The 124,236-nt window shown below is 36.7% G+C and overlaps 11 protein-coding genes, 1 long non-coding RNA gene, 1 other non-coding gene and 1 pseudogene across 27 annotated transcripts; 5 read left to right on the forward strand and 9 right to left on the reverse strand.

Moving 5' to 3' along the window:
• Window positions 1-1,033: 1,033 nt before the first annotated feature.
• On the reverse strand, window positions 1,034-2,014 carry LOC139194849 (uncharacterized). The gene has a single exon (XM_070819774.1). It carries the CDS (start codon window positions 2,012-2,014, stop codon window positions 1,034-1,036), a length of 981 nt encoding a protein of 326 aa, XP_070675875.1.
• Window positions 2,015-6,737: 4,723 nt separating this feature from the next.
• LOC103432248 (guanine nucleotide-binding protein subunit gamma 1-like) lies at window positions 6,738-8,997 on the reverse strand. The gene is made up of 4 exons (XM_008370432.4): window positions 8,654-8,997; window positions 7,324-7,376; window positions 7,083-7,127; window positions 6,738-6,983 (listed from the first exon to the last, which is right to left on the reverse strand). The coding sequence occupies exons 1-4, from the start codon at window positions 8,807-8,809 to the stop codon at window positions 6,899-6,901; spliced, it is 339 nt and encodes a 112-aa protein (XP_008368654.3). The 5' UTR covers window positions 8,810-8,997; the 3' UTR covers window positions 6,738-6,898.
• Window positions 8,998-16,464: 7,467 nt separating this feature from the next.
• LOC114824237 (ammonium transporter 2 member 4-like) lies at window positions 16,465-16,983 on the reverse strand. Its single transcript, XM_029100680.2, has one exon. The coding sequence runs from the start codon at window positions 16,981-16,983 to the stop codon at window positions 16,465-16,467; it is 519 nt and encodes a 172-aa protein (XP_028956513.2).
• Window positions 16,984-21,352: 4,369 nt separating this feature from the next.
• On the forward strand, window positions 21,353-23,342 carry LOC103419087 (2-methyl-6-phytyl-1,4-hydroquinone methyltransferase, chloroplastic-like; annotated as a pseudogene). Its single transcript, XR_011579520.1, has 3 exons — window positions 21,353-21,915; window positions 22,347-22,653; window positions 23,042-23,342. The product of XR_011579520.1 is annotated as a 2-methyl-6-phytyl-1,4-hydroquinone methyltransferase, chloroplastic-like (transcript).
• Window positions 23,287-29,045, reverse strand: LOC103419071 (peptidyl-prolyl cis-trans isomerase CYP63-like). Of its 6 annotated transcripts, none has more exons than XR_011579517.1 (14): window positions 28,716-28,960; window positions 28,009-28,092; window positions 27,823-27,877; window positions 27,369-27,457; window positions 26,973-26,997; window positions 26,823-26,861; window positions 26,621-26,738; window positions 26,282-26,453; window positions 25,862-26,195; window positions 25,620-25,762; window positions 25,276-25,477; window positions 24,802-25,152; window positions 24,643-24,723; window positions 23,287-23,905 (listed from the first exon to the last, which is right to left on the reverse strand). XR_011579517.1 is itself a non-coding variant. In XM_070819373.1 (14 exons), the coding sequence occupies exons 2-14, from the start codon at window positions 28,084-28,086 to the stop codon at window positions 23,563-23,565; spliced, it is 2,025 nt and encodes a 674-aa protein (XP_070675474.1). In that variant the 5' UTR covers window positions 28,087-28,092; window positions 28,716-29,045; the 3' UTR covers window positions 23,287-23,562. The 6 variants fall into 6 exon arrangements, 3 of the variants coding, with proteins under 3 accessions (XP_070675474.1, XP_070675475.1, XP_070675476.1); XR_011579518.1 differs by having other exon boundaries at window positions 28,009-28,096; window positions 28,716-28,944; XR_011579519.1 differs by having other exon boundaries at window positions 28,009-28,088; window positions 28,716-28,866.
• Window positions 29,046-38,726: 9,681 nt separating this feature from the next.
• Window positions 38,727-39,983, forward strand: LOC103432280 (calmodulin-like protein 11). Its single transcript, XM_008370467.4, has 4 exons — window positions 38,727-38,919; window positions 39,106-39,263; window positions 39,354-39,431; window positions 39,679-39,983. The coding sequence occupies exons 1-4, from the start codon at window positions 38,844-38,846 to the stop codon at window positions 39,811-39,813; spliced, it is 447 nt and encodes a 148-aa protein (XP_008368689.3). The 5' UTR covers window positions 38,727-38,843; the 3' UTR covers window positions 39,814-39,983.
• A 303-nt stretch (window positions 39,984-40,286) lies between these two features.
• LOC103427374 (uncharacterized) lies at window positions 40,287-46,511 on the forward strand. Its single transcript, XM_008365428.4, has 2 exons — window positions 40,287-41,130; window positions 45,933-46,511. The coding sequence occupies exon 1, from the start codon at window positions 40,420-40,422 to the stop codon at window positions 41,041-41,043; it is 624 nt and encodes a 207-aa protein (XP_008363650.3). The 5' UTR covers window positions 40,287-40,419; the 3' UTR covers window positions 41,044-41,130; window positions 45,933-46,511.
• A 4,160-nt stretch (window positions 46,512-50,671) lies between these two features.
• LOC103432289 (calcium-transporting ATPase 12, plasma membrane-type-like) lies at window positions 50,672-57,445 on the forward strand. Its single transcript, XM_070819376.1, has 2 exons — window positions 50,672-51,477; window positions 53,797-57,445. The coding sequence occupies exons 1-2, from the start codon at window positions 51,194-51,196 to the stop codon at window positions 56,918-56,920; spliced, it is 3,408 nt and encodes a 1,135-aa protein (XP_070675477.1). The 5' UTR covers window positions 50,672-51,193; the 3' UTR covers window positions 56,921-57,445.
• Window positions 53,504-58,612, reverse strand: LOC114824059 (uncharacterized). The gene is made up of 6 exons (XR_003772296.2): window positions 58,310-58,612; window positions 57,747-57,939; window positions 54,850-54,920; window positions 54,597-54,767; window positions 54,251-54,447; window positions 53,504-54,179 (listed from the first exon to the last, which is right to left on the reverse strand). It is a non-coding gene; the product is annotated as an uncharacterized lncRNA (long non-coding RNA).
• A 2,181-nt stretch (window positions 58,613-60,793) lies between these two features.
• Window positions 60,794-60,898, reverse strand: MIR167D (microRNA MIR167d). Its single transcript, NR_120895.1, has one exon. It is a non-coding gene; the product is annotated as a microRNA MIR167d (primary transcript).
• A 10,412-nt stretch (window positions 60,899-71,310) lies between these two features.
• On the reverse strand, window positions 71,311-88,723 carry LOC103432298 (protein SPIRRIG-like). Of its 4 annotated transcripts, none has more exons than XM_070819377.1 (19): window positions 88,074-88,723; window positions 86,930-86,999; window positions 86,388-86,473; window positions 85,583-85,718; window positions 85,446-85,502; window positions 85,154-85,330; window positions 84,506-84,697; window positions 84,301-84,366; window positions 83,917-84,031; window positions 82,628-83,784; window positions 81,658-82,357; window positions 81,475-81,577; window positions 80,167-81,272; window positions 78,329-79,979; window positions 75,121-78,168; window positions 74,450-74,758; window positions 73,939-74,245; window positions 73,518-73,664; window positions 71,311-73,077 (listed from the first exon to the last, which is right to left on the reverse strand). In XM_070819377.1, the coding sequence occupies exons 1-19, from the start codon at window positions 88,268-88,270 to the stop codon at window positions 71,902-71,904; spliced, it is 10,800 nt and encodes a 3,599-aa protein (XP_070675478.1). In that variant the 5' UTR covers window positions 88,271-88,723; the 3' UTR covers window positions 71,311-71,901. The 4 variants fall into 4 exon arrangements, with proteins under 4 accessions (XP_070675478.1, XP_008368709.3, XP_070675479.1 ...); XM_008370487.4 differs by having other exon boundaries at window positions 82,628-83,787; XM_070819378.1 differs by having other exon boundaries at window positions 82,628-83,787; window positions 85,137-85,330; window positions 88,074-88,684.
• A 12,442-nt stretch (window positions 88,724-101,165) lies between these two features.
• Window positions 101,166-102,623, reverse strand: LOC103427386 (transmembrane emp24 domain-containing protein p24beta3-like). The gene is made up of 4 exons (XM_008365441.3): window positions 102,331-102,623; window positions 101,953-102,139; window positions 101,680-101,787; window positions 101,166-101,522 (listed from the first exon to the last, which is right to left on the reverse strand). Exons 1-4 carry the CDS (start codon window positions 102,556-102,558, stop codon window positions 101,389-101,391), a joined length of 657 nt encoding a protein of 218 aa, XP_008363663.3. The 5' UTR covers window positions 102,559-102,623; the 3' UTR covers window positions 101,166-101,388.
• Window positions 102,624-103,183: 560 nt separating this feature from the next.
• Window positions 103,184-109,250, forward strand: LOC103432306 (lysine-specific demethylase JMJ31). Of its 6 annotated transcripts, none has more exons than XM_070819380.1 (16): window positions 103,184-103,420; window positions 103,537-103,614; window positions 104,043-104,126; window positions 104,229-104,393; window positions 104,567-104,635; window positions 104,741-104,867; window positions 105,212-105,284; window positions 105,447-105,563; window positions 105,674-105,793; window positions 105,905-105,923; window positions 106,243-106,327; window positions 106,457-106,785; window positions 107,452-107,567; window positions 107,655-107,748; window positions 107,874-107,995; window positions 108,729-108,866. In XM_070819380.1, exons 1-15 carry the CDS (start codon window positions 103,331-103,333, stop codon window positions 107,961-107,963), a joined length of 1,656 nt encoding a protein of 551 aa, XP_070675481.1. In that variant the 5' UTR covers window positions 103,184-103,330; the 3' UTR covers window positions 107,964-107,995; window positions 108,729-108,866. The 6 variants fall into 6 exon arrangements, with proteins under 6 accessions (XP_070675481.1, XP_017186999.3, XP_008368720.3 ...); XM_017331510.3 differs by having other exon boundaries at window positions 106,243-106,323; window positions 106,462-106,785; XM_070819382.1 differs by having other exon boundaries at window positions 103,217-103,420; window positions 104,229-104,349.
• Window positions 109,251-113,859: 4,609 nt separating this feature from the next.
• Window positions 113,860-117,358, reverse strand: LOC103432324 (protein indeterminate-domain 12-like). The gene is made up of 3 exons (XM_008370513.4): window positions 117,015-117,358; window positions 116,349-116,748; window positions 113,860-114,898 (listed from the first exon to the last, which is right to left on the reverse strand). The coding sequence occupies exons 1-3, from the start codon at window positions 117,187-117,189 to the stop codon at window positions 114,079-114,081; spliced, it is 1,395 nt and encodes a 464-aa protein (XP_008368735.3). The 5' UTR covers window positions 117,190-117,358; the 3' UTR covers window positions 113,860-114,078.
• Window positions 117,359-124,236: the final 6,878 nt, after the last annotated feature.

The raw sequence follows: 124,236 nt of genomic DNA on the forward strand, positions 1-124,236 counted from the left end.
GGTTTGTCGTTGACCCTTATGTCTGATTGTGGTCTAGGGTTAATGTTAGAATAGGATTTGTTCCAACATACCATCCTCATCAATTTTATGTTAGACAAAAGGATATTCTAATATACTCTAATGTAAAGAAAAAAGAGACTCAAACTTAAGGGCGGAAGGGCAGATACCCTACCCTAATAACTGACATAGCTTGAATATGCATGATAAACACAATATTTTTAGCCTCTTACACACTTCTACTTACTCATGTCCATTTGTTCTATTTGATTTATTCAATTTAATGATGAAAAATTAAGAGGAATAAGTGCAAAATGAATTTATTGTACGGAAACTTCATATGAAGTTAATCAATGGTCAATTCTACATTCAATACGGTCAACAATGGTGCTATCGGCCCCTAGCATGTGCAACATTGAAGTAATTTAAACCCTGTTCGGCAACCATGGTAACAATTGTTTGATTGCATCAGATGATTCAGATCATCAGATTATCCAGCAGGGACAATAAATGATACTTCCATTTATGGTTATCTCGATACCACTTTGTGTTTTAACAGAGCAAAACCGATGCTGCTAGCTGCTACCTTGAATCGAGGTTTGCCACATGAATTTCAGGAAGCAAATGGCTATCCTATGCACGGTTGAAAGTGGAGCTGCAATGGTGGTTGGAGGGTCCAATGGCAGCCTCCATCGCAGGGCCGGCAATGTGCATGGACGGTGCGGCTCCAACTTCTGGGGTCATTCGTCATAAACCACCATAGACCCTATTCGAACATGTTTATGGTATATATAAATTGAGATTCTGCTCAAAGTAATTGAACGACAAGCAAAAAATCGTCTGCTATTTATCCAACTCCACACACACACACACACATATATATACAGAAAAACAAGCAACAAAGCAAACTTAAACACATGAAATAAGTCCATCATAATTCAACAAGCTATATCTTACTTGTTCTTCAATTATGATGAGATAGCAACTACTAAGATAACTTAGAAAACAAATATCATCCAAAAAACTTGTTAATAAATCAACTATAATGTAGTCTAGGAATTGGTGTCGGCCAACATCGATGTGAAAATTGAAACGATCTGTAATTATTGGGACTTTGCGGCTCCGTTCTCCATAGCCAAGTTTTTGTACGAACGTTGCATAGTAAAATATCATGCTTACGATGCAGATATAAAACATCCCCATCGTTTGGATCACCAACCAGCATCCCAGTCCAAGACCACTTCTCTTCCTTTAGCCATTTCGCTATCGCTGGATTATCTTTTGGAACCATTTCTTCCCAGGAAACCGTTTTTATCAAACACCACTCCATCAGTTTGACTCCATTAATATCACCCTGCTGTTTTTCTACTTCTTTCCACTCCCAAATAAACAAATTTTCGCCGGACTCATCTTGAAGGAACAGCCGCAGACGCCCTCGACACACCCCTAGAGTATAAGAACATAATGCGTCCATAATGTATGGGGAATCACCAAATTCAATGAAACGACATAATTCGTTGTCGTCAACAAATTTAGCAGTAGCACGGATTGTGCTGTTCATGTTGTTGAATGGATCAAACCCGAAAAGCCTGCCATTGTGGTCCATCCAATACAACATTCCATCTAAAGCAATACACGGGTGATGGACACAGATGAACTTAGAGCCTGGGGAGCATAATATAACTATCTCTCTCCATTCACCAGTCTCAGACGAGAACATCTCAACTGTGAATGAGCTTAGGTCGTCACATTTTTGAGGGATTCGCACAACCCTGTACCTGTACTCGGTATTAAATTTGACTGTAGTGCAGCCATCTTCGGTAGGGTTATAGTAAGGATTGTCACATATGAGCCCCGCGCGTACTGTTAAGTCATGAACTCGTGGGGGAGGAGGAAGCTTTATCGACTGCTTGGTGTACGGATTGCAGATACAGTAATCACGCTCATATCTACGCTCAAAACTGCGGACTCGACAGCACAAGATTAAATCGTTATGCGTCGCTACCACACGTTGCATCCAAGGGAATAAACTTAGAGAACATTGCCCCCAAGGGAAAGAAATCTCGCGTGTTTTGAACTCGTCCGAAATCGACCTCACGGTATATAATAATACATCCCTAAGGACCTGTGTGCTGATATCTAACAATATCGTATCTGAATCAGTATGTCCTTGTTGACGTACAAAGCGGTGAATAAAAGATGGATCGGAGATGACAGAGAACCATTGCTTGGACACGCAGTTGCATTGAATAACAATTTTATATGGAAGTCGACAAAGAATTTCAACCAAGAGATGATGAGGAAGATCGTCAATATACATGATTAATTTTGGTGGTGGTTTTATCAAGATATGGGGTTTAATTTACTGCCAACATGTAAAAGTCGACCAGGCAAAAATATGATCTGCGTATATATATTAGAAGAATTCATATCCCTAACCTTTTTTGGTTTCTTTAGATTTCTTGTTCCTCAAGTTAAAATCCCTTTAAAATCCCCTTGGCTTATGGACTCCTCGTTTCTTTGTGGTAATATATAATCTACATATCGGTTCTTTTTTTTTTTTTTTTTTTTTTTTTTTTTTTTTTTTTTTTTTTTTTTTTTTTTTTTTTTAGGGACGGGGTAGGCTTAGCCTCACAATGGGCTATCAATAATTTAATGTGGTTCAAATTCGCCATTGACAAGAATCGAGCCTAAGATCACTCACTTCCAAGTGAAGAGGAATACCACTAGACTATATACTAAGTGACACATATCAGTTAGTTGATAAGAAAGAAAAAAGAATTTGTACAGAAAACAAATGGCTAAAGCTACCTACACACCCTATTTATTTATGTTATTTGAATTTTTTCAATTCATTCGATTCGATGGTCAGAAATTGAGAAGGGTGTGTGAAAGATTAAAAAAACACTAGACAATTCAGACCAGTCAAATTGAATCGGACAGTTCCTATTGACCCACCTCACACAAAGGCTCCGAGAGTTCACGCAAACCAAAACCCGGATTTCCTGTATCTTAAACTCGAAACAGTAAAATCGGAGAGAATCCAACTTCTGTGGATAGCACCACCCAAACAAATTTCCATCCATGCAGGCCAACTCCCTTGCTGCTGATGATGATGCAATGTATAGGAGACTGCTTATTTAGCTGGAGTCCCCTTTTTCTTTTTCTTTTTTTCCTTTTTTTTTTTTCAAACATAGCTAACTTCATAAATAAAATACTCATACAAATTTAGAAAATCCAAAGGCAATCAAAACAACCAAGTAAGAGTACAACCCAATACAAAAGAAATACATGGAAACAAGCCTAATAAGAGGACTCACAACAACTCTAAAACATAAGACCATCTCGAACCCTTGGCTTAAAACCTAAATTTTTATCCAGAAAATTTAGGTTTTAACCCAGAAGCAACTTTTCTGCTCCAACCCTCCTAGCTTAAAACTTTTAGCCCCAGATTATTAAACAACGAAGCTAGGCTTTTTTTTTTTTTTTTTTTTGAAAAGTAACTTTTAAAAAATTATTATGTAGACTATCCTAATTTAATTTTATGAACATTTTAACTTTAAAATATTTAGATTTCGATAAACATTGAAAAATCACTAAACCAACACCATAAAACTCATGAAACACTATAGAAAGAATATTAAACACATGATAGAGATGTATATTAACCGTTGGATTTAATTTTGAGTCGTTAGATTTTTTTTACCGTTAGATTTGATTATATTAGATCTTAACCGTTGAATTCAATAAATTTAAAAAATTAAAAATTAAACCTTAAATCAATTAAATATGGACTGTTCGATACCAACAACCCATTTAAACGTATGCCATTAGATTACATAAAAGAGCCATTAGGCTCATCAATGAAATAGGCAAGTGGACGACAAACCCACGTCGGTGGGTACTCAAGCTGCAGCACATGGCGAGCTCCCCTTCGTGCGCACGTTGAACTTAGGCGTTTGGCTTTCAAAACCGGACTTCCACTCACACAAGTGGGCCACACCACTAACCCAAACTCAAATCTTGGCCGAGTTTGGCTTTTTATTTTTATTTTTTAACACTTAACCGCATTTTAGCACAAGAGTTGGAATAGTTGGGGGGGAATAGAAGGGAAATTTTAAGACTTACTTCAAGGGTTGGAGTTGATCTAAATCTGTAAATCTGAAAATGGACAGCAGTCGCCTCCACCCAAATAGTTGCACCATCGTCGTCGCCAATGTGAAGTAGAACCAACGAACCATCTCCCCTTACTATACTGTAGTACCAAAATCAATTTATATTCTTAGACTCTAGACTCTACGATTCTAGACTTTGTGTAAGACCAAGACAGTCTATATATTTATTGTAACATGCATGTTACGCTACTACAAAATTGGCTTAATGTGTCAGAGTGTGGTAATGATTTTATACGATTAGTGTCAGATAAAATATTTCCGACCACATGTTAAAATAGTGTCGGATAACAAAGCATTGATGTCGGATATAACCGACATTAGTTCAATACTTTCTGACATGACTACTGCAGTGGGCCCTTACTCCACCAAATTTATTTTTTAAAATTTTAACAAATACTGGCGGATGTAGCCGACATAAATACGTGATATAATATTATATTATTTTTGAAATTTTTTATACCAAATCCTGGCAGATATAGTCGACATCAATAACTAATATAACATTATATTATTTTCAAATTTTTAAAACCAATCCGACATGATTATATTTAAAAAAAAATCATGCTTTGTTAATCACATTCAAAAGCAACAGCAGAAGCACACCACCGTCACCATTAGGCTGGGAAGAGGGTCAATTTAATATATTCGTTAAACTGGTTAATATTTAAGAAAAAAGAGGAAAGGGAAAATGAAAGATGCTTCCAACATCTTTCCCACAAAACATGAAAGCCACACGGGTAGCAGGCATACGCAACACGTATGATGAAGGGCAAAATGGTCAATTCACTATAAATCCTATCAAAATCAGAAAACGTTAAGAAAATGAGGGCCAAATTCGTCCGCACACTATAGATCAATAGTAACCCAAAAACTGGGTTTTAGTATATATAATTTAATTTATAACATAAATATTTATTTGTGTTAATACTTAATATATTTTTTCACTATAATTGTTATGAAGATGTACACTGAGAGTTTATTTTATACTTCCCTTAATTGTAACATAATATTATGTGGTATCCATTAGTGTAAATATATTAAATAAAAGATCGAATTCATTCATTGTATTCTTATAGGGCCGATGATTGTAGCTGTAAAAAATCAGCAATAATGGAGATAAAATAACCATTAAATTGTGATTTTTTTGTTTAACATTGAAATTTTTTGTTTCGTTACCTAATCTCATAAAGTTCATTTTTTGTGATTTTTGATGTATGTGATCTCATAGTATATACAAATGAGTTTGACGGTTGGATCGTTGAAACTAGTTACGTACAATGCATATCCTGTCAAATTGATAGATTTAACAAACACTTAAAGAGTTTATTTTATACTTCTATTAAGTATAACATAAGATTCTGTGGTATCCACTAGTATAAATTTTTTAAACTGAAGATCGAATTTGTTCATTGTATTCTTTCAGGGTCGAGGAGTGTAGCTATAAAAAAAACATCAAAATCAGAGCTAAAACAACCGTTAAATCGTGATTTTTCATTCCTATGAACTTATGTGATGATATCTAACAATATCGAATCTGAATCGGTATGTCCTTGTTGACGTACAAAGTGGCGAATAAAAGATGGATCGAACATGACAGAGAACCATTGCTTGGACACGCACTTGCATTGAAGAACAATTTTATAAACAAGTCGACAAAGAATTTCAACCAAGAGATGATGAGGAAGATCGTCTATATACATTTTGGTGGTGGTTTTATGGGGTTTAATTTACAGCCAACATGTAAAGTCGACCATTCGAAGTCGAAGACATGATCTGTGTATACTTTTTTTGGTTTCTTTAGATTACTTGTTCCTCAAGTTAAATCCCCCTTGGCTTATGGACTCCTTGTTTCTTTGTGCTAAGAATAATGTATCACTATCACACAAGGAAACCGTCTCCTTAATATTAAGCTGTATATAATCATAATTCAATAAGAAATAAAAGAGAATTTGTTTTCCAAATGGCTAGTGCTTGCACTATCCACACACCTTGTTTATTTATGTTATTTGATTTTCTTCAGTTCATTCGATCCAACTGCTGGAAATTAAGACGGGTGTGGAAGATAAAAGAGCACCAAACAATCCGGACCAATCAAATTGAGTCCGACAACCCACATTAACTTGTTCTACTGACTCACCTCACACAAAGACTCCGATCTCTCTTTCACACATAGTAAGGACCCATATTTTCTGGACTTAGACTTCAAACAGTAAAATTCAGAGAGAATCCAAATACTGTGGATAGCACCACCCAAACAAATTTCCATCCATGTAGGCCAACTCCCTTGCTCCTGATGATGATTTGGCAGTTGTTCTACATTGATGGAAATTTATGATAGCTATCAACCTTCAGAGAGTTAACGTGGGCTTACACATCGAAATGGTGGGAAAATTTTGGGCTAAGAAAGGCCCAAGAAACAAGCCCAAATTCTGATCGTAGGATGAACATGGACGAGGGTTGGGATTAAAAGCCTTGACAATATCAAAGGAGAAGCCGAATTCATCCTTTTTTTTTTAACAAAGCGATATTGTAACTTACTATATTTAAAAAAAAAAGACAAAAAAGTTTAAGAGATCACTGAAGAAGCGAAACTAGTGAATTTAATGTACAAACTTCATATGAAGTCAATGGTCAATTCTGCTTTCAATATGGTTAACGATGGTGCTAGCTATAGCCTGTCCTGTAAACCATGGCAACAAATGTTAGATTGCATCAGATTCAAATCATCAGAGTATCCCGCAGCTGCAACTTTGTGAATCCTGCGGCCCTTCGAACCATCGATCCCATACCAGATTTACGGGTCCAATTGTTCTGCAACCAGAATAAATCAAGATGGAGCATTAGAAATTTAGAGATTGTAGCAAGCCAATTGTATTATTGCCAAGTGAAGAGATTGGTTATGGAACAAACACTGGGAGTAGAGGATCCGGCCTGCCTTCGATGTAGGGCAGCAACCTATGTAATATTAACAAAAAAAGAGCATTGCTCATCACTTTCGATCGAGTTTATCAGATTTATCATGTTAGGAACTTAAGACTTGGGACCGGATACTTTATATATGGCTCCTACTTTCGATCGAGTTTATCAGATTTCTCATGTTAGGAACTTAAGACTTGGGACAGGATACTTTATATATCGTACTCATACTTACTCTGAACATATGGTTGAAACATTTTCGGTTCTTTCGAGCTCTTCCAACTCCTCCTGGATATGCAAAGAAATAAAGAAACATCAAAATGAGATTGACTGACTCACACAACTATGACCTTCTGTAGTACTTTAAATATGATAAAAATGCAGATAATATAATGTCAATCGACACAAGTTTGAATGTGCATCAAAGTTACAAAGGTTGCATTAACTAAAAGAAGGAGAATTAAAAGACTATATATAGACAACATTAAACACGAATACGAAAAAAACTCATCTACCTCATGTGCAGAATAAATGTAAAACGCGTATCTGTTAAATTAAAAGCTGTGAAATACAGTTTATTCAAGTAATTAATCACAGAGAGCACTTAATCTGTCTAAAGGGGTGTAGCTATGGTCCATGGACGAGAAAGACTGTTTTCTGCTTATATATCGATGCCAAATTTAGCACTGTTTCGCATAAGCTACGTGTATAGAAATCTATGGAGAAATGCTCAATTGTTACAACAAAACCTAGAACAATGCAAGGGATATGGAACATAAGAAATTCCACAAGAGAAATAAAACAAGCAGAGCGGACAATTCATATGCATATACAATTCAAGCAACTTTGTGATTTTCCCCTAAAACAAGTTATATCTAGTGAGTTCACATGCAGTGTGATTTTCCCCTACAACAGCTCTTAATCCACCAATATGAAAGAGAGCAACTTTCTGTTTACCATGATGATAAATCTACTTAAGAATTAAGCTACATTTTTCAGTTTTCAAGTCAAATGTGTTGTTGACCAAGTCTGCAGCCAATTTGCTAACCTCACCAGTTGTAGAAAATCATCACCTCTCCATTAACAATTTCCCTAAATTAATACCAAAAAACAGTGAGAGAAATTGCATCCCTAAATCCCAAATTTCCCACAAAAGTGGAACTTCTCAATGTTTTGACCACTCAAATGTCAAGATTTTAGAGAGACGGACCAGCGACCCGTTCCAGTTCTTACATTCTTCAACACCAAAGCCCCAATCACAATATGCAGTAAAACCCATTTTCCAAAACCTAGAAAACTTTTCTTCCTCATATAACCAATGCCAAGAAAACATGTCTTGGCAAAAATAACCCTCATCCCATTTTCTTTCACCTTTCCCTTTTTCTGTAAAGAAAGTTACTTTCTTGACCTTAACACCCAAAGCTGCAAACTTTATTAACACAAAACTAGAATTGCAACGTCAAAAGGGCAAAAATAAGAAGTGGGAAATGTTTTACAAGAATTTTCCCGGGAAACAAACAGCATTCAGAGAAAACAAGCAAGTGGGAAAACGAAAAAGAAGAAACCTCCAAGAATTTGAGTTCTTGCTCGAGGCGGCTGAGTTCGGCGAGAATCCGATGCCTTCCTCTGTTATCAGTGGAACCTCCTCCTCCGACTGAACCAACCGGAGCTACCAGCTGCTGCGCCTGTTCGTCCACAGACGACGCCGTATCGGACGCCATTCTTCTCCGCCACCTCACGCACACATTACAAACCCATGTAATATATCAGCACACAGATCTGGTGGGTGGTGTTTCGGAGAGTTGGGTGAAGAAAAAGAGAATTTTCGTACAAGTTCGACTTTTCTTTATCTCTATCGACTTAATATTTTCAAGCAACAAGCTTACACCAAAAACGGAAAAGAAAAAACAAAAATAAATATCAAGACTTTTTGGCTTCATTTTGCTTTCCCACTTCCTAGTTTGTCCCTTGGGAGATAAAACATTCGTAACGATATTTTAAATTAATTACATATTGTTATAACGGTATTTTAAATGAATAATGTATGTTACTAAGTAACTCTTTCGTGATATAAGTGAAATCCGATGTGTACATCATTAATATTGTTCAACTAATATTATGTTAAAACTCTGATAATATTTGTATTTGAAAAAGAAAAATGAATTATGCACAAGCATTAATTCCCTAGAAAAAAAATACTTCATATAAATAATATGAGATTTGTATTATTATGTTATTATTTATTGCAGTGACGGATCTAGAATTTGAACCTTAGAGATCTCAATGTTACATACAAGTTTTTTTAAAAGGCAACAGAGCACCAAGCGAGCAAAAAGATAATCAGTTTATTCATTTGGCGGGTTTGTTGTGCATATGTCACAGATATCGATATATTCTGAAATAATCTGATGAGTGATAATGTGATATAGAGATAATTTGGAGTTATGTCGACGTACCTGTCGAGATATACCTATCATGCATTACATCAAAAATTAGTAAGCATAAAAGGGACTCGTACCAATATTCGAAGGGTCATCGGAAGACCTTTACATGTATATTTTCGGACTCCTATATTTCCAGCCACTCCTTATTTATTGTATTGTGATGCATACTACTTACCCCATGAATAGACACGAACACGACACAAATGTATATAAGTAAACCCGCATGACCTAACTTCCACGGACTAAAGGAGTTTGGAAGGTAAGCCGTTTTCTTCATTCATTTCATACCATAAATAATGAACGAGTTTGAAGGCTCGTGGAAAGAGTGTTTCTGTTGATTATTCTTCATTAGTATTTAATCCCTGTTTTAAACTAGATAATGTGTTTCAAGTGGCACAACAACAGCAGTTAAGATGCGGCTTTGGCTTTATTAAAAAGTGTTTTTTCTTTGTGTTGGCTAGATCCCACTTGCCTTTGGGTGTCTGTCTCTTTCTGCTTTTTCATGTACTGTGTAGGTATCTTATATGTTTCAAATGAGGATCGAGAATTTCCGAGATTCATGAATTGTGTCTATTTATCATATATCAAACAGTTAATTTTTATTTTTATTTGTTTTATTTTAAATTAAACACAAACAGTACCTGACAAAAACTGACCGTACGATATACAATGAACAAATATGATTCATGGATTCCCGGAATCCTCACAAAGAAGATCTAGAGAAAATCTTGATTCCTATGTTTATGCTTGTATACATGCCACGTGTTTTAAAAATAACTAAAATTAAAATAAATTACGAGATGTGCATTGGATTTACCAAAAGCTCGAGTGTGCAACGGAAAATGCTAGGAGGACTTTGTTCATAATATTTTTTAATAAAATAATGTGCAGTTAACAGTTAGATTTCATTTAGTGGTTTGAACAAAAAAAATCTAATTATCAGCTGACACATCATTGTGGCCTACAAATATAGTCTAGAAAAATGATCTCTCTAGTATCACTTGGGTGCAAAAAAGGGTTTTGAGGGCCAAGACTTTTGAGCTAAATGCTTTTAGAGAAAATATTAAGGGAACTCTTTTAAAAGTAGGACTCTCCATTGACTCTATACCAGCTCACACTTTAATGTCAATTCTCGTGTCAATATTATAAAATATTGTGTCATAAACATGAGATGACAGATGGTCCATAGAGAGTTTCGCGCTTTGAGAGAGTCTCCTTAACATTTCTCAAAAAAGAAAGAAAGTAGAGCTTTTCATTTCAACTTCCAATCACAATAACAAACTAGTTTGTCCATATTTTTCAGTTCTTATTACATTAGATTAGGAGTATATTACGTTTCTTGCAAGAAACACAACCAAATTTATAAAAAAAAAAAAAAAAAAAAAAAAAAAAGCATGTCAACTTCATGGCTCAGCTTTAGGCACCTTCACAGGAAACTCTTCCATTACATAAACTAAGTTATGCTTGGAGCCATCATACTTTCACTAGTACAAAAAACACTTTGCGCGACGCAGGTCCTTCGTCGTGCAAAGTCAAAAAAATGTCGTGGAAAAATTAGCCCAACAAACTTTCGTCGCGCACCAACCGTCACGCAAGGGCAGTGACAGAAGGGTTTGCGTGACGCAGGTGGTCTCAGCGTCGCGCAAAGTTTCTTTGTTAGTGAGTTTATCATTTTGATAGGGTACGCATTGTATAAAACTAATTTCAACGATCCAATCGTCAAAATTGTTTGTATATGCCTCAAGATCGCATAAGCAAAATATTGCAAAAAACAAACCTTAAAATATCAAGTAAAGGGACAAAACTTTTCAACGGTTATAAACGAAAAATCACGATTAACGGTTATTTTAACTCCGATTTTGATGATTTTTTACAGCTACACTCTTGGATCCTATATGAATACAAGGAACTGATCCGATCATCAATTTAAAACATTTACACAAGTGGATACCACAAAATCTTATGTTATACTTGATGAAAGTATAAATAAAATATAAGTTTTAGGGAATCTATCGTTTTAATGGGATACGCATTGTAGAAAACTAGTTTCAACGATCCAACCGTCAAACTTGTTTGTATATGCTTCGAGATTGCATAGGCCAAAAATGGTAGAAAACAAACCTTCAGAGATCAAGTAATAGGACAAAACTTTTTTACGGTTATAAACAAAAAAATCACGATTTAACGGTTATTTTAACTCCGATTGTGATGATTTTTTACAGCTACACTCATGGATCCTATATGAATACAAGGAACTAATCCGATTGTCACTTTAAAACATTTACACAAGTGGATACCACAAAATCTTATGTTATACTTGATGAAAGTATAAATAAAATATAAGTGTTAGGGAATCTATTGTTTTAATGGGATACGCATTGTACAAAACTAGTTTCAACGATCCAACCGTCAAACTTGTTTGTATATGCTTCGAGATCGCATACGCCAAAAATGAAAAAAAACAGACCTTTAGAGATCAAGTAACGGGACAAAACTTTTCGACAGTTATAAACGAAAAAATCACAATTTAACGGTTATTTTAACTCTGATTGTGATGATTTTTTACAGCTACACTCATGGATCCTATATGAATACAAGAAACTAATTCAATCGTCAATTTAAAACATTTACACAAGTAGATACCACAAAAGAAAAAGGCAATGCAAGAACCCCAAAAGAAAAGCAAAAGAAAAAAAAAACACTTTGCGCGACTCATGTCGACCTATGTCTTCCACAGTTTTAACTTCTTGTTTACCCCTTCCACTCATGCCTTAAAATTATTGTTTAAGGACCTATATGATGAGATCACATATTCTAAATCGTAAAGGGTAGAGACTACACCTAAAATGATTAGGGAATCTATCCTTTTAATGGGATACGCATTGTACGAAACTAGTTTCAACGATCCAACCAACAAACTTGTTTGTATATGCTTCGAGATCGTATACGCCAAAAATGGCAAACAACAGACCTTTAGAGATCAAGTAACGGGATAAAACTTTTCGATGGTTATAAACGAAAAAATCACGATTTAACGGTTATTTTAACTCTGATTGTGATGATTTTTTACAACTACACTCTTGGATCCTATATGAATACAATGAACTAATTGGATCGTCAATTTAAAATATTTACACAAGTAGATACCACAAAAGAAAAAGGCAATGCAAGAACCCCAAAAGAAAAGCAAAAGGAAAAAAAAACACTTTGCACGACATAGGTCCACATGCGTCGCGCAAAATAGCTTTGCGCGACGCATGTGGACTTACGTCGCGCAAAGTGTTGTTTTTTTTGTTTTTTTCTAAGTTCCACAGTTTTAACTTCTTGTTTACCCATTCCACTCCTGCCTTGAAATTATTGTTTAAGGACCTATATGATGAGACCACGTATTCTAAATCATACACATGTGTTCCTACGTCACGCAAAGTTTTTTTTTTGTTTTTTGTTTTTATTTTTTGTTTTTTCTATGTTCCACAGTTTTAACTTCTTGTTTACCCCTTCCACTCCTGCCTTAAAATTATTGTTTAAGGACCTATATGATGAGACCACGTATTCTAAATCGTAAAAGGTAGAGACTACACCTAAAATGATTACTAACCACGTAATAGAATAGTGGTTTGACAAAGCTGTAAACTGGCTTCTTCTCTAAATCTCTAACATTCTAGTTTCCTCTTCCCAATTTGGTGAGAAATGAAATCTATCCATTTTTTAGCACACATCAATCTATCCCTAAATTAGAACAAGTTAACTGAGCAGCTTGCAGTTTCTTAGCTTTTGTTTCCCTAAACCTATCAAAATCCTTCTTACTCCTAGTCATTCATTCTACTCATTCAATTGTTTAAAACCAAAACTCAACTTGTTAAAAATAAGCATTGACAAAGATAATTAAAGAAAAAACATAAATACAAAAAAATAAAAAAATCCAAACATAAATGTAATCAATAAATAGTTAATTAATTAATCAAATAAATACAATACCTGAAGGTGATGATGGCGAGGGTTGAGAGATATGGAAAGTTTGAAAGAGAGAGGTTGAATGTGAAGAAAAAGGCCCTTGTGTGTGGTTATTTTAGAAAGAAAAAAAGTCGTCGACTTTGCGCAACGCCACATACGTTGCGCAAAACAGCTTTGCGCGACGCAGGTTCAACTACGTCGCACAAAGTGGGATGGTTCAACACCAAAATTTTGGGCGACGCTAAACACAAAACGTCGCACAAATAGCCTTTGCGTGACGACACTTTGCGTTACGCAAAGCTGTTTTGTGCGACGTAGGTGTACCTTCATTGAGCCAAATAGCTTTTCGCAACGCAAGCCTTCGTCGCGCAAAGTGTCGTCGCACAAAGGCTATTTGCGCGACATTTTATGTTTAGCGTCATGCAAAGCGTCGTCGCGCAAAGGCTATTTGCGCGACAAAATTTTCTACGTCGCGCAAGTTTCCGTCCCTTTGCGCGACAAAATTTTCTGCGTCGCGCAAACATGTTTTTGTACTAGTGTTCTCTCTATGTTCCCACATTACATAGGCCTTCTCTCCATGGATGGCGTCATCACCGACCTGCAACTGCTCTCCATTGAGCCTGAGCGGAATGAATTGCCTCAGAAGCAAATGATGCTAGTGATGATCACATTGACAACAACCACAAACCCTAGTCCTAGGAATTGGCTTCTCATTTGCTTAAACCCTGCATTAACTTGGCCACTATGGATTCCATAGGCAAGGCCAATGTAGTGTTGCCAATTTTCGGTTAAGAAGAATATACGGCAGAGCTTTGGGTGGGCAAAGAAGTCGGCAAGGATGCCTCCTAGGCTTCCGGCCACGGCGTGGGTGTGGAACACGGCCATGGTTGTTAGTGTATAAATTGATGAACTAATTAGTGAAGATTATAAGTTTTCATTAGCGTTATGCCTCAGCTCATAGGCTGAGTTTGTGTGTTAAAATGTAATGTGTTGGTTAAGTCTAATAGGGCTTAACATTGGACAGATGTCTTAATCTTAGTGTAGGATGTAAAGGATGGTTGAGATTGAATTTAGGTATTTTAAATTAATTACGTATTGTCATAAAGGTATTTTAAATGAATAATGTAATAATGTATGTTACTGAGTAACTCATTTGTGATATAAGCGAAATTCAATGTGTACATCATTAATATGTTCAACTAATATTATGTTAAAACTCTGATAATATTTCTATTTGAAAAAGAAAAATGAATTATGCACAAGCATTAATTCCCTAGAAAAAAAATATTTCATACGAATAGTACGAGATTTGTATTATTATGCTATTATTTATTGCAGTGGCGGATCTAGAATGTGAACCTTAGAGATCTCATTGTTAAATACAAGGTTTTTTAAAAGGGAACAGAGCACCAAGCAAGCAAAAAGATAATCAGTTTATTCATTTGGCGGGTTTGTTGTGCATATGTCACATATATCGATATATTCCGAAACAATCTGATGAGTGATAATGTGATATAGAGATAATTTGGAGTGATGTCGATATACTTGTCGAGATATACCTAGCATGCATTACATAAAAAATTAGTAAGCACAAAAGGGACTCGTACCAATATTCGAAAGGTCATCGGAAGACCTTTACATGTATATTTTCGGACCCCCATATTTCCACCCGCCCCTTATTTATTGTATTGTGATGCATACTACTTGCCTCATGAACAGACACGAACACGACACAAATGTTTATAAGTAAACCCGCATGACCTAACTTCCATGGACTAATGGAGTTTGGAAGGTATGTCGTTTTCTTCATTCATTTCATACCATAAACAATGAACAAGTTTGAAGACTCGTGGAAAGAGTGTTTCTGTTGATTATTCTTCATTAGTATTTAATCCCTGTTTTAAACTAGATAAATGTGTTTCAAGTGGCACAACAACAGCAGCTAAGATGCGGCTCTGGCTTTATTAAAAAGTGCTTTTTCTTTGTGTTGGCTAGATCCCACTTGCCTTTGGGTGTCTGTGCTTTTTCATGTACTGAGCAGGCATCTTCTATGTTTCGAGTGAGGATAGAGAATTTCTGAGATTCATGAATTGTGTCTATTTATTATACAATATGTGGTCAGTTTTTATTTTAAATTGAACACAAACATTATCTGACAAAAACTAACCGTAAGATATACGATAAACAAATATAGTTTAACGGATTTCTGAAATCCTTACAAAGAGAATCTGGAAAATCCTGATTCTTATGTTTCTACTTATATACATGCCACGTGTTTTAAAAATAACTAAAGTTAAAATAAACTACCAATTGTAGGCTGGATTTACCAAAAGCTGTGTGCAACAGAAAATGCTCGGAGGACTTTTTTTGTTGATAATATTTTTTAATAAAATAATGTGCGGTTAACAGTTAGATTTCATTTAGTGGTTTGAACAAAAAAATCTAACCATCAGCCTCCACATCGCCTACAAATATTGTCTAGAAAAATGATCCGTCTAGTATCACTTGGGTGCAAAAAAGGGTTTTGTGGGCCAAGATTTTTGAGCTAAATGTTGTTAGATCCATCGTCATGGAGAGTGGATCATCTATGTTTTATATGTACATGCCCATCTCTTCCTAACACGAGGCCTTTTGGGAGCTCACTAGCTTTGAGTTCTATCGGAACTATGAAGTTAAGCGAGTTTGGGTCAAAGCATTCCTAGGATGGGTCAATTTTCATGCCAATATTATAAAATATTATATTATAAACATGAGGTGGCAGATGGTTTATAGGGAGTCTTGCGCTTTGAAAGAGTCCCTTAGCATTTCTCAAAAAAGAAAGAAAGTAGAGCTTTTCATTTCAGCTTCCAATCACAATAACAAACTAGTTTGTCCATATTTTTCAGTTCTTATTACATTATATTAGGAGTATATTATGTTTCTTGCAAGAAACACACAACCAAAATTAAAATTTTTAAAAAAAAAATGGCATATCAACTTCATGGCTCAGCTTTAGGCGCCTTCACAGGAAACTCTTCCATTCCATAAACTGAGTTATGCTTGGAGCCATCATACTTCTCTCCATCTCCCCACACTGCATAGGCCTCCTCTCCGTGGATGGCGTCGTCACTGACCTGCAACTGCTCGCTGTTGAGCCTGAGCGGAATGAATTGCCTCAAGAACATGCAAATGATGCTAGTGATGATCACATTGACAGCAACCACAAACCCTAGTCCTAGGAATTGGATTCCCATTTGCTTAAACCCTGCACTGACTTGGCCACTATGGATTCCATAGGCAAGGCCACTGTAGTGTTGCCAATTTGCGGTTAAGAAGAATATACGGCAGAGCTTCGGGTGCACAAAGAAGCCGGCAAGGATGCCTCCTAGGCTTCCGGCCATGACGTGGGTGTGGAACACGGCCATGGCATGGGTGTGGAACACGGCCATGGTGTCATCTACATGACTTAGGATGCCGATTTTCTTGTGGAGAGTGTACCATGGGATGCTTCCTGACATCATTCCCATGATGATTGCTGCCCAACATTGTACCACTCCTATACTCAAAAAATTATATGACACAATTAAGTGATCATGTACAACTGAAATAAAAACGGCATACTAGTTATGTAATATGACATGACAATTTACGATTGCACCAAGAAATGCATCATTTTGAGTAGGCATGATTAAAGATGGAGGTATGAACTGGCTGAATAGTTCAAATTGGCAGCATGATATTTGATTCGGCTTTCAAATTAAAGCAAGAGAAATGAAATCTCATATTTATCTGTGAACTTTTGATTGGGCCCAAAATAATATTATTGGGCCAAGCGTAGGTTCATGTTCGGCCCAAGGCTTTTCCAAACATACTATGGGCCATCCAGTGGTCATAAGTCGCCCCATCAGGTCGGTCGAGTCCTATTTCAAGAAGGATTGGACTGGATAAGAGCGAGTGGGTCGAGTCTTAGTATGAAAAGGAGTTTTGATGGAATAAGGATGCTGAGATTTGAGAAGTGAATGCGGCTGAGTAAAGAGTTTGGTTCAAAGTCCTAATGGAGGTAGGATTGGCCGAGATGTGGTTAGATTAGGATAAAGAATCTTAATCCAAGTATAGTTCCGGTTCGGCCATGATAAGGTTGGCTCCTATAAATACGAGACGATACACATCGAGAAAGGGCTCCAACTCAACACACAAACTGCCTTGCGCAAAATATCGCTCTACGCGAAACCTCTTAACAACCTTGAGATTTTTATTTTCTTTTTCGCCAACACATCTTCAGTTTGGATAAACAGCATTGTGAATGCAACCGGCAAACACCTTCAGTTTGGATAAACAGCACTGTTGCCGTAGAATCAGCCGACCGCGGAGCACCTTCATTTTGTATAAATAGCACTGCGTCGAGGCCGACTGATTATCTATCCAAGTCTCGGTCGAGAAGGATTTTCGGATCCTTGTTGGCAGAGTTCATCTCATTAGCCTTCTCGGCAAATTGAGATGTTACAGATTATTGGGCTCGGCGCATTGACGTCGAGTGTTAGAAAGTCCTTAAAGTACTTCCTGGAATAAGCACGTAACTGGCGCTTCTTGCAGAAAACACTTTAAGTGTTTTTGGAATCTAAAAATATTTTCTTTAAAAGCGCTTTCAGTTATTTTAAAAGCACATCCAAACGAACCCTTAGTATTAGCAACGTTACATTTGATATATTTATATTTATGACTAAATTTTGTATCATATATTTTGATTTTTAGTTTGTACCCATTTTAATTTGCAACCTTTTTTTGTTAATTGTGCCAATTTTCTATTTAGTTTTAGTTTGTACCCATATATTAATTTCTTTTTTTGTCCATATTTTTCAAACTTTTATTTTTACTCATATTTTTTTGACCTTTTATTTGTATCCATAATTTATTTATAATGTACCCATTTGTCTTTAAAAATGTACCACTTTGTTATATGTAAACTATACCCATTGTCTTTTTTATATATGAAATGTACCCATTATATAGAACGTATCACCTTTTTTTGTATAAAATGTACCAACTTTTTGTTTGTAAAATGTATCGTATAAAAATTACTAAATTTTATATGTAAAATTTCATTAATATAAGTAATGACAAATCATGGGTTTTATTTTTATTTAAGTATAATTTTTTTTTAATATTTTCAACAAATTATGGAATTTATTTAAAATCTCATTAATATAAATAACTAAAAATATCAAATTTTAATTTAAAAATTATAATAACCTTCATATAAATGCATTATTGCATTAATTTCAAAGACTTCAATAAAAAACCGAAAACCAACAAGGTTTCAATCAAAGAACGTTGACAAATAGGGACCGCATTTAAAGTTACCCTAAGTGTAATAATGTTGATATGTCTTATTTTTAGAATATAATAATATACAAAAAAAATTATTATAATTTGAATGAAATAATAACATTGTGTTGATGTGTTTCAGATACACCTAAACGTTACTGTAAAACTAAGGTCTCGAGACTTGGAATCATGACACTGGCGCCATTCAATAATACTTATCACTTTCAATCCAATATATAACATGTGTACTTAAATGAAACAAAATTTTGAATTATTTTGATTCTTATTTTTTTTGCATTTACTAAAATATGGTGTTTAAATTATTCCACTAAATGACTTCCTTTGTACTTTACTAACACATAGGAAATTATACCAATTGTAAGTTACATGTTCAAATTCGTAATTTAATACTTAAAAAAAAACAAGAATAAAACCAGTTTGAGACTAATTTGAAGTAGATAAGATGACGAAATAAATTGAAGATCAAGTTAAAAGGTGTAAATCGGGCAGCAAGTGAAACAAATGAAAGGAGCACATTTTTGGGCATGCCAACAAACTTTAGTGTTACATGGTTTAAAAAAAATAAAAAATAAAAAATAAAAAAGACCTATACAATTAGATCCCACCAAAAGGGGTCCATTACATTTATCAGAAACTTTTAAGGGAAGGAATTCCTTTTTTTTTTTATAAAAATGGAGATTAGGTGTGAGATCCACACCACATCAAACTTTAACGATTCGAACTATTTATCTTTCAAGTTGCACCTCATAGATCATCATTGCAAAATATTAGCCAAATCGAAAATGTTTAAGACATCTAATTGGATTCAAGGAAATTAACGAATACTTTGTTATACAAGAAACAATGAAATTTTATCTTGATAATTAAATAGGCAAATGGTTTCGGATTGAATTGAATTTTCGTAAGAATGATATATGAATTGAGACTTACAAAATAGACGGTTTGGATCGTTGAAATTCGATGTGAAGTGGACCCCACTCCTAATCCCAATTTTTTGAAAAAAATAGAAATCCCTTTACATAAAGAGCCTAATCATCCTACAACTGCTGACAGAATTGATATGGGATGGAGTACCATGCAAGAGCATCACATCTTGCAGCAAGAGATCGATTTTGCATTGCTCACTACAACTCCAAAAGTGAAACGACTAAGACATGATTTTCGTTTTTTGCATGAATAAGTTTTAGTTGATGGTTTTTCTTTTGGGATATAAACGATATTAGAAGAGTGAATAATTGAACAAGAGATTTCGAATGTAAAAGTGAATGCACGTTTTAGTTGTTATTTTTTATTTTTTATATAAATGATGCTTTACAATAAATTGTCTAATTTATTTGGAAGGAACTTCGAATTTGGCTGCAAAGAGAGAAGCACACTTCTCTAACCAATTTAGTTAAACTTAAAGCATAATTTAACTTCAATTTTAATTAAGCTAGCTAAAAAATTGTACTCCATCATTTGCACTCGTCCTGAATTCTGCTCATCTTAATATAAAGTAAAATTAATTTAATGTAGACAATCATTTGTCTTAATAAAAAGTTTTGGAATTTTAATGTGGCCTTCAAAAATATGAATTAAACAAATATAAAGAAGAGAAGAGAGTAAGGTCGTACCCAGTACACAAGGCTCCCGCTTTACGCAGGGTCTGGGAGAGGTGAATGTCGGCTAGCCTTACCCCCATTTATGGAGAGGCTGCTCCCAAGTCTCGAACCCGAGACCTACCGCTCATGGGCGAAAGCACTTGCCATCGCACCAAGTGCGACCTCTAACTTTGACTTAATTGGAGCAATGATCCATCAACTAAAAATTCATTACAAATGGTCACTCAACTCATCAAAACGTGCAACCATGGTCCCTCAACTAAAAATTCACTACCAATGGTCCCTCAACTTTAATCCAACTAAAGAAATTGTGCCTCAACTTTTAATCCAACTAGAGAAATGGTGCCTCAACTTTCATTCAATTAGAGAAATGGTTCTTGAACTTTAATTTAATTGTAGCAATGGTACTTCCAACATAACTCATTTTGAGAAAATTCTGACGACATTGATGAAAAGAATCATAATTACACGTTTTGATGAGTTGACAGACTAATGGTAATAAATTTTTAATTGAGAAACTATTATTTTAATTTAATTAAAATTTGTGACCATTACTACAATTTCCTCGAATATGATCATGTTGCCGTCGCTGCAAGTAGCACCACAAGAACGCTGCGTCACAGTTCACTCGCAAGCATTTTGTTCGTATCCCTCCTCGCCAGAACCTGTGGTGCTCCTTCAACCCTCAGAGAAAAGCTTCTCCCTCTCAAGCTCAAAGCTCCCTCAACCAGTAAGCTCTCTCTCTCTACTGTAAAATTCCCATTTCAAGAGAGAGAGAGATAAGTGAACAGAGCAACTTTAAAACCCCAGAAAACTGCTACCATTTGCATGCGGAATTTTGAATTTCCATTGATGTTGTTCAGTTAACTGAAAACCCGAGTGAAAGTCAGTAGCTTTTCTATCTGGGTTCTTTCTAAATTATCAAATCATGGTCTCTGCAATGCTCAATGGGGCTGAGAATCTCACTCTTATCAGAGCAATAACCCCAAATGTGTTAAGTTTTCACGTGTCGGATCTTCACGGGAAGCAGTTTCTGAAAACTGGTTTTGCTTGAACCGCAAGAATACCCAAATCTTGCGCTAGAATCAATGTGCCCAGATGCAGCAGCAGCAGCATCTCAGCTCCTCGGCCAGCTTCCCAGCCGAGGTTTATTCAGCACAAGAAGGAGGCTTTCTGGTTCTACAGATTCCTCTCAATTGTGTATGATCATGTTATAAACCCCGGGCATTGGACTGAGGACATGAGGGACGAGGCGCTTGAGCCGGCGGAGCTCACTGATCGGAGAATGATTGTGGTGGATGTTTGTGGCGGCACAGGGTTCACCACTCTGGGGATTGTGAAGCATGTGGATGCCAAGAATGTCACCATTCTTGACCAGTCACCTCACCAGCTTGCCAAGGCGAAACAGAAGGAGCCCTTGAAGGAGTGCAAGATTATTGAGGGTGATGCTGAGGACCTCCCTTTTCGAACTGATTACGCTGATCGATATGTGTCTGCTGGGAGGTACATTGCACATACATACACTTTTCATTTGTTGTGCTTTTCCAGCTTTGCTTGATCTTCAAGTTGCAAATTTGTTATGTAATGTGTTGATTTTGTGTCTATTTAAGGGCTGGAAAGTAGTCTCTGCCTATTAGGATGCTATTATACCCAAACGTGGGTTAGTCTAATTGGCTAAGACGGTGTTTAAATCCCCATCCTCGTAGGTTTGAGTAGTTCAGAATGTCGCCTTGTCAAAAAAGAATGCTATTACTCGATTGGAGCACGAACACCATGTTTGATTTTCAAATGCATTCTTCATTTGTATGATTGAACTCAAATATGTGGTAAAAATGTGCAGGATGGTATTCGCTTTTAGCTCATGTTGAATTTTGACACACACATGCTAACTTTTGTTGTCTTTCTAATGGGACTGTATGATTGCATTTTCTCAGCATCGAGTACTGGCCAGACCCGCAGCGTGGCATCAAGGAAGCATACAGGGTCCTAAAACTCGGAGGAAAAGCATGCGTAATTGGTCCTGTGTACCCAACATTTTGGTTATCTCGTTTCTTTGCCGATGTATGGATGCTTTTCCCAAAGGAGGAAGAGTACATTGAGTGGTTCCAGAAGGCTGGGTTTAAAGATGTCCAGCTGAAAAGAATTGGCCCAAAATGGTATCGTGGGGTTCGCCGCCATGGATTGATCATGGGATGTTCTGTAACAGGCGTTAAACCTGCATCCGGGGATTCGCCCTTACAGGTATTTTCTTCTGGAGAACTCTGGTTGACCTGTTTCTTGATGGTTAATGCTCTTCCATGTTCGATTTCTTATCAGTTTAGCATTTAGAGTTGATTGAGATTCAAGCACTTCGATGAAACGAGTGGATTCTAATTGTGTAGTAGTTCGATTAGTGTATACATTGGCCATGCTACTACTGTTTATAGAAACGGAGAAACGTTATGATTTCCCGTATAAATCGTCGAAGTTCCGGTCACTATAGATCATTGAACTCGAATGCTATTGCTGTCAATTCCAAGAGCAGACGGTGGCTTTACAATTTTGTTCTTGTTTTATGATGTGTGGTGGTTCCTTTTAATCCTATGTTCTATCTTATTTACTCTTCATCTGTCGTTGTGTTTCGATGCAGCTTGGTCCGAAAGCAGAGGACGTGACAAAGCCGGTAAATCGGTGGTCGTTCTTCGTGCGGTTCATGTTGGGTGTCATGGCAGCAACATACTACGTGCTGGTGCCTATATACATGTGGATCAAAGATCAAATTGTACCCAAGGGCCAACCAATCTGAGAGAGAGAGTTGATGCCTTTCTGGTTTTACTACTGGTACGAGTAGGCAGGCATAGTTGTCGTTGTGTATGCATACAGGACGAGACAGAATTGTCGATGATCGCCATCGCTAATGAAATCCCATCAGATTTTCAATTGTAATTAAAGCTTTGTTTAGTCTCTTGAACAACTGCGCGAAAAAAAAATAACAGAATTAAAATCCCCACGCATCATCCTATAACAAAGTCGATTACTTTCAGATTACATTGCAAAGCAAACGCAAAATCTAACAAGACAGATACGCGTAGAATGCCGATGGATCCCTTCTGCGTAGATGTACATGAACTCAAGATGCCACTAGTACTGTGCCGGAACCAAGAAAAAGATTTAAGGACTGATATCGTCGTATGAAACCAACCCCCTTTGAGCAGGCGGGGAGCTTGATCTTGACCTGCTCGGAGACCTAGGAGTTCTATTACGACGCTTAGGAGTAGCATCTGGAGATATGGAATAAGAGGGCCTTGGGCTCCTTGACCTAGACTTAAGCCTACCTCTGTCTGGAGATTGCTGATCACCAATTCGGGGTCCAAGGCGGGATTTTAGTCTATCACTTACAGGAGGTCGATCGACCGGACTCAGACTACGGCTGTGGCTGCGGTCCCTATTACGGCCACGATAAGCACCAGGACTGCGGGAAATGCTCCTACTTCGACTTCTCCTGCTCCTGTATCTATATATACAAAAAAAAAACAATCAACAGCATGATACATTCGTGTCTCAATGTGCCATAAAAAAATAACACGTAACTTAAAAGAACAGATGACAAATCCAATCAAATGCAGGAGCAAAATACAGAAAAACTAGAATTCTGGTTAATTAAAGAGAAATTTGACAAGATCCTCTTCCAGTATTTGAAATCACCAGGTGATATAAGATGATGTGCTTCGTTCCCTAGTCATCAAAATTTCAAAAATTTATTACTATTAATTTCATCCACTGGGCTTCATGTATTGATGGATAGGATAAATGCTTCTGATTTATAAGAAGCATTACAATTTATCTTTCTCTGAGAGGACTCTGGGATGGTGCCACATATTTTTCCTTATTCAGTAATGGGTTTTAAATAAAATGAGTCTAGCTCTCTGCATGTGTATAAACAAAAGAAAAAAGACATGTCGGTCTACCATGATCGAAATGTTTGTATTTCTTTCGTCTCTAACAGAAAGATCATTTATGCTCTGACTTTACTTTTTCTCACCTCATATGTTTTGTGTATGCAATGGCTCACCTCATATGTTTTGTGTATGCAATGGCTCACCTCATATGTTTTGTGTATGCAATGGCTAAGCATGCTTTCAGGCTTGAGAGAGAGAGAGAGAGAGAGAGAGAGAGAGAGAGAGAGATACACAATGGCTAAGCATATGCTTTCAGGCTTGAGAGAGAGAGAGAGAGAGAGAGAGAGAGAACCTGGGAGGGCTTCCACCTTTCGGTGGGCTTCGCAAACGTCTACGAGGTGAGCGCTCAGAAAAATTTCTATAGCTTGAGTACCTTCAGACATGCAAAAGATAATTCATTTTAAGCTCATACTTTCTTACTCATAATTCACTAACATGATACTGAGATTACCTATCACGGTTACTTCTATAAGTGTCTCTTCCATTATTACGATAGGAATTACGGAGTGAACGCTCTGGAGATGGAGTACGGTAACGACGTGCAAAGGCAAAGCGGTCAGTGAAGCCACGTCCTTTTCTAACGCGCTTTGAATTTCCATTTGGTGAAGTGCTTCTTGATAAACCCCCTTCATGATTGGTGGTAGAAGGTTCAGGAGCTATGCGGACAGGGCTACGCGATGGACTCCTAGCTCTGTTTTTCTCGCCAGTACTCCTCGGAGGACTTCCACTAGGAATTCTATCAGGACTTGGGCTTGGCCTGCTCCTAGGGCTGTTTCTTGACCTCCTTTTGCGAGTTGGACTTCTGATGATAAAATATTCACAGAAATTGTCAAGCAATCAAAGAAGTATCAGCTGTACATGAACCAGTCTAAATAAACCCAAGGCAGTAAAAAGGACAGAAGAAAAGCAAGTCAACAGTAGAAACCTAGAGATGTTTGAGTCATCTGAGTCGGAGTTCTGATTAGCAGTTTTAGCTTCTGCATTATGCCCGTTGTTGAAAGGTGCATCATTCTTTGGAGATAATTCACCTTCTTCTTGGGATGCGTTGCCCTCAGTTTTCTTCCTACCATGATTATGCCTCTGTTCAACAACAATTTTTTTCACTAGAGGGGGTTCTTTTCCCACGTCTGGAACATCACAACAACCCACAAGTTCAAAAATGCATTATTAGATGAAGTAAAGCTACTTAAGACTTTTCCATCTTGCACAAGCAGGCGTGCACACATAAATGTTAATAACAAATATCTTGTAATAATATAGATGAGATACCATTGGTTGGAAGTTTTTTTTCTGCATGCTTTAAGTTGCTGGTTTTACGAGAAGAAACATGACGACCATCTTTATCATCATCAGAACTGCTTCTGCCGCTTCTAGAAATCTCACTTTCTGTGTCACTTGAACTTTCCGATCTCCTGAAAACAAGGTCATAATAAACATGCATGGAAAATAAAAGGAGGCCCAGGCAGAAAACAGAAAAAAGAAGTGGCAGTTAAAGTAACTAGGAAACATACCGTTTTGACTTGCGCCTTGATCGTTTGGAATACCGCCCGCTCTTCCTCTTTTTTTTCCCATCTCTTCTTTTCCTTGAACGCTGGTGCTTACCTTTTTTAACAGATTTCCTCTTCCTGCGCCTTCCATCACTAGACGAACTTGAGTCAGATAAAGAAGAATCAGAATCAGAATCAGAATCTGAAGAATCCGACTCAGACTCTGAGCTGTGGGAGTCAGATGAATAATATCTTCTTCTCTTAGTTCTTTCCTTCAAGGATTTGTTACGCCTTCCTCTAGCTTCCTCATCAGAACTATCCTCAGAGGATGGAACCTTTCCTGATTTCCTCTTTTTACCTGGACAAAAAACTGATCATATATGCTCCCAAAATAAAGTATTTACAAGGCAGATAATTCTTGTGTCTGTACTTATATATGCACACATTACCTTTCTCTTTCTCTTTCTCTGTTGCAACAGGGATTTTAATTTCTGAGAATTCACCACAATCCACAATTTTCACGGTTTCTAAAGGTTTTCCATCAGCAGTTCCCACTTTCTCAATTTTCTCAACTACATCCATTCCCTTCACAACTTTTCCAAAAACAACATGTTTCCTGACAAAGATAATGACTAAATCATTTTAAAATTATAAAACAACCCTACATAAAACATTGTCTCTTAAAGTGGTGAACAATGGAAATGAAGAAGATCTATGGCTGTAGGTAATGAGTATGAATAGCATCTCACATAAACGTACGAATAAAAAAGCAATTTAAATTACCCATCCAGATGAGGCTGGCGCCTGAAGATTATAAAGAACTGGGAACCATTTGTGTTTGGACCCGCATTTGCCATGGACAGAAGACCAGGTCTATCATGCTTCAATTTAAAATTTTCATCTGCAAGGGGAATGAAAATTAGGACCACAACTAAATCGTTATGACGCATGCAAGTTCCTACACGCGCAAGAAAAAAAAATCTACCTGCAAACTTTCCTCCATAAATACTTTCTCCACCAGTGCCTGCAAACCAATCAAAGGTCGATCCTTACACGTCTGGGCATGAATTTACAAGTAAAACATAAAATTTGCATTCATCAAACAAATAATTGATTTACAGGAAGAAATTCATACCATTTCCATTTGAAAAATCACCGCCCTGTATAAAAGAGAGACGAGGTTATGACATATTAATACTTACAAGATAAATAAATAATTCAGCCCTAAATCATAGAGAGAAACGAGCGGAAAAGGTTGTCATCTCTACCTCCAACAACATCATCCCCACATCTACACAATTAAAAATTTAAGGTATTTCAAATACAAGCTTTGCATTTGCAACGCAAGAATAGGTATTGACATTGCAAAGTTTATGTACTGGCCATTTAAAAGAAGAAAATGAACATTCAGGAAAGCCGAAGTCAATAAGAGACATAAGACACAACTGTTCCATGCAACAGAGTGATTTGTCCTTTCAGGAAGATAAGTAATATTTGATGATGACGGTTCACTAGAAAAGAGGCAACATACCTGGGCCATAAATCCTTTTATTACTCGATGAAATGTTGATCCTTTGTAATGGAGAAGTTTTCCTGTAGACTTTCCAATGCCCTTCTCACCTATAACAGAAGACAGCATAAAATGTCACATTATAGGTCATTTAACCGATGACGAATGTAGGCAGAAGAAATTTGTTACCAAGAAAAACAAAAAACATGGAATCGAATACTATAACCAGATTTACACATCCAATAAAGGTAACAATAGATGGGTTTACGAACTGATTTATTTCAGCAACACCAATGTGGTTCCAAAGCTCACCAATCCTATATCTGATATGTTTTCATATTTTTTCTTTCCAGACATATCTACAATAAAACCAAATCTACCTTCCTCAAACTTTTAAAGAATCAAAACTGGATACATATCCAACAAACACAACAATCAAATTATACTAAAAATAAAAATCCACTTTCCCATATACCTGTACAGAGAGCCCTGAAATTCTCTGCCGTCTTAGGAACAACATCAGCAAAAAGCTGCAAATTTTCAGGAGAAACAAGTTTAGCATAACTCTATTATATCAAAATGCAAGCTAAAAGTTTCCTTTTGAAACAGGTAAAGCAAGCTACAAAATCCAACAAGGGAGAGTGTCACGATTTTTACGCACCTCAATAACAATTTGTTCCACAGGGTCCCTATCAATTGATACATCTAAGAAGACGCAAGGGTTCTTTTTCTTGCTCATATCTTCCTGTCTCAAGAACATCAGAGTAAGAGAAGTAAATAAACACATACCGTTTTACAGTGTAAGCCTGCGTAACAATCAAGCATAGATAAAAGTAAAATCTACATACTATTTAGCTCAAGAAAGTATCTTTGCATGTAATTCAGCAAAAATACACAAATTGAAGGAATTTTTTTTGAACAAGATATAGCGAAACAGTAAGCACAGATAGAAAAAAAAAAGCAATCAGCGAAGATGAGAACCCTAGAAATCGGAAAAAGGAAATGCAGGGTTCTATTTAGTTCCAAGGGTTTGGCAACGATCTTGATATTGATCCTTTTCCATGCCGAACCCACAATTCGGATTCCGCTCCATGGTTTTCCATCGGCATTACATTCGAATGCCAAACGTGCCCCAATATCACAAACTACTCCAAGTTTAGTTCTTTCAGCTCATCATCAGAACCAAAATCTACATACCCTCAAGGGGAATCGCAAAACCCAAAACCTAAGGGTCCAATTACGAATCTTACCAACCTGAAAACCCCAATTCTAAACTCTCGGATTGCATCCGTTACTGTGAAACAGAGTGTTGCAGTACAGGAATCGTAAATCTGTAGGTGAAAGCTCGTGTGAGAAATTGAAGAGTACCTGTTGGTTGAGCTCGACTCGGACTGAGTGAACTCGGTTCCGGATACTGAAACAAAATACGGCGGCGGCGACGAGCGAGGAGAGAGTGAAAAGACGATGCTTTGCCGCTGCTTTGCTGTTCCTGGTGCTTCCGCTAAAACCCCCGAGAGAGATCTTACGATTCTTACTTATCTTGGTCTGAGCGGAAATCGCCCGCTACGCGGTTCATGGTTTTGCGGTAGATCTCTACGCTTTATTTTCTCACTGAAACTAAATTAATTAAAAATTCCTAAACTTTATTTCTCTCCTCTAACCAAGAAACAAAAGTTGCAAGGGGAGTGGTTAAATTATGATTTTAAAGGATTGTAAATATTTTTTATGTGTCATATTCTCGGTCACTGCAAATCCTTAATAAAAAAAAAGGATAAAAGACTGTTTAGAACTCTCATGTTTCGTGGTTTTCAACATTTAGTACATCAAATTTTTTTCGTCTCAGATTCATACCTAAAGTGTAAATTTTGGGACAGTCTCATACATCCGTTAGTCAAACTGTTAAGTTTTCTGTTAACTGTGACGTGGCGCACTGATTGGACGCCACGTGTCATCCGAGTTTTTTTTTTTTCTCTTTTCTTTTCTTCTTCCTTCTTCTTCTTCTTCTTCTTCCTCCAACTGCAACTTTCTTTTCTTTTTTTTTTCTTCCTCCTTCTCCTTCTTCCTTCCTTCCTCCTTCCTTCCCTTTCTTCCCCTTCTTCCTTCTTCTTCCTTCTCATTCTCCTTCTTCTTCCTCCGAATCTGGGGAAGCTTTTTTTTTTTTCTTCTTCTTCCTTCTCTTTCCTCCTTCTTCCTTCTTCTTATTCTTCTTCCTTCTTCTTCTTCTTCTTCTTCTTCCTCCGAATCTGCCCAGATTCAGTTTTTTTTTTCCTTCCACCTTGTTCTCCTTCTTCCTTCCCTTTCTTCTCCTTCTTCCTTCCCCTTCTTCGTGCTTCTTCTTCTTCCTCCGAATCTGGGGGAAGATGAAAGTTTTTTTTTTTTGTTTGAGGAAGAAGAAGAAGGAGGAGGAGGAAGGAAGGAGGAGGAAAAAGGGGAAGGAAGAAGGAGAAGGAGGAAGAAAAAAAAATGTTGCAGTCGGAGGAAGAAGAAGGAGGAAGAAGAAGAAGAATGAGAAGGAAGAAGAAGGAAGAAGGAGGAAGGAAGAAGGAGAAGGAGGAAGAAAAAAGAAAAAGAAAAGAAAGTTGCAGTCGGAGGAAGAAGAAGAAGAAGAAGAAGAAGAAGAAGAAGAAGAAGAAGAAGAAGAAGAAGAAGAAGAAGAAGAAGAAGAAGAAGAAGAAGAAGAAGAAGAAGAAGAAGAAGAAGAAAAGAAAGAAGAAAGAAAAGAAAAAAAAACTGGGATGACACGTGGCGCCCAGTCAGTGTGCCACGTCACAGTTAACAGAAAACTTAACAGTTTGACTAACGGATGTATGAGACTGTCCCAAAATTTACACTTTAGGTATGAATCTGAGACGAAAAAAACTTGATGTACTAAATGTTGAAAACCACGAAACATGAGGGTAGTAAACAATTTTTTACCCTAAAAAAAATAACAAAATTATGTGGAAATCCATCCAAATCTATAAACAAAATTCATAAAAATCCCCAAAAATCCTTATAAAATCCCCAGAATTCTACAAATCCAATCAAATCCATGAATTCAAAAAGTCTTTTCAAATCTTCCCAAATCCAAATTTGACTACACTTTAATTCTTTTTGGGGTCAAGTCTCATCTATTTTCTCCCATTTTCCTTTCTATTGTGCATTAAGATACACTATGTAAAATGTGAGCAACAATATTCAACAACTGTATGGTGATACGCTACACATTAGACGTAATTGATCTTCGAATCATGAACTTAACAAAATCTTAACCTTGAAGACTTTGTTACTGAAATTTGTTTAGTTGCCATTGTTAACAATTAGGGAGACTTTGGATGCAAATTTTAACTACCAATATTATTTCATTGAAATCTTGTTGGTTTTTTATTATTTTTTTTATCAAAGTCTCTAGCATTAATGTAATAATGTATTTCTATGTAGCTAAATTCGACACCCCGAGTCCATTTTTTTTGCATCCATTTAGTGAAATTTCAAAGTTTTAACGTAGTTAACCGCCTCGGCGACACAGTTGACTTTTGGGGTTGACCGTTGACTTTTCGTTGACTTTTTACGAAAATTACCTGGGACCCTTCTTAGCGTATTTCGACGTCCTGATTCTAAATCTGCACTCCGTTTTCCCAAATTTAATCGTCTTAGTTGAGTTTTTCTAACGGGTCCCAATATTATGCTTAGGTGCGATTACTATCGGAGACTTCGGCTTTACTAGTTCGAACGGTTGTGACCTCGTAAGTATATGTGAGTGGATCTTTTCTTTTATATAGTATATATGTTTGTTTAGTTTCCATTTATATATTTGATAAAGAACCTTCCACATTACACTTAGATTAGATTAATGTTTATAAGAATTAGCATATTAACGAAATTTATGAAATTATGCTACGTCATACGAGATGCACATGTATGCGTATTATTATTGATGCCTTATTTGTATTTACGATCATGAATAACAATGCATTGATTAGAATTATCTAATTATCAATTTACCGTGGCATGATCTTATTTACGTTATCTATTCATCGTTGCTGCACCGATGTTAATACTCGCTTGGGGCCAAGGCCAGTCTTTCACTTGTATGTTTACATCGCACCGTATGCTCACTATGGATCCATTGTAGGTGTCAGTCCTGTCGTAGATTACTATAGACAATTAGGACTCGTATGTGATACGCATAACGCCAGTCTTCACGTGATTGTAATATTATAGCTTAATTCATTATTACACCTAGTTTTGTTCATATCAGAATATATCTGCACGAACTCGTGTGTTAGCATATATTGATGAACACCCTACATGATATGTTTGTTTATGCAAGATTATGTGATTTTCGGATGTTAGATGTTTATTTACGAAATATTGTGACGTATTGAATTCTTGAGATATTGTAGGTTATGGTAAGTATTTTCATATTAAACATAGTATGTATATTTTGGAAACTATATTTGTTTACGGCAAAAGGTTATTACGTTTTGAAAAGATTTTTACAAAACTTTAGTTTTATGCCCACTCATCTTTTTTTTTTCGCCCCTCCAGGTTTTAGTAGCTAAGTTTTCGTATCAACGAGGATTCCTAACAAATCTGTGTATTGGAGGTTACCTTCGATGGTATAATTCTCATTCTACTTTTATTGTACTTTACTTATACTCTAGCATCACATGTAAAATGAGTCCATTCCCGCTCACATGCACATTCTTCCATTTAAGCACTTCTAGGTTTAAATTTACTCACATTTTTCACATCACTACACTTTATGGCTTCGTCACCTTCTTGGTGTCGACCGTCACAGTTCGATTCAGAGTCCAGGTGGACATTCCGGTTCAGGGTGTGTCAAATAAATACATTTACAATTAAAAAATTGAAAGTCTTTTTATAAAAAAAAATTAATGGGTACAAATTAATATATATATATATATTTTGGAAATGTTTTGAATTGAAAATTAATTAGAAGTTTAAGAAGGGTGTGAGTGTTAAAACACTAAATTAATTACTAATTTTTATTTAAAGAAAAATATGTAACTAACTTGTAAACTCATTAATACATTAATGCTAGAAACTTAGTTTAAAATTTGAAAACTAATAAGACCTCAGTCAATGAACAAGAGACTAGATACTAATTTTTCTTAAGAATTATGTATCATTTCGTGATTAACTTGTTAGCCTGCAACGTATTGGACTTTGATGTAATCACTATATCTTAACCATTTATCAATATACCACTTCCACTTACTCTTTAATTAAAAATTATTTCTAACGTAGGCGCTTATAACCATTTTTTCTTAGGAATTATGTATCATTTTGTGATTAACTTGTTAGCCTGCAACGTATTGGACTTTGATGTAATCACTATATCTTAACCATTTATCAATATACCACTTCCACTTACTCTTTAATTAAAAATTCTTTCTAACGTAAGCGCTTATAACCATTAATGGCATGTTTACCAACCAGGACTGGAATGAAATGAAAGGGAATCATTCCCGATTGAAAGGATTCCGGTGTTTACTCAACATTTTGGGAATGAAAAAATGGTGGGGTCCACCATAAAATAGGAATTCAATTCCAGAATGTGGAGGAATTGGATTACTGAAATGGAGGTGGTAATCCTACTCCGGATGAAAGCCTCCATCAAGAATCATACTTTCCTACCCAAAATACCCTTAAAATACTTCAGCACCCAGCCCTCCATCTGTTTCTCTCTCTCGCTACTCCCTTACAACTTCAGCACCCGGACCCCTCTATCTGCACATGCAACGTATTGGATTAAACTTTGAAGCCGCCGTCAGAAGCTTGTCTGCGCTTGCACCATTACAGGAATCCAAGGTTCTGACAAACTATTTCCGAGTCTGACGTTCTAATCCACACCGAGATTTCCCTAAAATCTAACCCACATCAACGAAGGAGCAGGAAACAAAGAGAGGAAAGAGGAGATGAAAAAAAAAATCAAAGGGAGGAGATGAAAAAAAAGGAAAAAAATCAAAGGAAGGACGCCAGAGACAGGAAAGACGAAGGAGTAAGAAACAGAGAAAGGAAAAAGGAGATGAAAAAAGGGAAAAAAATCAAAGGAAGGATGTCAGAGAGAGGAAGGAGATGAATAAGGGAAAAAGAATCAAAGAAGGAAATACGGTTGTAGTGTTCTACAGCCACAAATAATTCACTTTTTTAATTTACTATTATATTATATAAAATTGTATTAAAAGAAATAAGCATAAAATATTTGATTTGTGACATGGGCATTTTAGTAATTGTAATGCTTTATACCCCGATTTTGTTGAATTAGTAAGCAGTTTTATAGATTCACTACCATTTCTAGGGCTGGTTCGGTATGGGATACCGAACCAAAAATGGCATATCAAATCCCGAACCGAAAATTTTCGGGACGTAAATCTCATGACCGATCCCGAACCGAAATTTCGGGATTCCCAAATTTCGGGATTCCCGAAATATTTTTGGTATTTCGGAATTTCCCGAAACCGAACATCATCAGAATCCAAATCGTCTTAGATTAATATTGAAATCATCCGAACCTGCATTAAAATCCAAATTGAAATCAGAGACATAGTGATAGTGAATCAGTGAAAGATTTATGGTCGAGAAAGAAGCAGAGTGAAGAGAGGGACCTCCTCCTGACCCGAGCCCCCAATTTGAAACCCTAAGCCCCAATTCAAAACCCTAACTTCAATTCGAAATCCCATACACACAGAGAATCACTGGAGAGAACCGGAGGTGGGGATGAAGCCATGAGGTGTGGTGGTGGCCGGAGTGGAGATAGTTCGTCGGAGTCAGATTGCTAGACGGTGGGTGGCTGCTAAGCTTCAAATCCGAGAAAGAGAGGGAGAGTCTGAGACTGAGTGAAGGCAGATGAAAGGCGAAATGAAATGAGAGAGAGTGAGTAGGGATGTTTGGCTTGGTTTTGGATTGGGTGGAAGGAAAGGTTAGGTGGTTTCTGGGTTGTAGAGAGAGAGAGAGAGAATACGAGAAAGATGAGACAGAAAAAATGGGAGGGATAAAGGATTAGGTAGGTTATGAGTTGTAGAGAGAGACGAGACAGAAAATAAGAGAGAGATGAAGGGTTAGGTTATGGGTTGTAGAGAGAGGGAGTCTGGGAGATAATCAAGAAGAGAGATGACTGATGAGACAGAAAATAGGGAAGAGAAGAAAGCAAGCACCCTTGCCTTGCGTGACCCATCCCTTCCCATGTGCTTGATGCAACGTTTGTCAGCACCATACCACACACACACTGACACATATACATATACACACACACACACACACACCGACACATATACATACACACACACACACACACACATTCCAACACACACACACAAACGCACACAGACACATGCACACACACACATATATATAATATACCTAATATAATATTAATAAAATTCGGTTCGGGATCGGGAATACCGAACATTTCAAATTGTAAGACCGAATCCCATACCGAACAATTCGGGATCAGCTCGGTTTCGGTACTAAAATTTTTGGGATTTTTGGTTCGGTATTTTTTCGGTTTGGTTTCGGTATGGTTCGGGATTTTCGGTATTTTTTTCCAGCCCTAACCATTTCTATTCCGATTCTAGAACATGTTAGTAACAAGCTTTTATAGAAATCTGGATTTTGATTCTCCTCAATTCAATTCCTCTAATTTTGTTTACGGTTACGTAAACGCGCCATAATTGTTTTGTGCAGAAGCATTCTCAAACAAACATTAGGTCCTCTCAATTCATATTGTTCAACACGAGACAATCATTATGCCACCATTTTTCAGACGATCGCATTAGGTAGCTAGGTTAATTAAGCAATGCTGTGTCTTCCGAAATTTTGTCAAATCGCATGCTCCTGTTGAATACTTGGAGTTGTTCACAAAGATGTATTATATTCAGGGTGTCCTTGAAACTCGATCGGTTACATTTTTAGGTCACAAAGTCAATAACGGCAAGTGAAAAATAAGCTGAAAATGAACATCAAGGTCATGTCCTTCTTGACTCTAAAAATTGTTGAATTTCTAGAGAAAACGTCACGTGCTATTACTAAGATTATAAAATGTGCTAAGTGCTAGTCAGGCGACGAGCAGGGATCTAACGCCTAGGCGTCTGGGCATGGCATATGGGGTTTTATTTATTTATTAAATTTATTATATTACATATAATTAAATGTCTACTTATACTTGGAAAAATACATAAATTGCAAAAATAGAATGACATATAGATTACAAAATATAAGAACGTATTGAAAACATCAGAGAAATCATATAACGAGTGTTCATCAAAGTATTCAACAAGTATTTTACAATTTATAAAAAAATAAAATGCAAAATAAAAGTTATTTACTGTCTAAGTAAGAATCGCAAACTAGACGGGTGAAACGGGCGCCTAAGCAGGTCTAGGCGCCCTTTTTTAATTTTCAAACGCTTAGAGATTAATAGGGAAGGTGGCCGCATACCGCTTAGACGGGGTCTAAGCAACGTTTGACACACCCCGACCTGGGGTGTCCACTTGGACTTCGAATTGAGCTGTACTGGGCGACACCAGGAAGGTGACGAAGACATAAAGTGTAGTGATGTGAAAAATATGAGTAAATTTAAACCTAAAGTGCCTAAATGTTAGAGTGCGCATGTGAGCGGGAATGAACCTATTTCACACGTGATGTCAAAACATAAGTAAACTACATTAAAGGTAAAAGAGTAATTTTACCATCGATAGTATTCCCACAACAACATTTTGCCTGAAATCCTTATCGACACGAAAGCTCTGTCACTAATACCTAGAAGGGCAAAAAACAAGGATAAGTGGGCCTAAAAATAAAGCTTTGTAAATACCTTTTCGAAACATAATAACCCATCGCCGTAAAACAAGTACAGTTTTCAAAATAGATATACTATATATAGTATGAAAATACTTACCATAACCAGCAGTATCTCAAGAATGCAATACGTCACAAACTTTTGTAAATAAACACATGACGTCCATAATCACATATTCTCGCATAAACAAACATATCATATCGAATGCTCATCGACATATGCTGACACACGAGTTCATGCAGAGATATTCTGACATGAACAGAATTGGGTGTAACAATGACTTACGCTTTAGTACTACAATCACGTGAAGACTGGCGCTATGCGCATCACATACGAGTCCTAATTGTCTATAGCAATCTAGGACAGGACTGGTACCTACAAAATATCCCAAGTGAAGGTACGGTGTGATATGAACATACACGTGAAAGATTAGTTGTAGTATGGGTGAGTATTAACACCAGTGTAGCACACGATAAGCAGATAATGCAAATATGATCATGCAATTGTAAATCGATAATTCAATAATTCAATAACCCTAGTCAATGAAATACTATTCATAACCGTATAATTGAATGACTTTCGTCAATACGGTAATTTTATATACGTTACCCTAATCTAGGTGTAGCAGAAAATTCTTTATCAAATACATAAATGGAAACTAACAAATATATATACTATATAAAAGAAAATACCCATTCACAGGTACTTGCGATGTCACATCGATTCGAGGTGGGAAAGCTAAAGTCTCTGACAGTAATCGCACCTAACCATAATATTGGAACCCATTAGTAAAACTCAACTTAAACGACTAAATTTTAGAAAACAGAGTGCGGATTCAGAATCAAAGCGTCGAAATACACTAAGAGGGGTCCCAAGCAAATTTTGTAAAATGTCAACGATCAACCCTAAAAAGTCAACCGAGACGCGGAGCCTGTCAACTACGCTAAATATTTGGAATTTCAATAAATGAATGTCAAAAACGGACTCGGAGCATTGAAATTAGCCTATGAGAGTTTTTGAGAAAATTCCAAAAAAGTCAACACAAGGAATATTCATTCCTTTCCAAGAATATTCCCAAAGGAAATTTTGAGCCCTTTTCAAAACTAGGCTAGGCTTGGGCTAGGTTTGGGCTTAGGAACTTTTTTTTTCTTTTTTTCTGGTCGGGTCGACTCGGTCCCCATCGCGGGTCCGGTCGCCAGTTCGAAGAAGAAGAAATCCAAAATTCCCCCGGCTCTGATCAACCACAAAACTTCACTAAACTTAGTTATCTAATATGTCAAAATGAAGCCTAAGAAACAAGGAATCGAAATATACCATTGGATTCCTCGACCGTGGCCGGAGTTGACCCAAAAACAACTTAAAATCGTCGAAGAACTGGGAAATTTCCCACTCACACCATTTATGTACCAAAACCCCTGCCAAAAACATTAGAAAAAGCTAGAATTACATACCAAAACATGATCCACTAAGTTTTAAGTTGTTTTCGAGACTCACCATCGTCAGAAAATTAACCTACCAAAACTGGGCTCGGGTGTACGGCGTGTATTCGATATCTGAGCTTCGTTTTTTATTTTTTGGTTTAAATCGAGGAGGGGGACAAGGTATGCATGTTAGTGGTGTTAAGATTAGGTGGTGGTGGCGATCTCAGCCTCACAGCCGATAAATGTTGCAGAGGGATAAACATATTCGAGAGAGAGAGTGAGGGAGAGAGAGAACTGGGAGAGATGAGAACGATAGAGGTTTCCAGAGAGCCGAGAGGAAGACACGTGGCAAGAGAGAAGTGGAGAGTTATGAGATGTGGACCCCGTGACCAAAATAAATTATTAAAATATTAGAAATATCCTCCAAATAATATTATAATAATAATATAATAAGATATCATTAAAATAACAATATAATAATATATGAAAAATATATAAAATATAAAATATTAATTCTATACAAAAGTTATTTTTGAATTTGTAGTTCCATAAAACCTCCGTCGTAGTTCCGATTTCAATTCCGCTTGCGTCTACGCATTTCTACCGTCGAGTACTTTGAGAATACGGTAAAATAATAGCTCATACACGTCACGAAATGACAGTCAACAATCTAGCCTCAAGGGGCATTTTCGTCAATTCACCATTTTAAAATTAATAAAATCGTAAAATTAATGACGGGTTGTTACAACGTTAGTCGGGAATTTGTAGAACAGTGGTCATTACCAATATGCGTATTGCAATACGAGTAGACGATATAGTTAATATGTAAGTACTAAGGATATAATGTTGATATATAAAACTATGCACTATAAAGCAAGCAAATTAGTAATAAAATATCATATGACTGTGTGATAATTGAAAAATCGTCAACAGGAGAAATCGAGAGTAAGTAATTGGAAAAATCTTATAATCAAAGTATTCAATTTCAACCGTTGATTAAGACTCGAGGCCTCACTTCTAGAAAATTTCCATGTTTTGAATGGAGAAAATATTCACATGCATGCTGTTTGTTTGACAATTTCAATTAAATTAAAAAAGAATTATTTAGCTACTTTCTTCGCCTACTTATAACGTGAAAGCGACGCAGACAATTCCAACACTCCAGGCCAGCTCAAAAATACCATTCTTTGTTCCACATATAGCAAACAACTTTCTCAGCTGCCAAACGGAAAGTTAACTTGTTTTTCTCTCAGCTTTTGATCCAAAAAAATGGCAGATGCATTGACAGAAGGTCAAATTGCTGAGTTCCAGGAAGCCTTTTGCCTCATTGACAAGGATTCAGATGGTAAGTTCTTATCAGTTCACGTTTAATCATATTACTTTAGGTATGTTTTCGTTAAGTGATTCTTCTCGACTGGGGACGGGAGTTCCTACAATCGTATACATCGATTCCTCTCGTGTTTATCCATCACGTGCTTTCATGCTCAATTCGATGAGTTGCTTGAGTTTTTTATTGAGTCTTTATTTGTAGGACTTATTAGCTTGGAAGAACTAGCAACAGTGATCCAGTCACTGGATCAACGTCCTACAAAAGAAGAAATCCAAGACATGATAAGTGAGATTGGTGCTGATGGAAATGGGACCATAGATTTTGAAGAGTTTTTGAATATTATGTCAAGAAAGATGAAGGTAATTAAGCTCTATAATATCAAATTGTTAGAACTAATTGTGTTAATTAAGATTTTGGAACCAGTTTAATTGAAGAAGATTGTATTGCAGGAAAATGTTGCTGAGGAGCTCAAAGAAGCCTTCAAAGTATTTGACAGAGACCAAGACGGCTACATTTCAGCCTCTGAGGTACACATAAAATTATAGTTTACTTTAGTTTTATTTGGCCCAATTGGCAACCCGACCTTTTAAATCCCAACTGATGTGTCAGAATAGGGTTTCTTCATGTTCGGATTTACTCTAAACTTCATTTATTTGCGATCAATAAACAACTGTCATGTTATGTATCACATCAGTTGGTATAAAAAATTTGGGATAACAGATGATGCTTGAAATGTTACTCATGTCTCTATGTACTTGTTTTGTTCTTTTATAGCTGAGACAAGTGATGATAAATTTAGGAGAAAGACTGACTGACGAAGAGGCTGAACAAATGATCAGAGAAGCTGATTTAGATGGTGATGGTCTAGTTAGCTATGAAGAATTTGCAAGGATGATGATGCTCAGTTGATCTTTTCCTCCTTTCTTAACCATGTTACTAGAAATAGAAAAATTGATAAAATTAAATCATGTGTTTAATCCTTATACTCATTCATTAGTAAGCCGAGGTGACATTTGACTTTTATTGATCACAACTTAATTTGTTTAGAATTTTTTAAATTACAGCTATATTATTTGGTATCCGGCGTATTCACACCTAAGTTTGAATTTTCCTTAATTTATAATAGATCGTAGTATCAATTCTACAAAAAAAATGTATGCCTAAAAATAAATAAATAAAAAGAAGATAATTTATTTATTAAAAAAAACCTACATTGTGTAATTGGACCCTGAATCCAAGCATAATTGAGCTTTAAGAAAATGAAGCTCCTTTTTGCTAAAATTGTTTTCAATTTTCAATCGAAAAACGTTTTAAATAAAAAAATATTTTCAAACGAGTCAATTTTATTATATTTTTCAGTTGGAACTCACACCACAAACAATATCATTTTTCACTTTCTCAAGTACGGCTTCTAAAAAGGGAAGCTCACACGTGTCGGAATACAACAGCTTTGCGCTAAATCTCTAACCTCCGCTGGCGCCTGCTTTTCTTCTCTCTCAAATCTCAACCCTAAAAATGGCGGCTTCGGAATCGAACCATATCGACGAGCATTCAGCCGCTGCAACAACCATACAATTCGACCGTCCGGTCCCATTACTCCGCGGACCGGTTCGGGCAAGCCCAACCGACGACCCGTCCTCCGGTCCGTACGTCCTGGCGTTTCGAGACCCAAAAGCTTGGGCAAACGCGTACAGAGCATGCAAGTCCAAGATGATGGAGCAGTGCGTGGCCGGCGCAAGGATCGGATGCGCCATCAGCGGATCGGAGAAGTGTAAGCCCCCGTGGTGGCGAGCTCTGATTGGTCAGAAAGCGCCGGACTTCAAAGAGAGGGAGCAGTGCGAGGAGAGAGAAATGGAGGGTTGTTTGACGGCGGCAAAAGAGAAGTGCGGCGGGTTTGCGAAGGAGAAGTGCTTGAAGTCCTTCAGAGAAGCGAGGATTGCAGGCGTGAATGTGAAACAGGCTGAGAGATTGGTGTGCTGGGGGACTGTGGCGGATCGGAGTACGTGGGTCAATTTGATTGGATTGGAAAAATTGGGGATTTCGGGTTCAACGACGAATTATAGGGCTGGTGAGTTGTTTGGTTCGGATAGTGAGGTTGATGGAGTTTTGGGCGGTGAGAATTTGGCACTGAAGGTGTGAGATTTTGGAAAATGGAGGTGAAAGTTGGTGCATTTGTGACGAAATTTTGGACGAAATTGTTGCTGATGAAGTGGGATTGTGCAAAAGGTATGTTCGGTTGAACTCTGCTTCTTTGATTTAACATGGAAAAAGTAAAAAAGTTTCAATGCATTTCTGCATTTAGTGTTCGAAACTTGGGAGTATAATATGATTGTGTTATAGTATCGGATGAGCTTCGTATGATTTTGGTTTCGGATAGGAATTTTTGTACAGGTTCAAGTTCTATTTAGTTATAACTAGTAAGAATTCGATGGCAGTCATTTGAGTAGAAAGCATATGTTAATCTGATTGGTCATTGTGTTAAGAAACATTTGGTTGTGCAACTATGTGGTAAATTTTGCCTCGTACTGCAGTTTTCACTTTGCTTGATATATTTTGTTTAGATTGTCAAATCTGGTATATATCTGATATGGGTTTGCTGCAATGCTAAAACTACGGGCTGCATCTATCGTCAGTACTTGCGTGAATAGGGTACCAATTAGTAGTGATTCTCTTGGTGGATTTAAATCTATCTTTGCCCTTCTCTTGACTACATCCTTACTGTGAAATTGATTTAATGGAGTTTGAATGCACAATGTTCTTAGGGTGGTACTGCATTCAGTTTACACGGATGGCACTCAGGGCTCATTGGGTCGAAAGAGCCCAAATTAAACCCTCATTTTTAGTACTAACTTTGACCTTGGTTGAACATCAATACAAACAAACTTTAGGCCCAAATATTAAACAGTTTAGGGCATCTTGTACCTCATAACTGCATGTTCTTGGGGATATATGATTATGGACTATCCTTGTGAAGTCCTTCTCCATAGACTTTCTGAATTTTTATCTTTAACATTGCACATAGCTATCTGAAAAAAATCAATTTCTTTTGTAAATTAATTTAACTCTATAGACTTTTTTTATTGGGAGCAGCCTCTCCATAAATGGGGGTAAGGTTAGCCGACATTCACCTCTCCCAGACCCTGCGTAAAGCGGGAGCCTTGTGCACTGGGTACGACCTTAGACTTTTTTTATTGGGGTGTGATATCCACACACCCCTTTTTACTTCTCTCTCACCCTTTTAATTTTCGGCTGTCGGATATGATGAATTGAAGAAGGTGACAGAAATTAACAAGGGTTGTGGGAGAAGTAAAAAGGGGTGTGTGGATAGTACACCCCTTTTTGTTTGTAAGGGTTTACCTTTGATATAGGCAAATAGTTTCTTGAAATTATCATTTTCATTTATAAAATAAATTAACTACATTGATTTTTGGCACACGTAGGATTTTAAACTTTAATATATGCCGGATAGTTATAGAAACAATTATTTTTCCTCAAAAATAAACTTAGCTATGTATTTTAGAAACTTGTTTGGTTTTGGTATGTTTGACATTTAAAATTTATGAAAATATTTATAAAGCCAAGAACTTCTTTTGACTGCATCCTTACTGTGAAATTGATTTAATGGAGTTTGAATGCACAATGTTCTTAGGGGGGTACTGCATTCAGTTTACATGGATGGCACTCAGGGCTCATTGGTCCGAAAGAGCCCAAATTAAACCCTCATTTTAAGTACTAACTTTGACCTAGGTTGAACATCAATACAAACAAAAAACTTTAGGCCCAAATATTAAACAGTTTAGGACATCTTGTATGTAACATCCCACATTGCCCAGGGGAGTGGATCCTGTAAGCCTTATATGTATATTCCCATCTTTACCTAGCACGAGGCCTTTTGGGAGCTCACTGGCTTCGGGTTCCATCAGAACTCCAAAGTTAAGCAAGTTACCGCGAGATCAATCCCATGATGGGTGATCCACTGGAAAGTTGTCGTGTGAGTTCCCAGACACAAAACCGTGAGGGCGTGGTCGGGGTCCAAAGCGGACAATATCGTGCTACAATGGAGTCGAGCTCGGGATGTGGTGGGGGTCCAGCCCGGGATGTGACAATTTGGTATAAGAGCCAATCCATGGCCAGATGTGTGTCGACGAGGACGTCGGGCCCCTAAGGGGGGTGGATTGTAACATCCCACATCGTCCAGGGGAGTGGATCATGTAAGCTTTATATGTATATTCCCATCTCTACCTAGCACGAGGCCTTTTGGGAGCTTACTGATTTCGGGTTCCATCAAAACTCCGAAGTTAAGCAAGTTCCCGCGAGAGCAATCCCATGATGGGTGACCCGCTGGGAAGTTCTCGTCTGAGTTCCCAGAAACAAAACTGTGAGGGCGTGGTCGGGGCTCAAAGCAGACAATATCGTGCTATGGTGAAGTCGTGCCCGGGATATGGTAGAGGCCCAGGCCGGGATGTGACATTGTACCTCATAACTGCATGTTTTTGGGGATATGTGATTTTGGACTATCCTTGTGAAGTCATTCTGCATAGACTTTCTGAATTTTTATCTTTAACATTGCACATAGCTATCTATAAAGAATCAATTTCTTATGTAAATTAATTTAACTCTATAGACTTTTTTTATTTATAAGGGTTTACCTTTGATATAGGCAAATAGTTTCTTGAAAGTATCATTTTCATTTATAAAATAAATTAACTACGTTGATTTTTGGCACACGTAGGATTTTAAACTTTAATATATGAAGGATAGTTATACAAACAATTATTTTGTTTTTAAAATAAACTTAGCTATGTATTTTAGAAACTTATTTGGTTTTGGTATGTTTGACATTAAAAATTTATGAAAATATTTATAAGCAAGAACTTCTGTGATATTACATGCTTCACCAAACTATATAACTTAATGCTTTTAAAAATATAACTGTCAACTTACACTATCTAATTTGCTACTTGATGTTGTGGTTTTTTCCTTGTGTTTCTGCACCACTAAGTTTGGTGGATTCACATGAAACACGGAAATAACTACAAGCTGTTTGGCGAGGAAATTTCTGCTTCATTTATGTGCTGACACGAACTGGATTTGTTATGGTCTCCGAAATAATAAAAGAAAATGGCAGTAGAGAATTCATACAAGCTATTTAGCGAAGAAATTTCTGCTTCGTTCATGTGCTGACACAATATCAAACTGGATTTGTTATGGTCTCCGAAATATTAATAAAAATGGCAGTAGAGTGTTCACACAATTTCATCAGACAATAATGTATGGAAACGTACTGTCAATTTCTTACCTTGTGACCAAGTTTGTGCTAATGCTATTTCATCTTGTGATCAATTTTGTAGTAATGATATCTCGTCTTGTGATCAAAATTTGTCATAATGATATCTTATCTCGTGATCAAATATTTAGAAAAGGGAAGTGCTATTTGTGCAACAGACGAATATCATTAGAGCTTTGATGGTGACCGCTGGCACAAATTGCACTCCCCTTACAATACGCATATGACAAAAACCAACATCATAAGTTGTGCATGGAATATTATACGTATAAAACTCTACATTTGCCTTACTGAGACTTGTGCATGTAGAACTGAACAGGTTAATGGGTGACCTTGTTGGATTTAAATCTATCTTGCCCTTCTCTTGACTGCATCCTTACTTTGTAACTGATTTAATCAAGCTTGAATGCACAATGTTCTTAGGGTGTTACTGCATTCAGTTTACACGGATGGCACTCGGGGTTCCGAAAGAGCCGAAACTAAACCCTCATTTTAAGTACTAACTTTGACCTAGGTTGAACATCAATACAGACCAACAACTTTAGACCCAAACATTAAACAGTTTAAGGCATCTTGTACCTCATAACTACATGTTCTAGGGGATATATGATTTTGGACTATCCTTGTGAAGTCATTCTGCATGGACTTTCTGCTTATGAATTTTTATCTTTATAACGTTGTACATATCTGAAAAGAATCAATTTCTTTTGTAAATTAATTAAGATCAATAGACTTTATTACCTTGGATATAGGCAAATGGTTTCTTGAAAGCATCATTTTCCTTTATAAAATAAATTAACTACGTTGATTTTCAGCATACGTAGGATTTTAAACTTTAATCTATGCAGGATAGTTATACAAACAATTATTTTGCTTTTAAAAATAAACTTAGCTATGTATTTTAGAAACTTATTTGGTTTTGGTATGTTTGACATTAAAAATTTATGAAAATATTTATAAAGCCAAGAACTTCTTCGAACTTACATGCTTCACCAAAATGCATAACTTAGATGCTTTGAAAATTATAATTTAGTCAACTTAGCTGTGGTTGTTTCCTTGCATTTCTGCACCCCCAGGTTTGGTGGATTCACATGAAACGCAGAAATTGGTACAAGTTATTAACTAGGAAATTTCTGCTTCATTTACATGCTGACACAATATCAAACTGGATTTGTTACGGTCTCCGAAATAATAAAAGAAAATGGCAGTAGAGTGTTTGCACAAGTTCATACACAATTTCATACACACAAAAATATGGAAAGGTAGTGTGTCGGTATCTTGTGAGCATAAAAATTTGTCGTATTAATATCTTATCTCGTGATCAAAATTTGGCGTAGTGATATCTTATCTCGTGAATAAATACGTAGTAAAGGGAGTGCTATTTGCGCACAGGACGAACATCACAAGAATATGGAAGGGTAGTGTGTCGGTTCTTATTTTGTAGTAATGATGTCTCATTTCGTGATCAAAATTTGTCGTAGTAATATCTTATCTCGTCATCAAAATTTGTCGTAGTGATATCTTATCTCGTGATCAAAATTTGTTGTAGTGATATCTTATCGCGTGAATAAATACGTAGTAAAGGGAGTGCTATTTGCGCACAGGACGAACATCACAAGAGCTTTGATGGTGACCAGTAGCGCAAATTGCGTTCCCTTTACAGTACGTTGTATGGTTAAAAACAATATCATAAGCTGTGCATGGAATATTATACGTATAAAACTCTGCATTTTCCTTACAGGTCATTTTTAAACCAATGGAACACCCAATGAGGACGGTTCAACATACCCCATTGACATCACGGATGTTGTTGTCATCGTCGGTGCAACCGAAGCACACGGTACGGCCGCGGCAAGGACGTAATTTAAAAAGAGAAAAGCATTGAGTGAGTGGAAGTTGCTAGGAAGTTGCAGCGACGGCCTTGTGGGGGATTTCTGCCGTTAAAGAAAGATCAACTTGGTTTTGGTCAATGTCGTGATTAATGAGGTAGGCCATTTAGTCGTGGAAAGCTCTTCCACCATTGACGATTGGAAACCACCAGGAAATTGCGTTTGTCATGCAATTTGTCCAAGTGGTGATTCCTGTGATCAAGTACTGCCTTTTTTTCTGAAAAGAAAAAGATTTTTCTGGACCAACTGTAGAGACTGAAGATAGGATTCGATGTGGAAATGGCAAGTTGGAGAAAGTGGTATCCGATGGATGAGAATTTGTTTGAGGAAATTGTAGCGATTTCTGCACACTTATTTTCTTCTTTCGCACACTTATATTTCTGGCTATTGAATTAAATTAAATAAAATGAGAGTTGAGGGACATAAATAAACATGGTGGTCTAAAAGGAGAAAATTCGTTTTGGGCCAAATTTCCTCAAGAAATTGAGCCAACGTGCCCAATTTGTGCACATCCACACAGCTTCGACGTGCATGGCACGGGACAAAGCATCAGCACTGGCTCCAGGAGCTGACGCCTTTGCTGGCCACTTGCAACGAGCCCAATGACTTTTTCTTTTGAATTTGACAATTATAAAAATTGGGTCATTGGTTGATACAACGGTTCAGATTCAAACTGGTTTTTAAATCAAAGTTATAATTCCATTACATCAAACAACAGAGATTGAACATCAGCAAATTTAATGGTAAAAGAAGATATGATGGCCCAAAATTAAAAAATTATTTAAATCAAATTTTACCGAAAAACTCTATAAATACATATGAATTTGTTCAAACATATATACAATGCAAATATTTTCATGTGTTTCATATGGGTACAAGGGCTTTTTTATGTTGTTCCATGACTTTCATGTTTCATGTGATGCATATGTTATGAACTTGTGTTTAATAATGGGGTAGCTTGTGTGATTTTTCATTATATATCCAAATTTAACTATTTTTAGTTAAAATGTCTATAAAATCAAATTAGGATGATCTACATGACTTTTATTATTAAAAAGTTACCATAAAAACAATTTTGGCTGAAATCATTTTTTAATAATCTTGGGCTCAAAACTACTGAAGGAGAAAAATTGTGTTCTGATTTATGGCTTAAATTTTTCTGGCATAAATTTTAAGTTTTATCCCACACAACTGCACATGTGTTATTCTTGTCTTTCTGCTTTTATGCCTTTAGCTTTTAGGGCTCGTTTGAGACTGCAACTAAATGCTTTTACTCATAAGGGCTAACCACTTCTATTAGAAACATGTAGAAGTGTTTGTTGAACTATTAAATGCTTCCTAATGAAAACAATTGGAAGTGCTTTCTTAAGAAGCATATGTATGCGCTTCTCCAAAAAGTATTTTTACAACCCAAAAGTTTTTTATTGTGAGAAAATACTTTTATCCTTTCTACAAGTAACCACAAACCGGCCTTTAATTGAAAAATATATGCTCAAAGATGTGATGCATTAGCAAAAGAAAAGAAGCTGCTATAAAAAGCCTGTTGGCATGGTAGAAAAGTCATTGTATACTTTTCAAAGGGCATTTTCTTTAATATTTTCGTGAGATACATCGAGTTTGTGTCTGTTTTTGGAAGGCCAATAACAACTATTTAAAAACAAATGATGTGCAAATTACATTGCTTTGGCGCTGCCACATTACTTGTCGGACGTCAAAGACAATCGTAATCAGCCGCCTTAGCAATATCATTTGAGAAGAAACATAAAAAATTATAAAAATGACTATAGTTTTTTTTTTTTTGTCAAACGATAGATTTTATTAGATTAGATGTTAAATTAACTATCTACGGGGTTTGAACTCATGTCGTCATGCAAAAATTTAACACATTTTCACTACTGTGGTAAATGACCACTTGCAAAAATGACCGTAGTTGAAATACCAAAATGTGAGATAAATTAATTCATTTAGTCCCACAAAAAAAACTAAATTCATTTATTTTATTTGGGTTGTTGTATTTTATGCATATTGCAAAAGGAGGAAAAATAAATGAATTTAATGTAAATAAATAAAAGCATTGGTGAATGATCCAAGTCCGGCTTGGCGGCAGTTCTTTTCAAAAACCGTACACAAAGCAAGGACAAAAATGTACGGACAAAAATGTACGTACAAATGTTGGTTGTTACAACTAACAGCGGCTCCTCTAATTTAAAACTGTCATTAGCTGAATTAAACACTTGATATTTAATGTCGGACTCGAACCTTTCCCATTTGGGTGTCATAATTTGAAGGGATATTTGAACAAAAGGTTGGCTAGGAAATAAAATACCATAGATCGGCAACGGTTTTTTATGTTTTCTTTTGATTTGTGTTGATTAAAGTTCAGAGAACTTTAACGAAAAGCACCTGGTACTGTTCACTTTAACGAAAAACCATATTTTTACACTAAAAGGTCAATCCTGTTACTATTTACTTTACCCTTTATTTTGTCCTTATCATTCAAACTCAAAGTTTTCAAATCATTTTCATTAGTTTTCCTTAAAGTTTAATGTATACTTGTGGGTCGCTTCAGGGCAAAAGGCTTCAAACCTAAGTATCCGACAAATCCAAACGTACTACTAGACATGAGATAGTTGGTAATGAATTGCTCATTTTAAGATAATTTTCTTTTAAAGCCGATTTAAAAAAAAATAAAAACGATGAAATTTGGCAATCTATTTGCTATTGTGTTCATAAACATTCAAGACATGCAAACTTGTGGGTCATCTCCGGCCAAAAGGAGGGTTCAAACTTCAGCGTCGGCAAATTCGTACACAATAATTGACTAAGAGCTAACAATGACGAGTTTTGAATGATAACAAGTGGCACAATAGTAAAAGGGTGCGAATTATGGCTTCCCAATAAACAAAAAAATGTGGAAGATTCTGGATTCAATGTTTCGAGTTGATGAGTCTGCTTGATTGTGATCACGGGTAAGGTAAAATTTCTCATAGCCTCTTTAGGCCCGAAAGAAGTGAGTAATTGTGGCTTGCTACCAGTTGTCCTCTTTTTGCTGTTAAAAGAAAAAAAAACACACAATGATGAGTTTGGAAATGAATAGACGGACAATGAAAACAATTAAGATGAGAATAGTCAAAGTCACATTTTTGAGAAATTTTTAACACGTGTCATTATACAAGTGAAAAGACATTTAAAAAATAAAAATTTCTTCCAATTATTTAATAATAACTGGTGTATCACTTCGTGTTCCGAACACACTGAATTTTTTTTCACATTTTCCATTTTATGGGGTCAAGTAGTCAATAAAGTAGTCAGGAAAAAAAAAAGACAACCCACGTTGCGGACCTTTCAAATATTCAAAAAAGATATAAATAAATAAACATCCACGTCAACTTCTATGTCTCAATGTGACCCTGTTCATAACACAACATTTCCAACAATCTTTCCAGTTATTTCCCTCTCTATTTCTATTTGATAGATTTCTCTGAGATAATCTTAATGCTCATTTGGATGTCCTTTTAAAATTACTAAAAGTATTTTTAGTGAAAATGTTTTTGGAACTAATCATTAATAAAAATGCAAGTAAATTCTGGAAAAACACTTAAAATGGTTCCTGAAAGAAGCACATAACTGGTGCTTCTTGCAGAAAACACTGTAAGTGTTTTTGGAACTAAATTTTCTTTTCTTCTAAAAACGCTTTCAATCATTTTAAAAACATATTCAAACCAGTCCTTAATAATTTCGTTTACATCGAGCTGGGATTTTTTTTGTCGATGTCTTTAGTGGGGACCCAAGTCATTCTTTAATAGGGAAAGTGATCATCTATGGATCTTTTCCATTAAATCCACTAAGTTTAGGAATCTGGGTTGTTGAAATTTGATCCAATGACTACAAATAGAGGACCTTTTAAAAGTTATAATAATTGTGACCGTTTGATCAAATTTCAACGATCCGAATCTTCAAACTTAGTGAATTTGGTGGAAGAGATTCGGAGAGGATTCTTTTCCGTTTAATAGTTGATTTTTCTTCAATTTCCCCAAGACAAAACTGGCAATTCCGTCATTTGAGTTGAATTGAGTGCTTTCCATTTCACAGAGCAATTACAAAAGAAGACTATCGACTCGGCTTTTAGCCAAAATGTTCGTTTAGCATAACTTTTTACTTTGATTTTTAATTTTTAAAATCGATAGAAATAGTTTTTGAGATTGTCCATTGTCAATTATTTTAATCATTCTATAAAAAAATCTCGGTTAAATTGAAAAACCACCAGTTCCAGTAGAGGGGTTGATTTGACAAAATACCCTCAATTTAACCGATATTTTTCAGAGAAGAACCAAAATGATTACTATAGACAACCTCATAGTTCTATTGATTTTAAATCTCAAAAACCACAGTCAGGAGTTATGCTAATTTCAATGAACATTTTATTTAAAAAGCCTACCGATTCTAATGATATTTCTCTTTACAAGTTTTTTACAGTTTAACACATAGGTATAAACTTGTTTTATTTTTTATTTTTATGAATAAATAACTTCAGTATTCGTCAGCTTGTAAAGGCAAGGACTCTTTACTTACTCGTAATAAGACGTCTCTCAAAAAAAAAAAAAAAAAAAATGAAGACACTAGACCCCAGGTGTTTTGGTCTTTCTAAGAGTTGCCCTGACTATATACAATCATAACAAAGTTTCCCTCTCTTGCAGGTTTGCAGGAATTTTCTCCTTACTGAGAGAAAAACTTGTGTTGAAGCAGCCAATATGTTATCCTTTGGTCACACTCAACCATGTACTAGTCCCACCCAGCATAACAACTTCTCTAGTCGCTGCCAAAATTTCTTGTAAAGAGCCAAACAGTATTAAAAACCTGCTCTATTTTTTTAATGGTTTGAGCAAGAACATTGTATTGACCAAATAAACGTGCTATTGCTGCTTGACAATTTTTGCCGACATGGTACATATACTTTCATCTCATTGTTAGCTACCCTTTTTTGCTTATAAATACAACCCAACCATTCACTTTAGAATGAACTCTCTTTCTATCAACTAGCTAGGTCTTCTTCCTCCTCCTTACTAACCACTAATCTCTTTCACTCTTAAACTCTTAAGACCTAACAAGAAACATGGTACGCAGCAGCGACACGGCCTACAATTGCGGCCCGTCGCTCCTTGACGACCTTGACGACCTTGACACCGCCCTCCGAGCTAAGAAGAGGTGGCGGATGGCCTTTTTGGCGTTACGTGTTGTCCGTGTTATGCTTGAGCTTCCCAAAGAGATAGTATCCAGGGCAAAAAAGTATGGAGACGTAGAAATTGATCACAACAGTTTTGTGTCCGACGTTGATGATCATGAAGATGCTGGACTTGCAGAAACTGTGAAGGAAAAGAACTTGGCTGCTGCAAAAAGGTACTTGCATTCAAACAGTAAACCTAATATTTTCATAAGAAGAATGATAAGTACAACTAAGCTGAATTTTCAACACGCTTTTCCTGTTGACCTAAATATTAAACTTATTTAGTGGGTGGTGTATCATTGTCCGCAACGTGTTTATTTATTTGGAACAAGAAATGAAGGAGAGCCGTGTTATTGCACTTTCAATCAAGTCATTTCATTATTAATTGCACTAACAAGGGAATCCAAAGTCATGTGGACCTAAGGGCTCACTCGAAGATACTTTTAAAATGATCAAAAACATTTTTAATGAAAATATTTTTGAAATTAATATTTGATAAAAATCCAACTGAATCTTGCAAAAACACTTAAAGTGTTTCTAGCAAACAGTAAACATCTGATGCTTCTAAAAAACATTTAAAGTGCTTTCATTCATTTTGAAAGCACTTCTAAACGAATTGTAATAATTTGTACCAAAGTTATCTTTCACCTGTTTATATTACCTTTGGTTGGGGTGAGTAAATAATCAAAATGGCTTGATTCTCATTTCAACATTAGAAAGTAAGTAAACACTTGCACATATTTAGTTTGATTTCGATTTCAGATAGTTAGTAAACACTCAAGTAAATGAATACATCTAATGTAATTTATGTAAAAGATCAGGCACCCTTCACAAAATTTATATCGTACAAACAAATTGTTAACTACGTACTTAAACTGCAAGTGTGCGCCTAACACAAACGTTCTGTAAGAAGATTGAAATTTTAATAAAAATTTGGTGTTAGATTTCATATTGGTTATAATCTCCTTATCATTAATTCAAATTTACTAATATGTATTTTATTCAATGTCTCCAATTAAATATTTAAATTTATTAGTAATTTATTTTTTGACCAATTTTTTTTTAATTCATTAGTTTTGTTTAGCATTCTTCAAACTTAAAGGACTCAATTAATGTACATAAATATTAGTATTGAAATGTAAATGTATACACCAAAATCTATTATATTGAATTAATGTACCTAAATACCCAAATTTTAATACCAAAATGTATTTATATTGAATAAATGTACCTAAATGTTTGTATCGAAATGTATGTACCAAAATGTATGAACAAAAATGTATTATAATGAATTTAATGTACCTAAATGAAAAAGACAATGTATATCGAAAGATATTGTATAACAAAAATTAGTTATCTAAATGTTTACAACAAAATATGTTATGATTATAATGAAATATAATTAATACATTAAAATTAGGAGGAAAAAGAGAATTAAACATCAAAATATAATTAATAAATGAGGTGATTAATGTATCAATGAACTATAATTAAATTTTGATCTTACTTATGGTCTTAGTCTAAAAGTCATATTTGTCAAGGATTAGAATGAAGTTTCCTATAATTTAACTTCACCCTCAAAAAATTTACAATTTTAAACCTAGAACCATTATTGTACTATCATACTTTTAAGGCTTTTGGATCTCTAAGATTGGTATAAATTCTCACTTTGGTCTCTGAGATTTAAAATCCATAGAAGTTGTCCATGAGATTGTACATTGTTAATCATTTTGGTCATTCCATGAAAATCCTCCGTTAAATTGAGGGTAATTTTATCAGATCAACCCTCCCACTTGAACCATTGGTTTCTTCAGTTCAAGGGAGATTTTTCACAAACGGACCAAAGTGGTTGACGGTGGATAATCTCGAAGACAACTTTTATAATTTTTTTAAATCTTAGGACCATTTTCGCTAAAAAAATCTACTTTTAATATGGCATAGCCTACTTTTTATAAAGAATGGTAAAGCCTACTTTTAATAAAGAATTGTAGAGTGAGACAATGGTACAACCATTATTGTAAAGTTTTCCTTCCGTATATCAAGTAATTGAAGCATGATAAAAAAATGTCATTTCATACATAGTAGGAGGACCACCACAAGATAGGGAATTTCCCCATTGCATGCAGTACAAGAAACCTTTTGGCTTGGGTGATTGACCACACAATTGAATGGTAGACATTAAAAAAATCCTACCTAAAGTTTGGAGGGAGCAGCTTTCCATTTCACAAGATAAATACAAATACAATGCTAACGTTGCTCGTGTACACATCAAGTCCTATACTTGTATTGTGTTCGGTTCAGGTCATTCATGTCGTGTCGTATCACACATTGCCTCTTTTTCAATCACCGACTGAATTTGGCTATGAAACAGAGCAAAATACACATGATAATGGAGTTCTTAATTTGTTTCAACTAGGCTCTCTTTCCGACTTTATTTTCTTAACTGTGTGAACTCTTCAAAGTTCTAACTGCTGACAAACCATGTTAACCAGCCGCGATTCGCCTTATGGTTATGGCAAATTGCTCCTCGACATCACCACTACCACCCTCACCAGAGCCAAGATGAGATGGCGCATGGCCTACGCAACAATATATGCTGTTCGGGCCATGCTTTCGCTTCCCAAAGAGCTTCTAAACAAGAAAAACAACTACAAAAAGGACTCCGAGATTTTGCACTCTTATTCTTACACTGCACTGGATGTGAAACCAAGCACTTCCCACCAAGAAATCATTACTGAAACTGATCGGTGCAGTTTTCTCCCCAACACTGTATTTGATCATGTAGGACTTGTACGAGTGGTGAAGGATAAAGACTTGGGCGCTCTGAACCAGTTTGGAGGAGTTATCGGCGTCAGCACTTATCTCAAAACAAACCCTGAAAATGGCATCCCTGGAAATGAGCTAGAAGTCAACGAAAGGCGTGAAATCTTTGGTTCAAATACCTACCACAAGCAGCCTCCAAAAGGGTTGTTCTATTTTGTGCTGGACGCTTTGAAAGATACAACAATTCTGATTCTCTGTGTCTGTGCGGCGCTTTCTCTCGGATTTGGAATCAAAGAGCATGGGGCGAAGGAAGGCTGGTACGAGGGAGGAAGCATCTTTGTTGCTGTATTCATTGTCATTGTTGTCTCAGCTCTCAGTAACTTTAGACAAGAATTACAGTTCGACAAATTGTCTAAAATCAGTAGCAACATCAAAGTTGAGGTATTTAGAGACAAACAGAGACAAGAAATCTCCATCTTCGATATTGTAGTTGGAGATGTTGTGGTTCTGAACATGGGAGATCAAATACCTGCAGATGGATTGTTCCTAGATGGGTATTCCTTACAAGTGGACGAGTCAAGCATGACGGGAGAGAGTGACCATGTTGAAGTTGATTCTACCAAGAACCCCTTCCTGTTCTCCGGTGCAAAGGTGGTAGATGGCCATGCTCGAATGCTCGTCACATCAGTTGGGATGAACACTGCGTGGGGAGAAATGATGAGCTCAATATCGCAGGACTCAAATGAAAGAACACCATTACAAGAAAGGCTTGACAAACTAACCTCTTCTATTGGAAAGGTAGGCCTTGCAGTTGCCTTCCTAGTTCTTGTAGTCTTGTTGATTCGTTATTTCACTGGTAACACAAAAGATGATTATGGAAAAAAGGAGTACAGTGGTAGCAACAAAAATATAGATGGTGTGTTGAGCGGAGTAGTTCGCATTGTTTCCGCTGCAGTCACTATTGTGGTTGTGGCAATCCCAGAAGGTCTGCCGTTGGCCGTCACACTAACACTTGCTTACTCAATGAAAAGAATGATGAATGATCAGGCTATGGTCAGAAAACTACAAGCTTGTGAGACGATGGGATCAGCAACCGTTATTTGTACTGACAAAACAGGAACTTTGACAAAAAATGAAATGGAAGTGACTCAATTTTTTGTTGGCCAAGATCTCATTGAGAAAGATAATTCAATCACATCAATTGTTCGTGAATTATTCCATCAAGGAGTTGGCTTGAACACGACCGGAAGTGTTTACATGCCTCTTTTGGGATCAAAACCCGAAATTTCTGGTAGTCCAACAGAGAAAGCGATTCTCCATTGGGCTGTTTCAGATTTGGGTATGGACATGGAAAAGTTGAAGCCTAGTTATGACATTCTTCATGTTGAAACGTTTAACTCAGATAAGAAACGAAGCGGGGTTCTTATAAAGAAGAAGAATAACACCATCCATGTGCACTGGAAAGGAGCTGCTGAGATGATCGTTGCAATGTGCTCGAGTTATTATGAAACCAACGGGACTGTAAAGTCCTTGGATGAAGATGGTAGGTCAAATATTGAGAAAACAATCCAAGGCATGGCAGCTAGTAGCCTCCGGTGCATTGCTTTTGCTCATGCTCAAATTTCAGAGAAAGAAATTGAATACAGCAACAACAAGAAGGCCCACCCAAGGCTAAAAGAAGATGGATTAATCTTGCTAGGGGTAGTTGGTCTCAAAGATCCATGTCGGCCAGGGGTCACCAAAGCTGTGAAAATATGCATGTCTGCAGGCGTGCAAATTAAAATGATTACCGGAGACAATGTTTTCACAGCTAAAGCTATAGCTACAGAATGTGGAATACTAAAGACTGAGGATGTGGAAAATGGTGATCAGGTGATAGAAGGAGCAGAATTCCGAAACTACACACCGGAAGAGAGAATGAAAAGGGTCGATAGAATTTGCGTGATGGCAAGATCCTCCCCGTTCGACAAGCTATTGATGGTGCAGTGTTTGAAGCAGAAAGGACATGTGGTTGCAGTCACAGGAGATGGCACAAATGATGCACCTGCATTGAAAGAAGCTGATATAGGACTTTCCATGGGAATCCAAGGGACGGAGGTGGCAAAAGAAAGCTCAGACATCATCATCTTGGACGACAACTTCAATTCTGTGGCCACAGTTTTGAGGTGGGGGAGATGTGTTTATAACAATATACAGAAGTTCATCCAGTTTCAACTAACCGTTAATGTCGCAGCTCTAGTAATCAACTTTATCGCCGCAGTTTCAGCTGGTGAAGTTCCCCTAACAGCAGTTCAGTTGCTGTGGGTGAATCTCATCATGGATACACTAGGCGCTCTCGCCCTTGCTACTGAACGGCCAACAGATGAGCTAATGCAGAAGAAACCTGTAGGTCGAACTGCACCACTCATAACCAATATTATGTGGAGAAACCTTTTATGTCAAGCTCTATATCAAATAGCCATCCTCTTAACCTTGCAGTTCAGTGGCGAGTCCATCTTCAATGTCACTGCTGCAGTGAATGATACTTTGATTTTCAACACGTTCGTACTCTGTCAAATTTTCAACGAGTTCAACTCGAGGAGCATGGAGAAGCAGAATGTATTCAAAGGAATTCACAGGAACAAATTGTTTATTGGAATTGTGGTTATAACTATCGTTCTTCAAGTTGTGATGGTGGAGTTCCTGAAGAAGTTTGCAAGCACAGAGAGGTTGACTTTGTGGCAATGGGCAACTTGTGTCGCAATTGCAGCTGTTTCATGGCCAATTGGTTGGATCGTGAAGTGCATACCAGTTCCAGATGAACCGTTCTTCAAAACTATCAAGAGGTCACTCACTAACAAAAGAAATGTGTGAGCATCTCGGACTCCAAGTCTTGGGTTTGGCTCGAGAACCAAGGTCCAGGTTCCGGAGTTCAGGGACCAGGACAAGATGCCGAATACCTGAGCTCAAAGCTCAAAGGCGTGAGCTCAGGGCTCAAGGTCCAAAGTGGAGCTCTAGGCTCTAGGTTTGGGACTCAGCGCTCGGGGTTCACGCTCTACATCCCTAGCTTGGAATCTAGGTTTGAGTATTTGATGCTCGGAGTCAATGCCTACGGCTTGGAGTCTTAGGCTCGAGTGAATTTGTAAATTTGGAATGCTCATTCCCAAACTATATATGTGAACCAAGAAAACGGAATGACCATTCCATAAGGATGCGTAAACCCTAATAATCCAAATGTTACCTAAGATACGGATTATTATGGTGTAAAATAATAAGTTCCAAGATAAGATTCCTTGTATCTGAACTTGTAAGTGTGATGTTTGTAGGAGATGTACAAGAGTGCATAAGCCGAATTTAATCATTTTCTAACTTAAATAAGATTAGTTCATTGTTTATAAAGCACAGGAGCAAGGCGGAGATTAGATAAGATCAGTTATACATGTTTACATTCAAGAATAGGCTAAAACAAAAGACTCGAAAGAGCGGAAACTGAAAGGATGTAGTAAATGAACTCTAATCCCGACTTCTGCATAATTTCAGTGAATAACATGTAAAACAATCTGACAGTGACATTTCTTTTGATTATTGTAAGAGTTATTGAAGATTGCTAAACCCTAATCATGGTTTAAGACTATTTAATTACAAAAACAAACACCAGCAAGTATGAACTGAGCAGGAATAGGAATTGGAGATTACTTACATAAACCAACTACTGGTGGAACATGGCAACAATCCCTTTCACAGGAGAGATTTGGCCGTGTAACCGTTGTAATGTCTCTCCCTCCCTCTATCTTTCTCATCACCTGACGATCGAGAGTTGGGGGGGACATTACGACGGTTACACCCAAGATCTTGCCCTTTCACAGCCTTCCCCTCACATTATTACCTGCAGGCTGCAGCAAAATTTCCAGTTAATATCTGAGATTAAACAAAACCAAGCTGCTTCCTTTAAGACAACCCATTTAATCATTTTCAACAAACTTTTAGGAAAAAAAAAAAAAACCCAATTACACACAGAAACTCCAGAAAATTCCTATTGAGAAGATGAATCAATCAATCAATCACCCCCATCACCCGTTACAATTAAGTGAAGGAGTAAAGGAACACCCTTTTAATTTGCATGCTTTTCTCTCATTGAATTCACATGGAAAAAAGTTCAAATTTACCGATTTTTTGAATCAGATTAATTACCAAACTGAACAGTAAGAAAGGGAAGGCAAAGGCAAAAACAGAGAGTAAAGTATAAGTTTTTTGAAAACTCACTGGTACTGCACGTTTACATGTTGCTTGTGAACTGCCAAGTATTCTTCTTCGGTACAGTGGAGAGAGAGAGAGATTGGGCGCGCCAAATAAACAGATTGTACCTGCAATTTTGCAGGATGCTCTTTGGTCTTGAGAAATTGAGTGATTTGAAAGCAAATGGAACACAAAAGGTCAGTAATGTCCTTTCATTTTTAATCATGATGTAGGGCAGAAGCGACATTGTCTATTTTACATACGTCACACATTGGCCGCACAGTTTTTTTCATGTTTTTTTTAAGAGACCAGCTCGTGTCGAAGTCATTCAATCTAATTTTTTGAAAGTTGGAAGAACTTATAGAGGTGTTTCAACCACTTTTGGCCCCTCACATGTGATCACCAACACAACGAATGGAACCCAAAACAAGCCATGTGGAATGTGAACTTGAAATTCAACGCGTCCAAGAGGTTTCGCACATACAATTCCGACACCAAACTAAAAATGCAGTTCTCTTTTTTCTGGGTGGATCATTTTCTTAATTTGTTTTATTTTTTGTTCAGTTTTCATGTTAGTTTGCAGATTCTACATCAAATTGGTGTGACAGCCTCCAATATGTCAAATTACAAGTTTCACTTGTACCGTATCGTTCAATTCGGGAGCAAGTTTTCATAAATATCGTTCACCTAAATATATCAACATCGCAATGGACCTAGTGGTTGAACTTAATTGGATACCTTCTTTAGTCTTTGTAGGGCCTTAACTCCATTACCATATCAAGGGTATATGAAAAGAAAATAAAAAACCCTCTTAAGAGAGAAAAATCGAACTCAAGATCTTATAAGAGAGAAAAATCGAACATAAACTTTCTCTTCGTCTTCTTGAGGTATGAGCAATTCTTTGATATAATTAATATTGTAGAAGAATCGAACACAAGATCTTATGTACGTAGATAAATTTACAAGTTCTAGAAACTGCAAGCCCTACTATATTATTATGGGTGTAGAGATTTTCGCTACACTTTCAACATTGTAAATGAAACATTGTGATCGAATAATGATTGCCAATATGAAAAATTGCATAAAAATGAATTGACCTTACAATAGGGAACCTCATACTTCACAATAAACTTGATTTCTCAAATTCAATAGCAGAAATTTCACAAGTACTTTCATTAGTTGCAAATCAGTCCACATACGAATGAACAAAAAATGGACGAACAACGTAATATAAAAGTAAAAATATTATTAAAATAAATAAAAATACCGAAACGATTACAAAACTCATAAGAATACATCGTGATTAACTTGACGAAAATAAATGAATATAAGACTTGTACATATGCCAAACTAGCAAACTCTAAACCTAAACGGACTTAGGCCCAAGAAACGAAACACTAAAAAACTAAATACGACTATTTTTCCAACAATTCCAACGTTTAAACAATGATATCCAAAGAGGTTTAATTGATATACATGATGGAGCGGTTAAAAGCTTATATAATACTACTGCAGGCAGTGCAGCCATGCACAAAGATTCAAGTGCTTTCCCCCCTTGTTAATGCATTCTTTTACGACACATGTCACCATTAAATTGTTCTTTAACAAAACCAACATATTAAACAACATCTAAAAGGGATTAGTGCAATATAATCAAAGGCTTAATTGATAAGAGGGAATCTCAAAAGCACCAAACATTTTTGGACTGGAGAAATTCTGTCACTCAAAACCCTAACAGTAGTATGAATATTACCCCAAGCAGCTAAGATTCCGAAATGCCATATGAACATTTTTAGCTCAATGTTATTCTCATTGGCCAAGTCATGGCTTTCTTTTGCAAAATAAAGTTCTGCAAATGGACCACCATGTGTATACTGGATTACATATGATAAAAGGGCGACTCCAAGCCAATAAGGCTCTCTTCTTTGTGAGGGTCGAAGAGGGAGGGGAAACGTTAATCATAAGCAGCCTTACCCTTACTTTGCAAATAAATTGTTCTACAACTCGAATCTGTGACCTCTTGGTAAAACATGAGTAACCTTTCTGTTGCGCGAAGGCTTGCCTTTACTGGATTAAATATGATAAATCATGAAAATTCATATTAGCACTCTAAAAAAGTCTCCATGCTCTTTTACCTTCTTTATTTCATTAGCTAAGAGTGCAGGATGACCTTTTTTAAAGCGCCAATAGCATCTCCAAACAATGAAATGTCAGACGGCATACGATCAGCTATGTTGTAGTGCTTGATAAAAACCAAATCCATCACAAAGTTAAAGAGACTCCAAAGTTAAATCCTAGAAGTGGAACCACAAAAAGAATTTAGAAACCAAACAAAAACGAGAGGAAAAAAAGGACAAGTGTAAGGGAAAAAACGATGAAACAGTACCATATGTGGCACAGAAATGAAAGAAAATTGTAGCCATATTAATGATTCCCCAACTGAGAAAATCACATAAAGAAGCTATCCAGATGGTGTAGGGCTAGAATCGGAATAATAGGAAGTGTTCTTTTTCGTGATCCCCATCAACAGGTGAAGCTACCACATGATCTGATCTTTCCTTGACCAAGAGGGAAGTTTAGATCATGCTGGCAGCTTCAACCGCTATTGGTCCACGACATCCAAAGCAAAACCCTAATCCATATGTGAGAGATAGAGAGAGATTTCTATTTTTCTTTAGCTGTGGGATGTGTTTGGAGAAGAGGAGAAGAGGGCGATATAAATAGAAGCCGGGGAGTGCCTTCCTATCTCAGACTCTTCTCTGTGTTAGTCCCTGTGGTGGTGAATTTGTTATAATTAAGGGCTAATTAAAGGTTAGAAATAGTATATTAGTGATCAATTAGTTGTGGAGAGAACAGGTGGCAGTGGTCCAAAGTAAGACAAATTGAATATTATCAGGCTCTTATGCCACCACCATGCAGACATGGTAGTGACCTCTTCTATAATTTACCCTGAGCTTTAATCAACTTTAAATGGAACTTTCTTCCACACCATACATGAACCAAAAAAGAGTTCAAAACACAATGAGTTTGTTGGGGACCATTGGCACGCTTCATAGCAAATTTAGGTGAAAAGGAAAGGGGTAGCATCTCAACCAAAACAAATGCATGTGACAATCTTCCCTCCCTCTCCTTCTTGGTTTCCTGCATTATCAATGATCTCGCCCTTTGTTATTTTGTTAGGGAGAAAATAGGCATTCTCAATCCTCACGAATAGTTCGACGATGAAATGTGGCCGAACAATAAACATTAAATTTGGATGTTCTGAGTTTTGAAGTTCATGAGCACTACAAAATCATATATGTATAAATGACACAGTACAGATGATTATATGTAACTTACTGATGATTATATGAATTAATTATTGATGGTAAAGTAGATTAAAAATTTCTCCAACTTAGAGAAAGAAAAAATAGAAAATGTATGCCATTCGTCGAAATGCTTGATCGTAGAGAACCCTATTGTGTTTTATAAGAACAATACACTTCAAAGTTTAAACCCCACAAATTGTTTAATGATAGTTAAAGTGAGCATTAGACCAGCAACAAAAATATGTATTCAAATGTTTTAGATTTTAAAGTTCTAGAAGCACAAATTCATTCACCTCATGCATGCGACCTTCTAGAGAATTACACGTGAAATATTGCTAGTAGTTAACATGTATTAATTGTGATATTGTCCTCAAGACCTAAAAACTAAAAGAAAATGAACCTTCCTTTATGAAACAGAATGTGATTTGTGGAATGCTTGATACTTGAGAACCTAATTGGTGGCGGCTGCACAATAAAAGCAATCTAAAAACGAATTTTTGGGAGTCCAATGTGTAAAGTGAACAATCAGATACAATCAAATAGGAAAATGATTTGTAATAGGGGTGTGATATCCACACACCTCTTTTTATTTCTCATACATCCTTCTAATTTTCGACCGTCGAATCAGATGAAATAAAAAAGATCAACGAACATAAATTAACAAATGATGTGTGAGAAGTAAAAAGGATATGTGGATAGCACACCCTTTTGTAATATATTCTGATAAAGTTGATCGGTTTTGATATTGAGATTCTGTTGGCTTTGAATTTGCTTCGATCCCATTTGTAGGTTAAAGGGCAGATGGAACCAATAGATGCGTGCAGAGTAATCCCGGTGAGAAAGTTTCGAAAAGTGGAAAACAAAATATTCTAAATAAAAGTTCCCAAACATTGGCTTGATTTGGAGACAAAACTCATGATTTTTAATTTAACTACCATTTTATTTTATTTTTTTAATAAAAACGATTTTTTCATATTAAATTATTTAAATTATCAGGATAAAAATTCGAATTTGAATGCACAAGATAGGCAACAATTACATGCGCGAGCATGAGAAATTGAGGAAAACTTATTTCACCCAAATTCACCAACTTTACTTTCATCACAACAATTCCTTCTTCAATCATTAAACGCCACCAACAAGCTTTTAGTCAATTGCCCACCAAAGGCAAAATTTATGAGTCCCAACTCATAACATATGTTCTATTAAATTTGAGAGAACATAACATATGTTGTATAAAATTTGACTAAGCCCAACTCATATTTTCTAACTTTACTCTAATATGTAATGGAAAGCAATCATGTTATGCACTATAATGCATGTTCCATCTTCATTAATTTCTTTCCTTCTAGTTGTTTATTTAACCCTCTAAAACTATCGCTCTATTAGAAAAACTACATTTTAAATATAAAAATATATCTCATTTGCAAGGAAGCTGCTTTCATTGGCCTTGAATTTATAAATAAAATATTATTCGCTTGTTCGAAAAAGCAACTGGAACTTAATAAATTCTACTGCAAATAAAGCTAAGTTAGATGTTGCAGTCGGTCCAAGGATCTTTCTTGTTGTGATAAATTTATATACGGCACTTTCACCTTTTTTATTTTTCGTTTTATACTAAAAAACAAGTGTGGACACATGAATAAGACATTTAACATATGACAACATGATGAGATAATGTTCAAATTTTTTCTTTGGCTTGTGATGAGATATTGCCAATCATATGTTGTATTATTGCTCACTCTGTCGCTCATTGTTTAATAACATGTTTCATCCTTTAATTTTCTTACTCTTTTTTTTTTCCAAGGGACGAAGATTGATCTGCCTTATGTCATAGATAGTAGAAAGAGGAGAGATACATGGTGTTGTGAAAGATCCAAAATCTACCCTATCTTATTGAAGGCTGGAAAAGTGACCAATGCACCAAATTGGCACCACTTTGGGGCCTGGGGCAAAAACTTAAGTGCAAGTGCAAGCGCATAACCAAATTGGCACCCACGGTGAAGGTATTTTGATGTCACCAAACTTCAATAAAAATACTTAGACAAAAATACCCCCAAAACAAAAAACTTCAAAAACATCCCAAAATAATACATCAAATAAAGCGGAGGTATTTTTTTTATTTTAACATTTTTTTAATAATTATTTTTTTGTGCTTTTTTTTATTAGCACCTCATAATAAATTAACAATAATATGATTCAATTTCTGTATTTCTAAACACGTTCAAAACACCTTAAAAAACATCTAATGGCGGATATAAAAAAATCTTTCACATGCTGACAATAATGTGATTAAATTAGTTGTCAAATGATTATTTTTTTAACGATATTATCTACACTAAAGAAGAGGAAGATGAACTTAACCTCACAATAGACTAGCAATAATATAAATCAATCAGTTGTTTATTTAATATTTTATTTTAAAACATGATTAAAACATCTTAAGAAGCGTATAATGTTGATTATAAAAAAGATATTTTGCATGAGGATAATAATATAATTAAATTAATTGTCAAATAATTGTTCTTTTTTAACAAAAAATATTATCTACACTAAGAAAAAAAAGATTTAACCTAGAAATAATATGATTCAATTAATTGTTTATTAAATATTATTTTTTCTATTTTTATTGTTCTATAAAGATCAATTTTATTATGTAAATTTAACTGTTTTAATTGATTTATAAAGGATTTCTTCTAACATGATATAATATTTTTCATTTACTTCAAATATTTGATTTTCTTTTTGTCAATTTAAGCATATAAATATATTTAAAACATGTACATCACGCGTAACTCGCCGTGATTCAAAAAAACCTCTTGCACGAGCATAATCGCATGCATGAAGGATAGTGAGATAATTAAGAAGTTAAATTTAAATGCAACTAGACCATATTTTTGGGACTTTCTCTACTCAAATGACATTTCACGTGGATAGAGAAATAAACAAAAAAAATGTGCCTAAAATAATCACATCATCGCTTAGTCAGTTGTTAATTAATCCTACGGTTAGTTCAGGCTAGAATTGATGATAAATAGCTCACCCTAACTATCTTAGGCCAGTCAATCAGTTGTTAATTAAGCCCATGTTTAGTTCAGATTAGAATCGGTGTTAAATAACTCATCCAATCTTTAGTCCAGACTGTCCAGTCAATCAAACACTCCCCATAAGTTTGTAGCCTCAAACCTTTATAACGAAAATTTAGTCAGCAGAAAAACACTTCTCTTCCAAGTTCCAGTTGGTACAAGAGTGGTTTATATTCACTACAAGTTTTTTTTGGGAATATATAACTATTTATATTCATATATTCTGTGGCCTAGCTTCACACCATTTTCTGCATGAATTTATCTGGCTGAGCATTTTTATTTCCATATTAACTTGGTCTTGAATTCTCTAAATCCCAATTAAAAAATACATGTTGAAAATGACAAACATATGATTTCTAGCTCTTGGTGTAATACCAAACTTTATAATCGAAAAATCTACAATACTCTAGAGGACAGTTGTATTGGATCTAAGGGAACTAATTGACGAAGTATTGAACTCTCCAAATATTGTAGCTTCAACCGAAAAATTTCAAGTTCGAATCTCCCATTGACACAAATAAAACTAAATGTATGGTAAATACCTGGTAGAGTTGGGACTCTTACCACACACCTGTTTAATTAAAAGAAAAACTAATAAAAATAACTTGAAAATTTTAAATTTTAATAATAAAAACAAAATAAAAAATAAAGTTAATAGTATCCGAAGTGACTTTTTAATGTAAAAATATAATTTCTCGTTAAAATAAACAATATTGATAACTTTTCGTTAAAATTCTTTTTAATAAAATCTTAACATACACCAATTCTGTATGGATATCTAATCGGCATCAGGAATATTTACAGAAGAGAAAATTATATTTACATATATATACACATCACCAAGGTGTGTCAATCTTACATTGTTAGATTAGATCACTGAGCAGCTTATAAATTATTAAAAAGTAAGAACAGAGAGAAAAGCTGCGAGCAAAAAGAGATAGAATCTAGAACGCATGCCAGGAATGACAAATAAATCTAAGACCAGAGGAATATACTATGATATACTTACAGTGATATCTCATAACTTTCTGCTGCTTTTCTTGTTCCAAAGGCTGAGAGAATGGTTGGCTTTCTGTGTGTTTTGGGTCCCCAAAACAGGAAGGAGTGAGGCTGTCAGAGCATGACCTAGCTAGAGTTAATAGAACTGATAATCACATATATATGTGTGATTGTACATATCTTTAGCTAAAGCTAGATCATGCTGGCAGCTTCACTTTTTCCCTTGTGAACTTTCTTTCTTTACGCACAGACTAGGTCAACTAGCTCTCATGATTGTGTGGATGAACAAAAGGAGAATGATGAATATCTACAACAAATTAGGGTTACTGGAGCACAGAATGAAAATACGGTAATAAAAAAAAAGAAACTGTAACGAAAAACTTCCGATACTGTTTATTTTAACGAAAAACCACATTTTTACACTAAAAAGTCAATCATGGTACTATTCATTTTACCTTTTATTTTGTCCTTATCGTTAAAACTCAAAGTTTTCAAGTCTTTTTCATTAGTTTTCCTTAAAAAAAAAGGACCAAAGTTTAGGAAAGTTTAGGAAATGTATATTGCATGAACATCCACGAGCTAACAAAAATAAAAGATCATCCGCGTTTATGAAAATAAAAATGACCCGAAGTTAAATATATAAAGCTGAATCATATATACACAACAACAAAAAAAAAAAAACCAAGTTTATGAAATTATTGCATAAACTTCAATATATAAAGAAATTATAATTTTAAACGAAAGTACTGACCAAGGAAAAACTAAATCTAGAGCAGATCTTTGTAAGAAAATAGAAGGTATTCTTTCTCCATTAACTAACTAGAAAAAGAGGGGGGTTTTTTTTCTATTGAAAAGAAAGAAGACGAATTTTAAAATAAATAAAAAATGGGAAAGCTCAAGGAGAAATAAGGAAGCTGTGTGTATAAAAGATAATAGACTGGGGAAGAACACCACCAGAGATGCAGAAACCTAAGGGCATGTGTTAACATATATAGGGGAAACTGAGACAGATGTTGCATTTGCATTGGCTGAAATGAGACATATGTTAAAGAGGTAGATAAAGAGGTTCATAAAAACCCTAACCCGGCTCCCCTTCACTATGTGAAGCAGTGAATTAAAGAGGCATCATCGTGTGGACAAAGCCAAGAGTTAAAAGGACTGGACATATATAACAGCTAAGAAAGCAAAGAAATTGCAGCTATAAATCTGTATAGGTAACAGCTAGCTGTGCTAAAACAGTGTTTGGGTGTCACAGGTGGAAGATATATAGGGCGGCTTTGCACTTGGCCAAAACCCTGAGTCTCTCTCTTTCTAAAAACCCTAAAGAAAATTAAGAAAATTGTTTGACTGTGGACTGGGAATGGATGAAGACAAGATAGGGTTTGTTCTAAAACGTACATAACAAAAATTCAGAATCACTGTTGCTACACAGCAGAAAGGCCACGATACCTAAATTATTGGGTTGTCAAAAAATTTGATTTAAGTAAAAGTAAGGTAAGGGGATATTACAGACCTTCTCAGATGGATTTTTTTAATTTTACATTCTTGGCTCTTTCTTCTTGTTTTGTAAGATTTCGTAAAGGTTGAAACGGTATATTTTTTTAGTTTGTTTACTTGTGGATAACTGTTAGATAGCTAACTTTTTCAAATTTGATTGATTTTAACTGAATTGATTTTTAAGGAGTGGCTTAAAAATAATAGTTCAGATTTTCTTACAATAATTGAATAATGAGAAAGAAAGCAAAGAAAATAGAAGAAGAATGTTATACTTATTTGGGATTTTCTTATGGCTGAAAGAGCATCACAATTATTTTATAAAGATGTCTCTTCGTTCGATCACAGTGAGTAGTCAGTTGTCAATTGATCATTTTTGCTGCAAGCGTGAAAACTGAGCAGCAAATGCTGTGAACATTATGTTATTACAGGACACTTTTCTTTTTATGAAGGAGTTTCGAACCCGAATAAAAACTCAACATCTTAACATTATGATATTGCATCACACATAATGTTGAAAAGGTGTGTGATATCCACACATTCTATTTTACTTTTTACATATTTTTTTAATTTTCGACCATCAAATCAAATGAATTGAAGAAGATCAACCGATATAAATTATCAAGAAGTATGTGAGAAGTAAAATAGGGTGTGCGGATATCACATCCCGTTGAAAATTGAAATGCACTTCTCTAAAAGTTGAAAATTGAAATGCATGAAACATAAGTTGTAATGTTGAAAATTGAAATGTATGAGTTTTTTTGTTTTATAGGCACTACCCTTTTGAAATCATTCCTCCTCGAATAGTCCCTAAAAACCTTATGGCATGTTTACTAAACGGGAATGGAATGGAAAGAAATGGAATCGCATTCCTTCCAAAGCATTCCAGAGTATACTAACATTTAGGGAATGAAAAAGTAAGCAGGGCCCATCTAAAATCTGGAATCGAACTTCTTAAATGTGTGTGGTATTTGAGTTCCGGATGAGGGAGTGAATGAGAATGCACTTTTTCTACCTATTATGCCCTCTTAGTATTTTTAAAATTTCAAGTTTGCACACAATAACCCACTGCTTTAGGATTTTGGAATAAGGGTATTATAGTAAGCACACAACAAATCCACTATTTATATTCCGATTCCAGAACATTTGAGTAAACAACTTCAACAGTAATCTGATTTTAACTTCTTCTCATTCCAACTCCTCCTCAATTTAATTCATCATCAATTCAATTCCTCATATTTTTATTATGGTTACGTAAACGCGTTATTAATTCTTATAAACAAAATGAATCAAGATCGAGTTAGCCATGTCAATATTGAAAAAAAATAAATAAATAAAAGGTTACATATTGTTGGATTTATCATATACTAACAAAGTAACAAAATTAACAACGGACCGATTACTTTTTTTTTTTTTTTTTTTGGGTTTGCAGTAAAACAGTTAGCCGTTACGACTCGTATCGTTAATATCATACCTCCATGGTCAATGAATCGGACGGTGGATAAAAATGAAGCTGGGAGTTTGAGACTGCCCTAGATTATTAGTAGAGTACAGCTGTGCTGTGACATTGGTCTAAATTTGGTGGAGGGAGGTGGTGGAAGCGAGGAGGGCAGAAAATAAATGGGGAGAATTGAAGGCATGGGATCTGATCTGATGGATGAGTGCGTGTTTCGATGGTGATGAAGATCACAGTTGATTCCTCTTTGCTTCCATCCATGCCCTGCGTCTGTGTGCCTTCTAATTGCAGACTGTTCCTTTTTTTACGCCCTAAGCTAGCTAGCTACCTACCTACCTGTGAAAGTCTATCAAGGCTATATTGCCCTTCAAAGTATAATTTGGAGAGAAAATTGTAATAATAGTCTTTATTTTAAATTGAATTTGAGCAATGACTTTTTAACTAAAAATGTGCAATTATTGATCTTCTAACTCTTTAAAACGTGTAGTTATAGTATTTTTTTCCTCAACTCTGTCAGAACATCTGTCAAACTAAGTCATGTTTCAAGGACCATTACTACAAATGAGTTAAAGTTAAGGGATCATTGCTTCAATTGAGTTAAAATTGAGGGACCATTTCTCAAATTAGGTTAAAGTTGATGGACCATTGTTACAATTTTTTTTTATTTGGTTTTTCATATTTGCTCTTTTATTCAGCGTGAGTAGCACATGATTCATTTTGATGAAATTTCTAATCAGAGTTAATGAAAAGGTTCACAGTTGCACGTTTTGATGAGTTAAAGGATCAATAATCACAAATTTTTAATTGAAAGATCATTTCTAAAATTTCCTCTCATTTGGAATTCTCTTATGGAGAAGTTTACGCTTAAAAATTGGTTGAAATAATTAATCTACAAATTTTAATTATCGGAAGAGTTTTTATCACTTATAATCTTCAAATCGACTCATCCTGTCAAAATAGTTTTTGAATGAGAAGTAAATGCATGAGTTGGGCTGTAAAAGGGTGCAGTCTCTGATCTGTTGCTATAGGGGGAAGAGGATCCTCTCGTATTCACTTCATAGCATCGTAGAAATCCTCATATTCTAACTGTTCATCGTACACAGTTTTTATCAAGTACAATTTGTGTTTAATTTTACATAAAAAAGTCAAATAATTTTTTATTACACAATGCACGATAAATAATTAAGATGTGAGAATTCCTAGAATCTTCCTAATTTAAATCCGAATAAGATCATAGGGTAGGGCGGTCCCATATATTTCCCTGTTAACCTGCAGCATATTTACTAACCATTTCATTTCTCTAGGTATGCTAACATTACATTTATTTGACTGCAAAAGATATATGCCATCATTTAGCCACAGAGCCGATCGGGTTGGTTAGGAAATTGGTTTCACATCTCTCTCTCTTTTTCATCATGCAACTTGTCACACGATAACAGATACAAATATATCGTACTGGAGGCTTTATACAGCCGATAGGATACCAAAGAGTGCTATGGCATCAGGTTCGACATTTGTTTCTTTCATAAAGTGGCATGGTTCAAGAACCTAGTTTGCAAACCCATTGCGAACACAACAAGCGATCATGCTCGTCCAAGACACAATATCCTTCGAGTCAATCAATTCGAACATCCGCTTTGCATATTTCACGTATCCACGCTCTCAATAAAGGTTGACAACTGCATTTTGTAACACCAGGTTGAATATTCAAATATTTATTCTTAGAACGTATTGATTTGACCTCATAGGGACCACCACCCCATAATATGTTGCCGCCAAAAGCTCGTATTTAAGCAAGAGAATCTTCGAAGTGTTCTTGAACAACTAGAAAGAGATTCTTTAACCAGAAATAATTTAGTTCATATGTAAAATGCTTATCTAGAAATTTTCGCAACTCAATCATATATAATAGAACCATCAAAGATTTGACCATTCGAACTCTGTCCAAAGAAACGCATGTCAACGCACCAAAAGCCGCTAAAATGCTTTCTACCATCATTGCAAGCTGCAAATCAGAATCCAATCCATTTGGATGTGTGAGCAAAGTGCCCAGTGAGTGAAAAGCTTCCCTGAGTCTTCCTCCGTCGCAAACCTCCTCCAGGGAAGGGAATTTAATGGCGTTTTGAGGGTGTTTAGAGAAGTGGAGAGACGGGTTTGGCAGAGTTTTCTTCGACATTGGGTGCAGTGCACGGCGGAGGAAGTGGAGGGGCAGTAGTGTCGGGCTGGAGTAGCCATTACATTAGCAGAGTACGTGAGCGCTGCGCGGGATTATATCGTTAGCACATATTACAACAAGTGGAATGCATGCATTTTTATATCGTATGCTAATGGACGGGGATGGGAGATTCGAACTCAAACGCAATACTATTGGACAACTTGACCTAACCAATATCAGCTTAATTTTTTTTTTCCAAAGATGTAAACTATTTATATTTTGTTTTGTTGTTATGTATTCCGTAAAATGATATGTTTACTTAAAACGAGAAAAGTACTGTCAAGCTTTTGATTTATTATTCAACACCTAACACAACGAAGTAAAACGAGAAAATAATTCTAATACGAGTTTTAGTAAACGCTGGAGAAGTTATGAATACTCGACCAGGTTATGAATTAGAGCAATTCAACCACCCAATTGTGTGTAGGAAAACATTCACAACCTTTTTTTGGAGAGAGAGAGAGAGAGTCTTACAAAATGAAATGGGCAATAATAAGTGCCCAAATGCACTATTTCAAAAAGAATCGTAGCCAAAAAATGCCCGCAATAGACCAAATTAAGCGTTCCACATTCACACTGGAACCATCATTTTTTCACCCAAACGTCCCCATTCCTGGCACACTACTCTGCTATACAACTTCCATCGCACACTCTGTTAGTCCCAACTATTTACATAAAAAATAACAAACAAAAAAAACTGTAAGACTTGGATGCTCCTCGTCCGAAATGGAGAGCATCCTCCTTTCCATCCCAAAAGCATCCAGTATTGCCTTCCCAATCAGATGCTCAACCCAGGTTAGCAAAGATCCCGGTAGGCAGCACGCTTGCGTGGGTTTCAACATTTAACAATTGGTTTAAGAGTGGATTCTTCTTTCCTGTCAATCCTGTACAGTTTTGCCTTGTTCCGGTCCAGGCCAGCCCTGCTGTCGGAATTGTCCCACCTTTTACCATGTAGTACTAGCACCACGTCCGTTCTTTTCATGATGAGGGTCCGGGTATTAGAACTGAAAGCTACCCCCATTTGCTGAAGTTATTATACCTGAATCAAAACTTTAGGATCATCACCCCTGATTCATTGAAGCTCTCAAGCTCTCATCTGGCACTGTCCATGACAGCAAATGCCCACCAGAATCCCCACTTAGTAACTGCTTGAGGTCATTTGTAAGGAGAAGGGCAGTAACGGGATGCTTATGAAACTTGAGCACCTTGTGGAGGACCAACCTGTACTCTGGTGCTTTATCATTGAGATTTAAACCCCCCAATCCATTGCTCGTTGACTTCTGTTGGGAACTCTCGATGTTGGTGTGGTGAACCATTTGCCAAACCTTAACAGCCCCGCTCTGATGACCGGTTACAAACCAGTTCGTATCCAGCCAATCAGAAAATGAACTACTTGTCACAGAAAGAATTGAATCAGAAGGCAGTTGAGACGTGTTAACCATTGCAAGACAGTCCCCATTAACGCTCCAAACTGCAAGTAAAATTCCAGCTGCTGTCACAATTTCCCCTGTCAAGTCATTCACATAAATTGCAGAAATCGGCGCTGGGAACTCAGGGAGCTGCCTAACAAAAACCAAGGAGCTGAGATCCCATACAACAACAGTGCAGTCATCTGATCCACTCACAATCAGCATGTAAGGCTGGCTAACATGAAGACATGTAATTTTGGATGTGTGGGCGCAAAGTGCCTTCTCCAACTGCAAGCGTCTCAAAACACGAGGACCGTAATTACTGATTCTCCAAACAGAAACTAAGCCATCATCAGCCCCAGTGACCAGAATCTGACCATCATGGCTAACGCCAGTACACTGAATCTGGTTGCCCCCATGAAGATTCTCGTGTGTGGATAGGAGTCGATCTTGATCATAGTTCATAAATCTTAAGCTACGATCTGGAAAACCCCATGCAACATATTTAGTATACGTTCTTGGCTTAAGCAAACAATTTGTTCCTGCCACTAGGATTTTCTCGTTGACAGTAACAATCTGAGTTATAGAAGACGATGTCTTGCGTATCTCATGCTGAACAAGATGGTTTGAGTACTTGAGTGGATGAGGAACCCTTCTGTTGACCTGCCTTTCCACATGGGGTTTGAGGAATAGCTGTTTGGGTGTCTGCCCAAAATGATTAATTTGTGCTAGAATTGAGGCTTTCATTGCAGGATCTGTCACTGAGTCTATGTCTACACTCCCCTCGTACGTGTAGTGATAGAAAACATTCACAGCTTCCTCAGCTGCCTGTCAATTTCAAGGAAATTTATAATGAAAAGCAGATCAAAATGGAAAGAGTAAAGTAGAACACGAAGTCAGGACCAGAAGTAAGTGTTTGGCACAATGAGATCCAGAATGAAAAATAGTCGGGTAGTATTAAATCTCAGCAAATTTTCAACCAACAATTTCTTTATTAAATTGAGCATGTAATATCTGTTTGGTTGCAAAAATAAGCACACACAAAGATGACTTCACTATTCACCAGTTCAAGTTAGGTTTGGGTATATCTCATGCAATCACACATATGTGGGCAATGTGTCTCTAGATGAGTAAATACTGAGCTAAAAGATGAAACTAAAATGATGCCACAAATTTCATTGAAGAACTTCCAGGTGCACAACTTTATGAGGCCTATTAAAAGCTTATGAATGAGTTGCAGTGTGCCAAAAATGAATCTCAATACGAACCTTTCCTCTCTGTTTATATCCAAAAATGAGATCTATCCAATGATGCAAATTTTGTGAAACGTAATCAGATTCCAGGGCCTCCCTGTGCTTCCTGATGAATTCTCTAGCACTGCCTTTAGCCCATGGAGGTAAGCCAACATCACCAACCTAATGATAGAAATTAAAGAGAGAATGTTTCAGTTCTCAAACAGTAGAAAAGAAGAAGATTCAAATAGCATTGGGCCAGAGTACAGAACGCATTTCCTATACCTAAACTATTACAACAGAAGAAAACCTTTGTTTGCACATCTAATTTCTTTTATTAGAAAGCAAAATAAAAAGCTGTACACGTCTACGAGAATGGTTGGGCCCTCAAGGTTGGTTAATGGCTTGAACATCAAATAATTTTTTTTTCTTAAGTAAAGGGATTAAGATGTTTCACCTTCTCTCCTGATTGTTTCTCACCCAAATCAAGATTGAAACGATTTTCCAGGAATTCTGGCATGTAGAAAAATTCAGGAATCAACTCCTTCACATCTGATGTGTTGCCCTTTCCAGCTGCACTGAACCAAGTATCTCTAATACTATTAAAAAGACGATCAGCATGGTCAAATTGCCCTCCTTGTAGCTTTTGATTCTCTGCACTGAACGGTGGTAGGCGTAGAAGATAGAAGAGGACAATCCCAGCACTGGAATAATGAGAACCATAATGGAATTTTGGGACCTCCGGATCGTCCCAGCTCTCGTACCTGAGTAGAGAATGAAAGACAAGATGAATAAAGAAACACTACTGCTAACATACATCCAAAAATGTATTTCTGCATATAGAAAACCATGATAGAGAAAGTGCTTCATGTGGTTAAAACAACTATATAGAACTGAAACAGGAAAAACTTCAATCAAAGACACAACTTAAAAGTGAAATAAGAATAAAACAATGGAATTCATATTACCTTTTCCTGAATTCTTCTTCGCCCTCTAACGTTTGACAACCCATCGGCTTGTCAAGTCCACGAAATGTTTTTGGATCTAACAAGTCCAGGTTTTCACTCTCGTAATCTGAAAGAACCCACGGAAAAACTGGATATTGGGTAAGATCACTGTACCCCCGTCCTGCCAACGTGTTGAGATGCATGAGGTACTGGAAATTGCTTATTTCTCCATTTTGCCATCTCTTTGAAAAGGACTTGGCCATTGACTTAAATAGTCGGCTACCCTCATTGCTTTCTTGTTTTGCTGATCCTGATATGGTTGTGTCCAACCTAATATGAATAGAATTATGAATTAAATAATTACTGGCAAAAATCCGAAAGGTAATGCAAAAGATATTAGGCAGGAAACCATCAATACACAAGTAAAACAATAATATAGGTAAATCTGCAGTTCATATCTTAAATGCTATGTTCCACGATATACGCTTGCATAGTTTCAACATCCTGAGTCCCTAACAAGGGCACACAAACACAGAAACACAGACACACTCTGACACACTGACACACACACACACACACAAACACACTCTGGTAGACCAAAAAAATCATGCAAAAATATATAAATACATCAATTATAACGTGAAAAGGACTACTGGAAAAAAAATTGAGGAAATTGGGAATTGATTGCTTACATGCTATTTCTAGGAAGATTCATGGCTACCAGATTTCTGAAAACTTCTTCCCTTTCTTTTTTGTGGAACACCAGGAGATCATTACATCCATCCATGCTAAAAATTTCAACAGCAACAGGACGCAGCTGGTAATCACGCTTCAAAAGCTCATGAACACTGTTAAGTTTCCACATGTTCCAAGGGTGAGGTAGACTACCACTAGTACAGACTTTCTCCTTTCCCCATGCACCACCATTATAGGCCCATGCTCTTCCCCCAACTCCTGACTTTTCTGTTGCTCCCCAAGATGAAGTTGACTTTGACTGGAAATCCAAATTAACATCCTTCTTTACACCAAGAGCCTGATCAATGATAGAGAGTTCATCTTTGCATTCCTTTTCACAAATACACCCAGAGTCATCGATATAGAAATTTTCAATCACATACAGAGAAAGCTCGCCGATTAAAAATATACCATCATGCTTGTCCAGACCCATAACTCGTTCACAATTGTATCGAAATCGTATCTTTTCAAAAGGTTCCAGATAAGGTCTGATCAGGTATTCACCATTATCATGAAGTTCCTTATCTGATTTATCATCTGTGACTTTGACATCATCAATTCTTGCAGAAGAAGATTGCCATGGAGACCCTAGGTCAGATCGTTCTTGTACACTGTCATCATTGGGGACAGATGCTGAACTAGATTTGCCACCAAACTCGAGTGCAGAGTGCAAACTTGCTTCATTGAGACTACTAGCTCTATCATCATTCCATTCAGTCCTAGCAGAAGCAACATCTTTGGCATTATCTGGTTTTTTAAAAAATGATCCATCATACAGCTCACCATCAAGGCCATTCTGTTTGGCACTATCAGTCAGAAGTTGAAAGAATGGTTCAGAATCGTTATCAGAAGCATTCAGATCATTCTCATTTTTCTCTTTGGACAGCTCTGCTTTCCCTACTTCAAATTGTCCATCAAGAACATTTTGGATGGTATCAAGTTTCAATCTGCAGCGCTCAAGTTTTTTGCGCATCCTGTATGGACCTTCAATTGGACAAAGCTGCCAATCAGGATCCTGATTAACGGAGGATTTTCGCATTGGAAATATTCCCCGCTCATGGACAAGTTGTTGAAGATGGGTTTGCCACTCGCTCTCAGCATGCAGAACCCATCCATACTTGTCTTGACGCACAACTCTTAGCTCAGTGGACATAGCATCGCGCACCAATTCTAGTGCATATCTCCGTTCATTCACCTGCTCCCAGTGCTTTACATCTAACTTTGACGCATCCCTTGATTTTCTCCCCATTTCTCTCTTGCGACGACCCTCCATAGCTTTAATTCTCACTCCTGGGAATTTTGCTGATCCAGTAATATACTGTACCCACATAATGGAAGCACACTGCTCTAGTACTTTATTCACCAACAATTCAGAACTTTGAAGCCATTCAAAGAAAGCAGATAAATTTTCAGTTAATAACTTGTCAAATCCCCCATGTAGCACATCCAGTTGGTGTCCTTGGTTTGGCTTTGAGACCAGCAAATCTTCTAGAGCCACCCGACGATGCACCAGGAGATACTTGACAATATCAACAGCCAAGTTCTGCACATTCTGTCGTTGGTCACAGAGGAGAGAGATTAAATTGACACAAAGACAACAATTTATATCTGTATCCATATTGCTGGGACAGAATATAATTCGCCTGTGAGCAACTAATAACTGTAAGACCGTGCAGATATCAATTCCTGAATTATCAAGTGAAGAGTTGGAGGAAACTCTCTTCTTTGATTCAACTAGCAAACCTAAGCACAAAAGCAGATCATCTTCTCCTATTGAAGACAAGAATGATGGCAGAAAGCAATACAGTATCATACGATTTGTATTTTTAAGAATTGAATGTATATAAGCATCAAGTTGCCTGCTCCCTCTTCCAATAGATAATAGGCTCTTCCCACTAGGAGTAGCTTCTTCAATTCGACCATCTTTATTTGCCAATTGTAGCATAGATAATAAGAACTCGAGTGTCTTTAGTATTCCAGAAGGTTGAGGAAAAGCGCCCATATATGCACGATCCACTATCATCCAGCATAATGAATCTAAATTTGAGGACCAACGATTTTTATCTAGCTTTTTCTCATTTTCTTCATCATCGCGCAAGAGACGCCTTTCCAGAAAGTTCATCAGTCGACTAAGGCACAATCCCTGGAATACCAACATAGAATCTGCATCAACATATAATGGAACACTTTCCAAGATTCCCTCTATAATTTGTGATACTTTAATTTGCTCAGTCACAAACTCAGACAGAACTTCTGCAATAAAATCTAAAACAGCAGTGGCTCCGGCAGAACAAGGACCACCTCCATAGCCACATTCATCCATTTCAAGAAGTAGCTTTGGACTAGCTGAAAAAAAGGTACTTGCAGTAGAAGGCCCAGGAGACTTCAGGTCTGAAGATGGATCAAATTCAGTGGTAGTCACAGAAGAATCAATGGAAGGAGTGGCAACTGAGGGAGATTTGGATTCATTATAGCCTCCACTTCCCAGCCAAGATGTCAATGCTAAAACAGGAGAAGGAGAGAGTGTGAGTGGGAGTCTAGAACTAGACTTCTCTGATAAATTGGGAGAATCCAGCATGGTAAACGATGTGGAACTCTGAGAATCCACTGGTTTAATGGGCTCCAGGGTGACCCTCTTACGGAAATTATAATCATTTGTGCTGGAGGGGGCGGAAACCTGGTCAACATTATCACTTTCTAAGCTCTGAACAGCTTGTACATGGTCTTGCACTGATTTGTGTAATTCCTGCTTGGCTGCAGTAGCGTTGGTCTCTGTTTTATCATCAGTCCCCGAATTTGGGGGAACAGCCGTGTCTTCAGAATTTGAACTCACCTGACCAGGAGGGAAGCTTCCAACACTAATGGAGGTTTTGGCAGACTGATCCTGCTCATGAGGTAGGCTAGAAAATGTGTTCTGGGAACTACAGGAATCGTCACAATCATTCAAGTTCTTCTCTTCTGCCTTTACAGATAGCTCCTTTGCCATCTTCACAGCATGGGCCGCTCTGTAAGAAACCAGATAGTGAGTTAAGTAAAAAAGAAAAGTTCAAAAATAAAACCAGTGAGTTGAGTAAAAAGAAAAGTTTCAAAAAAAAAAAATCCAGTAAAATTTAGATCAAGTAAATAGTATCAATGTCAGAAATACTCAAGAGTCCCATGACAAACCTGACACAAGAAAAATATAGGTCAATGCAGCTTTCAAGAAACTCTGCTCTTTTGCAGACACCAGTGAAAGGGGAACACATTTTTGCCAAATCAACCATAAATCTCAAGACCGAAGTAGCAGCAAAAGGGGCCGATGCCTCCCCACCCATTAAGCGTGCCGCATATGTTTTATGCATCAATGCTTCACCTTGCAGCTCCCCAGCCATGTCTGCATTTCCATTCACAAGTTCTGCCACAAGGCCAGCACCAACCTGGGAAAGATTACCAGATTGGTGAGCAAGCATTGACTGAACGCTCAGCCTATCAAATGTAGATTTTGCCATGGTAATAACAGATTCCAACAATTCTACGAATTTCAGTTCCACAAAACTTCCATCATTTGGCATAAGCGCGTGAAAGTCTAGCATGCGAACTTCCGGCAATCTAGGATAGACAGACTTTCCAAATATCAGACAGAACAAAATGTAATATATGTCTGGGGAATCATAGAAGCTTGGAAGCACCCGGTTCAAGCCTTGATAACCTCCACTGGTGCGAAATTTTAGTGCAAATGTAGGGGATGAAGTAAGACAAACTCCAAGAAGAGTCATGATCCACCTCATACTTGTTGGGTGAACAGATTCGTCTAGAAAATATGTAATCAATTTAGAAGACACAATCTTATGCCACTGCTCAAGCACCTCTTCAGATTTAATGGTTACTTGCAGATCAATAAGCATCTCCAACAGCATGTTTCTCACGATTACATGCTTTCCCATGGCCTCACGCATTATTGGATGTCGGGGTGTCAAGTCAGGTGGATCAAATGTCATAATCACAAACCTAACCACATGTTCCAGTTCAGAAGAGAGAAACCCATCTTCCAAAATGACACCAAGCAATACAACCAATTTCTCCAAAACGGGAACTTCAACATCACCCCTTTGAAGAGTAACTAATAAATGTTGAACAAGGTTTATTCGGCGCAGAACAGTAAGGTTATGATTTCTGTACCAGTGCATGGACACTAGATGCTCTAGAAAACCAAGAAGTGCAATTTGAATTGCAACTGGTGCAGTTACCCACAATGTCCAATCCAACAAGACATGTTCAACCATGTCTTCATTTGACAAGACAATGCAATTTGAGGTTTCAGCCGGAATATCAGCACTTTCAAGCTCTGAAATATGGCTAAATGAATCTTTTTGGGCAGAAAAATCATCCATGTCTCCTTGAGATCCGACTGAAGAAAATTCATCACGAAACCTTGACAAGTTAAGTTCCTCAAAACTTGTTTCCTGCATTGTTGTAGCTGCTGACAAATTAGTTCGATTATATATCAACTTCCTTGGTTCTGAAAATGAAGCTTCACAGGCAGCAATCTGGAAAAATATCTCAAGACATTGCATGTCGAACAATGACATTCGACGACGCAAAAAGACAGCCAGCAAATGGTATCCCCGGCATTTCTGCATGTCTCTCACATTCTGAGGATTCTGATGAAGGGCAGAGGCCAGTAAGGTAAGGGCCATGTGTAGCATGTCCCTAGTCTCAGCAGCCTCAACTAAGGCCAGGATAACAGTCATCCCACCGACCAGGCAGACAGTATCACCAATTACACATTGCCTACATAGGTAAATATCCCCATGAAGACGCCCAAATCGTGGTATACCTGCACAAAACTAAAAATGAGAACAAAGGAAATAGAAGAATTCAAAAAATCTAGATCCACCAGTTTTTCACATGCATGCATATATATATATATATATATATATATATATATATATATATATATTTGTATATAATCATAAAAATGTCAAAATTTGGATGCAATATGTGAACCTTTGTCTTAAACATACCCCCAATAGGAGAAGCAGCTGCTGATAATGGATCAACTAGATTGAGCATGGAGACCTCCCCTGATGCTCGAATAGCTTCTGCACAGGTTCCATCAAATGCAAATATAAGCTTCTTCCCAGAGAGCTGTAAAGAGAGAGAACCTAGCCTCTCCAAGTCCCAAACAATTCCACTGCCATCTGCCTTGGAGTCTCCTTGCTTATTAGATATGTCAAGCTTCTGTGTACTAGAAGCCAAGGTCAAGTCAGCATCTAATGTATCTAAGATAGCCATGCTACCGCCACCACATGCCTGGTTAGGGACAAAACGAAGAAGATCTGTGTCCTGGAAGAGCCCTCTATATCCTCTACCAAGAATGTACATGAAACAAATACAACCTGAGGTGAGCACCTCCTCAAAAAGGTAGCAAGAACGGACCTTCCAGATCAAGTCACTAACTCTTGCACAAGTAACTGGAGTCCCAACGGTTACCTGCAAAGGTTTTCCAATCGGAGATGGAGAATATCCTAGTTTCCCTGTGTGTCTAAGCTTTCCATCAAGATACACATAAGCAACACTGGCTTGGAACAATCCAGCAAGAGCATTTGGCTTGCTATGTACAACTGCAAGGTGATGCCACCTGCCTTCCTCAAGTTCCAATCCAGAAAACGATAAGGAGCAAGAATTGCTAGTTGCAAGGGTAAGAACACCATCCTCATCAAGATATAATTCTGCATAGAATGCATTTTCATTATTTGCTGCACCAACAGAAAATATCCTGAGAATATGCCGTTCATGATGTTTCCTGGCAGAACTGCTCCACTTCTTAAAAGGACCAGCTTTGGACTCTGTTTCTTTTGCTTGCAACTTCAAGAGATTTCGAAACTGAAACCAACAGACAAATGAATAACCAGCTGCTGGAGGCCATGATCTTTCTCCCAGAGAAACCTGAATGGAAGCATGACCAATCTTGCTCATGTCCATCTCTACAAATGGCGCAAGGGAAATATTTTCTGAATCCTCCATGACAATTAACCTTTCCATCATGTCCACAAGTATACGACCTGACCTCATTGACCTCATTTGCAACACATATCTAATAAGCACTCGAAGTTCTGATGCAGATAGCCTGCCACCACATACATAAAAAACCTTGTTATTCAAATTGAATAAAGTCAAACCAGCACTCTTAATTGCTGAGAGACACCTCAATTCCCAGAAATCCATACATAATTGCACAGGAAAAGATTTTAGATAAAAATAAAGGGAAACAACAATGAGAACTGAACAGAGAAAACAAATAAATTCGAATAGATGTACACAAGTCCCACCTGTATGCCCCAAGTACTTCAACAATCTCCAGAGCATACTTCATTAATGGAGATGAGCCCAAAAGGAAGGGGTGAATGGTTTCCAGCAGAAGTTCAATGCAACCTAAATACATTAGACAGGGTAGAAAGTGAGAATACTGGTCAGAAATTTAGATACTTAGCAAATAATTATTTTTTTCGCACCTATAGAGGTGAGGTTTTCCTGATTGAAGGGACCAGCACGAGCAAGCCTTTCAATAAGGTTAAGAACTTCAAGCTGCATCTTTGGAGTAAAGAGCAGTAACGACCGAATAAGAACTCTGACAGCACCAGCGTTAAACACCCGTTCCTTATCAGGATGAAATGAGCCTGATGTGGTCATTATTGAAAAACTTGATGACTCATTATCAAGCACATCCGAGGATGTAACACTTTCTGATGTTAAGAAGGGTGGAAGCACAATTTCAAGAGCTAGTTCAAACAATAATTGTATGACTTGCTTTTCACAGTCCACACTAAGCAAGCCTGACTCAGACAGAAGATCATAGAAAGTTTGGGATGATATAAGTGTGTGCAATTTTGTCCTATTAACAGCATTATCACACACTCCAGCAGTCACTAGACGCAACAAATACGTAAACACCTTAATGTAAACCTCTAAAGAAGATTGATCTGAATGCTCTCCGTCACTTTGGAAACTATGGAGTGTAGTAAGCAGAAGAGAAAAACCAGTGGCTTCACCAAAAACCCTCTGAGCTGAGTTGTTAACTCCCAGAATGCGCCATAAAGCCCCCATAGTGTCGCATTTTGCATCATTTTGAAGCCTGTATTGAGATCCCAAAACACTGGTAACCATTCCACTTTTTAGAATTTCAACAATCACACCTAATTCTTCAGGATGTGCCTGATCAAAAATGAGAAGCAAAGTTATTTTGACAATCAACAATGGCAAAGCTTGATGACTCAAATACTATTACAGTCTGCACAAAAGCTTCTATAACTGCTAAAACATCCACAGATTCTATGTTATGAAAGTTCTGGATTTGTCCCTCATTTTTATTTCAGAATTATATGAATGAAAAATTAACAAGGAATATAAAGGGACAAGAATTGAATTCAAAACCATCGAAATTCAAAAAACTTAAGAGTTACAAGACTAATAAAGCTAACAAACCTGGGTACTATCTTCAATGACCAAACATGACAATACCCTAAGCACCCCTGCACGGTGTGTGTCAGACACAAGAAACGGGAGAACAGCAGTTACACCATTAGCCACACGGAAAGATGATTGATTGGTTTCAGTTTTCTTTAATAAAGAGACCATACAATCCCATGCAATAGTAATTGTACGGTCAACTTCAAACATAGGAAGCTTCACTGAACCAGATTCCATTAACCTGGGTGATGAAATAATTACGTCCTTGCTGTCCAAGTGCTTTTTAAAGCTGCTTGAGCTGGACTTTCTCTCCAACTGATTAGTATTGCCACTTTGATGTTCTGAACCCAAAAGCAACTTGTGCTGCTTCAGGTCATCCAACAATACCTCCAGGACACCAACTTCTCGGAGGACCTTTTTGTACTGCTGGTCAAAAGATAGAAGTTTTACCAAAAAAGAAAGTACAGTGTGCTTTAACTCTGATGATATTGGTTGCTGCAACAAGCAACAAAGTGACAGTAACTCTTGCTCAGGGACGCAATTCACAACAGTCACAGCATACTCAAGAATTTTTAGAAGTATCTCTTGGGAAGATGGAGAAAAACCAGCCATATTTAGGATGAAAAGTGGAACAGTCCGTAACTGCTGGCACAACTTATAATTTTCAAGATGACTTGAAAATATTTTGAACATTCTATTCAGAACTTCTGCTTGCAACTCCCTGCTATCTGCTTTGAGGAAAATATCCTGCAACATCTGAACTGCTTCAAGGTCTTTGACTTTATTATTGTCCTTTTCCCAAACTTCATCAGCCAATCTGTCTGAAGATGGTGTACAACTTCTGCTATGGCCACTGGACCTGGTATGAGAAGACTTGGAACCTTTCGATTCAGTTGAGCCAGTTTGAGCTAGATTAACAAGAACATCAAGCAACCTAGACAGTGTGGGAGAAAGTTGTTCAGCTAAGGGTCCTTTTTCTCCCCTGGAATCCTGCATGTCTACAACATCCTGTGCATGGGAACCGCCTGAAGCAGAATTTTGGTCTGAAGATTTAAAATGAACAGAATGGAACCCCTGACTTTTCGGCATTGAGGAAAGTGTTAAAGCAAACTGTACAAGGAACTGATAACCATGGGCATTATGTATATCCTCCCTAAGCCTGACACCACCAGCTTCTACATAACAAAAATGTATCATATCAGAACCAACACATACTTAAGCTGTAGAAAATCATATTAGAAGAATACACCACAAGGAAGAGATGTTTAGCTCAACCAAAGAAGGAAAACTGACGAGCCAATTACCAGGTCTATATGACAATTCCACACATTCAAGCAGCAAATCCACAATGCCCATGGTATATGTAGGATCACCACAATCAGGATTGAAATCTTTGACGGCCATTAAAAGAACTTTGATCTGCACAGGGGGGAACAGAAAATCATAGTGTGAGAATTTAAAACGATAACAAAAAAACCATGGATCAAGCCATGATTTGAAAATAATACATATCAAAAAAGTCAGCATAGCCTGTGTAGTCATCATTGGCTAGCTTATGTTCCTGATAAAACTACATTCTTATACAACATTAAAGAGTATGCGGGAGGTATGATGGTGAGTTGAGCAGGCATATTCAGTGTAGTTAGGATTTAACCATTACAGTGCACGCATATAATATATCACCATACCAGATGATGTTTACGAAGATATTGTGCAGTGCTCCCATTGTCATTGACCAAAAGAAGACCAAGAATCTGGAAAGAAAACCAGAAGTTAGCACAAACAAAATGTTGTTACGGGTTCCAAAACTGATTTAATATTATGATTGTGGAAAATGTTGCTATCCAATTATGTCTCTACAAATAGGGCAGGCAATACGTGCAATGTATCTACCTGCATAGCATGTCTGTGAAGCTGGATGCTGTGCAGCAGAACCAGGCCCTCCTTATATCGAGAGAAGACTGTCAAAGAGCCATTCGCAACCATCTGAAAGAGCAACTGAAGAGAATCATCCTCAATCAAACTTTGTGCTGCCAAAGGATGGTTTGCCAGCGCTTTCATAATATGCACAACACTCCCCTCTACCTGCAATTTAAAGGTTACAAACCAAAAGAAAATTTAAAACATGCCATGAACTGATAACATAGCAATTACAACGGGCTTGAAAATCAATATCAAACATAAATAAAAAATTTCTGATAAAGTAATAATGAGAGGTTTGGCCTAATAGGGCAAGTGATAATGAACAGCACAATAACGTACAAGCAAAGACTAAGTTCAGTATGAGAAAAATGTCACACACTATTAGCTGTAGTTCAAATATGTCAACTATTCACCTCAAACAAGGAAAATAAAGATGTTAGAATACCCACAAATCATGGCAACGTTCAAAAAATGTCACACTTCAAAATGCTACAAGGTTCTCCTTCTACCAAACACAACATAACAGCAATTAAGCCTATTGTGTTTTCAAATCAATCTTTGCATACATCTTTGTGTAACAAACATGTATGGTTTTGTATACCATTAAGCAAAAGCTACCTCAAGCCGACGGACTTGACCAGCATCACCATCATAATCTTTCTCAGTTGAAAATAGTTCATCACGATCAGTAGCCTTTTGCTTTTGATTGGCTTCATCAGGATCCAGAAGGGCATTGAGAATATGAATGAGACAGCAAAATATACCCGAATCAAGGAGTGATTGTTTATCAATAGGCTGCAAACAGCATAAGGATACAAGCATGAACAGGGTACGAATGAAGGACAAAAAATCACTCAAGTCCGTCACAACCAAAGAGGTATCTAATCTAGTGAAATTAACAAAATTTTACCCCAGAAGCTAGAACTTGTAAAGCAGTTAACAAATTTGAACCAGGACTGATGCCATCCTGCACAGAAGTAAATAAGATTATGACTTCAGGAAACAGATGGGAAAACAATGATGACACCCATTAAAATAAAAGCCAACCTTTGTGACTTCTGAAAAAAAATTCAGTACTTTTTCCACATCCAAATGTCTTTTTCTGCTGCTGATTTTTAGCTTCTCAATATCTGTTACAAATGCCCTTCCCAGGACAAATGAGAATATATGTGTTTCAACTAACCTGTGTTCATCAAAACTTGTTAGTCAACAAACTGGAATTTTTCCCTCTTTCCAGGATACAAGCTCAACAAACTCAAGGTAAGATAAATTGCAACCAACAGTTATAGAAGTGGCAGAGTTTAACTTATACAAAAAGTTCCAAACCAAGCGAAAGTCATTTTTCAGGATTCATTTTCTAACGTAAAAAAATAATAATAATAATAAAATAAAAAAATAAAATAAAAACGACTTTAAAAATTCAAACAAAATTATGCATCTGTACATACTCAAATTTAAAATCAAATAAACGTCTCCAACTCGACATGACAACAGATTTTGGTAATTGGATCCAATAAAGATAAAATGAGGAAAAACATGTTTTCAATGACACCAGTGACAGAAGAAACAAAGTGGAGTAAACAACCAATACTTGTCCAACCCAGCTTTAGCAACACAAAGTTGGCTGGTTATGCTGGGAACTGATCTATTTTGATTTGCAGAGACACCACAAAACCAATTCGGTACACACATAAACATCAAATGAATAATGAATTGTTCTTAAAGGAAATATTGTATACATAACTTGCTTCTATATTACAAGGTAAAATTAAAACAACATCTTTTTCCCATTTTTTGAAGAAATTATGTACTAATCAATGCAGAAGACCAGAAAAGGGGAAAGCATTCATACATGGTAACTAATTGAGCTACATTTGCATCCTGCTTTACTAATCTACAAAAGACATCTACAGTTAAATTCAAGGCCGCTTCTTTCTCCTGCATGTACAATTAAAAAAAAAAAATTAGAACCCATGATTTTCAGTTACAAAAAATAACTGCATACATGTATAAAAGAAAAATACACTATGATGAAGATCCTGCCTAAAAGTAAAAGTTAATGATTTGAAATGTTTTATCCTAATTTAGAGAGGTTATTGGGGAATTCACTGGTGATTTCAGTTGATTAGAAAGCTAATTGCAGATCTGATTTCTGGAAAGGCTTTATAAATAGGTCATGATGTAACTATTTGAGGATATTTTTTTAAAAACCTATTTGAGGATTGACTATCATATATTTGAAACTCTGGACTCGCTATTGCTCTTCATCTCTGTCTCATTCCCACCCCCCTCCTCTTCTATTTCATCCAGCCACTCTCTCCTCTTTTTCTCGTTATTTATTCTGCATCACATTACTAAAAAAGGTAATATATGGAATAAGTAATGAAAACAAACCTTTTCAGAGCTGGATGACCGGAACTCTTCCCAAAATCTTTTGAAGTCCAATTCCAATTCATGTTTGTCTCTGTTTTCACAGGCATTGGATGTTAATGATCTTGTAATGGTCCAGTATCAAATTGAAATATAGAATCTACAAACAACTAATACCATGCTTCCTTGTGGAAGATTTATATGAGAATGCAAATCATAAATTTAGATGTTGACACTTACAAAATTTATGTTATGACTCCGGTAAAAGAGACAGCATTAACTTTTTACTTTGGTACCAGAAGATTGCACTAACTTTTTGCTACTTCTTAAGCTAATCCAAACACGTTTTGAGTCGCCAGCAGAAATTAACAGCTACATCCTTCACCTCTATTGTTTTGTACAAAAAGAGAGATTATACATGCATGTATAGGCTAGCCTCTCTATCCGCCAGACATAGACTATTGCATTTTCCTTTCTGAAATCATTCAGGCATTACAATGTTTGGAATGCAAAGGTATCAATCAACGACAAACGAGCTAAAGCCACTAGGTTTGATGACTAAAATCTAACCCAAACCAGGATATGCTAAAACAGGAACCCATTCAAAGACGGGTGCATTAGCTGATCACATATAACCTATAATGACTCAGGAGTTGCCAACATAGTGCCATGACTGAGATGTCAATGAAATCAGTGCCAAGGCAATGCAACCATGCTACACTCTAAAGTCTAAACCACTCCGACACAATAGAATTAAAAGCCATATTCATCCATTTTGACACCATCAGTTGCCGGAAAATTTGTATGGACAACGGCAACAGACCATCCACTGGGTGAGACTAGACGAGCCAAATCTAACAATCTCGCATTTGATCATACACCAAGCTGCAAAGCTAGTCAACAAATCCCCATCACAGCACATTCACTAAAAAATAAATTAAAAACTAAAAGCTTTCTTAGAGTGCATAACACCATTGAAGTATTACCAAAACACTCAATCCACCGCCCACCTAAAACCCATTAAACCCCAAATTAACAAGAAATTACTAAACAAATTAAACCCAATGGCGTACTGAAAACTTACTACTTTATCAATATTAACCTACAGAATCGAAAACCCAATAATTTAAACAAGCGAAAAAAAGGAAAAAGAAAACGAATGAAGTACCTTGAAGGCGAATACGAGCCGTGAAGAGCTGAATTAGCATTATTATTGGCAGAGAGAGACGAGGACGAAGAAGCGGCGGCGGCGGAGGCTGAAGCAGATAAAGAAGACGACGGCGAATGAGTGAGACCGACCTTCTCCCTTAAGTCCTTAAGCAATGTTCCCCATTTCATCGTTTTCCCTTTCGATCCCTGAAACATACACCTCCTCTCTCATCCGCCGCACCAGATCCAAGCTCCTCCAGAAGGATCTGATCCAGCCACGGAAACCTCGCAATCAATTTTTCCCAAACCGCAAAAAAGTTCCAGGAAAATATATTTTTCCCGGAAAAATCAAACAATCACGGAGCTAATAAACCAATGCGCCCGAACGGAGAGCGATCGGATTCGGAGTCGGGTCTCGTACCGGAGCAGCAAGATCCGGCGTTTCGAGCTCGATGAATCTCGGCGTTTCGCTGCTCGTTTCTTGCGCGTTTCTTTCTTCACTGCGACGGATTTTCTTTTCCGGATTTCGGTCGATATTTTTTCCGATTTTTTTTTTTTAAAATTTTGTGTGCGAAAAACGCGGAGTCGCGGACTTTGGAGGACAAAAGCGAAAAAGCAACAAATTGAAACGAAATATAAAATGTTGTCTGTGCCTGTTCTCGGACGGCCTTGTTCGTACTCTCTCTCTCTAACACTTTCTCTCTCTAGAATAAAATATTCAAAAAATAATTGAAAATAAATTTTTTTTTCTATGCAATCATCGACCACGTCAGCATGGGATCCACGTCTCCCAGGCTTCCACGTGGCGTAATGAGATGAACGTGCCTCACGTGACTGCCTCTCTCTCTCTCTCTCTCTCTCGAATCTGGATCTCTCATTTCGGAGATCCGTGAATCGTGTCCGTTGATCATACATTGTACTGTCATAAATTATTTTTAATATTATTATTTAAAATTAAATACAAACAATACCTAACAAAAACTAATATATGATAAACAGACACGATTCACAAATCCCCATAATCCTCGTCAAAGGAATCCAGAGAGGATCCTGTTGGTTCTCTCTTCCGGCTAAAGCAAAGGACAAGGATTGTCTGCCCTCCACATGCCCTTCTGTTTGAGTGGTCACGGTTAAATCACGTTAACATTTTATATTACTATTCATTTTTGTCTTGTTATATGTATAAAAAAACAATATAAGATATGACGTGACTTAACCATGACCACATAAAACATAAGGGTACGAAGAGGGTACCGAAAATGAAGGGCAGACAATCCTTGTCTTAAAGCAAATTAAAGATTCAAATGGGACCTTTTGGAAAAGGAGGATCGATTATACTTTTGTTTATGGTTGGAAGCATTTAACTATTGATGTAACAACTATTGTTTTTGCCTTAATGGCAAAGGTATATATCTTATATTATATATTTTATATTATGGATGGGTCCGGTTCGTTTTCGTACGGTTCATCTTTTAAATTGAGATTTGAGCCAAATAATATCAACCAGTTTGGTTCGTTTTTGGTTTCATACTGTCGATTGTGTTCACTTCAAATATGAGATGGTAAATCAGGAGGGAATAAAAGGAGAAATAATGAATGAATTTATGTGCAAGTTCTACGGTTTTTGTAGGATGTCCAATAAGAAGAACACATGTAGAAACAAATAGAAACATATGAGTGGTCCAATCAAGTTTAAGTGGACAAGCTAATAATCGGACCGGTTTATTTCAACACCAATTTTTACGACTTAGTTCGGATGATCCGCTAATTGTCGGACAATTAGCTATTAGTCTACTAGTATTTCTCTTTTCAATGTTGAAAAAGATTACAATATCAATCCCGCACTACTATTGTTAACTTATACTACTAATCGTCTAAGAAGGGGTGAACTAGGGGTGAACTAACACGTAAAGGAGGGCGCATAACGGGCAAGGGTATTGGTGAGGGCAAGGGTATTGGTGAGGACAAAGGCCATAACTAATCAAATGCTCAAAATGTTTGTTTCTCATTCGGTCATAAGAATAGTTGTCGTTATTAGGTTAGGGGCGGTTGGCCTATGTGTTACACACGATTGGTAATTGTAATAACCAAAAGAGGGGTAGGAGACAAGTTTACGCGCTAGATAGCACAACAAAACTTTGTTGTGTACAAAGGCGATGATGGGTGCTAACTCGATCACCCAACCCTACGAGTAAGGGGCGGGTCGGGCATAGGTTTGAAATTTCATAGAAAATGTTATAAAAATTATAAAGAAAAATATTTTTTTTAAACAAATGATATTATCTACATTAAGTGAGAAAGGGTGGCCTTAGCCTTACAATGAGCTAGCAATAATGTGGTTCAAATTCGTCTTTGGCGATAATCGAACCTAAGTCATCTTAAGGAGTTCAAAATAAAATCAATTTATTTGTGGATGATAAATTACTTGTTTGGATCAATTACATAATATATCCCATCATATAACCAACCGTGTTTTAAGTGTTCAATGAAAGTCATTCACACAAAAATGTACTTACATCAAAACTCATTTACTTGTCTGTGTGTGACCACATTAATCGAAGAACACATTATTTATTTTATAAAAATTAAAATATTCACAATAATAATCAAATCGCTTCTTTTTCGAGTCAATTACACTACATTGGGGAGTAAGTCGAGATTACATTTTAACATTATGCATTATACATTAACTTACTAATTTAAATTAGCACTCGAGGTATACTATGTAAAACCTTTCTGATCGATATATGATTATATTGTAACAACTTGTTGATGCACAAAATCGGAGGGGTCTTAGAACAACGTAAATCCGACCGTGAATCTGCAAGAAAGTAAAGAATACAAGATATATCGTGGTTCACCCCAATGTTTGGGCTACGTCCACACTGATATTATATTTCTTTGAGAGGATTATGAGGGAGATGGTGAGAGCTTATGAGGGTGAGAAAGCTCTTCCCATGGCATAAGAATTGGCCTCCCTTAGGGGTGGTTTGGGAGTGAGGTGCTTAAAAAAAAGCACCCATGAAAACAAGTTGTGGGGGTTTTAGGTGTTTGGTAAACTGAAAAAAAAAGCTTATTTTGGAAGCTGCTGTGAGAATAAGCTGAAATCAAAAGAAAAAGCTGAAGTTGCTAATTGCAGCTTTGGAAGACTGGCTTTTTTTTCAAAGCACACGCAGCTACAGTGCTCCTTTAATGAAAAAACTCACTATCAGACAACTTTTTTTTCCAAAATCACTTTTACAAAAAAGTTTACTAAATACTCTGCTGATTTATTTCACAGCTGCTTATTCTCACAGCACATCCGCTTATTCTTACAGCAGTTTTTTTTTAAAGCACAGCAATACAAAACCAGCCCTTAATGAGGAGAGTGATGAGTCATTTTATAGAATAAGGACTCCTCACTTATTATATATTTGCCCATTCATTTATTACATAATTACATTTGAATCCTTTATACGAGGTCTAAATACGGAGGTGGTAGGAAAGTAGATCGAACCGACATGTTTCATGCTCAGTTGTACAAGGAACTTAATATGGGCATTCCAATATGCTTGTGTGTGTGTGTATATTGTTGTGGTCTATTTTATCTGACAGAGGGACTAGGGCCGGCGGCAGAGAGAGAGAGGAGAGAGATGTGTGTTTGTAGAATTGTAGGGGAATGTGTGTGTTGTTATCCCTCCTACATTGTGCCTTTATTTATAGTAGTAAAGGGAGAGAAGATATTTCTTCTCCTCCAAGTAATACAAGTTGTAATAGGAAAGGATAACTAGAATCAAATCTTATCTAGGATTTACACAATCATACTTAAACTAGGAATGTTTACAACACTCCCCATTGAGTGGGTAAATACTCAAGGTAGATTCAGCATCATGCAGAAGTTGAGGAAGTCGACTCGTCAGCACTGATTCCAAGGAACAACGCTTATTCTCAATAAGGTAGGAACTTGCATAAGTAGTAAGTCTCACTAAAAAACCCTAAGGCTATGGCAAAAACCCAAGTAGGGACAAAATCCATAGTCTAAGGAAAAATGCGTGAGAAATGCAAAGTCAAAAGAAACGTCTACAGGACGTCATCAGGGATATGACCAGCCCAAGGTGGGTGCCTCGTTAAAACCTAGTTAGGTAGCAAAAACCCAGTGGGAAAAATGCTCCTAATCGTAGGGAAAAAGAGTACATTAAGATCAAGCAAGTATCTAGAAGATACTCCCCCTGAGTTTGACATAATTCCAAAGAGAAATAGCAAAGTTACAACTCAGAAAGTTTACGCATACCAATTCCATGAACAAGCTTCTGAAACGTCGCCTTCGGTAGTGATTTGGTGAAGAGGTCGGCCAGATTGTCTTGTGATCGGATTTGCGTGACTTCAATCTTCTGATGTTCTTGTTGTTGATGTGTAAAGAAAAACTTCGGCGCAATATGCTTGGTGTTGTCTCCTTTGATGTAACCCTTCTTGAGCTGTTCGATGCAAGCTGCGTTGTCTTCAAAAATCGTCGTCGGGGCATTAACGGCGGGATGAAGATCACAGGAGTTTCGAATATGGCCCACTACTGCTCTCAACCAAAAGCATTCCCGAGTTGCTTCATGTAAGGCGAGAATTTCAGCATGGTTAGACGAAGTGGCAACTAAGGTCTATTTAGTTGACCTCCAAGATATTGCGGTGCCTCCAACGGTAAAGACATAACCCGTTTGAGAACGCGCCTTGTGCGGATCAGATAAATATCCAGCGTCGGCATAACCAACAAGGCGAGAATCAACCCGATGAGCATAGGGTGCGGCATCACTCGAGGATTCGTAGGGATAGAATAAGCCCAAATCCGTAGTACCCTTAAGGTAACGGAAGATGTCTTTCACGCCAGTCCAATGTCTGCGTGTTGGTGCATTGCTGTATCTTGCCAAAAGATTAACAGCGAAGAAGATGTCGAGTCTAGTGCATTGAGCTAAGTACAATAAAGCGCCTATCGCACTTAGATAAGGAACTTCAGGCTCCAAAATCTCTTCATCATCCTCCTTCGGACGGAAGGGATCTCGCTTTGCATCTAGCGTACGAACGACCATAGGAGTACTCGAAGGCTTCGCTTTATCCTCATTAAAACGGCGCAACACCTTCTGGGTGTAGTTCGATTGATGTACTAGGATTCCATCCGAACAATGCTCTATCTCGAGACCGAGACAGTATCGAGTCTTACCTAGATCTTTCATCTCAAATTCCGACTTCAGGTGCGAAGCAGTTCTCGCGAGCTCTTCAGGAGTTCCAATGAGATTCATGTCATCGACATATACTGCAACAATCGCAAATCCGGAATGAGACTTCTTAATGAACACACAAGGGCATAGTTCGTTATTCACATATCCCTGACTAGTCAAATACTCACTTAAACGGTTATACCACATTCTTCCGGATTGTTTCAAACCGTATAGTGAACGCCTCAGCCGAATTGAGAGCGTGTTCCGGGGTTTGGAAATATTTGAACCAGTCAATGTAAGTCCTTCGGGAACTTTCATATAAATTTCCGTATCAAGATCCCCATAGAGATACGCAGTTACTACGTCCATCAGCTGCATATCCAGTTTTTCGGAAACTACCAAACTGATAAGGTATCTAAAAGTAATCACATCCATAACGGGTGAGTAAGTTTCGTCATAGTCAATCCCGGGGCGTTGTGAGAAACCTTGTGCTACAAGACGAGCTTTGTAACTCACAATTTCGTTCTTCTCATTACGCTTCCGAACGAAAACCCACTTGTAGCCAACGGGCTTCACATGTGGAGGAGTAGGAACTACAGGTCCAAACACCTTACGTTTCGCAAGTGAATCAAGTTCGACTTGGATTGCTTGTTTCCAGTTTGACCAATCAGCTCTACGTCGACATTCATCAACGGAACGCGATTCAATGTCATCGCTCAACATGATCTCAGTAGCTACTGCAAATGCTAATGCATCGTCGACAATCATCTCATTTCTACGCCACACATCATCTAAGCTAGCATAATAGACCGAAATCTCACGATTCTCGGGAGGAGGATTCGTCTCTTCAAGGACGCTTCCATAATCTAGAATTTCCTCATGAGTTGGGTAAAATGAGTAAGCGATAGTCGGATTCACGGTAGGCTCTTCAGGACATTGTGCCGTGGTTTTCCTCTTCTGAGGGTGTGAATCCTTTGAACCAAGGGGTCTGCCACGCTTTTGTGTAGGGGCAGATGATTGGCTAGCCGCTAATGTACGTGGATCACCAGAATTGGCGTCCCGGGCTTCCAGGAGGGTAGTCCGTCGTACATTTGGTACATCCATCTTTGCAGGCGTATTCGCAGCTGGAATATGTGATCTTGTCACGCGCGCTAGATCGGTGAAAGCATCTGGCATGCTCTGAGCTATGCTCTGGAGATCTAATATGCGCTGCACTTCAGCTTCAGACTGAGCGGTGCGGGGATCTAAATGAGACAAAGTGGGAGTCGTCCACGATAATTCGCGTCGTTCATTAGGAACGTTGACGTTCTTATCTCCCCCTAACGACGGGAAGACTGTCTCATAGAAGTGACAATCCGCGAAACGAGCGGTAAACAGATCGCCTGTCAAAGGTTCTAAGTAACGAATAATCGAAGGAGAATCATATCCGACATAGATTCCCATCCTTCGCTGAGGCCCCATTTTTGTACGTAAGGGCGGCGAGATAGGCACATAGACCGCACAACCAAAAACGCGCAGATGTGATATGTCGGGTTCGCATCCGGTGACCAACTGAAGGGCACTAAATGGTTGTGTCACAACAGGCCTCAGGCGGACCAACTTTGTTGCGTGCAATATTGCATGGCCCCAAGCAGCGATCGGGAGCTTGGTACGTATGACCAACGATCGAGCAATCATTTGTAAACGCTTAATGAAAGCCTCTGCCAGGCCGTTCTGGGTGTGAACATGGGGTACAGGATGTTCAACTTCAACCCCAACCGACATGCAATAGTCATCAAAAGTTTTAGATGTGAATTCTCCAGCATTATCCAATCGAATAGATTTGATCGGATAATCAGGGTGGTGAGCCCTGAGCTTGATAACCTGAGCCAACAGTTTGGAGAATGCAGCGTTCCTTGTGGACAACAAGCACACGTGTGACCAACGTGTAGAAGCGTCAACCAAAACCATAAAATATCTAAATGGTCCGCAGGGAGGTTGAATCGGTCCACAAATGTCCCCCTGAATCCGTTGTAGAAAAAATGGGAGGATTCGAACGAATCTTGTCATAAGAAGGCTTAGTAATAAGCTTTCCCATAGAACATGTTTGACATGCAATTTCATGGATCGAACCTAAGCTTCGGGTTAGTGGATGCCCGTGTGAAGTTTTGAGGATACGGCGCATCGCTATTCGTCCAGGATGTCCCAAACGATCATGCCAAAGTGTAATTTCGTGCGCGGTCCCTGTGGTAGGGCTGGCCACATAGTGGCATTCTATGGGGCGTATGGTCGTAGTATACAGACCACTCAGGTTACGCTCCATCTTCTCTAGAATACGCTTCTGGCCATATTCGTAGGAAGTTACGCACAGAAATTCAACTCCGTTTTCTACGTGGGTTTCAGCGTGGTAATTGTTATCTCTAATGTCCTTGAAACTTAGTAACGTTCTTCCGGAACGTGGAGAATAAAGTGCCTCAGCAATGGTCAAGATTGTACCATTGGACAACATTATACATGCCTTACCGTAGCCTTCGATCAGGTTGGATGGGCCTGAGAGGGTTGTCAGAGGTGCATTCTTAGGTACGAAGTTAGTGAAATAGATGCGTTCACGCAAAACAGTATGCGTGGTTGCACTATCTGCCAGACAACTAACTTTCCCACTAGTCATACCTAGAATGAAAAATTAATTTGAATCGGTCACATGCATAAAAGTTTATAAAAACAAGTATCAATTCAAAATAATTTCATTTATTCAAGGATTAAAAACTTAATATCCAAAATAAATCGCCAACTAATAATCCAAAACATAAAGGAAAATTGTTCAAAATCAACCAAAAAACAAGGTGGGGTTCGGCCACAAGGTGGAATTCGGCCCCAATTGTCTTATTTTAACTGAAAAATAAGTCTATGTCTAAGATTCTAATCTTCCATAGGAGTGGTATCCTCCTGAAAATCAGAAACCTCCATCTTTGTAGTCTCCGGTTCGTCCACTTGCAGGAAGTTTGATTCAAACTTCGTACGACGAGAATGATATGCATCCACAACCTTCTTGGGAGCACGGCAAATGCGGGACCAATGGTCCTTGGAACCACAACGATAGCACATATCGTCATTCATTGTGGCAAGTGCTTTGCCCTTATTCTTGAAGTTCGGGGCCTTGGGAGCGAGGTTTGGGCGCTTCTGGGCTTTGTTTCCTCCCTTGGATGGGCCTTGGCTCTGTTGACCTTGGTGGGATGGCTTCTGGCCGCCCTTACCACGCCTCTTTTGGCGTTTTGGGTGCTGATTAGTGCTATAATGTGCTTCAGGCACAGCAGTAGCCCCAGTAGGTCGAGCTTGATGATTCTTCATCAACAGCTGGTTCTGCTTTTCAGCAAGAAGTAAAACAGAGATCAAATCCGAGAACTTAGTGAACTTCTGAGCTCTATATTGTTGCTGCAAGACAATATTAGAAGCAGAGAAGGTCGAGTAGGTCTTCTCCAGGAGATCATCTTCAGTCAAAGTTTCATTGCAAAACTTGAGAAGTGATCGGATTCGACAAACTTCAGAATTATATTCATTCACAGACTTAAAGTCTTGGAAGCGCAAGTGCTGCCAGTCGTGTCTTGCTTCAGGCAAGAATATGTCCTTTTGGTGATCAAAACGATCAGCCAAAGCAACCCATAATGCACGTGGATCCTCCTCAGCAAGGTACTCAGTTTGTAGAGCGTCATGGATATGTCTTCGGATGAAGATCATAGCAGTGGCTTTTTCAGCCTCGCCAACAGGTTTATCTGTTGCTTCTTCAATAGCAGGACGCAAGTTCTTTGCAGTGAGGTGGAGCTTCACATCTTGAACCCACTTGAGGTAGTTCCTTCCAGAAACCTCCAAAGCGGTGAAGTCGAGTTTGTTCAAGTTCGACATGTTCCTATCACAAAATAGATGGACAAGATGTGGTTAGTGTAATGGAGAAAAATCAATCCATTCACATAGGAGTAGAACATACAGGTTCTAATAGACATGTATTGGTTTAATTTTGCATGAAAAACTTCGGGTTTTCATGGGTGATATGTTTAAGTGAAAACTTCGGGTTTTCTAACAAGGCATGTGTATAAGAAACTTCGGGTTTCAAAGTAATTATGAACTTCAGGTTCATATATTCCTGCAGGCAAACACAAATATATATGCAAACAAATATGCAGAAATATTGTATAATGATAAGTGAATTAATTTATTTTTGGTCTTCGGGGCCAAATTAAAGTGTGGGTGAAAATATAAAAACCCATATTATTTAAAAAAAAATTAAATAATAAAATCTCGGGGCCTAAAAATATAGGCCGAGGACCCCCGGGTGTAGGCTGTAGGCCCACGGGGTGAGAAGGGAATGGGCTGCTGTGTGCAGCCTTTTTTCGGTATGGGCCGCTGCAGGCGAGCCCAGGAAAATAAAAAAAAACAAATTGTTTTCTTTGTGGGCTGGGCCGCTGCAAGCGAGCCCAGCAAAAAAAATTGTTTTTTTTTCTTTTGTTACACGGGCCGAGAGGCTGGAGCCCAATAGGGTTCAGGTTGGAACCAGGAACACCCCATCTTTTGCTGGGAACGGTTGCCGGAGCGCCGCCACTGTAGGTGGCCGTGTTCTAGGAGGCTATCGATCGTGGGAAACACGGGGGTCCAACTGGGGAACCAAATATGAACGGAGATTGGAGAAATCTCGACGTTATATCAACCAAACCCTAGAAAACTTCAATCGGATTTATGAAAAATTCCGATGAGATCTCAGCAAATCTCAGACCATAGGACACCGTGGACGATCTGTAGGTCGTCTGAGTAGGCTAGGCACGGCGACAGGCCGTGTAGTACGGTGATGGATGGGTGGCGACACCTGCTGGGTGTCGGGTTTGGGGTTTGGACGAGGAGCAGAAGCTCCAGCCGTGGTCTTGGGCTCGGAGGATCGATGCAGGCTGCAGGCTTGGTGAGGAAACCGAGCTGGGCCATCGCAGGTTGCGGGCCTGGTGGCTTGCGGCTTGCATGGTGCAAGTGCATGGGTTCGAAGAACCCTAATTCCCAAATCGCAAAATTTTTTTCAATTCAAATATAATTATATGCATGTGGATTTCAATGAATCACATATTTACGTTGATGCATATGCAAATAATAGTTTCAATGCATGTACATATGTAGAATTCAATTCATGACAAATATCAAATTCACATAATTGTAGCAATTTTGATTATGAAGCATACACAATTTACGTAGAATCTAAAATACGTTAAACGTAAAGTTGGGTCATGCATCATGGTGAATGTTCATGCTATCAGGGCTTGCAAAATATCGAGTTAAAAACCGTTGTTTAGAAAGAACCTGATTGCGTGATGATATGGATGAACTGGTTTGATGCAGAAAAAAAAAAAATCTTCAACGTCAGATTCCTAAGCGCAGCGGTAGGAGCGTGCTGATAACGTGTTGTGGTCTATTTTATCTGACAGAGGGACTAGGGTCGGCGGCAGAGAGAGAGAGGAGAGAAATGTGTGTTTGTAGAATTGTAGGGGAATGTGTGTGTTGTTATCCCTCCTACATTGTGCCTTTATTTATAGTAGTAAAGGGAGAGAAGATATTTCTTCTCCTCCAAGTAATACAAGTTGTAATAGGAAAGGATAACTAGAATCAAATCTTATCTAGGATTTACACAATCATACTTAAACTAGGAATGTTTACAACATATATATATATATATATATATTTTTTCAGTTGTACAAGTATATATATATATATATATATATATATATATATTTCATTAATAACAATGTTTTACATTTTCGTCAAGAATATTAAAAAAAAAATTAGAACCAATAGCGTCCTATAAATAAAAGCTATCATGCAAAGCAGCAAATAAAGTAACCGAATGAGCAGCAAGATTACCACTCCGCAGAACAATCAAGAACTTCACCTCGCCAATTTGTGAAGCAATGAGATCAATATGCTTGTATATACGGGAAGACTACTGCTTTTGCCAAATTAATACCGAAGTGCACCCCACCACTATAGCAACGTGCTAAAGAGTTGCCACTTTTAAATTGTGCGTGACTAAATATAATGTATGTCGGTTCATATCAAATGTTTACGTCTCCAACTTAATAAATCGGATTTAAAGTGTTACTTAAGGAAGGCATGATGTCCTACGGCTCCTACTGCCATGGTGACAGAGAGTAGGTGGAAGCTTAATATTTACATCAAAACCTTAAGCTTTGAAAGGGTAGTGGTAATAATTTAGTTGAACGATGTTACACATAACATTCTACGATGTTACACACAACATTTTACATTGATTATGCAAATATTATGTTCGCAACATAAAAATATATTTTGTTATAATAATAATAAAATGTTATTATCTGTTGTTAACTACGAGCTAACTATAAAAATCAACATTTATAATGACATTGGTATAACAAAATCTATTTATTATACCCTTGAAAAAACTGAATTGAGTTTTTTTTTTCTTTTCTGGATCTCAGTGTTTGGAGCTGGCAGATCTAGAGGATCACTCATTTTAAATCCTATGGACACCAATAGCCCATATCACTAACTCACTTCACACAAATCAAGAGTCCGGGTATTTCTCTCCCTTGAACTGCCCAAATCTTTATGTTCGCTGACTCCAGATCTCGATCCAGAGAAACTAGCACTTCTTCTTGCATTTACCTAAATCTATGTATTTACATTTTGCATACAAAAAGGTGGAAAATCAAAGGCAATAGACTAAATTAAAATAATGCGTAATAATTTCTAAACAAGAGCGATGCATAATATTAGAAGTACATTTTGTGAGAATCACGCGTCTTACAAGTGCAATATGTAGTGTTTGAGATTTTTATGATTTATATTATTTTTGGCAAGCATACTAAAAGGAATTTGATGCTAACTAACATGAGCAGGTCGATTTGTAGTTTAACATTTTCTTTCTTTCTTTCTTTCAAACATGGTATTTTGGTTAGGTGAAACTAGCTAGAATATGTCCACTTTTTAATATATATATATGATGTCAGTTTATAGGTCAAAATAAGATCACTCCAAGTGGAATTGAGCCTCATATTTTTGTCATTTTGATTTTAAAATGTTCAAGAAATTGTTAGACAGTTAATATTTATGACCGTTTGATAATAATTTCACTTTTAATTTTGTGTTTTTAAATTGAAAATTCGTATGATATAATATTGGAATATCAAATATTTGGACTCCAAAAAATCATAAATGGATAAGGTTTCAGTCCTTGGAATTTTGCCTGCACAATACAATATCACTAAATTAAAAATATTTGCTTGATGAAACAAATCTGGACCGTTGACTGATTTATAAGAAATAAAGTGGAGAGTGGTTACAATTGGGCTTAAAATTTTCAGCTGTTGGGTGGGGCCTCTTCCCTTCGAAGTTCTAAAATTCTCTCAACGCAATGGAAACAAAGAGAAAATGGCATAAAACCACCACTAATCCATGCCTAATGGAAATGCTTGGATCTTAATTTGCTAATAGATGACAAGTATACAGGACAATGCAGTTGATTTAGCATCCATAATATAAATATTTGAGGCATCGTTATCTCCTGTTTAAGACAGGAGAAAAACTTGCATGCACTCGTTACATGCAACATATCTGTTTCACATTTATAATGTTCTCTGATCGTAATACTTGACCATCTACAATGTATAGATTGTTGCATCCACTTCTAAATCCGACCTAGCATATTGTTCATAGGCTCGATACACCTATCCGAGTGTGGAATATGATTTCAAAATGTCTTGGTGCCATTAGTAACGAACCGCCTAGTTTTTGTATTGTGAGCTATTGTACTTATCTGAATGGAAACTCGCTTCTGTAACTTCGACACACAATATATAAGTTCGATTATAATCGGTATCACATATTCTATCAGTTAAGCATGAAAACAAAAGGAAAAATGCAGATAGAAGTGTTCGAAGTGCTAGTAATGTTGCCTTGTTTAATTAAAGTTACCAATAAAAAGAGATGAATAATGTTGCCTTATTTAAATAGATAACTATGTAAGTTTGTCGTACGCTGTCACTCCCAAGCCTGGATAAAGGAGGGGAGAATGTCATGTAGTTGGCAATCAGCACTCTGTTTTTCACGTTGAATTGCTATGATAAATTTATAAGAAGAAAATTAAGGAAAATGGAAACCTAATCAAACTCTGTTATAGGCAACAGACTTGCTAAACAGGTTGCGGATGTACAACACTTGAAGAGCACTTGCACCAGCAAACACAAGGTACTCTGCAAGTGTGAAGTAGATCACTCGTTTATTGGTGCTAACATTTGCTGCAACCACACAAAAACGTCGTCAGAAGATATCATGATCAATTACAAGCGTTGTTAGAAAATTTTGAGTTCAATTTCATGTGATGTGTGCTATATAAACATGTGTATATCTATACATCCCAAGATAGGTAAGTTTTTTCGTGCAAATGAAACTTACTATATCGATGCCTAGCATCGCGTGCTTTAAGGTACTTTTGCTCTGTTGTGACAGCTTCCAGTGCTTCTCTTAGCTCAGCAATCTTAATATTCAGAGGGTCCATATGTTCTACACCAAAATTACAAGAAATGAAAATATAACCTTGGTTTTTTCCCGTTTCATATGTGGTAAAAACCGAAAACAACCAAGTAACGATCAATCAAAATTAAACAAACAAGGGACTCCTACTGTATATATTTCGCTATCATGGAACAAAAAACATGATGAACTAACCGTCTTTGGCTAAGTCATGCTCATTTGGGATGTGGCCAACATGAATGTAGAACGAAACAGTCTCATGAGTCGAAACAGGATTGCGAAAACAAAACTTGTACATTCCGCTTTTCGGTGCCTTGAACGCGAACTTATCCCCAGACGTTCCTTTCAGCGAAAACACAATACTGCCTCCTGGAGCTGTGGCCTGCATAAACCACACATAAGTCGCATTTGCTTGCACCCCCCATTCGAACACCAATCAAATCTTAAAAAGTTAATCATTTTTGCCAATGGAAATGTAACGATCTTTTGCGAATTATTAGACACATTTTGATTTACCGTCTGATAACGTAACATGCTATTATTTGACACGAAAGTTCTGCATTAGAAGCTTACAGTGAAATCAATACCAGGGTGGTCGGAGCTCCAGAAGATGTCGTGGTCGATTGCAACAAAGTTTCCAGAGACCGTGTCCCCCTCGTACAGAACTTGCTCCGAGACGCATTCCAACTCCGTCACGGTGATTGAAAGGGCAGTAGCAACATTGCCATTGCCGATGAAGCTCATAAGAAAACCGTACGCCACGCAAATCTTGGCGGTCTCAAATCGCTTTCGTTTCTCCATTTTTGATCTGCACTGAATAGAGAGAGAGAGAGAGAGAGAGAGAGAGAGAGAGAGAGAGAGAGACTGTCCCTGAAGTGCGAAAATAAGAGGGCTTGAAATTCGGTTAATTCGTTTTGAAGTCCGTTGGTTCCCTCCACGACTTTGATTATCACATGTTTGGGCTTTCTTTTGGGCCTGGCTTCGCCATCTGCAACAAGGTTTGACGTTTGCGTTGTTAATTGTAACGAATTTTGGTTTATGGGTATTTGCGCGAAAGTGAAAACTTTACGCTTAATTAAAAATTTATGATTATTGATCTCTTAATTTATCAAAATATGCAGTTATAATCATTTTTACCACCTTCGTCAGAAGTTTCATCAAAATGAGTCATGGTGAAAGGATCATCATTATAGTTGGGTTAAAGTTGAGGGACAGTTACTCTGATTTGGTTAGACTTTAAGGACTATTGCTCCAATAACGTTAAAGTTGAGAGACCATTGCACAATTTTCTCATTTTGTTTCCATATTTGCCACTTGATTTAGCTTCACGTGAGTGACACGGTGACTCATTGTAACGAAAATTTTGATAAAATTGTTGAAAATGATCATAGATGCACGTTTTGATAAATTAAGAACTAACTGTCATGAATTTTTAGTTTAGAACCCATCGCTTCTAATTTCGTTAAAGTTAAGGATCATTGAGACAATTTCTCTAAAATTCAATCTCTCTCTCTCCTGCTATGTTGTACCAGTTCACCTAGCTCAGTGAGTCGGAGAGCGAATCAGCACAGCAATGGAGTCGGCTCTGCGAGTTCGAAGCTTGAACGAAGTTCCTTCGGCCGGAGACTTCGCGTCTGGGATCGAATCCACGAACGTTCCCGCCGTAAGTTCGTTACAGTTTCACTAATTTGCTGCAATTTTCTTCCCGCCTTTCTTAATTCACAAGCAATTGCTCACTCTCGCTTGCTCTGCGTGTTCTTGCTCTCTTCTTCTCATTAGGTTTTTAGCGGCTGCGTCAAAGATTGGAAAGCTTTCTCCAATTGGAATCCATGTAATGGCGGTCTCGATTATTTGCAGGTATTTTCCCTTTATTTTTTCCTTTTTGATCTCGTCAATTCGGCTTCGTTCTGTGTAGTGATTGATTGTAAATTTGAGAAAATTAGGGATTATTTGGTCAAAATTGAATTGCTTTCTTTCGAGTTCTTAATAATTTACCACAGCAGCAACACTATGTGAGTAGGATCAACCTCAAATGCTTGCTTAATGATGTACTTATGCATAATGTAATCTAGTTTTGTTTCGAATTCTGAGCCTTTGGTGTGCTAATCCATTCCTACTACTGAATTAGGCCTCAGGGACAGGGAGGTGACTATGTAGTTTTTCAGGGATTAACAAGTAGTTTGTTTCATTCTTTAATTATTTGCTTGTTGCGTAGATTGTTGATTTCTTTGCTTTCATTGAATTAAAGTTTGTGCTTGATATGGTTTCTATGAATGGAAAATTAGGAACGAGTCGGATTGTGTGTTGTGGAGGCTATGCTATCTGATTCAGCACCTGTCTTCTACGGTGATATTAGAAGCCATGAGAGGGTAGTAATTTGTATGGCCATTGTGAATGGTCTGGAACTTTGAATTTTACTCTCATCTGGATCTCATTAGCCCTAACTAGTTTACTACCCCTTCCTTCTGTAGGTACCGCTGCCATTTTCTGCATTCATTGGTCTATGTAAGAAACGCATGCATCATTCAGAGGATGGTTCCTGTGTTAAATCAGATCGGCATGGGCTACCGGAGGCTTCATCTGAGTATGACAGTAAGCCCTATGAGGATGCTCCTCACCAAATCTATTTAGCACAGGTTTAACCTTCAAAGGCTTTAAGATAATGGATATAATATATTTTATTCTCTTTAATGTTGTTAATGGCTTGATTAGTCATTATTCGGATAGACTTTATTTAATATGTTAGACTTATTAGTTTTCTTTGAAGGGTCACATGTTTGGGAAGTAACTTTTATTATGTGCAATTCAGGTCCCAATAATCAATACTGAAACTGAAGAGAGGGTTCAACTGGGTTCTTTGAGGGAGGACATCCAAACGGTTCGTGAATTTCTTGTTACAGTCGTTGTTTATCTTACAGCCTTCCACTAGAGAACCCTTTTTTCTCATCCTTGATTTCCAATAACCACTTCTTGTTTTTTGTAGCCTGTATTTTTGGAGGATAAAGTACTAGTTGCTATCAACCTGTGGATGAACAATGCTCAAGCTAGATCAAGCACTCACTATGATCCACACCATAACCTTCTCTGCGTAGTCTCTGGCTGCAAACAAGGTTGAATAATTTTCTCTGGCCCTCTGAGTGCATAATGCTCTGTCCAACTACAGAGTGGTTAGATAGGTTTCATGTTACCGGTCCTCAATATCACTGAATGATTAGCTGCCAAGAAAGCGAAATGGTTTTATCTTTTATTGTTAACTTGCATTCCTGCAAAAGTGAAATTTTCAGTTTTATTCTTGGAGGGCCACCAATTTAAGGGTGATTTGATTTGTATAACAACTTGGTGTGAAGATAGAACTGAACTTTGTTCAGTGTTCCCAACTATGTTTGTATGTAAAATATGTCTAAATAGAGTTTTTCTTTCTGATTTGTCTGATAGAAGCTTGCATCTTTCACAGTGGTTTTATGGCCTCCTTCAGCAAGTTCTATGTTATACCCTATGCCAATATATGGGGAGGCATCAAATCATAGGTACAGTACTTGTACTAATAATATGAATTCAACTTAAATAACTTTTATAATTATTTAATTATGAAAATTTTATGCTTGTATCAGTTATTTGTATCTATTGTGCTATCGACAAAGATAATGAATTGCAGTCTTTCAATCTTATAATTTACACCCACTTGGCAGTTCTGTTCCTTTAGAGAACCCAAACTTTTCAAATTATCCAAGAGCACAATGTTTAATGGAGCACTCGCAGAAGGTTATTCTTCAGGCAGGCGACGCACTTTTCATTCCTGAAGGCTGGTAAGGTTTAATATCCATTAGAGTGTTCATTAGGAGTCTTTTTGTCTTCTGATAATATATGATTTTAGTGCAACCTTTTTATTTATAGTGGTTATTGATTTTTGCTACAGGTTCCACCAGGTGGACAGTGATGATCTAACCATTGCCGTGAACTTTTGGTGGCGGTCCAATGTAACGTTAAACATGTCAGAACACATGGATGCATATTATCTGCGCATAATATTAAGAAGGTTTGTGGTATTGTTTCCTTTTTAGTTAGTAAGCAAAGCATTTCCGGAACAAACTAACATGATTTTGTTTCTCTCTCATGCGTCATTTACTTGTCCAATCTGCATTAAAAGACTGACAGATAGAGAAATGGTATGTACCTCTCTCTCTCTCTCTCACACACACACACACACACACACACACACACACACACACACACGCAAGCACACAGAGGTAGACATCCTTATATTTGTGCATATATTTTCATAATAACAAGTTATAATATGGAAACATATAAGTAAACATATGGTTCCATATTGGTTTATGTTTTATCATTTTATGTTTGTCTTATTTGAAAACTTGGTGGTCAAATCTACTGCATTTTCTTCCACCCTTTTATATATTTGAATCAGAAGCTTTCAATTGAGCACTATAAGTATTTTTATTTTTTCAATTTTTTACTTTAGGACAGGACCGAGTGCTGCCTATAGCTTCTTTAGCTCAAATGGAGAACATGAACAGGCATACTGGAATAGTGCTTAAAAAAGGACAGATAAGTCAGTTTCTATGAGCTCAGTGATGATCATCATGTATTAAGATTACTTGGTGAAAGAAACTTGTAGTGAATCTTTATGGCCCTGTAAATTCTCTGTTTACTGACATCCTTAACTTGATATGATACCCAGATCACAATGACAACGGTTTGGATCAGGCATGTGAGGGAAACGATCTTAAGGGGAAGGAAGTAGAACAAAGATTTATGTCGCATGCACTGGAACCCCTTGCCGTCCTTGCTCTTCATGAACTTGTTTCTTTAGTTCATGGTCATGTTAATGCTGCTGAGCTAAGACAACCAATGCAATCTGCTTCAACAACTGCTCCTGCAGTTAGTGTGAATGATGAACGCATCAAAGTCGTGAGACCAAGTTCGTTTGGCTGGGAAGATGATCCAGTTGCTAAAATTTTTTGGACTCTTCATCCCATCACTTTAAAAAATGTATTTCTTGCCATGGTGGTGAGTTTGAACATTTTTACTTTCACTATAAAACTTAAACTCGTAGACTATAATAGGTGACTCTAGTCTTGGCTCATGAGAGTTGTTCGTTACTAGCAAAAGAAAGTGATAAATCACGGTCTTTCTGTTAATCTTTGGTGCGTCTTCCATGCCAAACGGTAACAGCTTAATCAGCAAGCAGGTTATCTTACTTGTATAGAGGAACTTTGTCATCTAGAGGAGCTTCATTTCTTTTAGATTCAAAGGGCCATCTTTATTCCCTATTTTTGCCTACTATTCTGGTTTCTTTGTACTTTATAACTGTGTTTCTATGCTTTTACCAGTGAAAATTGTCCCATCTAACGGAAAAGTGATCCTCGATAGTTCCTCCTTTCATTAAATCCAGTATGTTTGAAGGCTTGACTGCTTTTATCTTGTTTCTGTATTTCTTTACGAGAATGCAGCTGGGCAGGATACTCCCCTCTTCCTGTTTGTCTTTAAATCCTCTTACGCTCTATAATTTTAGTGAGTCTCATACCATTTAGTAATCCCTTCATGGCAAGGTGGTGAGGGGGTCCACTTTGGGATAACTATATATTAGTAAATCGAATGACCGACCACTATTATTTTGTTTTTTTAAAATAAAAATCTCATCCTCATGTGCAACTGCTATATAATCTTTTGCAGGAAAATTTCCCAAGAACTTTGGAGGCTTTAATACTGCACTTGCTTTCACCAGTAGGAGCCGAAGTACTTACTCGTAAATTTGATAGAATGGATCAACTGATCACTGAGGAAGAACGGTAAATGCTAATTTGTCATTAATTCTTTAGTTTGAAGGCTTGGACCTGTATTCACCTACAACCTTCTATCCTTATTTATCATTTCAGGGACAGATTTTACCAGGCTTTCTATGGGGCATTTGACGACCAATTCGCAGCAATGGATGCAATTTTGAAGGGGAAAGAATTATTTGCACTCCAGGTAATGCTGTGCTCTTGTTGAAACGTGTCTTCTGGCACTCATGATAACATATATTTCTGGTGTCAAATTGTGGTGTAAATGTGCAAAGAGATTATTCTTGATTTGTTCCCATATCTTCATGTTAGGTAGATGGGTGCGCAATAATGTTCGTAAGAATAAATTGGGTCGGGGACGATTCCGGAAATAAGATGTTCATGGGCTCATCTACCATATGAAGTACTAAGAAAAATATCTCTTTGGTATGATGGTATGAACTACCATGAAAAAATGATTAACCTAGAAGTTTGCTGTTAAAGATCATAATAATAGCCAGGCATGTATGAGTTGCAAAAGACGGTACAAATTTGTGATTGGCAAAAAATTAGTTAGTCTTGATCTCATAGACTGCTACAGTCAATTCACGTGGTTCCCGGTGGAGATGGCCACTGTGCTGTTACCCTTTATTTGTTAAGATTATCTAGTCTTGACTAGAGCTGGGCAGGGAACAAGGATCATAAGTTCGTAACGAGTTCTTTGTTTTGTTTGCATGCAAGACCTTAGCATTTCTAGTTTGCAATTTTACTGTAAATTTTTCGATGGGCAGTGAACCTTATCACGCTAATATATTGGCACTTCATATCATGCTAATATCATTGCCATGTAAGTTTGCTTATGTATTCAATTCTTCTTGATTGTTTTGGATGTATAAATTTTCCCTTTAATTAGAGTTGTACAGCCAGAATCCCGCTTCATTTGAGAAATTTGGGTTCTACTCATGAATTATTCGATCTTTTCACCTTGGCAACCTTATTTCCCCCTATTAAACACCCTTCGTAGACATTTCGTTGAGATGCAGCTTTATTCTTGTCCTACTTGTATGTGCGGAGTAAAATGTTACTTGCTGCTCATTAACAAATTAACGCACTTTTACGCGATTCAGAATCCTCGATGGATGCTGAACTCATTGTTCCAAACTCTTACTACTGTATTCTTTGTTGCAGGCATACAAGAATGTATTGGATAAGTATTTGGGAGTGGATTGGAGGGGGCCAAAACCCGGGGTCTGATGAAACTTCATAAAGAAATTGGTCCCGGGCAGTATCTCGAGGGGCGCAAATCGATGCATATTTCATTCCCGGAATTTTTCTTTTGCTTGAATTCTGGACTGTACTTTACAAGTGTTCATTTACAGGCTCCAAGAACTCAAGTCATCACTAACTTTAAGCGTAAGAGAGTATGATTGGTGGTACACTCTGTGCAGCTAGATATACTCTGCAACTTTAACTTGCCTGGTATGTTGTGCTCTGTTACCTCATTTGAAAAGCGACGGCGTCTAGCAAGACGAAGCGTAATTTGGAAAATTATTGGGTGGTTACTGGAACACCACAACTTGGTATAATCAGTACAAGTGTTAGAATACTGGTGGATGGCGAGTTTGATGCTAAGGGTATAATCTTTGTAAATATCCATTCGTCTTATAACATGCATGTGGATTAATTATACACCGTGACAGTGTTTCGGTATCTCCCAATAATTCTCCTAATATTGTTGAAAAAGGACACCTACTAGTTAAGGACCACAAGCGTGCTGGAAACATGAATAAACTGGTCATCCAAACTGTAAAGTGGAGAGAAGCAAATATATAGAGGCCGGTTAACAAAATTCTAAGGGACAATCTTTGGAGGCCTTATTTTTTCCTTTCTTTAAAAAAAAAAAAATATATATATATATAATCCCTCAACTTACACGACATTCTCTTATTCAGACAAGAAGCAATTGGCGGGGGAATCATTGATGCCACATTGACACCAGTGATAATTTTTTCACTTATAAGTGGAAGATTTCATCGACAATCATAAACGGCGAATTCGAATCTAATTATGACGGGCTCATTGACTGGTTTAGCACAAATCCTATCTCCCGATACTGTTGTATAAGGAAAAGATAGAAAATTAGCTAAAATGATCAAAAATCAAATTTTAATTGCTGAAATGATCTTGATTATCATTATTGACATAACGAATACAAATTGATGACAACATGCCAATGGCCAATATCGACAACATACTAAAAACTAATCATTTTAGCAATTAGAATTTAAAAAGCAACCATTTTGGCCAGGTTTCTAAAATAAAAGTACCAATGCGTGATTCCTATATCATTCATCTTTTGAATGAGCGAAACTTACCTGAAACAAGAATGTACTCATTCTCTTCATTTTTCACACATCATGTATTATACTCGTTCTCTTCCTTTTTTCACCTTCTGTATGAATCACGTGATTTATGAAAAATTAAAGAAGAGAATGGATATATCCCCATTGCAGATAAGTCATTATTCTCTTGCACAAGCAAAAAAAAATGGAAGTTAAAGATTAGAGAAGTCATGGAAATTATGCAAGTCTTAATTTAATTTGTACATAAATTTGCATTACAAGGGGGAAAACTAAAAGGATAGAAAAGCATGGAAAGGGGGTTTTGGTAATTATTAGGGTTGGAAGGACAAATTAAAGGGGGAAAAGGAGGGGGTTTTGTTGAGGTGAGATTCCCTGGTGGACTATGACAAATGCAAGGATGCTGAGAAAGAAAGAAAGAAAGAGATAGGGAGAGAGGGAATAGAAGAGAAGAGAGAAGCTTTTAGTTTGTCTGGTTGTGGGAGCTGAGGAAGAGATAAAAAGTTGCAATCCCTTTTACAAGACAAATGGCATATATTGTACCTTAACCCTGCAACTTATGTATAAAACTTTCTAAAAGCTTGGATATACCATAACCACCCAAACCTTCCTTTCATTAATCCCTAGGCCTCTCTCTCTCTCTCTCTCTCTCTCTCTCTTGATGGATATACTGAGTTGTAACAAGGATTCATTCCTTATCTGGTAAAAAATGTTTGAAAGAATGTTTATGTGAGAGAAAACCAATGACCCACTATTAATCACATATAAAAGTTTTGGAGTTGGTTTAATGACCTACTACTAATTATACCGATAACGTCTCTAATTTAATTATTGTGAAATTCAACAGGTACATATTTTATACAAAAGACCTCAGTGTAATTAATAATAGAATCACTCAATATAAGAAAAGATTAACTTCATGAGGTTTCCGATATAGGACATATCCTTCAATATACTGTCATGAAGCTCTTATCGGATCAGCGTAGGGCTTCCGAACTTGATCAAACAATGTCCTAATCCGATGTGATTATTTGGTCTTTATTCAAACCGTGTTCATCATTTTAAGCAAATCAAACCAATATTAGCACGTGACACCTCTTTTAGGATTAATTAAGACCTTAGCATTCAAAGCCCTAAACCCTATAGTTCATGTACAAAAAACATCACTGCAATTATAATTATACATACATATATATATAGTAGGATGAATGGTCAAGATGTGACGATAAGCAGACGGGTCCATGAACAAAAAACATGACTAGTGCAGTTATATATGGTAGCTAGGGTTTGCTGCAAGGTTGAGCTGCCAAAACCAAAGGCTGTGGGGATGTTGCACAGAAATTAATAAAGAGCAAGTCCGTCACCTACAAAAGAAGACTCAGAATTATTTTCAAAGTTCTATCGAGCTTAGCATCTTTTTCATAACCGTTGACATTTTACAAACTTTCATTTCTTTTTGTTCATCTGCTGCTAATTAGTGTCTCTTTTCTTTTCTCTTTAGCTGGGTTTATTGTACCACTAGCTAGCTAGTATATATGCATGTCCCCGGACCACCACCACACCCAGCACAGATTCACACACACCGTCACACCGAGCTTGCCTTTCTCTACTCACGCTTACAACAGGTTATACAGTCTAGGGCTCACTTATCTCTCTTTAGAAAAGGCTATGTTTCTTTGCAATGCCCCAATTTTTCACTAATCCAAAACCCCAAAAAAAAGTGTCTTTAAAAAGCTCTTCAAATTCTCCATTAGGCTTTTTCAAAAAGAAAAGAAAATCTCAATTATTTATTGGGATAATCTGATAGCGGTCCCTAATCCTTAACATTATTTGATTAAAACCTTAATAGTATTTAAAGTTTGATTAAAGTCCCTTGACTTTGTACACCTCATTATATTACTATTAATATTTATATTTTTATAGTTTTGACATTAATTGTTTGATATTTTATGAGATTTATAATCCTATAAATTTAAAATCCCTCATTATAATACTATTAGAAACAGTTACAATAAAAAAATTCAAACATTTTAATTGAATAAATAGATAAAAACTATGTAAAAATAAGAAATAATAAATGGCAAAAGAATGTATCCATAGTGTTAAAAAATTGGTACATTTAACATTTAACAAAGTGGTACATTAATAAAGAAGAATGGATACATTATAAATAAATTAGGGTACAAATAAAAGATTAAAAATTATGAGTACAAATGAATTTTTAAAAATATAGATGCTAAAAGAAATTAATAAATGGGTACAAAATAAAACTAAAAAGAAAATACTACAAATTTAAAAAAAAATGTTGCAAATTAAAAGTGGGTACAAACTAAAAATATAAATATATGATACAAAGTTTAGGCATAAAACATAAATATACCATATGTAATTTTTCTATCATTGATTAAATATACAATGTAACGTGATGACACATGGGTACAAACACAAATAAAACTTTAAAAAAATATGGGTACAAAAAGAAACTAATATATGGGTACAAATTAAAAATGAAAAGAAAATTGGTACAAATTAAAAAATATTTGCAAATTAAAAATTGGTACAAACTAAAAATAAAAATATTTCATTATTCAAATAATTAATGATGTTATTAATACCCAAGGACCTTGATCAAAAATTGAAAATGAATAGGATTTTAATCAATGGAGTAACAAAAATATTCATGTAAAATAAAAATATGGAAATGGTAAACACATACTCTTTTTTGCCTCTCACATACTCATGTTTAATCACATCCGTTGTTTTCGTTTGATTTATTCAACCCAACGACCAAAATAAAAAGAAATGTGTGAAAAATTTAAAAAGATGCATGAAAATCATCTCCCAATTGTTCCCATTGGTCCAAAATCCACACTCCATAAATCATGATAATATTCATCACATGTATGGAATTGATCAAATGATTTGACGTCTTAAAATTATTTTCATGGAATATTATTTATTTGTTTAATTGTTTTGAACAACTTCCACTTGTTTATGCATTTGTCGGACGATAATTATTAGTTCTAGATTTCTCTAGTGATTCACGGATCTACGTACTTTACCAACTTGTTAAATTCAATAATTCATTGCTTGACTAATTGGCCTATTGAAGCTATATATTATTCAAGCCAGTTCACGATATTAATATACAAGGCCATATGCAGTGGGGGCAGTCACAGACTCACAAGAAAAGCCATGAGTAAACTCCGATCGACAAGCTTCGCAGAACAATGTATAGTCGCTCTTACTTCAGTAGAATTTCTCTTATTTATGTTTAAAGAAGTTTAAAGTTCAAATTTCCGTCTCTGTCTATGGTTAATCAAATAATACATGCATGTACGTACATATGGAACTACCACTGTCGAAGTGTCAACATTGGTGTGGGTCGACTTGAAGTGTCGAAGGGTACATACGTCAATTTCTATGGCCCTCTAACGACGTGCATACTTCACTTCTTCCTTGCATTTCGTCTCTTCTTAATTTTGCACTCGTTTATTGTCTTTTATTCTTATTTTGGTCATTTACTTGTAGTGAGTGGGTAACTATTGCAAGGGCTCAATGGGAATTTCAGTGCATGCAATGATGCACGTAGTACTGGCACACTGCATGCATTCTTTGATACATGTACACCCGTTGGTCCCCCAATTACCAACTAGCCAACTACGATACGATCAGTGCTAACATAAATATAATACAAAATTCTTAAGTTTGCTCAAATTTTGACGACCAAGTGAGATTACCAATCAGACCTTCAAGATTGTATTAGGTTCAAAAATTGGCCATGCAAAGTCCCTCATGTAATTTTCTCAAACTTATGGGCACGTACTTTTCATATTTAGGGTTTTGTTTTGTTTTGTTTTGTTTTGTTTTTTATCATCGAAGGTTCCCACGAAAATAAGAAAATAAAGAAAACCATTAATTAAATGGTCTATAACAAACAAATTTGAAGAAATATAAAGTAACAAAATGCAGAAATTATAAGTCTCAAAGAAGATAGAACTAAGTGTGACAATCGAGAGGGAAAGTAGTGCAATTACACAATGAAGGTATTCTCAAGAGGCCTTCATTTTAATTTCGACATTTTTAGGTTTCCGGGACATAGAATGCAGGGCTATTTCCGTCATAATAAAACTCCAAATTACCTTCTTACCCTTGCGGTCAAATTTCTGCCCGAACGGTCAACAGTCTCCCCACGTTTCCGAAGCAGTAGTAGTCTCAGCGAACCCGAAACCCTGGGGCTTCAGCAGCGAATCATGGCCACGAAGACGCTCGTACGGCGGCTGATGGAACCCTACGCCACCGGCGTACGTTAGCATGTCCTTGACGTGAACACTGCGAACGTTATTATTATTATGCCCCGTGCCATCCCCGTTCAGACCTAGAAAGTCTCTTGTCAGACTGTCAGTCTTGCGCCACGTCGCGAGCTCTCCGGACGCGAACCCGCCTAGATACTCTGTGGAGATCATGTGGCTCGCGGTCCCAAACTCTCCCAAGGTCAAGCCCGCTGACTGTCCCTGTTGGGCTCCAGAGGCTACTGCTGCACCAACGGTTGCCGCCTTTTGGAGGAGTGCAGTAGCTGAAAGGTGGGCAGATGACGTAGTGGGGTTGGAGTTGGGTTGTGAGCTCACATGGAGGTTTTGGAAGGGTGAGATGATCAAACCCTTGTGGGGTTGTGGTGGTGGTGGGAAATGGGGATGAGATTCGGGCTTGATGAGGTGATGGAGTGGGGAGTTTTGGGTGGGATTCGGGCTAGGGTTAGGGTTTTGATGAGGTTTTGGGGGGTCCCATTGGGTGAGGGAGATTGTAGTGAAGGGTGGCAATGGTGGGTTTGGGTTTGTGAAGTGTTGTTGTTGGTGGGTTGGAAAAGGGAAGAGGGAGATTTGAGGTTTAATTGTGGCGGCGGTGATGGAGGCTGTAGCAAATTGGTTTGCTGAGAGTCTCGCACTTTCTTCAGCCAAAGCATCACAGAACGCCCTGTGAGTTATGAAGCTATCCTTCCTATAAAATGTTTGATCACAAGCCAAGGGAGCAAGTTTCAATTGTTATGAGAGTTTAAAAAACTATATTAGTATCAATAATGTATTAGTATAAAATGTATATGATACACTGGTCTAAAACTCTAATCAGAGGGTTGAATTCAAAACCTGTTAACTTTTAGTTATATCACAAAGTTAATAAGTTATAACAGATCATCAGAAACTAATGTACTTTAATTGAACTAAAAATTCGTTTTGAATTAAAAAGTGAAATGACGAGAGTCAAAATATATGGAGGGATTTAATAAAACAAAAGGAAGAGCAAAGCCACACATGCAAAGAATAGAAGCACATTGTTCATAGATGGTGCAAATATGTCTTTACATTTGTTTAATGCGACTCCTGCGTAGGTGGAAGACAACGAAAAGGTTGTTGGGACATGTATACTACACATGCATGTGGAATCGTGAATAAGATTATCACAGGGACTAAAACTAAAACGTCAAAAATCCAAAGAAAAATATAATTATAAGATGCATGCCATAATTTGATGATGGGTTTAGTATTGCATGCAAACATAATTAAGCATTGGTAAATGGAAATCTGGAGAGAATTACGAAGACCCAAAAAAATTAGTTGAAAAAAGGGACTCGTGCATGAAACTAAGGAGATCAGATATTACATTGATGAGGAAAAAGAAAGCAACTGAGGAAGGAGGACAGCAGCAGATATTCTTTGCAGATTCATCAGTTTTCATGATGACTCTCTGCCGTCTGCAAGTAATTGATATATACCACACGCTTGATGCTTAAATGGAAAAAACAATGAAAAATAAAAATAAAACAAAAGGTCACGGGTTTTCCCCAACCATGAAATATATCCCAAAAGTAATTGAACTTCTTTAACTTTTTCTTAGGTTCTCCATCATTGTTTTCAAGACTGTATGCAGACACTCCATTGCAAAAATGCCAGAAGGGGAAAGAGAGGAAGAATATATAAACTCCATCTCAAAAAACTAGTGGGATTATTTTCATCTAAGAACTTGAGGACACAACATATATAAACCAAAAAGGTTACATATTTTTTGTTCTTTTTATAAAAAAGTTTACATATTTAATTTTCAAGCACGAGCACTATCTACAGAAGGCAGGTTTCAGGCAACAGTCGCTTATATTAATGGTGTACATTTTGGTGCAACCTGCCACACTGCATTCAAACCTTCAGATATACATATTCCAGGCATAATTTATTATTGTTCTTGCGTAAAAACAACCTAAAAAAAAAAAACCATGGAAAAACAATAATACCATGGAAGGCATAATTAATTATGACATGAGATTTCCCAATTTAAACAAAAGGCCAATGTTTTGTATGAATCACATTGGGTTCCAAACTCATGAAAACTCAAGAAAAAACACAATTTATAATTACTTTGAAGGTTTAAAGAAAAGAAAGGGAAATTAATCAATCACCTGGAGAAAAGGGTTCCACAGTCACATCTATATTCTCTTGTACCACAGGTTTTGGAGTGAGCCTTCCAATCAGATTGAACAGCATAGATCTTGGAGCACTTGTCACACTTCCACTTCTTCTCCCCGTGCTTCCTGCAAAAGTGCTTTTTGATCCCTGTGAGGTCACCAAGTGCTCTTGAAGGGTGGTGATGAACACATGAGGGCTCAGGGCATACATAGGCTCTCTTTCTGATCTGATCCTTGCTGTTCCTTTGCTTCAGCTTCCATGGAAGGTTGTGGCCTCTCCTGTGAAGCTGAAGGTTCTGATCTCTCTGAAAACCCTTGTTGCAAATCTCACACACAAATCTGTTTGTGGCAAGTAGGGTTTTGGGGGATAATGCAATCACTTCAGCATCTGGGTCTGGAACACATGAAACAAAGATATTAGTTTAATCTAAAAGTAGTCAAGTTGGCTAGAGCTCTGCTTTCCTCTGCACACTCAAATTCGAATCTCTCTCCCCATAATCATATGAATGAATTTAGTGGATAATATCGTTTGTATTAAAAAATGAAAATAATTAAAGAGTCTCTAAGTTACTGTAACACGACTGAAAACACCGGTAAAATGATCGACAAAAGTCAGATCCTAGAATTCCTGGAATCAATAAACCAGAGATTATTACATACCTGGGTTTCCGGGGAGGCTTCTTTTCTTTTTTATTTTGTTAGGTGGCTGATCATGCTGATGAGGAGAAATATTGGTGGAAAGGAGAAGAGGGTTTAAGGCAGCAGCAAAGTCTGAAGAAACACTATTACCTTCCTCAGACAAAGAAGTTGAATTGGACATGGAGATAGGAAACATGGTTAGCGTCCAAGCTTCTTTGGACTAAGGAAAACTCCAAAGAGAGAAAAAACAAATAAAAGCTAGCTGGATAAGCTGAGAGATGAGACTGAGAGAGAGAGAGAGAGGGAGAGAGAGAGAGAGAGATCTTTAGATATAAGAGAATCTGAGAGAACTTCTTCTGTTACACTTTAGCATTCACTTTTTATTTGCGCCTTTGAACGCACAATTAGCAGGGAAATGAATAAAAAATATTCATTTTTTAGGAGGCAAAAAGCAAAAAGAAAATTATAAATATTTTCAAGGAACAGTGTGGATGCGGTCCTTATTTATCAATATTCTTTGATTGAAATCTTATTAATTTTTTTGTTTTGATTGAGGTCCCTGACATTAATGTAATAATGTAAGTTACTATATTTTTTAAATTAAAAATTAAAAATTGAAATTTGTAATTGTTTATATTAATGAGATTTTAAATAAAACCCATAATTTATGGGATTAAAAATAATAAAATATAAATTATACTCTCTATTATATTGTGTGTGTGTGTACACATATATGTATGGGTACATTAACTAAAATTAACAAAAAAAGTTATTGTACCAAAACATGGATACATTCTCAAATCAACGAAAAAGAATGTACCCATATAAGTTTAAACATGGATTAAAAATTTTGAATGGATTTTATATTAAAAAAGGGTACATTTTACGTATAACAAATTGATATATTTGAGAATGGGTACATTTAAGATTAAAAAAATTGAAAAATTATATGAATGGGTACATTTAAGATTAAAAAATTGAGAATCTTTTTATATATAAAAAAAAAACTAATAGGTACAAACTTAATTTAATTTAATTTTTTATTATTTTGGAAATGTTTGAATTGAAAATTAATTAGAAGTTTAATAGAGGTGTGAGTATTAAACCCTAAATTAATTACTAATTTTTATATTAAAAAATTATATAATAAACATGTAAATTCATTATCACATTAATACTAGGGACTTGAATCAAAATTTGAGAACTAATAAGGTCTTAGTCAATGAACAGTAAGAACTAAAGACCGAATACTAATTTTTCCTATTTTCAATCTCGTGAAGTAGTGATGATGCTGATTCTGATGATGATGGGTTATTCGATCTCCCCTCCAGGTCACTATCTTAGCTAGGAGAACTAGGCCATGGCTTGGATTGCTTCCCTGAGCAACTCTGCAACACCACCAATCCAAACTCTCTCTCTTTCTCTCTCTCTCTCTCTCTCTCTCAGATCATCATCAAGAGCTGTTGTCCATGCAAATCCAACATGGAAAGACTACAGACAATTCTCTCTCTCTCTCTCTCTCTCTCTCTCTCTCTCTCTCTCTCTCTCTCTCTCTCTCTCTCTCTCTCAGTAACCCAAGTCACAGAGCCATAGGGTCATTAGTTGTCATTGAGCCCAATAACTTTAAAAACTCTATGTATATTTATTTGTATATTGTATTTGACCTCTACAAACAGTTAAGGTAAATTAAATTATGATCTCCTCGTCCTACTTCTTCTTTTTTCTTCTATCATGTTTGTCTTCATTTTCTCTCTTCTTGTGTGAAATTTTTTAGTTGAAAAACCTTGAAAGTCTTCAACATTACCCCACAATATCCTGCATCCACTCTCAACAAGCCTGTACAAGCAATAGTAGTCGTCGACATATGTTGACATAAAATTTAGGCATATGTTGGCAGGAACTGACAAGTGCCTATTAGATGCTCGACGAAATGACCTAATGAAGCTTTTTGGTTAATATTATGACTCAATTATTTGAAAATCCTGGCTATACCATTGGGTAACCCTCTCCTTTTTTCTTTTTTTTTTCTTTATATGATTCTATAAATTTGAAGTTAGAGAGTGACGGGAAATTATGAAGAGGATATTTCAGTACAACTCAAGAAGCAGCTGGTTGTTCTAGGCTTATAGTGTACAGTACTACTTCTGCAGCAGTGTGATGATTATAGTGGGAGACTAAGGAAAACAAGGGTGGGTAAGAAAATTTGGAAATTTCTAATTTTTTTTTGTCAAACTAAATTTTCTTGGAAGAAAATATTTTAAAAAAGATGAAAAAGAAAGGGTGGTGTTATTTTAAAGGATAATGTTAGGGAGGTTAAAATTTTAAACCAAACGATGTGTCACCAATAGAAAATAAGGGAAACTAATAAAAAGAGCTTGAAAACTTTGAGTTTTAACGATAATGACAAAATAAAGGGTAAAATGAATAGTAGCAGGTTTGACTTTTTAGTGTAAAAATATGATTTTTCGTTAAAGTAAACAATACCGTGGGCTTTTCGTTAAAACTCCCTAGAAAATAAGTATGTTAATCAACATTTAGGTAATAATCAAATCATCAACATCCTTATCATTTGTTTTATAAAAATTTAATTTAAATTTTTGATATTCCTTGTATTACCTTATTTTAAAATAGGGGAGGGCCGGACGGGTGGTGGACTCTGAGAGAGTGTAGGTTTCTTTGTTTATAGTTGGTTTGAGAGCAGACACTCTGTGTTTTATATTGTTTTACTCTGAAGAATTAATATCGCTTATCTTTTAATTTTTTGTATTATATAAAAAAAAAATGGTATTATTTAAACATGCAGAACCAACACAAATGATATATAAAAAGAAAAACAAATGAAAAGTTCTTAAAAATTTTAGTTTTAATCAAAATGATAAAATAAATATGTAAGTGAATAGTATCATGAGTGACTTTTAAATGTAAAAATGTCTTTAACGTTAAAAGTGAATAATACCAAGAATGTTTCATTAAGATTCCTTATATAATATCAACTCGTATATTGAATATTGATGTGTAATAAGTAAATATGTTAATTTTACGTGTTTAATTAATTAAAAAAGAAATAACACACAAGTAGAGGAAAAAGTCTATAGCTAGCTAGGGAAAAAGCTAGAAATTCTGCAAAGGAAGTCAGCCAAAGCAAAGACGAGGAAGAACCACAAATCCACTCAAAATATTTTGGGTAATTTTTTTTATCTGTCTCTCACTATCTTTTTTATGAGTTAATTATTGAGTAATGCTAGTTTTTCTTTTGGAAGTATGACGCTGGCACTTTCTGTCTTTTCCTTTGTTGCTGTAATAAAACACCCAAACCCCGAAAGGACCTTGATTTGAATATTGAAAGGAGGGATATATTTGTTTACAGGAAGACTTATAGAGAATAAGAAGCAGCTTAAAAAGCTTTTGTCAAAGCAAGGGACAAGGGTGGTGAAAAGGCAAAGAGATATATAGACATGCATGGACCGACCTTTCTCAACTTTATTTTTTGTATTTTATAATACCCCACTACTACCATGATTGATCCACTGACTGACTACAACTATATGTACAGTATATACTATGCCACATTATATATATATTATGCACATTACAAAGCATTAAAACTAGACTTAATTAATGTATGATTATTGAATAGTTGATTACCTTTATTTTACCTTTATTCAATCATTCCTCCCAATTTCCCAAATCGATCCTTTTCCTAATATTATAAGTGCTAATATGAATAGTTTGGTTAAGAAGAGTCTAAACATTGGTTATGGGTTGCCATTTTAGTACTCTTTAGGGTATCTGCTCTTTAATTGAATACTTTACATGTTATTGTGCTTGTTTGTTAATGGGACAACTAGCTCAATCAGTATCGGAGTATATATGCAAAGAAGGTGGTTATCGTTCCGAACCGATGTTCAGGCCAAGGCCAAGAGAATTATTATGATATTATAAAAATGCATTTTACAATATGGAGAGATGAACGATAGTGCAGAGCATGCATGAAGTGACAAACTTGATTGACAATATATAGCAAATGTCAGATCTGGTTATTAAATTGAGATATTAGAAAGCGCCAATACTATTGTTTATTATTGAAACCATATATAATTATTCAGAAATATAATGATTTGTGTTGATTTAAACACACTACCTTCTCTATATGCAATTACTCGATCAAAGTTGTGATTGAATTATTTGGGGGGTTTAGAATTTGATTCAACTCAGTTGTTGGTGGTCATTATATAGTTGAGGAATTTTCTTTCCCCTTTGTGTGTTTCTTTTGTTAATATTCTCTCAGATCCTAGTGTATATAAAAGTGCCCAAGCAAACCCCACCAGGGGGGAATTTAGAAGGCCCTCTCTACCTTCTTTTATCTTTTTCTCTTATAACTTTCTTTATTCCAAACCCAAATCTAAAGCCACAAGCAAATTGCCCATTCTGTCCCCTTCATTTTAACAAAATCAGCAAACCCTTTGCCTGTACATTTACAATACACATGGTTAAAAGTGTCCTTGGCAAGTGATTCTCTTCCTTTTGAAGCCATGCGTGTCTTAAATAACATGGGCAGCAACCATGCAAAACCAATCCCTTAAGCCTCAGGCGTGTAGGGCATAGGACCCATTTGTGAACTGCATGTTGTTCTATTTTTTTTGCACATATAAATCCTCTGGAAATTGGAATCCTATGTGGGTTTTCTTTTGATCTTCAAATCTTTTGAATATGCAGGGCCTTTTTAGTGAGATTCATGTTCTTTTCTTTTGGGATAAGATGAGATTTATGCTTCACTGATTAATTAACACCTTTAGGAAAAAACAGTGCGATGTACAATTGGCTGAAAGAAAAAAAAAACAAACATAAAGATAAAAAAATTTAATAAACCATAACCAAAGTTGGGGAAAAAAGAAGAAGCCATTTCAGTATAGCACTGTAACACCATCATAACCTAAGAAGGCAAAATTCTTAATCAAGATAAAAAGAAGGCAATATTCTCTGTAAACACATTGCCCAAAATTATTTTCCCTACCAGTTTCCCTCCTCACCAAGTTAACCAAAGTTTGTGTAAAACTATAGGGGGTGGGGGAAATAGGAACTGATCGAATCGTTTTGGTGCTAACTGAAGGTCCTTGCCTTTGGCTGTGTTCTAGCTTTTGAGGTCTCTTTGTTGTTGTTTAGTGTTTTGGTTGATTGTGATCTTACTGTTTATGAACTTGGTTTTAACAGAAAATTAAAATTGGACATTTGACAAATAGGGGAGATCGACAAATAGGGGTCAAATTTTTTTCCTTAGGGTCAGCTAGGCTTCTGGAAGTTGGTGGCAATTTATCAATTAACAAAAATGCTCCATGGGGTTTGGTCTTAGTCTCTGATAATATATTGTTAAACTTTGAAACACTTTTTATTTTACTTTTCATATATACAATTAAGAATATCTCTCTTTGTATACAGCTCTCGTCTTATAAACTCATTATGTAATGAGAAATATAGATATATAAAGGAGCAACGGTTAATCCTTGAGTCTCCCCTAGTTGAGAGAAGTAAGAGAAACATAACTCAGTAATTGTCATGTCAAGGTAATTACCAACATAGGAAAAATTAATTATTTATTTCATCTAAAGAGTATATGGACAACCCTTCAATTAAAATTGGGATTTTGCTAATTAAGCATAAACCTACTATTGATAGATATGGAACTTATAACAAGCAATGAGCCAAAGTTTGAGAAATCAGAAACCCTAGAAGCGTGAAGAGTCACGTAAAAAAACTACCCTTTCAAGCAATTGAAGTAAACATAAAATTCTGATAGATAGCAATCTCAATATCTTGTGGAGAAGAACTTACATAGAATAGGTTTACCGTTATGGTGATAGTACGTTCAAATAAAAAAAACGTTATATATAAATTTCTTATCACATGACATTGTATTGTTAAATTAAGTCGAACATAACTGTAAATTCATAACTCATTTTATATGAGTTGCTCATCATATATCATCTTGCTGATTCTAATTTGAATCTATTTTATAAAACTTTGTTCTGTTCTGTATTGCATGGAGAGAGAAGGCAAATTTTGATGAACTGGGAAGAAAGGTAACACCGTGGGGGCCATTCCTTGTTCACGGGTTCTTTCTATTACCAGATTCTCACTCTCACATGCAAGTTTTGGCAGGAACGCCTTATATATGGAGGCAGATTTTCTGCCCTCCTGTTTGAGTGTAATTTTCATCCCCTCTTATTTGTGCGGTCACAGTTAAGCCACGTTAATATTTTATATTATTATTGTTTTTTGTCTTATTATTTTTATAAAAAATTAATATAAAATATTAATGTGACTTAACTGTGACTGCACAAAATAGAAATGGATGGAAATGGCATCCAATAGGAGGGCAGACAATCTGCCTTCCTTATATATCTCTATCTTATTCTTATTCAATATATTATAAATGTATATGTGTGTCTATATATATATATATTTGACATGACCATTTACTTTCTCTGCTAAGCAATCCAATCTTAATTAGACAAACTAATTTATCAGTACTAAACCCTAATTTTTCGGTGTAATTGTTAGACCGTGTTATCAATTTATTCATGTTATAAAAATGCATTTATTTATTTATTTTTATATTGTATCTATTTAGTTACTTCATATCCATTAGTGTTATAACACGTATATGTTTTTTTTTTTAAAGAAAACTTCAACAGTATGAAAAAATTTTTATTGATAACAAAAAAAGAAGTTACACCTAGTTGCTGGGGTTGGGGGGACATGAAACCTAACCCTCTACATCCAAACCTAAGGGTCTAAATTTGCAAAATAGATCGAGCAACATCACATGATTAAAAAAAAGTGAGACAAACTTACATGCCGAGATGCACATTAATTTGAAGTCGAAACCAGGAAAGCCAAAATAGTCTGAATACAAAGCAGCACGAGCCACTAACGAAGGGGAATCATGCCATACCAAAGTTGGACAAGACAAGCCCATATTAGTAAAATTGTCCGCAACAACATTTTCTTCGTGATATATGTAAGAGGAGTCATCTTCCAAATGCGGTCTAAACAAGTAGACCATTGCGTAGGAAGAGGCCAATGATAATCATAATCAAGCGATGGGAGATTATAAATAACACTAGAAGAGCCACTTTCCAATCAAAGGTAATGCCAACTTCATTGATATGCAAACCCTACACCAATAATAATTGCCAATAATGATTTGTGATGACCAATCCCTTGGCAGAAACCACTAAGAAGT

Source organism: Malus domestica, chromosome 03 (genome assembly GCF_042453785.1).
Source record: "Malus domestica chromosome 03, GDT2T_hap1".
NCBI lineage: Eukaryota > Viridiplantae > Streptophyta > Magnoliopsida > Rosales > Rosaceae > Malus > Malus domestica.

Coding starts and splice junctions, on each gene's coding strand:
- LOC139194849 (XM_070819774.1), bottom strand. CDS start 2,014: ATGCAACGTGTGGTAGCGACGCATAACGATTTAATCTTGTGCTGTCGA.
- LOC103432248 (XM_008370432.4), bottom strand. CDS start 8,809: ATGGCGTCCGATACGGCGTCGTCTGTGGACGAACAGGCGCAGCAGCTG. Junction 7,377..8,653: donor AAGAACTCAAATTCTTGGAG/GTTTCTTCTTTT, acceptor TTGCATATCCAG/GAGGAGTTGGAAGAGCTCGA. Junction 6,984..7,082: donor CCGGATCCTCTACTCCCAGT/GTTTGTTCCATA, acceptor TTCTGGTTGCAG/AACAATTGGACCCGTAAATC.
- LOC114824237 (XM_029100680.2), bottom strand. CDS start 16,983: ATGTCAGGAAGCATCCCATGGTACACTCTCCACAAGAAAATCGGCATC.
- LOC103419071 (XM_070819373.1), bottom strand. CDS start 28,086: ATGAGCAAGAAAAAGAACCCTTGCGTCTTCTTAGATGTATCAATTGAT. Junction 26,862..26,972: donor TGATTTTTCAAATGGAAATG/GTATGAATTTCT, acceptor ATTGGTTTGCAG/GCACTGGTGGAGAAAGTATT. Junction 26,196..26,286: donor AGAGAAAGAGAAAGAGAAAG/GTAATGTGTGCA, acceptor TTTTTTGTCCAG/GTAAAAAGAGGAAATCAGGA.
- LOC103432280 (XM_008370467.4), top strand. CDS start 38,844: ATGGCAGATGCATTGACAGAAGGTCAAATTGCTGAGTTCCAGGAAGCC. Junction 38,920..39,105: donor CATTGACAAGGATTCAGATG/GTAAGTTCTTAT, acceptor CTTTATTTGTAG/GACTTATTAGCTTGGAAGAA. Junction 39,264..39,353: donor TTATGTCAAGAAAGATGAAG/GTAATTAAGCTC, acceptor ATTGTATTGCAG/GAAAATGTTGCTGAGGAGCT.
- LOC103427374 (XM_008365428.4), top strand. CDS start 40,420: ATGGCGGCTTCGGAATCGAACCATATCGACGAGCATTCAGCCGCTGCA.
- LOC103432289 (XM_070819376.1), top strand. CDS start 51,194: ATGGTACGCAGCAGCGACACGGCCTACAATTGCGGCCCGTCGCTCCTT. Junction 51,478..53,796: donor AACTTGGCTGCTGCAAAAAG/GTACTTGCATTC, acceptor CATGTTAACCAG/CCGCGATTCGCCTTATGGTT.
- LOC103432298 (XM_008370487.4), bottom strand. CDS start 88,270: ATGTTTCAGGGATCGAAAGGGAAAACGATGAAATGGGGAACATTGCTT. Junction 81,273..81,474: donor GAAGTACTTGGGGCATACAG/GTGGGACTTGTG, acceptor ATGTGGTGGCAG/GCTATCTGCATCAGAACTTC. Junction 74,759..75,120: donor AATCTTCCTAGAAATAGCAT/GTAAGCAATCAA, acceptor TATTCATATTAG/GTTGGACACAACCATATCAG.
- LOC103427386 (XM_008365441.3), bottom strand. CDS start 102,558: ATGGAGAAACGAAAGCGATTTGAGACCGCCAAGATTTGCGTGGCGTAC. Junction 101,788..101,952: donor GCATGACTTAGCCAAAGACG/GTTAGTTCATCA, acceptor ATTTTGGTGTAG/AACATATGGACCCTCTGAAT. Junction 101,523..101,679: donor CGATGCTAGGCATCGATATA/GTAAGTTTCATT, acceptor GTGTGGTTGCAG/CAAATGTTAGCACCAATAAA.
- LOC103432306 (XM_070819380.1), top strand. CDS start 103,331: ATGGAGTCGGCTCTGCGAGTTCGAAGCTTGAACGAAGTTCCTTCGGCC. Junction 104,127..104,228: donor ATATTAGAAGCCATGAGAGG/GTAGTAATTTGT, acceptor TTCCTTCTGTAG/GTACCGCTGCCATTTTCTGC. Junction 107,568..107,654: donor CTGATCACTGAGGAAGAACG/GTAAATGCTAAT, acceptor TTATCATTTCAG/GGACAGATTTTACCAGGCTT.
- LOC103432324 (XM_008370513.4), bottom strand. CDS start 117,189: ATGTTTCCTATCTCCATGTCCAATTCAACTTCTTTGTCTGAGGAAGGT. Junction 116,749..117,014: donor AAGCCTCCCCGGAAACCCAG/GTATGTAATAAT, acceptor CATGTGTTCCAG/ACCCAGATGCTGAAGTGATT. Junction 114,899..116,348: donor TGTGGAACCCTTTTCTCCAG/GTGATTGATTAA, acceptor AACATTTTATAG/GAAGGATAGCTTCATAACTC.